General features: G+C 39.2%; 15 protein-coding genes and 2 long non-coding RNA genes across 29 annotated transcripts; 9 read left to right on the forward strand and 8 right to left on the reverse strand.

Moving 5' to 3' along the window:
* Positions 1–15: 15 nt before the first annotated feature.
* Positions 16–6,190, reverse strand: LOC103970413 (uncharacterized). The gene is made up of 3 exons (XM_009384182.3): positions 5,804–6,190; positions 1,317–2,841; positions 16–1,242 (listed from the first exon to the last, which is right to left on the reverse strand). The coding sequence occupies exons 1-3, from the start codon at positions 6,057–6,059 to the stop codon at positions 1,050–1,052; spliced, it is 1,974 nt and encodes a 657-aa protein (XP_009382457.2). The 5' UTR covers positions 6,060–6,190; the 3' UTR covers positions 16–1,049.
* Positions 6,191–6,888: 698 nt separating this feature from the next.
* On the reverse strand, positions 6,889–12,700 carry LOC135581800 (pyruvate dehydrogenase (acetyl-transferring) kinase, mitochondrial-like). Its single transcript, XM_065089197.1, has 7 exons — positions 12,362–12,700; positions 11,023–11,281; positions 10,701–10,881; positions 10,021–10,168; positions 8,692–8,902; positions 7,451–7,510; positions 6,889–7,294 (listed from the first exon to the last, which is right to left on the reverse strand). Exons 1-6 carry the CDS (start codon positions 12,620–12,622, stop codon positions 7,452–7,454), a joined length of 1,119 nt encoding a protein of 372 aa, XP_064945269.1. The 5' UTR covers positions 12,623–12,700; the 3' UTR covers positions 6,889–7,294; position 7,451.
* A 7,029-nt stretch (positions 12,701–19,729) lies between these two features.
* Positions 19,730–24,503, forward strand: LOC103970415 (nuclear envelope-associated protein 2). The gene is made up of 6 exons (XM_009384185.3): positions 19,730–20,233; positions 20,640–20,912; positions 20,999–21,106; positions 22,914–23,375; positions 23,468–23,569; positions 24,062–24,503. The coding sequence occupies exons 2-6, from the start codon at positions 20,715–20,717 to the stop codon at positions 24,227–24,229; spliced, it is 1,038 nt and encodes a 345-aa protein (XP_009382460.2). The 5' UTR covers positions 19,730–20,233; positions 20,640–20,714; the 3' UTR covers positions 24,230–24,503.
* Positions 24,504–25,178: 675 nt separating this feature from the next.
* On the reverse strand, positions 25,179–30,760 carry LOC103970416 (serine/threonine-protein kinase haspin homolog). The gene is made up of 16 exons (XM_009384186.3): positions 30,672–30,760; positions 30,470–30,599; positions 30,312–30,389; positions 29,931–30,027; positions 29,214–29,833; positions 28,610–28,733; positions 28,417–28,532; positions 28,116–28,227; positions 27,805–27,897; positions 27,659–27,720; positions 27,432–27,562; positions 26,822–26,892; positions 26,697–26,749; positions 26,268–26,334; positions 25,977–26,149; positions 25,179–25,519 (listed from the first exon to the last, which is right to left on the reverse strand). Exons 1-15 carry the CDS (start codon positions 30,685–30,687, stop codon positions 26,024–26,026), a joined length of 1,896 nt encoding a protein of 631 aa, XP_009382461.2. The 5' UTR covers positions 30,688–30,760; the 3' UTR covers positions 25,179–25,519; positions 25,977–26,023.
* A 4,052-nt stretch (positions 30,761–34,812) lies between these two features.
* LOC135596923 (probable receptor-like protein kinase At2g42960) lies at positions 34,813–40,852 on the forward strand. 3 transcript variants are annotated; one of them, XM_065089200.1, is made up of 8 exons: positions 34,813–35,198; positions 36,036–36,710; positions 36,817–36,921; positions 37,196–37,318; positions 37,645–37,815; positions 37,944–38,073; positions 38,926–39,135; positions 40,221–40,849. In XM_065089200.1, the coding sequence occupies exons 2-8, from the start codon at positions 36,055–36,057 to the stop codon at positions 40,341–40,343; spliced, it is 1,518 nt and encodes a 505-aa protein (XP_064945272.1). In that variant the 5' UTR covers positions 34,813–35,198; positions 36,036–36,054; the 3' UTR covers positions 40,344–40,849. The 3 variants fall into 3 exon arrangements, with proteins under 3 accessions (XP_064945272.1, XP_064945271.1, XP_064945273.1); XM_065089199.1 differs by having other exon boundaries at positions 34,814–35,213; positions 40,221–40,846; XM_065089201.1 differs by lacking the exon at positions 34,813–35,198 and having other exon boundaries at positions 36,153–36,355; positions 36,526–36,710; positions 40,221–40,852.
* Positions 40,853–42,048: 1,196 nt separating this feature from the next.
* Positions 42,049–48,354, reverse strand: LOC135596924 (pto-interacting protein 1-like). Of its 2 annotated transcripts, none has more exons than XM_065089202.1 (8): positions 48,226–48,354; positions 45,531–45,674; positions 45,133–45,383; positions 44,933–45,059; positions 43,406–43,679; positions 43,091–43,223; positions 42,846–42,932; positions 42,049–42,401 (listed from the first exon to the last, which is right to left on the reverse strand). In XM_065089202.1, exons 2-8 carry the CDS (start codon positions 45,613–45,615, stop codon positions 42,270–42,272), a joined length of 1,089 nt encoding a protein of 362 aa, XP_064945274.1. In that variant the 5' UTR covers positions 45,616–45,674; positions 48,226–48,354; the 3' UTR covers positions 42,049–42,269. The 2 variants fall into 2 exon arrangements, with proteins under 2 accessions (XP_064945274.1, XP_064945275.1); XM_065089203.1 differs by lacking the exon at positions 48,226–48,354 and adding an exon at positions 46,391–46,455.
* A 1,824-nt stretch (positions 48,355–50,178) lies between these two features.
* LOC103970420 (protein WHAT'S THIS FACTOR 1, chloroplastic) lies at positions 50,179–53,742 on the reverse strand. 2 transcript variants are annotated; one of them, XM_065089204.1, is made up of 3 exons: positions 52,142–53,742; positions 51,813–51,962; positions 50,179–50,494 (listed from the first exon to the last, which is right to left on the reverse strand). In XM_065089204.1, the coding sequence occupies exon 1, from the start codon at positions 53,699–53,701 to the stop codon at positions 52,463–52,465; it is 1,239 nt and encodes a 412-aa protein (XP_064945276.1). In that variant the 5' UTR covers positions 53,702–53,742; the 3' UTR covers positions 50,179–50,494; positions 51,813–51,962; positions 52,142–52,462. The 2 variants fall into 2 exon arrangements, with proteins under 2 accessions (XP_064945276.1, XP_009382465.2); XM_009384190.3 differs by lacking the exon at positions 50,179–50,494 and having other exon boundaries at positions 51,702–51,962.
* Positions 53,743–56,937: 3,195 nt separating this feature from the next.
* On the forward strand, positions 56,938–59,146 carry LOC135596925 (uncharacterized). The gene has a single exon (XM_065089205.1). It carries the CDS (start codon positions 57,021–57,023, stop codon positions 58,989–58,991), a length of 1,971 nt encoding a protein of 656 aa, XP_064945277.1. The 5' UTR covers positions 56,938–57,020; the 3' UTR covers positions 58,992–59,146.
* Positions 59,147–69,796: 10,650 nt separating this feature from the next.
* LOC103970422 (peroxidase 5-like) lies at positions 69,797–71,149 on the forward strand. The gene is made up of 2 exons (XM_009384194.3): positions 69,797–70,089; positions 70,199–71,149. Exons 1-2 carry the CDS (start codon positions 69,871–69,873, stop codon positions 70,985–70,987), a joined length of 1,008 nt encoding a protein of 335 aa, XP_009382469.2. The 5' UTR covers positions 69,797–69,870; the 3' UTR covers positions 70,988–71,149.
* Positions 71,150–72,426: 1,277 nt separating this feature from the next.
* Positions 72,427–75,842, reverse strand: LOC103970885 (uncharacterized). Its single transcript, XR_010481004.1, has 3 exons — positions 75,641–75,842; positions 72,612–72,663; positions 72,427–72,534 (listed from the first exon to the last, which is right to left on the reverse strand). It is a non-coding gene; the product is annotated as an uncharacterized LOC103970885 (long non-coding RNA).
* A 6,792-nt stretch (positions 75,843–82,634) lies between these two features.
* On the forward strand, positions 82,635–88,028 carry LOC103970423 (shaggy-related protein kinase alpha). Its single transcript, XM_009384196.3, has 13 exons — positions 82,635–82,843; positions 84,718–84,909; positions 85,020–85,112; positions 85,372–85,431; positions 85,657–85,929; positions 86,270–86,344; positions 86,588–86,644; positions 86,730–86,870; positions 86,979–87,029; positions 87,114–87,209; positions 87,311–87,394; positions 87,476–87,578; positions 87,677–88,028. The coding sequence occupies exons 2-13, from the start codon at positions 84,796–84,798 to the stop codon at positions 87,757–87,759; spliced, it is 1,230 nt and encodes a 409-aa protein (XP_009382471.1). The 5' UTR covers positions 82,635–82,843; positions 84,718–84,795; the 3' UTR covers positions 87,760–88,028.
* Positions 88,029–88,771: 743 nt separating this feature from the next.
* On the forward strand, positions 88,772–91,859 carry LOC103970424 (polygalacturonase At1g48100). The gene is made up of 8 exons (XM_009384198.3): positions 88,772–89,439; positions 89,522–90,078; positions 90,159–90,343; positions 90,432–90,599; positions 90,675–90,719; positions 90,805–91,012; positions 91,091–91,172; positions 91,243–91,859. The coding sequence occupies exons 2-8, from the start codon at positions 89,880–89,882 to the stop codon at positions 91,745–91,747; spliced, it is 1,392 nt and encodes a 463-aa protein (XP_009382473.2). The 5' UTR covers positions 88,772–89,439; positions 89,522–89,879; the 3' UTR covers positions 91,748–91,859.
* A 3,314-nt stretch (positions 91,860–95,173) lies between these two features.
* Positions 95,174–101,466, reverse strand: LOC135581822 (uncharacterized). Of its 7 annotated transcripts, none has more exons than XM_065089212.1 (6): positions 101,332–101,466; positions 100,011–100,122; positions 99,768–99,929; positions 98,796–98,900; positions 98,639–98,686; positions 95,174–95,629 (listed from the first exon to the last, which is right to left on the reverse strand). In XM_065089212.1, exons 2-6 carry the CDS (start codon positions 100,032–100,034, stop codon positions 95,390–95,392), a joined length of 579 nt encoding a protein of 192 aa, XP_064945284.1. In that variant the 5' UTR covers positions 100,035–100,122; positions 101,332–101,466; the 3' UTR covers positions 95,174–95,389. The 7 variants fall into 7 exon arrangements, with proteins under 7 accessions (XP_064945284.1, XP_064945282.1, XP_064945283.1 ...); XM_065089210.1 differs by having other exon boundaries at positions 101,191–101,413; XM_065089211.1 differs by lacking the exon at positions 101,332–101,466 and adding an exon at positions 101,026–101,182.
* Positions 101,467–102,147: 681 nt separating this feature from the next.
* On the forward strand, positions 102,148–111,649 carry LOC135596927 (inactive glucose-6-phosphate 1-dehydrogenase 4, chloroplastic-like). Of its 3 annotated transcripts, XM_065089215.1 has the most exons (15): positions 102,148–102,372; positions 104,315–104,465; positions 104,787–105,028; positions 106,830–106,924; positions 107,419–107,533; positions 107,668–107,873; positions 108,027–108,135; positions 108,217–108,257; positions 108,962–109,082; positions 109,162–109,361; positions 109,883–110,083; positions 110,162–110,461; positions 110,597–110,704; positions 111,144–111,198; positions 111,284–111,649. In XM_065089215.1, exons 1-12 carry the CDS (start codon positions 102,250–102,252, stop codon positions 110,397–110,399), a joined length of 1,842 nt encoding a protein of 613 aa, XP_064945287.1. In that variant the 5' UTR covers positions 102,148–102,249; the 3' UTR covers positions 110,400–110,461; positions 110,597–110,704; positions 111,144–111,198; positions 111,284–111,649. The 3 variants fall into 3 exon arrangements, with proteins under 3 accessions (XP_064945287.1, XP_064945286.1, XP_064945289.1); XM_065089214.1 differs by lacking the exons at positions 111,144–111,198; positions 111,284–111,649 and having other exon boundaries at positions 110,597–110,886; XM_065089217.1 differs by lacking the exons at positions 111,144–111,198; positions 111,284–111,649 and having other exon boundaries at positions 102,148–102,333; positions 110,597–110,886.
* A 1,536-nt stretch (positions 111,650–113,185) lies between these two features.
* On the forward strand, positions 113,186–114,519 carry LOC135596928 (transcription factor MYB108-like). Its single transcript, XM_065089218.1, has 3 exons — positions 113,186–113,406; positions 113,507–113,636; positions 113,710–114,519. The coding sequence occupies exons 1-3, from the start codon at positions 113,271–113,273 to the stop codon at positions 114,236–114,238; spliced, it is 795 nt and encodes a 264-aa protein (XP_064945290.1). The 5' UTR covers positions 113,186–113,270; the 3' UTR covers positions 114,239–114,519.
* Positions 114,520–116,262: 1,743 nt separating this feature from the next.
* LOC135596559 (uncharacterized) lies at positions 116,263–117,156 on the reverse strand. The gene is made up of 3 exons (XR_010480962.1): positions 117,106–117,156; positions 116,955–117,002; positions 116,263–116,873 (listed from the first exon to the last, which is right to left on the reverse strand). It is a non-coding gene; the product is annotated as an uncharacterized LOC135596559 (long non-coding RNA).
* A 1,018-nt stretch (positions 117,157–118,174) lies between these two features.
* Positions 118,175–119,243, forward strand: LOC135596386 (UDP-glycosyltransferase 91C1-like). The gene is made up of 2 exons (XM_065088445.1): positions 118,175–118,327; positions 118,566–119,243. Exons 1-2 carry the CDS (start codon positions 118,175–118,177, stop codon positions 119,241–119,243), a joined length of 831 nt encoding a protein of 276 aa, XP_064944517.1.
* Positions 119,244–121,896: the final 2,653 nt, after the last annotated feature.

Raw genomic sequence — 121,896 nt, forward strand, 5'->3', positions numbered from 1 at the left:
GAAACATCTCCAACCCGATCAAACACTCTACACAATAGGTATTTATCGTAAATCCAGGGCGGTATACATACATGGTAGCTATAGAACTGCAGACTGTAAACAAAAAGGACTTCCTTCTTTTGAAACAGAGAAGTAAATAAAACTTCTCCAAGGAAGAAGAACAAGATCAAACTTAGAAAGCATAATGACTACTCATCTTCTAGGTACTAACATGCCACTGTGGCGGCGAACGATATGAAAATACAACAGGTTCTGTTTGTGGAAAGAGAACAACAAAGAAGCTTGCTACATAAAGCAAACAACCATATACTAACACCACCTGGACGCTCGACTGTGGAACAAGTTATTGCATCGACAGGTTGCCAGTATAACTGTAGGGTAAAATGAAATCTGCATTTCGCAACCAACTGCATAGAGGAGCATACTTTTCCACCACCAGACAATAAAAGTTGGTATGATCATAATAGTCAACCTTTTTCTAGACATATTGCAACCTCCATTCTGGTTGATCATTTGTTTAGCCGGCTGCCACATGACGGCAAAGCTTTTGTCACCAAGAAAATTTGGAAATCGGATCCACAAAGCACGGAAGATGAGATTATACTATGTCCACCTGAATGTTTCAAGTATAATATCCAAAGCACCCATGCGTATTGGCGTAGACTGCCACTGCATTACCGTGAGCTTATCCATCATCCTGTACCTTTATCATCCCATAAGATAACTAATTCCCATGCAAACTATATGACTGCTTATTAGTATCTGTCAATTTATGAGAGATCTAGCTAGCACCTTCAGAAGACTGTCCTTGGCCGGTACATATGTAATACTCGTATTGGTTGAAAGCATTCCTCATAATTTCTGAAGTTTTTTATCAACTAATACTTATAGCAATGACATACTCTTATCGGGATCAACTTTCGCTTGACCTGAGTATACAACAATTAACCCGCAAGGAACAAAGGATACCTAGTTCCCTGAGTCCACTAAATTTAATCTGCTTTACCACGACAATCTATACCAACGTACTGTTCCACTTTGGGAAGATATCAATATGTTGTACTGGCACCTGCATCTGTATTGTTATCTGTATCAGGTAAATGGAAAGATAACGGCTGCCAACCCGATGGGTGAGGTGTAATCCACCTCTTGACACTAACTGTCACGTGCAATATCTGAAGAATTTCACCCAAAACAAGATGATTCAAACATGAATTTCTCACAATTATTGCTGCTTGATACCTGTATAAAATTAACAAGTTGTATCATGAATGCAAGAACGCAGATTAAACAACAGCCTTCGATAAAAATGTTACCTGCATTGTGATGTCATCATTGAAGCACGTCCAGCTGTCGAAGAGAGAAACCTTAGAACTGCATCCCATGTTGCCTTTGGATGCTTAGCATTAATATCAATAGGATTGATACATTTCCAGAGTACATCATTTTTTTCTACATAGAATGGTAAATTACCTCCTAGCTTGTGCATCACAAGAAGTTGATGATGAACCGCATAGCTCAAGGCCATGCTAATGTTTAAATTCTGAATATTCATCTCGCCATAGCGAATACAATCAGCTATGTTTGCTTCATTTGGGACCATTTTGTCAGTTTTTAATATGCGCAGAGCACACAAAACATTCTGGACTTCAGTTGGTACTGACAGGCATCCTGGCTTACCCCACAACTCATCTTTAGACAAGTTGCTGTCCCTGGTGTTTGTAGGTTGTCTGTGCACATGTTCCTCATAAGTTGTTTGGTAACTCTGTGGACCATAATGATCTGATACAGAAATGTTTGGTTTAGGGTTACTCTTAAAAGATGAACTGTTATGATGACCACCACTAGGATCATCTGATATGCTAACTCTGCTGAATTCAGGTAAGTTTCCTGATGAGAAGGGTGGGCCACCTATCCAACTCTGTGGTGAAGTGAATGCTGCACCACTAGGCCTATATGGAATTGCATTAAGATTATACTTTTGAGAATTTGGTGAAGACAAATTCCCAGGTCGAGTACTAGGCTGTGGAGGTAGTAAATCACTAGGTCTTAATGGGTGAGGCCAGCGTGATTTGTCATTGTTAGAAAAGTCTTTTCCATCTTTCATGGAGAAATATGGATGAGGTGGTGCATAATCTGCCACAGCCCCATTTGAAGACTTGGGTTGATTCCCTTGAAAGAATCGATGCGGAGCTTCCTTGAAAGATACTGCTTCAGATTGGCAAGAGTAGTTGGCTTCAGAAGGTAGCATTTGATGTGGTAACTGGGTGAAAAAATTAGTGGCATGGTTCAAGTAGGAACTTTCCTGGGCTTTCATACTTGGCATTGTTGGAATATGCATTTGATCAGTATTTTTCATGCTGTTGTTAAATTGGGGAACGTTACTGTTAGTTAGAATATCATGACTTACAGGAGGAGGCTGCATGAATGTGTTGCCTGATATTGTTGTTAAATCACTATTTGGCTGGATTGGATTTGGACATCTCTTGGACTTTCCTTTGCACCAATTATCAGATTTTCCTGCAGGACTGCCACTGAGTGATGCTTCAGTCAACGAAGTACCACCTGATGTCTTGCTGATATAAGGTGATTCATGCAATGGCTTTCCTCCAGACACAAGGTCCTTCCAGTTCCAGACACTCTTTGCAGCAGCAACAAGGGCTTGTGATACATTTGGTGGTTGTGCAAGAAGAATATTGTATCTCCTCAATCCAAGTTGATGGAGGGCATTTGAGAAGTCACGATCGCCAGATATTAACAAGTAGTTGGCAGGTGGAGGATTATCAACTGCCCAAAATAGCATGTCTACCAAAATCTTCTTATCACTTGCATCTTTGACACCTGCATAGCATTTATCAAAATGAGGTATGAGAAAACATATGTAGAACTAGAAAGAGGATGGTATCACAGTAAAAAAAAAAAGAAGAAAAAGCCATCTCTAAACAAACATCTCCTCAAGTATGTTAATTAGAAACATCTACTACGAATATCTTGATCTATGTATTTTTCAACAAAAATGGCATGGCGTCGCATCCAATTTTGATGTAATTGTTGAAATTTAGTACCCAAATTTGACTTCCATAATTCATCAGGACAGACCAAAGAAAACAGTAGCATATTTGCAAAATATCAGACACCAATGAACCCTGAAATCAGCTGCAATTTACATTAAAGACACAAAATAAGTAAACCTTAGCTCAAACCCTTTGTAGAGCGATGATGGTTGGGATGAAGGTCATGCAACTACTACCCAAATTTACAAGCTTTTCTCGAGTATCATATATCAAGTTATGTATTAACCCAGGTGACCTCCAGGAAGCCCTCCAACATCTCTGATAAGAGATGCTCCCTATATTAACAATAAAATTTGTAACACAACATATCTAAAAGAAAATTGTTTCCAAGTGATTGATTATTACTCTTTTCCCTTCACTACTCATACAGTACAATTTCCAAGTCACACCCTCTAGCCAGGTTCTTGAACTTTCCTTCACCATGAACATGAACATGTATAAAAGAAATGAGAATGCTTTCCTAAGAACACATTTCTTTTTTCCAACCAACCATATCCCATAGGGCGACAAATTCAAATATTTTCAAATAGTAGTGCAGCTTTTCAGTCATGAACTGCAGGTAAAGCACATGAGTTATGAATTCCACACACAAATGCTTCAAGTGTAATAGGAAAGAGGAAGCTGAATATTTTATGACAATCATGAGTAGCTCAAGTATGTAAATATATAGTCTTGGATCATATCAGTCAAATAATGCTAATTTGCAATAATCCTTGTTCCATAAACTAAATAAAAATTCGATCTAAACATGTTTTTATTTAATAGACTCAAACTTTGATGTAAAGCTAAACTGCCAACTACGTCAGCAACTTATTACTAAAAGCTACCAAGCATCCAGAGAGAGACTTGCACCTTCTCGGCTAACATACCATAGCATCAAGAAGGCACACAGAATGCCTGTGGTTGAGCACCTTTCTAGAGCTAATCACAAAAAGGGCTCACCCTATATAGTCCTGTGCATATTTTTCTTCAATTTCTACTTATAATTTTTCAACTATCTAGTTAAGTAATACGCATTAGATTTATTTTAAAAGATCATTCATTGAGAAAGAAACACAGGCCCACTTTTACTTTTTCACTCCTCTTCTTTTCTTTTACCTTCTGTCCAGTACTATTGAGTAATACACGTTTTTCTTCAATTTCTACTTCTAATTTTCAACTATATAGTTGAGTAATATGCATTAGATTTATTTTAAAAGATCATTCATTGAGAAAAAAACACAGGCCCACTTTTACTTTTTCACTCCTCTTCTTTTCTTTTACGTTCTGTCCAGTACTATTGAGTAATACACATTTTTCTTCAATTTATACTTCTAATTTTTCAACTATCTAGTTAAGTAATACGCATTAGATTTAATTTAAAAGATCATTCATTGAGAAAGAAAGACGGGCCCACTTTTACTTTTTTTCTCTCCTTCTGTCCACTACTATTGATGTGTGCTTATCTTCCTCTCCATTTTACTTCTTTTATATATATATATATATATACTCAATGTGGCTGCTTCATTTTTTCCTCTCTATACTACAATTCAACAGTTGAGATTATTAGATGTCCACACTTTTTCCTTCTTTTTTTCTTCCTTATTATTCTGCCTAGGATATTTACATATTAATAGTAGTACTACAAAACAATAAAAATAATTAACTTATTTTATCCTCAAGATTATTTGTAAATACATTCTGATGCACAAGTGTGCTTTAATTTACTGCCTCCCACCTAGGCTCCAAGTAAACATAATCTCAGTGCAACTCAACCTTACCTTGATAAGGATGTATATAGTAACAAATAAAGAAGTTACACTACCAACATCAGCAAAAATGCCAGACCCAATTATAAAAAGATGGATTTACTGGAACTCAAATGCATGACAAGAAGCCCTTAGAGCATTTTTCCAAAAACAAAAGCTTATATGAAAGCTGAAACAATGACTACAGACTACAATAAGGTAAAGTAATTACAGAAAAAGAAAACAACAAAAATGTACCCTCCTACCAGTTGCTAAACTATGTCAATTCATTGAATTAATTACACAAAACACCAAGATTTCAGCATAGAAACTGGCCAAGAAAGGGTTATTTAAAGACTCTAGACAATTTTACTCACAAATACAAGATTTTTTATCAATTAACTAATACAAAAAAGAACAAATATGAAAACTTCCGATATATCACATTCAGGGAATGAGTAACTTGCTATCTCATATGGTTTGATGGTCCAAATTCAAATAAGAATCCAGGTTCCTTATGAAATATGCCAACAGTAACTAAGTAATTTAACTCTTAGATGCATGAACTAAAGATTCCATAATTCTCCAAACATACACCATAATCATAAAGAAACCTGTCATATTCTGGAAGCTTTTAGGTATCCTGTCATATTCTACAAGAAGAGTCAAAAACATGTTCACACAAAAGCGTGTTGGTAGATGCGCATCACAAAACTAAGTGCCCACCAAACCGACACCATCTGGAGGGCAACAAGCATATATGCAAAGCTACAAGTACCATCAGAACCCAATGGACACGCCGATCACTAAGTTTATTCGTACGAGCAATGAGATAGCGTGACTAGGAAACCAATGAGGCCGCGGAAAACTGGGAATCTGAAAAAAGGAAAAGGAGGAGGAGCAAGAAAGGCATTTCCTGCGCAATCAAGAAACCTAAGACCCTAAGAATGGCGCTCCGCCAAAGCAACGACGGGATCAGGGCTTGAGGGTCGGATGTTTTACCGGCGGGGACGTGGTTAAGGGCGATGCCGGTGCTGGAGAGGGCTTGTTGCACGGACGGCGTGATCTTATTCGTGTCGCCGAAAGCGGAAATCAACACGGGGCCCCGGTATCCCATCGCCGCAAGGGCGGAGCTTATGTTCTGGGCAATCAGGTGCGGGTCGCAAGCCCTAGGGACCTGGCAATTCTCGATGTCCCACCACACCGATGTCTTCGCCGCCGCGTACTCCCCCGCCGCGGCATCGCCGCCCCCTCCCATCGCCTATCCTCCCTTCTTTATCTTCCGATCGCCGCGCCTGCGGTGAGTCTAGGATTCCGAGAGCGGCGAGGGTGCGCAGATCGCGGTGGCAATGGTAGGAGCGGGGAAGACACTACTTGCCCCCTTTGGCCTCTGCCGGTCTCGTCTCCGCAAGTCCAAAGTTGCCCTTTATAGGCGGCGGACGACGACTCGAAACAGAGTATTGACTCTTAGACCATCTGTTTCTACCGAGTACGAAACATGCCTCAGACCCAATAAATTTCTCCCGTTGGCCGGGGCCCACGACAGTTGACACGGGTCCACGTCATGAAGACGTACGTTTGCCGTCTGCTGGAGTGGAAGAGCGACGACGCGTGCGCGTACGGGAAGGAAGAACTCGGAAGGGAGGCGAAGTCGTGGGCTTGCGGAGTGGGGTGGATTAAAACTGGAAGACTAGAAGACTCGAAATGGTCTTTCAATTCACACATATCAATCACATCATAAAATATATTTAAATGATATATTTTGTTTATATAACAGCAAATAATGTCGAAAGCTTTGTAGCTCATAAAATGTAATAAAAATATGTTCTAATCTTTTATTTTGTTAATATAAATCTCTAAATTTGATGAATTTATTGTGGAGACCGATGCATTGACGAAGTCAAACTTTGGAAATCGTAATTACGAAAACGGACCGACCCAACTCACACGGTTTGAATTCTGAAAAATATAAAATAAACATTGATTTTTATTTGTTATTAAAGATTTTTATAATTATAAAATATGATTAAGAAAACACCTTTCACTATTTTTATTATAATATTATTTTAAAATATTAACTCATAAAATAAAAATAGAGAGAGTATTTTTTGTGATTCAAATTCAAATCAATGTTATCGTAACACAGCCGTTAGTAAGCGCAGCTGACAAAGCCGCTCATCAAGATGAATTCTTCCAGCATCCTCTCTTATGGTGGGTGCTATGAGATAGGAAGTAGCAAACCTGGAAAACATCTCCGGTGATGGGTCATTTTGCAAACAGGCACAAAAGGCACAACCTGAAAGATGAACCCAGCCACGATTTTCTGATTCCCCGTGCTGAATCAATCATGAAATGTATGTCCAGAGCTCTTGTACGTGTGGGCAATCATCCGAAGAGAGGAAAATAGAAATCAAAACCAATCTTAAGCAAGGATGAGGATATTTATCTACAACTGTTCTTCCTGCCGTGGCACAGCTGGTCTGAGGAAATCATCTGTAAAGTAGACGATAAGGATCGGTGAGTTACCAAGAGGATGATGCTGATTTGTTCGATGGGAAAAAGCTGATATAATCTTATTCATGCAACACCATTCAAGAACTGCAGCTTCTTAATAAGCATGAACAGAAGAGAAGAGGAGAGGTTGTTCACCTTATGGCAGTGGTTCTTGTGAGTCTCCCAGTCGAGATAAATGTAGGTATGCATCGGTGCCTGAAAATAATGTTTTGAAAGAAAAAGATCTGTCAGTGAAAACATGCCATAGCGATGAAAAGGATGGCCAATTTCATGTGTATCAATAGTCGATCTTTTTCATGTCATCAGGGCCCTTTTGATTCATTACCAGGGTGTTTTTACTATTGATGAATTTGTGGAAGTCATTTTGATCATTTAACAAAAGGGTAAATTTAATCACTTGAAGACTTATCTCCAGAAAAGGGAACTCATAGTATTCCTACAAAGAGCAAGCAGCATAGATGCTACTTCAAGAGCAGCAAGTCGGTGGCATGAACATGTTGACCATAAAAATTGATCATCTTCAATGTAAAAATATTAACATAAAACGAAAACTAGAGACTTATTTGACATATAGCTAGAAACAATTGGCACACAAGTAATGTCACAAGGAGAAAAGGGAGAAAAAGCATCGTCGATGGGGCAAAATTGTAAACATAATTAATCACACTAAGATAACTGAAGGCTCCAATACACAATTTCTAATTATTCAAAGTTGACAAATTATATAATTTCCACTAGTGACTCATCCCTACTTTGGTCCAGGGGACCAAATGAAACCAAGTCAAATATGATGATAATGTTCAAAAATATTGCATAATTCATAAGATTTGACATTGAAGAAGCCAACCTAGCAAATTGTGCATAGCCATTAGCCATTTTAAAGAAACAAATTTCATAAAATTTGTTCTTGGCACAAACCATTGGTGTAACTAGGACAGTAGTATGCTTGCAGATGTGGCACTTCACTGTGCATTGACTAGACTAGGTTTTTAGTTGATATTCAATTGTAGTTCACTCTTCTTTATCATGCAAGTCATTTAATTTGAGTGCTCCAAACAGGCTCCCACTGCAAACCTGATTGTTGCAATGTTTTTCTATATATATATATATATATATATATATATGGCCTACAGGATATAGTGGAGTAACTAATATTAACCTCGAGTAATAATTTCTAGGCAACACTAAATCTGATTAAGCTATATGTCTGACAAAAATTTAATAGCTTTACATGAATCGACATGTATGCTATAAAGATATATGCCCATGCCCCACATAAAATCTGAGTAAGAACACAGCTATAGCCATGATGAAATTCAAACATTGATAATGACCTTAACATCAGAAATCAAGTGGGAAAAAAGAGTCGGGCATACCATATCCTTCCATAGAGATGATTTGCAAATCACCACCAAAATAACGAGCATATAGACGACTAATTGGGAGCCCGAAACCATAACCAGCCATAGTTACACCGTTTGAGACTCCTTTGTAGTTTTCATCTGGTGGATCTTTTGCAGTGCTATAGAGATACGTGAAAATCTTTGGAAGGCCACTTCTCGGTATTCCTCCCCCTTCGTCTGAAATCTGGAACAAATAATGATAGATCAAAATCCATATGACTGTAGTGCTCAAACAACAAATCTTTAAGTTCAGCATACTTAGATGACGACATTGGTTGAAATTTTTGGAATTTGGAATGTACCTTCAGGAACATAGAGCAATCCCTTCGAAAAAGAATCACAGGAACATGTGGCAACAAGCATACTACATGCATGAGCAATCATGATGGTGTAAACAAGTAAGAGGAGATATAGGAGGGGGAAGACAACCCTTGCTATATTTCTTGCTCCAGACATGCAGAATTTATAACCATTAAACATATAGTTCACGTAAAACGTCGAGGTCAATTTGCAAAATTTGAAAAAGAATTTTTCATACTTTAGGTGCATGATTATCTTAATTCTATATAATATCCAGATTGGAGGTTAATAAAAAGATCTATGCAAGAGTTTAGCATGTTTCTTTATCTTCATGTAGCCAAAAACAGATCATATCGTAGTAGAAGGTTATTGTATGTATTAGTTCTTATGAGACCCTTTAAAGTTCTTTGATAGGAGAGAAAGCTGGTAGTTCAGGTGGCAGTGAGCCAGAATTTGTGAAACCATATTTTCTGGAAGAACATTGCTTATGTTCTTCTTCTGATGGAGTTATGATCAGTGAGAAAAAACTGTCCAAGCAAGTAAGATAAATCCGCTTGGTCTTGCTCCATTTCTCTATTTTAGTTTGCTTTTCTTTGTCTGTCTTAGGAAACTGGATCAGGATGATTTGCAAAACTTATTAATACTTTTGAGAGAAAAAAAAAATGAATTGCTGAAGAACTTCGCTGAGCAATCAATGAAATCGCTCTGTTGAACCTGTCACAAGAAATAGCATGCAAATAAAGCAGTTTCTTCTCAATTTTCTTCCCATTTTCTATCTTTCCGAGTGCCTGATCAGAAGCTACTCTTCTGCATCAGATTCAAGCAGTTTTATGAGACAACAGATAAACAGAAATGATACAAAAGCAATGAGGATTGATTCAATCATAAGCAATGGATAAATTTGTTCAACTAGTCTCTTCTCATGCCAACATTTCCCTGATTACCAAGTATAAATAGGAAAAAAACAGTAATTGCAAAGGTAAGCAAACGCTGAAGGCAGACCTTTATTGTGACATCCTCTATCCCATCAGCAACAATAATTCTAACAGGGGGGACTTCCTTGTCAGAATTCATGTGACGTTCTTGAACTGCACGCAGAGAGTTCTTTACCAACTCAAAGACCATGAGATGCAAATGTGATGGCACATACCTAAAAGGAAACAGAAGTAGAAGAAAGAAACGGATAAGTTCACTTGAAAGTAATAACCATAAGTTCAATTCCAATGTGAACATTACATGAACAGTCTCAAATTCATATAAGGAGAATAAACATCCTTCCACCTTGTTAAAGAAAAATAACACTGTATAACAACATTTAAAATTGTTAATATGAAAATTAAAATAACTCAAGTAGCAACTTCAGATGCTTTTGCTTGTAGGAAAGATACAATAGACAATTCAAAGTAAGTCGCTGTATATGCAGATGCATCAGCAAGCAATTTCAAGGGAAGAGAAGCTAAGGCAGGAAAGACAAGAAACAAAAGAGAGGATTCTTAGTCAACAGCAAGGTAAAAGTATTTGATAATATGTCTACAGCTTGACATGAGCATGCAACCTTACAAACTACAGAGTTTTCAAAGAAATAACATTAAAAAATTCATTTTTAATATTTTTCTTATGAAAAGAATGCTTTACAAGCTATGGCAATTAACATAGTGAATAAATATACAAGCAACACTCACGGGAAGGTGAAATTTGGATCGCCATATATGTTAACCTCAGGAGCACTCCCATATTCCCGATAACAAATACTGCGGGCATCCTCACTAGCAATTTGGGCCACTAGCATTGGAGAAAGTCCAGTGTTTATTTGACCAATACATCCTGGTTCTGGATCAGGATCATGCAAAGCCACATGCTGCCCTGAATTTCACTCAAATCAGAAGTTATTATGCATCCAAAGAGAATAAAAGAAAATCATGCATGTGTCTGTTTCCATGTAGATCATACGGCATAATGGAATTTAAAGGCCTTTAAGCAATTGAGAACAAGATTTCTGCTGACCTATAAGCATACGGATCCCAATTCTTGACAAGTAAAAACGGTCAAGAAATTGATGAATCTCTTCGAGTTCTTCCGGCACGACCTTGCGGTTCATGTCTCTCTTCAGCTGCTGTACACCTAAAGCCATAGCCGGTACGACGTTGTTATGCCTCACCTTGATCATCTTAATCATTTGAGTGAAAGCTAATTCATCACTTGTATCTTTGATTTCTGGAAACGATCGAAGATCACGAAAAGAATCCAGATACCAGTCTCTGACCTAAAAAGGACACTGGAGATGTCAGTATTTAATATGACAAGCAGAAACTGTCCATAGCAGATTTTGCAATCCACATGAAAAAAGAAGAGGCAAGAAGGAAAGCAGAGAAACCATCAAGAATCTGTCGTCCACAACTGATGTCATTCTATGGAAATATTGCATTAAAGGCCAAAAAATATGCAGTGCATTACATCAGACAGAAAGGATACCTAAATGAAATCTAAAAGTAGCTAAAAATTCAGCAAGGGTTCAGACTAAAGAAATATCTGTCATCATGTTAAGGAAAAGATAATCATAGGATTATGTCCTTCACCTTCCACCGAGTAGTTTTCCCGACAATATCGCTCGAAGTAGTATGTAACAGAATAGAAATGACACAACGTGAACCGAAACTTTCATTTTTAAGACAGCTAGACATCGTTGGAGAAGAAGAATCTCATTCTGCATCAAATTAATAGCAGGAGCATGCAAAATAATAAGTCGATTATAATAACTCCAAACCTAGACACTGTGAAGAATCAGCAGAGAATTTTCTTAAGCCCAAAATCTTAAAGCTATGTTACTCTCCAACAGTGCAAATTGGTGCTAATTAATCTACAGAATGTGGATGGATCGCTGCAGAATCCATCCCAAATAAATGCAGTGAATTCTCCAAAGCTGTAAAAATGAACCTATTCGCAGAGAGCACAGAGATGCCATCCTTGCATATATATATTATGCCCAGATATAGCTTGGAAATCATGTAAACGATACAATTCAGAGGGAGCCTAACTGGCTACCAAAATACCAAACAAAGCACGAAATTGAGGATCAGCTCGAAGTCTCTGCTTAATTTAGTGCAACTTCGCAACACAAGATTACAATCTTCGCGAGACCGGGAGAAAGGAATAGGTCGGATTCCCGATACCCGACAGGTATTATTCCTCGATTTCCCAGCTCAATCAGCTAAAGGTAGCACGAGAATCAAAATCGAGCACAGCAATCACATCCATCGCCAGAACTAACATGGCGAGACCAACCGAACAGAAGAAAAACCAGGATCCAGCTCCCGCAGCACAATGAAGAGAAACGGGGGAGTACCTTCAAGACGGCGGGTTCGTCGGACAAGCCGAAGGGCAGGGCCTCCAACTCAATGGCCCGGCGGGCGATCCGCGTGGGGAGCTCCTTGTGGAGGAACTGCGCGGAGAGGAGGAGGTTCTTCTGGGTGGGGCGGGCGCCGAACTCCATCATGTAGCGGAGGCTCACCCCGGTCTGCTTCATGCCTCCCCAGCGCTGCACCTCGTCGGCCAGCGCCTTGGAGAAGGACTCCGCCGCTTTTTTCACCGCCATGGTCGAGAACATCAAAAGGAAGAGGCGGGAGGCGGAGGCCCCGAAAGCGAAGGCATCGAGGGTAGGAGCAGTACGAAGCAGGAGGAGGAGGGAGAGGGGCGAGGGCGGATTATAAGCAGTGGCGGAGAGGAGGAGAGCGACGAGGATCACAAAGATCGGGCCCTCTTTGGTAATTTTACCTTCTCAGGGGCCTTTTTAGTAATAGCAAAATAGTTGCGTATCGAACCGCGAATTGTTCGTCGCGTGCGCTCGCGAGTGAATACGGTTGGTTGCATTTTTTGCATTCACCTCCCTGTCAAAGTTATATTCTCTTAACGGTACTTGCGTCGTAAGCTGACCAACGGAGGTGACACGTGACATTTACTCGCACGTAGAATACCGAGAGACGTTCGGGCCCCGCATGTTGTGATGGCCGAGTCATCTGTGTTCGTGGCTCTTTGTCCCGTTTGAGTTGCGCATTTTTTTCATTTACCTCCCTGTGAAACATCGTATTCTCATAGTGGTCCAAATACGACGTGGACGCCAACGAGAGGCGCTGCGTGCGCGGAAGGAAAACGTGTCCTTTACTCGCGCGCAAATTGGTAGAGACGGGCGGGCCCCACATGATGAGGTGGCAATTCCTGCAATCAGTGCGGTCCGATCCAATCAAATAGATAGTGTGTTAATCACCACTTAACATAATCAAAAATTACTTTTGTTAGCACTAATTCATTTATTATGATTAAAAATTAGATAATTATTTATTTATATTTTCAAATATATTTATTTTATTTTATATTTCAACAAAGTAGGAGCAAAAAATATTGGTTGAATATGATTGGAAGTATAATAATAAAAAAAAGATATAAATTATTCCATTAGGACAATATTAGATTCATCTAAATATGTCGATATCAAAATTTTTAATATAAAATATTTTTTTTATTTTTTAAAAGGATAAATGATGAAAATGAGATCTAAGATAAGGATCTTTATAAGTTGATCTAGTCAACACATTTAGGAAAAAAATCGAAGTTTTTTAAAATAATAATTAATTATATAAAATCCATCATCTTACATGTTAATTATTATAAATAAAAAAAACATATAATTTAGATGTATACGTTTCGACATGATATCACATCAAAAAAAATTTGTACGATAATATCTTGTCTCGGAATTTGACATTCTCGTAAGATTTATAGGAGACTATATCAATATCAACATCGTCGTTAATATTACTAGGGACAATCAAAATTTCATTCAAATCATACAATTAAAACCACATATTCCTCTCATAATTATAATGTGGTGTGATCTCTTAGAAAGCCAATGTATCATATCCACAAGTGACTACATCACCTTTTAAATTTTCAAGGCCTTCAAATAAATATTTTGTTATTTCCATATTTCATTTGGCTTGTCGAAAGTGGGAGCATTTTTTTATGAGCCACACATGTGTTTGATGTGTAGAGAGAGAGAGAGAGAGAGAGAGTATATTGTGGCTCACATTTGCCATGAATAAGAATATTGTCATCAAAAGAGGCCGAAGTCTTCCTCCAACAAAGGATTTGTGGTTCTTCAAGATTCCTATTCCCACAATGTCATCAAAGTATGTGTCACATTTTTTATCAATCCTAATCGTTTCTGTAACCACTCATTTATTATGTGTTAGATAATTGACATGACATTCCAAAAATATTATTTTTAGCATTTTCATTTTTCTTGATGAGGTTAAATAAAGCCATGTTGGATGTGTACCTAACAATCAATATTCTTATCGGTTCGAATAATAGATCATGTTTATCGATATCGATCATTATTATTATTATTTTAAATATTATAGAAAAGTACCTTATTTTTAACATCTAAAATAAATATTTATAAGAGATGATTATTTCCTTTTGTTGGATCCATAAGAAAGGAATATTAGGAATAATCCATGATACCATCCATCACCTGTGTTTAGTGGATACAAAGAAGCATAAGATATACACATCACACTTATTATAGTCTTCTTTATTATAAGTAGGAGAAAGACTCGTTTGAGAGATGCTACCAACATCTCGGTGGCTTAAGGCAACTACGTGAATGGAATCATCACAACTTGTTTCCTAAACCAGTGGAGATCAAAGTGGTCGGAATCGATTCCGTCCTAACATGAAATCGATCCAATGCACTCGCAAAATAAAATATTCTTTCTTTCGGGTTCTGATGAGGATAATAATTACGATAAGACTCATGTGACATCAACTATACCAGGTGACACGTCATGTCTCTGTTGACTTGATGAGGCACCTGGTCAACGTGGACCGGAATGCCTACCAAGGCGCATTAACGCTCTGTTCAGGTTCGATCCCTCACGCCACGCCAACAACAACGTCAGACGCTACCAGAAGTACGGTCCCACTTCCTGCGGGCCAGCACATTAGACAACGGTAATTCTCACTATAAAAATTCTCGCACTCCGAAAGAAAAAGGGGGAGAAAATGGAGAAATCCCCTAAGACCATCCACTAACTTGATCGTCGGAAGGGTCGGGTCGAGCTCCCCGACCCGACCTTTATGCAGGTGCGAAGGCGGAGGTCGTCCACTAAAGGCGCAGGTGGGGGTTCTCTCCCGGTAGAAACGACGACCCCGTCCCAATCGGAACACCGTGATTTGCCACCTTAGTAGTCGGGAGGAACGTCCCAGGAAGATCCCCGTCATCCGGACCCGAACCAAGTCGCGTCGGTCCCGAAGCCACGATTTAAAGTTGTTCACACCAACGAGTTCTCATGCTATTAATATCATAATTGATCATCGATCCACAACATTAAGTTAAGTCGACTTAGTTCACCGTTTGAAGATCGTCACAACTTGAGAATCGAATCGGTTCTAATAAGAAAATGAACGTAAAGAAGGTGCTATTAATATCATAATTGATCATCGATCCACAACATTAAGTTAAGTCGACTTAGTTCACCGTTTGAAGATCGTCACAACTTGAGAATCGAATCGGTTCTAATAAGAAAATGAACGTAAAGAAGGTGTTGATGATCTTTCTAATATTATAAGAACACATACATGACACTTTTAGATCTTAATTGACTAGAATTGCAATGTTCTACAACATCAGCGTGACTAAGCACACATCGTTCTTCGACGGCTAGAATTGCAACAGAGCTGAAGGTCGAGAGATTTCCTAGCTAAACTTTGACATCTTCTGACGTGATACGAAGAAAAAGTAGAAGCCTTCGTGTTCATCTTCTCCGCTATTAGATTAACCCGAAAGCCGGCCAACATCCATTAAGTATTATTATGATGTTGTGGGATTAGGACGTGTTGGATTGGCATGCAATAAATATGTCACATCGATTTAGGCATCCAAACATGGGACGAGTGGTGTTCTTAGGACGACCTTTTTCGGTGAGTCGAAGGTGGATCGACGGAGTGCGTAAGGCAATAAGGTCCCCTTTAGGCTTAGCGGATGGCGTTTGCATTGGCTTTGTCAAGGGAGATAATGGAAGAGTTTGATACGTGACAACAAGGAAACGTAATGGTGTAGAGATATGATAGCGATAGGCGTGTAATTGATTGCTTTATGTAATTGGTTTTGATTCGAATAATAAATATGTATTGAATATGAGAGATAGAGAGAGAAAGAGGACGGTTAATTATAAATTATTAATCATATAATTAGTTACTTTTAGTATTTTTGATTCTCATATTTTTAAAAAATATATTGAGATTTTTATATTTATGAAAGTAAATTATTGAGATCTCTATATAGGGTTAAAAAGATAATTTCATATATTAAAAATCGACAAAGATGAGTTTTGTTAAAGCAACGACTTAAATGTTTCAATATAATTTTTGAGAGTATAAAAAAATAAAAATATTAAAAATAACTAATTGCAGGAAAAATCTATAATTAGAATGAACATGATAAAGATATAGAGGTGGATTAAATTTTACTTTAAAATAAATAAATCGAATTATATATATATATATATATATATATATATATATATATATATATATATATATAACAATTTGAGTTATATATATTGTGTGTTACATTTCTCTTTGACTTGGTTTATTTTGGTCAATCTAAATTATGTTCATGCGTCCATATATTGGCATTGATTTGAAATGAATGTAATGGTCCACGAAAAGATGTGGTTGACTTAATTATAAGGACTCCTAAAACGTGGTGGTTCAGCTTAAGTTCGTTATCTTATATCGATTAAATTTTATTATGATTCGATTCAAATCTAAATTAGATCAGTCTAACAATCAAAACTGACACGAAGTCAATGATTCGATGGTTCTGAATCAAACTAGAGCGGTGGTTTAGTTTTGAACCGACAAAAAAAAAAAAAAAAACATAAATATACCCTTTAATAAATAAATAATTAAAGGAATATTTTGAAACAAAACTAAAATAGGTGGATCTACAAAAATGAAACTGGAATCGATTGGGTTCTGATTCTAATTACTATGGCAAATCTGATGCTCGTGATGTGGCTGATGAAGCCTCGGTCAAAGCCCACTGGACTCCTAGGCTTTGACTTTGTACACAGGAAGAAGGAAAGAAGTAGTGGATCCAATAAACCCTATAATAGCTCATCTTACTCCTCTTATGTGATATGGAGGAATATTGTCGACTGTATGAGAAAGCAATCAACAAGTCAAATCATTTATTATGTTAGAAAGAAGAAGAAACAAAAAGATTATTTAAGACATCACCGTACAGAGCGAATGAGAAGTCAATAGCTCATCTTACTCCTCTTATGTGATATGGAGGAATATTGTCGACTGCACGAGAAAGCATCATATGTCGATCAACAAGTCAAAGCATTTATTGCGTTAGAAAGAAAAAGAAACAAAAAGATTATTTAAGACGCTACCGTGCAAAACGAACGAGAAGTCAATACCTCATCTTACTCCTCTTATGCAATATGAAATATTGTCGACTGCATGAGAAAGCATCATGTGTCGATCAACAAGTCAAAACATTTATTACGTTAGAAAGAAAAAGAAACAAAAAGATTATTTAAGACGCCACCATGCAAAGCGAATGAGAAGTCAATAGCTCATCTTACTCCTCTTATGTGATATCGAGTATTGTCAACTGCACGAGAAAGCATCATATGTCGATCAACAAGTCAAAGCATCGATTGCATTAGAAAGAAAAAAAAACAACAAGATGATTTAAGACGCCACCATGCAAAGTGAATGAGAAGTCGCGAGGAGGATTTGGATCTCTCCCTTAGTTGCTGTTGCCGTCGCTGTTGCCGCTTCCTCCCATGTCTACGTTGGGAAAAGCTTCAAACGAAGACGATGGACTTCGTGACTCGATTTTAAGTCGATTCCCTTTCGGCCTTTCATTTATTTATGCAATCTTTAAATTTCTCATTTGAATATGTTTTTTTTTTCGATTGATTAAAACTTAAAAATTTTCATTTGAATATTTACTATTATGAATAAAATATAACTCTACAATTATTCATGGATTGGGAGATTGCATGTTTCATTGTTCTTATTATGACAATTGATCTGATTAAAATATCTTTTTTTTGTTGTTGTTGGAGTTCGATACTTGTGTTCTTGAGATATTAGAGTGTTTTCTGACTTTATAGTACACTCGATGATGGTATAAATGATAAAAGAAATATAATATGATTATGGGGTAAGTGATAAAGGCAAATTCGATTTCAAAAATTTACAATAATTTATCAAAGTAATTATTAGCTAAACTAGCTGACACATTTAAAACTAAAAAAATTACGTAAATATCATTATATTTATCTTTTATCATCATAACCTTAACTCCTTTAATATATATATATATATTATTTAAAAGCTTAGATTTTTAAAAAATAATTTATTATTAATATTGATTAGTTTTCATTGGCTCGTGATATAAGTAATAAAGGAGGTCGTTTAGAAGGCGATTGCCCCGATCATGCCAACGCAAAGGATCTTTGCATACACACCGTTAAATCGAATATTAGTATTAAGAGCAAGGTACATTTCTAGAAATATAAAAAATAAGATGCCACATGAGAAAAATAAAAAATTAGAGCATCTTCTAGAAAAAAATAAAAATAAAAAATAAAAGTTTTTTTTTAATAAAAAACTTTAAATATTTTAAATAATATATACATAATATCCCCCGAATAGTTGGATAGAAACTTATATTTAAAAAAAATTAATTTATTATCGATATTGATTAGTTTTTATTGGTTAATGATACAAGTTATGATTGTCCCAATCATGCCAACACAAAGGGTTTTTGTATACAAAGTGATGAGTCGAAAGTCGAATATTATTACGAGAGAGGAAAGACTATTTCTAGAAATAAAAAAAATAAGGTACTAGATGAGAAAAATAAAAACTAGAGCATCTTCTAGAAAAAAAAAGTTTTTTTAATCAAAAAATCCTTAAATATTTACTTGATATCCCCAAATAGATAGATTTACATGTTAATTAAACAGGATACCAACTTTGACATGGCATGATGGTAGTAGTCCTTGGTTTCACACGTGTATCCAAATCAAACACACACATAAAAAATGTGTGTTATTTCCACAAATTAGTGCTATGTGTACCTTCATAAGCTGCATATAATGACACTCGACGCTTCCCTTATCTAATGCTCTCCTTCATGTGACTCTCTCTCTCTACCTTCGAGTCTCGCATCCATCCGCAATCTTCTAATCTTCCACATGATGGCCACATCTGAGTTATTCTTGCAATTAATTATGTATTTCTTTTTGGGTATTGATCATTGAAATGCCAGAAATTAATAATTCTAATTCATTAACAGTATAATTTTCACAAGTCAAATCAATCATGCACATGAATCATATTATATAGCTGCCCTCCCCATCTCACACCACCGCCCAAAGACACGTCTCCACCACGCAGACCGATAAGGGCATATGCGTCTTTTCAAAGTCCCGAACGAAGAGGGCACGAGACAAAACCTGTCGCCGAACCGCCACGTGCCGGTCGTCCTTCCCCAGGGCGGTCCAAATTTGGATTTTGCCGCGCGGCTGACCGAATCCGAACCACAGCTTCCGAAGGTACCGTACCTGTGAGGACCCGAGCCACGGGTTGCTCGGTTCATACCCCCCGGGGGTCCGCGACTTGCAATTAATGTCCCCGGGCTGTGCGAGGCGGAGGAAGAGGGAACGATCGATTTTGAGCGTTTCGCTTTAAAGAGCGAGGCTGAATCCTTGTTTTTGCGAGAAGATGTTCGCGTCCTTTGTGGTTTCTTCCCCGATATAGCTTCCGGGACCGGAGGAGGAGGCGCTGCTCGTGTCGATGCGGTGATGTGTACGTCTCCTCCCGGGCACGTTGACAGAGACGTGGGAGAGATGGGAAGGGAGGAGAAGAAGAAGAAGGGGTCAAAGGTCGAGTTTTCCTGAAGGGTTTTACTCATTTGCTGCCACACACCTCTCTCTCTCGTGGATAAATCAATATTTGGCGGTGATCTGGAATCACGCGATACGTAGATCGAGTCTTTGACTGGGGAAAGACGGCAGTGAAATGTGTGGCGAAGTTCTGTTCTTTACGCGAGGAGCTTTTGGAGAGAAACCCGCGGCTTTGGAGGCGTAGTCTCAGCGTTTTGCGGTTTGGGTTTGAATCCACAGAGGTAAGAAAACGCTCTCCCCGTGATTTCTGTGTTAGAGGTGGGTCGGACACGCCTCGTAGCTTGTAAGGAGTCGGTGCAGATCGGTTATTGTTTCCTTATTGTTGGGGAAATGGTTTCGTGGAACGCCACCGGTAGTAATTTTGACTAGGGTTTCAGCGATGTCCAGATGAAAAATAGGATTTTTTTTCCTCTGTAGAAAATGCTTCTTTGTTTTCTATTTCATGGTGAGTGCTATGGCTTTGTCTCTTGCATGTCACTTTCGATCTAAATGCCGGAAGTTCGTTTTCGTTTTGAATTCTGCAAGGGGCCCAAAAGTCATGTCGCTAGCGTTTTGAATTTGAAGTAGATTAGGGCAAACTGCATCCATTTGTTGCCTGAATGTATGTGCGGCCCCTGTGGCTTGCAGAGGAGAGCTGGAAATACTGTGAAGGTCGTCCGCTTTAGTACTCTGTTCTTTGCGAGCTAGATTGGGGATTTGCTGATGTCAGCGACGGACAAAGTAGAGTCTGTGACGGCATCTTCGTCGTCTGTGGAGTTGGATCCACTCCTGAAGGATCTGACGGAGAAGAAGTTGAGCTTTAAGAAGAACGTAGTTTCATTGGCGGCAGAGCTGAAGGATGTCCGGCGCCGGTTGGCTTTGCAGGAACAGTCATTCACAAAAGAAACCCACACGAGAAAGGTAGCTTTTGATTGTCTTGTTGTAAAGAATAGAGAAGTGTTTGGTGCTGCTGCTTGGAAGAGAATGAAATGTTGTGCTGTTGACAGGTAGCGGAAATGAAGGCAAAGAGCATGGAGGAAGAAATAGGCCAGTTACAAATATGTCTACAAGATAAGGATGAAAAGCTGAAATCATGTGTGTCTACTAGCCAGCAGGTGCAAATCTTGGGTTTTCTTAATATTTTGCTTTAAATTCTTTACTTGGCTTCTGTATTTTGTTTTTCCCTCGTTCCTCTATCTGTGGATGCTGATTTTTTCTTATAAACTCGGATCTTTTTTTATTTTTCGGTAAGCAACGGTCGTGCATAATTCTCCCCTGTTTCGGGTATTAGAGTGATCAGATCCATGTCAGAATGAAAGTTAAGTCTTTTATCTAGTTAGAATTCTCCCCTCTTAGAACAAAAGTAACCCTATTCTCATTTATTTGGGCTGATCAGGTGAAATGAAATAAATCCATATTTTTGTTAATTTTTGTGTTGTTTAACTAATGCAAATTTTCCCATTGTCGATTCCTCTTTCAGTTTGGTACATATCTTAAGAAGACAGTTTACTTATAGAAGCATCGATATTCCTTACTCAATATTCACATACTTTGGGCTTTGGGCATTAAAGCAAGATCCACCAAACTGAGTTATGCTATGAGAAATCGATTTGCAGTTATCAGAAATGGAAATTCTATGCACAAGATATCAATGATCTTACTAGTTACTATTACAACTAATAATAAATTACTATAAACAGTGAGTATTACTTACATCAGTACAACTGAAATACTTATGTTTGATCTAGAATTGAATAAATAACTTAGCCATGGAGTTATTGCTGTATAGATTCGGATTGGGTAATGCATGTTTGTATCCGAGTATAGAAACACAGACGATTAGTGGTGCTTGGCTGTGTTATCAGAAACCAATCTAAAGATTTATAACCAAAACAAACATAGAAACAAAGAGCACCCTAAGTTTTAATTTTTAACTATCATTCTCATGAAGGTGTTATAATGTCAAATTCAGGTTAGATCCATCTAAGATCTGTATCTGATTTCAATAAGCTAAGGGATCCAAAACGGGGTTTCACATTTGAAGTTTTGTGTTGGGTTTTGAACTAGGTTTGGGGTTATTGGGCCCCGAGGACCCCTCCCTATTTTTACCTATTTAATATTATATATAAATTATATCATAACATTCATTAAATTACAATGTATATTATCAATATAGAGAATGTATTATAAAAAACATTTAATGGTGCTTGAGGTTCAAATAGATTCTAGTGTACATGTGAATAATCTAGACGGTTGGGAACATTGGACTTTGGAAGCAAATAACCTGTGATAGATTGCACCAGCATAAGTTGATGAGTTTGTTCTTTTATATTTTGTAAGAAGCATATTAAGGATTTTTCATCTCTTAATGACCAATCAGTGCAAGTTTCAACTGACTATCACACTTCAATAGGCATATTAAGGATGATTTTGTTCATTTTTCATATACTCTCTCTTCACCATGCTCTCCATCTTGACCTAATTTCTTACTATTTTTTCATCTTTCTTTTTATATCTCTCTCCATTGTTGGCTTTACTTCCATGTTAGTGTCTTCATTCTTCCCTCTTTGCTTGATTGCTACATCCATCTCTTGCTTCCTTCATCTTTTGCATCTATGTTTAGTGCTTCCTCTCATCTCGACATCAGCAATTTGCTTCCCTGTTGTGATCCTTGTCAGGTGTTGAATTTTTTTCCCACCACTTTGCCTTTGTCAATGGGAGAATCCGACACTAGGGTTGGGAGATTCCACCAAGTTTCATGGTGGTGTATCAATTTAGTTAACCTTGTTTTAGTTATAGCTTTGCAACTTTCACCATGGTATTCAAATACAAAATATTGCTCGTTTCTTATCAATCAGTTTGCTCTGCGTAACATTTTTTAATTTTCTGGAAAAATCTCTAAAGTTGTCTCCTTGCATGCAGTATGTGAAGGAGTTGGATGATTTAAGATCTCAACTATCAATTACTCGAGTGACCGCAGATGCCAGTGCTGCATCAGCTCAATCAGCTCAATCCCAATGTTTGGACTTGTTAAGATTACTAGATGAGAAAAATAGTTTACTAGAGAAACAGGAAATGAGAGTAAATAAACTAGGGGAGCAAATAGACCTTCTGCAGAAGGATCTCCAAGCAAGAGAGCTCTCGCAAAGGCAGCTAAAGGATGAAGTCTTCCGAATAGAGAAAGAGATAATGGATGCTGTTGAAATAGCTGCAGTGAAAAACGATTGTGAGCTTAGGAAGATATTGGCAGAAGTTTCACCGAAGAACTTTCAGAATATCAATAAACATCTGACTGCAAAGGATGAAGAAATTGCCAGGTTGAGGGATGAGATCAGGATCTTGTCTGCAGACTGGAAACAACAAACCGAAAAACTGGAAGCGCAGGTTGGTCTTCCTGCCTTGATTTGAAACTCTTGTTTGCTATTTGTTTGGACAGCATTTAATACGTTAGCTTGTTTGGTTTATATGTATTGCAGCTAGAGAAATATCATAGAGCTGAGCAGGAACTCAAAAAGAGGATAGTGAAACTTGAATTCTGTCTTCAAGAAGCACGGTCCCAAATACGGAAACTTCAGAGGGTATTTTGTTTTTCTCAATGTTAAGAAGTTTGTCATTTTGTCTCAGACTAGTATTCAGCCAGTCAAATTAACTTGTGTCCATCTATTTTTGTTGGTTACATTTTATTTTTCCATTTGCAACATAGATTCATGTTGGATGTTAATTACTACCTTTCTGTTTCATAACCAAACAAGTGCACTTTCAGAAACAGCTGATGATACTTGACCCTCTACTTAATCATACCACAGTATGATATTTTGCAGTATTTGCCTTAGGTTCTTTGAGCCAACTCATGAGGATTAATGGACAACTCACAATCATCATGCCGTCTAATGTTTGAATTTTTGCACAGAGTAGCATCATTAGTTGTGGTTCGTTTCGGTTCACTGAGATGTTAATAAGATATTCTTGAGGATCATTTGGTTTTTGGCTTTTAATTCTTTGCTGTTAGAAGCATTTCAACTCTTGTTACACTTGTGTATCGTGACATGAAGCTTGCTTCTATATAACAGATGGGAGAGAAAAGAGACAAGGCAATAAAGGAACTAAGAGATGAATTGGCTACAAAGCGACAAAACTATGCTGGTTGCAGCGACAAACAAAACTTTTGGGAGAGTTCAGGATTCAAGATTGTTGCTTCCATGTCAATGTTGTTCCTAGTTGTTTTTGCGAAGCGGTAGAAGTGTAGAGCCTTTAGTTGCTCTGTGTAAAGAATGTTGGTTTTGGTTCTTAGCAATAGAACTTTGTTGTAAGAAACAATCTATATATAAGGAACATGAAAACTCATGGGCTTAGGATCACCATTTTGAGGAGAGTTGTGCAGCTGAGCATAGTGGTGGAATGAGTGCGCAATGAACTGATCTGATTGACCAAGGACAGTTGGCCTCAGTCATTATGCAATTTTGTAGCTTAAAAGTTTCAGTATAATTCAAAAGGGTATCTAATTATGATTCAGAGATGTGACTACAATTTTGTCATAATCAGAGATGTTACTACATACATATATATATATATATATATATATATATATATATATATATATATATATATATATATATATATATATATATACATATTTAATTGGGTCTTGCACCATGCAATGTTTGGGGAAAGGGAATGGATGCTTGAGGCCAAATTTAGCAAGAATAATATTTAACTTAATCTTTGGTATAATAATAGAAAATATAAACTGAAAAATTATTGTTCTAGGAAAAAAAAAAATCACTAAAATCATAATCTGATAGACAGGGAAATTTTGAGAAGAAATCTAAGTGTGTTTCTCATGAAGTGCTATTTTTTTGGAAATCCATCCTAACATTAAATAATAACAATTAAAAGTTTATGTATGCTATAAATTGTACAGACTTGATAAGCTAATATACTATGAACGTTCCTCTTTTCACATACTTATTAACCTTTCTTTAGTCCCTTTAAAAGAATTTCATGACTTTGTATCATCTTTATAAATTAAGGACTTTGTATCATCAAATCAACAATGAGTCCTCTCTGAATAAGTTGTCTAAGATTCTATATTAGCAAGTTAAATCAACTAAGATTTTCTTCATCAAAATCTAGACATTTATAAAATTATAAAAAAAAATCAAAAACTTCTGGGAGGCTTTCCTTCTTTTCCCTTAAATTTTTAAAGTGTTTCTTAAATTTCTAGACCATGACAATCCATCGTCATATAAATTACATGTGTGAAACAAACATATTTGTGAATGGACAATGCTTCAAAGAAGTGGTAAGATTAATTTCTTCTGATTAGTGGTAATAAATCCTTGAGGACAGGATATTACTTTCTGTTCAACAAAAGTATGCTTCCAGCACTAATCCCAGTGGATGATGATCCATTGAGTCTGAGAAAACAACACCTGAACAGGATCTGAATTCATAATCTTAATGGGAAGATGGCAAACTAATAAGCCAGTTGAAGCCAAAAAGTGGGCAGCAAAACTTCAGAAATCAGACTGCAAAGAAAAATATGCAGATATTTAGGTCAATGGACAGAAAGCAAGAGTAATCAAGCTTCAACATAAGAAAATAACACTTGCATGAAACCAAATATAGATTTATCTAGTTGCAGGCTTTCTACAAGTCATGCCAAATTATTTCATAAGGTCAACTTTAATATCATTTATCGTGATCCAACCTTATGAGGCAAGTCACCTATTAACTTTGTTAAGTCCAAATGATTGATCCAAAATACTTAAGTGTATATTAAAAATAGTACAACCACCATAAGTCAATACAAGTCATATCCTTTTTCGAATGTGGAACTAAATCAGGATATTAGATTTTCAAATACTAATTTACTATCATGTTGACAAAGAGTTTTGTGATTTCATCTTAAAAAAATTTACAGATAAACTATGATGCACAAAAAAAACAATATATTTAAAGGAAATTACTGACATAACTTGTTACCTCGCTCCATATTCTTATACCCTTATAACTTCATCAATTGTGTTACCTCATACACAGTGGTCAACCAACATATCACTGAAGAAAGAATCAGCAAGTGAAGCTGTAGCCGAGTCATATGAGCTTAAACGCTTTTTGAAGGAACGAAGATCCCTCTCATCTTTTGTTGTTCGCTTCTGAGAAAGAAAAATGTGCCATTAGCAGAGATTTGTGGATTTCATTAGTCAGAATGTGAAGTTGCAAGAAGCTGTTATGAAGAATCTGAGAAATAAAATATAAAAAAAAAGAACTTACAAAGGATTTCTTCATTAACAAGATATCAACAAGATAGATTAACCAGAGGACATTGGTCTTTGGAAAACTGCACAATAATTGATCAACAAGAGCGTAGAGTTAATAAACATTAGATGGAAAAGCAAACTATAACTTCAATACACAACATTGTGATATTCCATTGGTTAGCTTATTCCATTGGTGTATATTTTTTACAAAACACCATTTCATTGTGATAAATTGAGCTTCAAACAGTCTCCTCAATTTGGTAGGACCTCTTTTAAGAGACGAGAAGGATTCAGAAATGACAAATATTTAATGACAAGTGATTTTTTATACCACTTCAGGAGATAGAAAGTCTTTTGTTTCACTCTTCTTTTTGGTAATTCTGACTTTTCGAGTTGACAATATGCATTTAGTCAAGTTGATTGTTTATGAACATGAGTTTACCTTCCTTCCCAGCAGTCATCAGTTAAATCTTTCATTTTGCGGTATGTATCAAACTGTAACCACATAAAAATTGGTTAAACAATTAAAAAAACTATGAAAAAACGGATGTGACATTTGCTACCAACCTGTTTATCTCCTTTTGGACCCTCAAATAGTCCAGGATCAGCAGATAGGTCTAGAAATAATATAGCTTCACCTGTTAAGATGGTAGAAACATCACACTCTTTCAATCTTTCACAAAGACAAAAAAAGGTCCACACAATTTAGTGTGTAATGGCAGGAGAAAATTCCATTAGGACAATCTTGTCAGTCCTCGCATTCCATGATTTCTTAAATGTTCGATGGATGGAAGAATTTTCCAGGATCAGTTTCCTTGTAGTACAACTTGACTCTAACCACGAATATTACATGCAATTTACTTACACACATGTTGCTCCTTGGGGCCTAGGTCACTGGTGTTTTGAGTCAGAAAAAACCTCTCTGTTTGCAGAGGTAATGCCAAATGTACTAATCCTTCCCAAATTGACTGCACACACTGGACTCTTCCCTAACTCCATGTAGGCGGGAGCATCGTGCACTGTGTTTGCAGTTTTTAAATTTACTTACACAATCCCTTTCTGAACCCCACATATACAGGAGCCTGGTGCACTAATTTAATCCTTTCTCAAATTTACATATGCATATAACACTTCAAAGGAAAACTTTTGAGGACTTGGTAGTTGAGTCAGAACTTACCAGTATTAATCCGAGACAGAGTAAAGTCAATTATTGATATAGTTAACCCAAATGTCTTAGCCCTCATTTTCTTTCTTTGTAGTGTGAAATCTGTCATAGGATCATTATTACGCTTTAAAAGGATGTTGCCCCTGCAAAAAACAGCTTGTGTTTGCAAGCAAAAACAGATCCAACACAAATAACATGAAAACCTAGATCAGATTGCTTGAAAAATGAACAAATGATACCAGTGCAAATCTCGGTGTTCAAATTCACAGGCACTTTCTGCCACAGCCAATGCAATGGTAACCTACAATATCCAGTGGGAAGCAGTAAATCTATGTAATATTCCAGCTTAACAATGTATTAACAGGGAGAAATATAAATGGCGTACTTGCACCAACAAACTGCGAGCCTCATCATAGTTTAAGAGCACAAAGCTTTCAAGATCTTTGCCACCATCAGCGAGTACAAACACTATAAAGCACTGAAAAAAATGTTATTGTTATCACTAAGAGGGTCTTAGTTGCAGCACCATATATATATGCAAATGTATTTTAATGCAATTCTACAGATCTAAATCTTTGTATCTATATATCTATGTTTGTCTCCAAAAATTAGACAACCCTAGCAATACTAACTTGCCACACACCTCCACTGTCCATAATCTATATATAGAATTTTTTTTAAATTTTGAGAGGAAACCTGTTTCTCTGTAAATTCCTTGGGATGATCATTTTCAGAACTGTGCCTTGCATCCCAATCTTCCCATGCACTAATCAAGCCAGGATCATAGGCTCCTTGACAAACATAAAAGCTGAAGAGAGAAAATAAGATTAACATTTTACTAAAACATGAATATACACTAAAAATTGGCATATAAACATAAGTCTGTAAGTAAAAGACATATTATTCACTGAAATTGGCAAGTAAAAAAATAATCATGCTCAAAGCAAATAACTGTGCTACTTTTCCCTGTACAAACAAAATAAGTTTGCAGTAATACTCTTTTGTTTCGATGAAGCCAGTGCATGCATTTTCCTTGTTAGTTTCCCCTCGTGTCCCTTTTAAATTATTCAATGTCAGAGAAAGCATGACTTCTTCAAGAACTTCTTCAGATTTCTGAACAGATAAGGAGAGTCCAGTAACTTTGTGATTAGATTTGAGCCAACAAGATAATGAACAACAAATTTACAAACCTTTTGAACTTCTCCATTCACTAACAGATCTCCATCAATAGGGACCACTTTGCAGACAGTCTCACCAGCTTTGAAGGCCTCTCCGTATGTGCCTTCTCCAATCTTGACAATACAACTTAGCCCACTGAGATAACAAATATCAACATTAGATAATGACTTTCCAGCATTTCAAATTGTTCTCAACGTCAATGATTAAGAACGAGTTCAAGGCAACGTAATTCAGATTGGTAGAATTAAATACATCATCATCATCAGTGATTAATAAGTAAATTTTACTGTGGCTTTTGTGTATTAAGCAAATTCCTGATCAAGACACATGATCACATAATAATGGATTACCTATGTTACAACAAGCTAGGTTTTTAGTAGGATTACTTTCATAAGGTCTATATGGAAATGCACAATCAAGTAACCAACAGACCTACTTCCTGTGGTGATATAAACTTCCCAGATCATAAAAGATGGACGCATCGAAGAATGTCAAGCATGCGGTAATTTTCACTTAACCTATTAAGATAACATGTATGACAACTGATACATGTAAATATGATCTTTGGAACAGAAAAAAAAAAATCCTGATAGAGTTGAAGGTAACAGAGCAAACCAATATCTAGAGAAAACTTCTCCTAGGCTGATCGGAGATGATTGTCGGCAAACCATCATGAGTTGGTCAAATGTACTCAGATATTCACCGGTCAATGATGCACGTTGTGAGATTGATGGGTCGATCTGGGTAGCTTCTTCCGGCTTATTAGAGTCAAGAACTTCCCTCGAGGTTTCCGCATCTTCACTCATAATATTTGCAACCTCCTCTTCATCTATGTGAAGTTCATCGAAGGAAGTGACAATGCTATTATCAAACTGTGGGGTAAGGATTTTTTTGTGTGAAGTGACGTTCAATGGGGCCTTTGTCCTCAAAACCCTTTCAGGGGTTTTTGCAGCCAAATCATCGGATGCACTACAGCTACTATGCACAGAAGGAACTAATGGTGTTTCCATAATCTTAAACAACTGCTGGGAACCATGTCTGGAAGCAAGCTTTGTGATTCTCCATCTCTCCAGAATGGCTGGCAAATCATGCACAATGATGTCGTGTTTTGTACCCAGAGCCCAAGTACCAAAATTCCTGGGCGAGGGGCTCTCTTCCAGCAGCTCAAAGGAGTCGATTTCTTGGAAGTAGTTCTTCTCCTTTGTGAAATCTGGGGGTTCCTGTCCAGCTTTCTTCTGCGAACAAAGCGAAGTAAAAACAAAATACTCAATTACATAATCAATATCCGCCATAGCACTGTTTGTATAGTTCGTTCACAGGTAGAAATCATACTGCTCTAGAACCCTGCTTTCCTTTCTGGGGTGCTCCTTTTTGTTTGGGCCGAGGCCTAAAATTCACCCCTGCTGCGACAACAATACTTTCTCTTCCTCTATCGATATAAACATCAGTGAAACAAGAAAAAAAGCACGGCATAAAGAGCTTAATGAAACGTCCTAAGTGGAAAGATACAGAGAAAAAGTCATACAAGTATCCAAATAAAAAAGAAGACAGTAGATTGCCAAACCCAAGATACCAACTTTCATATCAGAAACCACTGGAACCCTCAACCCGATGATAGACGAGAGCAAAAGGCAGCATTCTAACCCGTCCAGAACACGTTGAATAAAATTAATGACAAGAAAAAGAAAAGAAATGAAGTAGTTTTTGGCATACCTCGTGGAAAGGGACCGGTTCCAGCTGGGTCTCTTGCTGGGACCAAGGCTCACTCGGTTCTCCCCGCTCGGTCGATTGCTTAAATGGGAAAAAAATCGAATTTTTTTTAGACATATAAAATGTGAGAAATGCTGGTAAGTAGTGTTCTTCATGCTCACGTCGCTGCGTCCTTAGCGTTCGGATCCTCGACTGTTCTTCGTCTTCTTCCATAAACCACAGCTATTTGAGTGATAGGCTGTGGTTCTTCTTCTTGCGACATGATCTCCGCCCAGAGATCGCTTCCGACGCCTAGAGAGAAAGAGATTGAGGAGGTGACATGGAAATATCTGGACAAAAATTAGTAAGGGTTTCCATCGATACCTCTTGGAGAAGCCATGGCGAGAGCAATCCGAAGCCCTACGTCGCAGAGAGAGAGAGAGAAAGAGAGGGAATTTTTGAAAGGGCTTGTCGAGGACGGTACCAAATGCAAACGCCGAGGTAAGACATCGACAATGGGCTCCTCTCTGCCTTTGTGTTGGGTTTTTGGGCCCATTAAGGCCCGAGCCCATTTGGGAAAGGTCGGTAAATTTGTCTACTAATTCTTATAAATACAATATTTTAGCATCTGATATATATATATATATATATATATATATATATATATAATCGAGTTCGAGAGAAATTTGGATAATCAACAAGTAAGCTTTAGATCGAAAAACCAAAATGTGTGAGCGCATGTGGGGCACGTGCGGAGACAATAAGTGACAGTAGTCAACATTGGGTTTGACAAAAGTCCACCGTCAACGTAAGCTGCCGCCACGTTGTCGGAACTCTTATTTGATTGAGCTCATGCTTGTCATGTTGTTGAGTCTACCTATTCGTCAAACCTACAATAACCTAAAAGATTGATAGAATAGAGATCAATACAAACAGTCATGATTATCAATTAATTAGAAATAATAATTGATATGAGGAATATTTATCCTAAGTAGAGATGATAGAATCCTCGATCCTCAATCACTCATCCTCAAATAGAAAATATTCAAACAATATCTTTATTATGCAAAATATTCTTTTGAACTATTAGCAAATAAATCGTAATCTACTATGACCTAATTTAGACATTGGAAATACCACATTAAATACCTCCCACCTCATATTGATCTCGAGTACAAATCAGATGATTTTATCAGATATCGAAAGTACATTATACATGGACGGATTGAGGGACTCCTTGCGTAAGTTGAGCTAATCTAATCAGACATTGAAAGCACATTATACAGGGACGGATTGAGGGACTCTTTGCGTAAGTCGATCATCGATATTAGATATTTATTTATTTATTTATTTATTTATTATTATTATTATTATTATTTTGATAATTAATTTCCGATGCGAATTTTCCATCGGAGGTAAATTTATTTTCCTCTAAACACATCCTACGCTATGTAACCATTTGCCTTGTGTTTGTATCTTTTGCTCTTTCATTCCACAACTTGGCATGTGGCCTCCTAAGTAGGAGACGATAGAATCCTCAATCACTAATCCTCAAACAGAAAATATTCAAATAATATTTTTATTATGTGAAATATTCTTTTGAACTACTAGTAAATAAATCATAATCGACTATAACCTAATTTAGACATTGGAAAGACCACATTAAATACCTCCCATATCATATTGATCTTGAGTACAAATCGAATGATTTTATCAGACATCGAAAGCACATTATACGAGGATGGATTTAGGGACTCCTTGCGTAACTTGAGCTAATCTAACATTCCACATCGATCATCGATCATAGATATTATTTATTTATTTATTATTATTATTATAATTTTTTGATAAATTTATTCTATTATTATAGTAAGAACAATAGAATTATGTTTTTTAACAAAAAAATCATCGAGAGAGAGAGAGAGAGAGAGAGAGAGAGAGAGAAATTAACTTTTAAAGATAAAACTCAACCGTAAGGAGATTATCAATCTATATTGATTCCAACGTCTTCCAATCCATCGATGTTGCAATCCTAATAGTAACATATATATACTTGTTATTTTTTTGGTGTAAAAAAAAGATACCAAAAATTCTTCGATAATCATTATCTTCAATATGGATGTTTATCCGTATGAGATCGACATGATATATTTTTTCCTCACCGTAAAAAAATTAAAGGTCGAGACAAATGATTACAAACCATTTCCATCGGAGAATGATGACAGAAGCATAAACCGGACGAATGCATGCACGGAGGCGACAAACAAAGCTGGGGAGCAATGGCTGTTTCCCACAGCGACCACTAAACAAAGCCGGAAAAATGTCAGGGGGTGAGGTGACAGAAGGGTGGTGATGGATGAAACATCATGTCAAGAGCGATGGGGCCATTTTAGGTGCTCGTCGTGTTCCTTGCAGTGCACAAAGTGACCGTCAGCGGCAGGAGGAAGAAGAGAAGGACAGTACGGGTTTCTTCTTTCTGTATGCATGCAGCACTGCTGGATAGATCTCCTCTGGATTTTTGGGCCATCTTTGATATCAGAAAGACGCGTTGCCGTACTCAGAACTCACTCGAGTTCGATGCCATAATTTGAGTTGGTAAAAATCTTAATTATCGATAGTAAATACCGAGATTTTAGAGATTTTTTTTTCGATAAAGATAAAAAATGAGATGGTTCTGATGAAGATAAAAATAAAATAATAATTTTAGATATGTTATTTGAAAACATTTCATTTATATCTCGTCTTAATTATTTATTTATATAAAAAACTATGAATTTCATTTAATTCAAATATAATTAATGATTTGGCACGATAGAAATTTAGGTGATTTAGATTTACTTTTTGGTCAGTATTAATTTAAGATAATTACTAGAAAATATAAGAAAATAATATTTTCATTATGAATGATCGACCTATAAATATAATTGAAAAAGATAAAATGATTATTATTAGCGGTATGAAAAATAAAAATAGACAAAGACATAAATTTTTTTTGATAGAAATTATAAATTAAGATATAAATATTTTTTACCTAATTAAATGTATGACTCGCTATCGATCTCAATGACGAAAAAAGATCTATATAATCTCATGATAAAATACAGATGAATATCTAAAAAATCTTAATAGAAATTGTAAATACTCTTAACTTAAGTTAAAATATGACTAATTATAAATCTCGACAAAAGATTCGCATTACTTACTCCACTTTATTATTGTAGTATCGATTTGAAGTTACTATAATTAAGATTATAAAAAAAATCATATAGCAACTATAGATTTAAGCTTTTAGATAGAATCATATTGATCAAGAAAATCAAGATGTGTTAGAAATTTAGGCCAACTTAAAGAATTTTTTGATTTATTCTAATTTCATGCGTTAGAAATTCGAGGGAGCATTTAAAATATAAAAATGAGTATTTGAAAAACCAAAAAAAAAAATACAATGGATATTTTTTTTTTTTGGGATTTTCAATTACTCGATTAAAATATTTTTTTGTCAAGAAAAAACTAGACATCACACGCATGAATTTTATCCTATTTATTATTTGAGTTCCTCGTAAATTTGATTCGAGTAATCTCATCGTTCATACGCATAAAAATAATAAAAGAAAAAAAAGGGCAATGAGACATAATTCTACGTGGCTTATATCATCCATCACAGCTGTATCGGATTGTGATGGGTAGATTAGGTGGCAAACAACGCCGTACTGTATAAAGGTCATGCCATAATTGCAAGATGATGAAATCTGCATTGCAGAATAGAATGTTTTGTTGGCATTCGTCTTTTAGTTTTCATTTGAAGCGTAGATTTGGTCTTGAGATGGGAACCAAGTCCACGTCACGCAGCACGCAAGATCTATCGGGATCTTGTAAAGCAACCGGTCTCAGCATCCACCGTAATTTTAGCCTTCGATGGGGTCATTCCACGTCGCCAAACCGCTTTAGATTGATTTGATGTTATATTATCATTGTATTGTATGTATGTACATTCATATACATACGTATATTCCTCTTTGTATTCGTTTGACCCGCTCGATACAATGCATGATCCTAATTCAAAATCTAACGAGGAAAGACCCGAACCTATAATTTCCTTACGTAAGGTTATGGCCTTCACGTTGTGGGGGTCAACGACCAGGCACGTGTCTAAACCCTACGTTGCTTTGGGTCAAACGAGTGGGTCCCGCCACAGGGGCACCTCGGTCAACGCACGCGGTCGCGTGCCTTTGACTCGGGACACCACCGACCGCCCCGACGAATGAGCGTGCGAAGCGTGCAAGTATTTGGGAGGTCCCACGGCCGGATGTGGGTCCTTCGTAATGTGATGAGACACGTACGCATGCACAGTACAAGAATCGTGACCGTCCGTACGTGTAGTCGATCTCCCACGATCGATCATCTTTGACCGCTCCCGATAGATTCGAATCGGCAGGAATATCCTTCGTAAACGTCACATAAAAAACACGTGATGATGTGTGCGTGAGAGGCCGTCTTCCATACCCTTTTATGCCTCTGCCTGCCGTTCGCGACGAACCCTTCCGTCCCCATTACTCGATGTCCGATTCGAGGGGATTAGGTCAGAGAGGGCTGCTCGTCTGCTTCTCTTCCGCCATTGAAGCAGCAGTAGCAGCTGCTGCCGACACCACGTCCTATACCTCTATCCCAGCTGCGGCACGAGGACCCCCCCATCGCGGCGTAATTAACCGTAGTAGCCCGCTTTCCAACCACCGAGCCCCGTGTGATCTCCCTCCCATCCCTAGGAAATGGACTTGTAGCTTCGCCCGTGCCGGGTGGGCCAGGCGTCGGTCTTGTGCGGTCTGGCTCTGGCGCTGTAGCAGGGGAGGTATAAGAGGGAGCAGATGAGGCGAAGGGCGCTGGGTGTGGCTCAACCGAAGGTGGTCACTAAAAGTGAGATTTTTGGAGGTAGGATGTGACAAGTTTCTCTTTTGATTGCTTGCCGTGGCTGAGTTTGATTTCTTTGTTGTTAGCTTTGTGTCTGTCGGATTAATTTTCATGGTCGGATTCTACCAGTGCTGCTGGTGCTAAGAGATAATAGTATTTGAGGAGAAAAGCATGTGAAGTTGTTTGCATGATTCTTTTGTTGCATTAAAATGGTGATGTCTGGAATGATCGGGTTGCAAGAAGCGATTTTTCATAAAAGACATCTCTTTTATTTGTTTAGATTACTTCGACAGCCATGCTTTTTATTTGCTAATTGTAGTAGAATTTGATAACCTAGGCACACACGAAGTTTCATCTTCCATTTTGCTACTCCTTTTGTTACACTATCATAAGAGTTCTTTTCTTTTTGAATGAGTTTGGTTTGAGAATTTAGTGGAGTTGTTCCAAAGTTCGATGCATTTGATATGACATCATAGGCTTTACATTGGGTATATTTCCATCGTAATGCTGTTATGAAACAGGAAAGCGAATGAAAAGGTCCTGTTGGTCAGAACAGAAACTTCCTTAGTCGTGCAGTTTTTCTTCCAGGATTTGCATATACCATTATTGTCATTGTTTTCCTTTTACGTGGGCAATTGATGCTAATCCGACTTCTGGTATTTAACTTTTTTATCAACAATCTCCGTCTTTTTTGGACTGAATTTTAACTAACATTTTTATTTGTCCTTTATGGCATTAGTTCAAAAGTTCCATATTTGTTAAACTCCTCCCTTCCACAAACGTGATGTTCAACTTTGGCATAATTTCTTCAGTTAGTTTCATGTTTTCCATTCTTTCTTGTAGGAACTGTGCCATCAGAAATATGTCATCACCGAATACTTCTCTTGCTGAACACCTATCTCAAAAGATCAGTCCTTTTGGTCTTAAAATCTGGGAGATAATTGGAATAAGTTTTGGTGTTCTCTTGTTATGCGCACTATCCTTGCTATTGATGTGTGTCTGTTTTCAGAACCGGAGAAGAAGTAAAAGGGCTTTCGGCTACCTTCCTACCACACAGATACCTGCATTTTCAAGAGACATCAAGGAAGTGCCGGTTGAGAAAATTATAAAAGATGACTCTGTTCTTCTTGAAACTTATGACGGCTCCAGTGACAATGAATCAAGTAAGGTTTTGGACTTGGGAAAATTGGAAAGAAGTTACAAAAATAGTAACACCAGCTCGTTGCATTATGTTGAGAAAGATAGAAGCGCTAACTACACTGAAGTAGGAAGTACAGGGATGGTTGATGTAAACAGACAGCATTCTGGTTACCCTATTGTTGCTCCTTCGCAGTTGTCTGGCCTGCCACAATTCTCTCATCTAGGTTGGGGTCATTGGTTCACCTTGAGGGACCTAGAAATTGCAACCGACTGGTTTGCCAAGGATAATGTTCTTGGGGAGGGCGGTTATGGTGTTGTTTATCGTGGGCAGTTGATCAATGGAACTCATGTAGCAATTAAGAGACTCCTCAACAATTTGTGAGTTCATATACACTTAATATGTGTGATCGTTGTACAAGTTTTTTCCTTTAAGGATGTCATTCTGATAATTGTTTTCTTATATATCTTGTGCTATGGCTTCCAGAGGCCAAGCAGAGAAAGAGTTCAGAGTTGAAGTTGAGGCCATCGGTCATGTTCGTCACAAGAACTTGGTTCGGCTCCTCGGGTACTGTATGGAAGGCACTCAAAGGTGCACAATCCTCTGATATTACTCTTTTATCCTGTTCTAAAAGCTTTACTTCCACCAGCTTTATTTATGTGGCACCAGAACAAGGGTATCATACCAAATTCCCTTTCGTTTAATTAACATGTTTTCCTTCATGCCTGACAAGTTGCCTTACATTTATGAGCTAAACATGGTTCCTTTTACCTTTATCACATAAATGTCCAGATACTCTGTTACATGTCATGTATATTCCACACAATTCTAAGCCAGTTGATTTATGCTGTCTGAAAATGATCAGGATGCTAGTTTACGAGTATGTCAATAATGGAAATCTTGAACAGTGGCTTCATGGGGCCATCGGACAGAAGGGTTCTCTTACTTGGGATGCTCGTATGAAGATTATTTTGGGAATAGCTAAAGCGTAAGTAGATCGTCTGAAACATTCTCTCTCATTTTACCCATTTTCAAACTTCAACTTGAAGGGTAATCTTGTTGTCTGTGGACTTTAGTTTATTAAGGTCTTTTGGCAATAATTATTATGCAATTCTGAAAATCAACTTATTGTATGCATGTGTTTCTAACTTGTACATTTCATGATTACCTTTGGACATCCACGTTCCTTTTCTAATTTAACATCTTTAGCCTTTGTATGAGTTTAACTTGTCCATCATACATAAAAGTTTGATCTCTCCTAAGAGTAGGTTTTACATTATGGTTGGTTGATAAAAAAACTGTGTACTTTAACAGTCTGGCCTATTTACACGAGGCCGTTGAGCCAAAGGTGGTGCATCGGGATATCAAGTCCAGTAACATATTGGTTGATGAAGATTTCAATGCTAAAGTGTCTGATTTCGGTTTAGCAAAACTGTTGGGCGCTGGGAAAAGCCATATCACTACTCAAGTGATGGGTACTTTTGGGTAAATATTCTAGCTGCAAAATTTGCAACTTTAATATGCTGAATTGGTTTGATTTCCATATTTAAGTCCAAGGCATAGTGCAATGAGAAAGTGAGCCAGTGACATTATTATTACTTTTTATTTTGCAGGTATGTTGCACCAGAATATGCAAATACTGGATTGCTTAATGAAACTAGTGACATCTACAGCTTTGGTGTTCTTCTCTTGGAGGTCATTACTGGGAGGGATCCAGTTGACTATCGACGTCCTCCTGATGAGGTACAAAATTACTGGCAGTGAAGACAATGATCCAGTTTACTCTAATGTAAATAGTATTAGTACTAGTATAGTCATCAATAAAGGACCTTAAAATATGTTTTGCAAAACATTGTTAAGGCTAGCTTGTTGTGTTCTAGAAACTTATTTTGTTCACAACCAGAACAAACACAACTAGAAGAGTGATTCTGATCATCCCATAGTCCTGAACTCTTAAGTTTTGGTGAAAGGCTTCCGCTACCTACATGCATAAGAACTCCAAAACTTTAAACTTTTGGTGCTTTAATATATGTCAATTGCTATCTCCTGTCCTGGGTTGTCATTGCCAACTTTATAAGTCACTCAGAAATTGTTGGTTTTCATGTAAAAGTACTTTTGATATCTTTGAATTTACATTTACTTATGTGTCTAGATGCTTCCTGCTTTTCCTTTAGCAAACCTATTTTAGATCTGTAAAAAAAACACCTGATTCACGATTCCTGTGATATTTTCTCTGCGATCAAGCACAAACTAAGGTGCATACTACATAGTACAGTAAAGAATTTTATAGGTTACTTTTCTCTATCCAAAGTGTATGGTGTCAACTGTGGAGATATACTCATTTATCAAAGGAACACGTTAACCAAATTAACTTAGTGTTATGAATCAATTCAACCATTTATCAATTCTTCTCTTATAAAATGTTAAGAGGAAGTTTCTAGAAGGTAGTTTGGTCTTGGTCATCTTAAGATTCTAAAATCTTGAATTATTCTAAAATCTTGAGTTTCTGAGATCTTCTTTTGCAAAATATAAATCCAGCGTTTTCTTTTCAAAAGTTTCCTTATCTTGAGAATCCTTTTCATTGCATGATTGTAGGTAAATCTTGTTGAATGGCTTAAATGGATGATTGGGAACCGCCGATCGGAAGAAGTAGTAGATCCAAGGATTGTGATCAGGCCATCAACTAAAGCTCTTAAAAAGACTCTTTTGACAGCATTGAGGTGTGTTGATCCAGATTCAGAGAAGAGACCGGCAATGGGCCGGGTTGTCCAGATGCTGGAACCCGATTACCCTAGACCACTTGAGGTCTGCTTTTTAATTTCTTAGTTCAATATCCAGAAGCAAATTATACATTATAAATAGTAGTGGAGGGTTTGAGTTATCAAGAATGCAAATGATTTTGCAACACATTTGTGGACATGGTTGTCTTGACTGAAATTAAACTCACATATAGGTTTATGGTCTTCAAAAGCTTGTCCATCTGTGTAGGCTTGATTTAGACTTTAAATACCAGGAGATAAGAAATCCAACATAAAATTTTAGACCACATCTTGCAGAAGATTACGAGTACCTAGGTTTACCATATTGCTTTAGATGGAGAATTGACATATATTAATACTCAGTTCAAGAAACATCTATGCTAGCTCAGAATCCACCTCTCATTGTACACAGTTTTTGTGCGCCTTTTTTTTTTTGCAACTAAGTTTGTTTCATCATCTGTTCCTGCTGGATCACGGTTATAACTTCCTAAAAGCATAAAAATGTTTGTGACAATCTTCCACCATTTTGGATTGTCTCTCCTAAAATATTGGAGCTGAGCCAAAGACTATCGCTTTGCAGTATGGCCTTCTAATTCAGTGTGCAACATCAAATTCTATGTTCATTGACCATGCTGGTTAAGAAGTCTTGTACTGGAAAAGTACAAGTGACAAGTCCAAACATAATTCATTTCAGGGATTTTTAAATGTGACACTTGAGACAAGTTGCTAAATTCCGGTAGTCATAACTTATAAATTTGTTTTGTTTAGAAAATTTTGTGTGATCAAATTGAATTCGCAGTTCTATTTTGGGTCTAAGATCATGTTTCCTACATTCCACTATTCTTGAATGCATCTTTCGATTATAAAAGCTTGCTTATTTAACTAACACAGGATGCTTTTACCTGCTAATAGGTCATATCCAATATGGTATCAACATTTGATATTTCTTAGATGTACATTATTATTACCAAGCCATTGGTGTTTACCTTATATTTTTAGATTTGTGATCTTGTTGACTGTACTTTGCTTTATACATAGCAATGTGTCCATTTTCCTGTGAATTAAACAAACTTCAGATCTAAGAAAACCTTTTTACAATATGAATTCATCAAATTCTTGGTAATTTTGCAGGACCAAAGGCATCCACATAACAGAACTTGGAAAACTGAAATCGAATCACAAAGGGTGGGCTATGACACAAATGCCAAGCCTGATTTCAAATCCAACGGCATACGAGACAATAGGAAAAAATGATTGCAGAAACTACTAGTAACTGCCCAAAATTTTCAGAATTTGTTGCTTTCATTGGCATTCACTTTAGTTTGAATCCAAATAAAGAGCACCAGGAAAAAACCTGAAGTTTCTTTATTTTCCAGTCATTTTATATGGTGTTTGCTCAGTCCGATTTTAGATTGCTTTAGGACAATTTATGTTATGTACAGGGTATAGTTTCAGAAAATGTAAATAATTGCATGAATGTGGTCATGATCCAGAGATTGTACTGTGACTTTTGATCAGACTGTGTTTGAAGGAAAATATTATGCTGTTAAATTAAAAGGCACCATCTCTCTTGGTAATTCAGCCTCGGTTACTTGGTCCATGACACTAAAGTGGTTATTCAACTGAAGTTTCACATTTGGTTCGCGGTGATGCGAATGGAGTTGGATGCATCAGACATGATTAAATTCTAATTTATTTTTTCTTTTTTTACTGGGTAAGAAAAACTTAAGTTTCACACTCTTTTGCGTTAAGGAAAAATCCAAGCTTTTTCTTGATTGGATATTGTGAACTTAGTGGTTGGTGAAATGATATTTCTCATGTGTAATTTGTTATCCAGACAATGTTATGCAAATAAAATGATTTTGTATGTAAATATGAATATTGAGAGACTTGCATACAAATAAGAGAAGATGAGCCATATTTCTGTGTTACTGTTGAATATTGCAAGTTGAAACAGGTTAGCTATTCTTTCTCTTTAACAGCAAGTGTTTGATGTTTGAGAGATTGCTTTTGGACTATGGATCGAGAGACCCTCCTTCGGGAGCTTTCTGCAGGGTGATTCGGATGATGAGGTACCCGAGCTCTCGAGAAGGAGTGCTGGTTGGCGTTGGTCAGGGTCAGGGCTGATTGGCGACTCCTTGGTGTCGGGTGAATCGTGCTTCCGTGTCGAGTCTCTCACAGTCGATAAGTGGTAGTCCTCTTGCAAAATGGTCTTCGTTGGGTGGTACCTGGCCGTGGCCCCTCCGACGAGCAAGTTAGTAACGAGAGGGAGTGTTCTTTTCCTTCTCCCCTTTTTTTTTCCCCTTGGCTGGAGGCCAGCCCGGGGTTTTATACTGTGGCACAAAGGCTGATGGTGCGTTAGACGACATCGCCCCGAGCTCCCGGGACGAGACGTGTGGCATAGGGCTCTAACTTGGTGTGCTATGTCGGTTATGACGTGTTCAAGCTGCCAAAATATACCATATAAGATAGGATTGAAACTTCTTTGATTTGTTTTCTTTTTCAAGGTCACTAACAAAAGAGTTTGCATCTTAAATCCCTTGCTCTAACCTTGCAGGTTCGTCATCCCTAAGGCTTCCCTGAGCGTGTCTTCGGAAAGCCAACAATAGAGCTTGAAGTGGTCAGGATCGTTGTTGGCTTTTATATAGCTTGATCAGATGGCCATCAATATATATATATATATATATATATATATATATATATATATATATATATATATATATATATATATATATATATAGAGCCAAGCACTCAAGAAAGGAAAGAATGGAGAAGAAAATGTGGAATCCAAGACGTTGGAAACAGCTGAACCATCAAGCTCTTGTCTGACCCTGATTACCTCATTGAATCATACCAGGAATAGGAAGAGCAGCTGCAGAATCCTAAATATGCTTACCATTTTCCAGCTAATTAAGAACCAATCATTCAATGCAGCTTTCTCCAAAACTATTCACAGATATGGAGGAACCATCGCATAATCGTAGAAGAATGTATCACTGATTGTTACAAGTTGAAATTTTGGAGACAAACCACAAGCTGACATTGACAAATCTCTCTAATTACAAAAGGGAATTCATAACATAATTTAGGTTCCAAAATAATTTGATTCATCCAATACAAGGGCATGTAATCTACAGCACTGCATCAAAGTGACACAGGACAAGCCCCGTGAAAGAGGTTTCATGATCCCAGGGCTTCGCCAGGGTGGCCAGACCGAGTGTTCAGCAGGGGTTGTAGCGCCTTGACTACGATACTCATGTTCGGGCGGAAATCGGCTTCATATTGCACACACAAGGCAGCCACCGCAGCAAACTGTTCACAAAAGAAGGAAGACTTACAAGCGAAAATTAATAAAAACATCATCAAAATTACAAGATCCAGCGTAAGGATTAATCTTTCACAGGTCACATCTGATGCGGTCACACAAAATGAAATGGGATCTAACTTCCTGATACAATCTCTGCCAAGATTTTGATAGTCTTTCTTGGTTAGCATTCAATCAAGTTGCAGTGTCATTTTAAGCGCATAGTACCTTTTCAAGCTAGTTGACTGATTTGAAACTTCCAACAGATTGCAGATGGCATAACTAATGAAGCATATGATTGGGGCAGTCCCGACACATCAAGTGCCAAAATTTAACATAGACTTTGTGACTAAGGTAATGTTAGGAAAACATTATAACCAGAGGAAGGATTATTCAGTATAGTAAAAAGTAAACCACAAAAGTAAGCCCCAAACAAATTCGACCATAATTACCTTTGCAACTGCTTTGGGAGGAAAATCTCCGCCTAGTCTTGAGTCAATACATTGCCTTACCTTGTCTTCACTGAGTCTTGGTGTTGCCTGTACATTTTCAATATACCAATTTGATAAGATATAGACTGTTATCAATCATTTCAATGATGAAAATAAAAAAGAGAAGCAATCTCATTTACTTTTATAATATCACTCAACCGATAGTATCAGATACAAGAAAAGGAAAAAAAAAGTTGTCACTTTACCCAAGTCACAAGACTTTGTTGTCCTCTTGGTAATGTATGATCCACAGGTTTGCGGCCAGTCAAGAGCTCCAATAAGACAACACCAAAGCTGTATACATCACTCTTGGAGCTAAGTTGACCGGTCATCGCATACCTGCAATCTCCAGTAACCGGCTTAAATCAATAGCGTTCTGATTGCAACAAAGCATATGAATCCAAATTTATGTCATTCAATTCACATACATCTGTGCTTTAGTTTTTTCTAGGACGAAAATTCATATGCATAGTACTAAAACAATGATCAATGTGTATGACCCACAAAATCAAAGAACTCACTCTGGTGCATGATAACCAAATGTCCCCAGAACTCTAGTAGAATGAAGACGAGCAGCCATGTCAGGAGCTTGATTTGATAGGTCAAAGTCTGCTATCTTTGCAACATCATCATCAAAGAGTAGAACATTGCTGGACTTTATGTCACGATGAATAATATGAGGTTGAGCTTTCTCATGAAGGTATTCAAGTCCTTTTGCTGCTCCTACAGCAATCTTGACTCTCTGTTGCCATGACAACACTGGACCTGGTTGTGCTCCTTTAACTCCTTTTCTCCCTGTAAATGATCATATGATTCATTGCTTGTACTCACAAAAAAAAAAGAATAAAGAAAACACAAATGAGTCATACTAGTAATTTACAACAAATCATTGCTTCAGCACTTACTATGAAAGCATAACAAAGAGATATTATACTTATAGCACAACACATGATAAAGGAGCAGCTTAAGAAACCAACACAATCATGAGAAAGTGAATTACATACTCAAAAAACAGGCAAACTGTAAAATAGTTGCATAACAAAAATGAATCAATCACATATAGAATAACTGTGATTTCATATACCAGCAATGCAACTGTCAATGTTCTCTAAGACCTCATATAAACCCTTTTCCCCCAGTGCTACTAAATAACTCGAACAATTCTGATGGTCATAAATATAATGTTGTTTATATATAGTAAAAGCTAATGTAAATGATAATTAACAAGGACAATAGCTGACATTTAGCTGCAATTTAGTTCATGAACTGACATGCTGGTGGGACTTAGCTGCATATATAAGAAAAATATCTTGTTATCTTCCTAAAAGAAAAGAAAACAAAACTGGGCAAACCATGTTCTTGAAAACAAAAGGAAAGCACATGCATCATAGTGTCCTGTGAAATTAGGCTGCTTTGCATACTATAAATCTAATATGGATTACCATGCAAGAAACTAAATAACAATGAGAAGCATGTTATGTTTTATTTGATTGGCATTACTCTATGATTTGCCTACAGTTCCCACAAAAACATATGGTAACTCCCCATACCCCTCCTGTGTCACAACATGAAGATGTAGAAGGAAAGAGAGGAATGAGTTTTGGAATTGCATGTTGCCAACAGGGATGGCCGCATGATGGGCTATTAGCTCACTGGTAAAGTGTGCCCCTGATAAGCCCCACAGTTACAATGGGACCATAAAGATACAGTAAAAAGGCAGTTTTTCCTATTGTATTTATATTAGTATTAGTTAGTGATCTTGATTTGATGAATCTTTTCTTTCATGATGAACAGTTTGCACTAGTCCTATATTTTGTATCAATGGGCTGAGGATAAAGGGGGGGCGCAGCAAGAAGAGGGTTGTGCGATGAGAGGAGCTCAACTTGCTTCAAATATGCAACATAAGTTCTGACAATGCAATGGAGTTGGAACCTCATGTGGATCCAAATGAATTAGTCTTTCCATAGAGGCATATACCATAACAATGAATCACCTCAAGCTTCAAAATTGCAAATACTGAGAAATTACATCCTGGATAAAGCTCATACCATGAAGAATGTCATGAAGAGATCCCATGGTAGCGAACTCATATGCTAGTAGGCGGAGATTTCCTTCGATACAGTAACCAACCAACTCTACAACATGCTCATGCTTCAGCCTTGACACCATGGAAACCTGTAAAATTCTTCATATGAGCATGGAAATCCAACCTGAAAAAGTCTAGAAGTAGTAGGAACAATAACTGTACCTGTGCTAAAAATTCTTGGTCTGGCTGCTTGCTTGAGTCCAACTTCTTTATAGCTGTGCTTCTGCCATTTTTAAGAATACCAAAATACACTCTGCCAAATGAACCCTCCCCAATTAAAGCTTCATCCCCAAAATTCTTTGTGACTTCCTTTATTTCCTCTACGGGAATTGCTGGGACTGCGATAGGCTGAGGTTTAACAGTTTGAGCACCTTTAGAAGGAGGGTTTGCAGCATGAAATGCTCCATCGTTTCCTGGAACATGTTCAAATTCAGAATAGATAAGTTAACACATGCTGAGAAAAATGGAATAGTTATATGATTGCATTAAGTAAATATTAAGTTTGCATTGGAATATAATTCAAAGTAACAAATATTAGTAACTATTTAAAGTGTCTTTACCTGTTGAATTGCTTGTCACATAGGGACCACCACTGGCAGTAGTTCGATGAATATCATCCTCTTCACAGCACCCAAAGCAAGACATTATTTTTTTTGCCCTAATGCACTTCAACCAATCCAAATGGACTTGTTACTTTAAAAAACCTGCTAATTGAAAAGATACATCACTTGTCTTTTATGTTGGCAGTAACTCACATAAAACAATTAAGTCAGAGCGCAAATCATCTGTATTAAGCATGGAGAAACAAAGTTCAACAAGTAATCAAAATTATAGTAGACATGGCAATATTGTCTCTCACTGCTCCGTTGGTTTATAAAAAGTAGATAAGAAATGCTTATATAGGACCAAGGCAACTGCCTAGATTCCGAAGTTGAGCCCAAACCTTAAGACCATAGTTAATGAGACTGCGAGACAAAAGAAGGGATTGTATTATCCAAACCCCAAAGTTTTATTTTTATTTCGTATGTAATTAATCCCCTTTTACTCCATCCACGGGTAGACTTTACCATGTCGGCTCTGATATCAAATATTACGACTCGAGCTTGATGGGTTAACTAACCTATCAACTTTGTTTGGTCCAAACTACTAACTAAAATGCTTAAACTAAAGTTAATAATAGTATACTGATTAGACCCTTATAAGTTAATCTTAATTTTGTCTACGTCCGATGTGGGACTAATCGGGATGTTACAATAATTGTGTGAAACAACCAATATATGTAATTAGTTTCTGGTTAAATCATAATTTAATAGGGTGAACATCAAGCAAATGTTATAGCTCTTGGTGGAAAGAAATAGATTTATGTTCTCAAAATCATCATTTCATGCAATTGCATTTATTTCTATATGTTTTTGCTTACATTTAAACTGTTTCTTTCAAGCTCCAGTGACATCTAAGTTATTGAGATTCCAAGCCAGCGATGTCCCAGCCACATAATAGCCTAAACAACTAAAAGGAGATTGAAATGATATCCAAAATGGTTGTATCACAAAATACATTTTTATGGATAATGCACAAAAAAAAAAGTGGAAAGCACATACTTGCTTATTTATTGATAACCTGCAGTAATCTTACAGTAAATTCTGTGTCAACTCAGCTCAGTATTTATTTTCCTTAAACCCCCATTAGATTGCTACCTTAATTTTCTATGAAGATCATAACATGCTTACATGAACTGACTCCATACCCCCAAGAAAAATGTGGTCTTATATGTTTTTTCGGCTAGTATGAGATGTTCATTAATGGTAACAACCTGATTGTCAGCATCATCTCATGCTCGTTTCAATCTTTTATTATGTCTAGCTTCTAAGGTTTATTTAATAATAATACTTGAAAAATATTGTGGAGGTAAAGAAATTTTCTCTGAACCCAATAAAATGATAGTCTGATTTTGCATATGTGTTAAACGGAAAATCCACGAAATAAAAAACCTGTGGCCAAAGCTTTCTCGACAGGAAATGTAACCGATACAAATTTTAGACAACATTTTAAAACTAAAAACTCCAAGAATCTTAAAGAATCAGAATCACAAAGGTATTATTCACAACTATACATTTGATTTTCATTCTATCCAAGTGTGCTTCCAACCATTTCAGGTCAAATACTAAGTCGAAAAAACCAGCAATGGCAAAGACGTCCACAAACTATGGCCTGAGGAAGATCGAATATGTTGGTAAAAGCAACAAAATGAGATAATCGAAGAATTGGGAAAGAAGGCCGTGTGGGAACTCCTCAGTCTTTTATCTAGTAACTTCTGCCTGTGCCAATTAAGCAAAAACATAAAACAAACTACTAACTGAACTTATACCAGATCAAAAAGATGTATTCTCAGTCATCTAACTGATATATTACAGCCTGTTGTTGTTCCGGTGTTCTATAATTATCTTAAAGGATGAGCTAGCGCGAGTGTCACAATTCCCCACTTGCTAATGAATGCCAAAAACACTCGAATGATCTTAAAGGATGAGCTAGTGCGAGTGTCACAGTTCCCCACTTTCTAATGTGGCATATATAACACATATGAATGCCAAAAACACTCGAATTTGCTAACTATAGGTCCTACATCACCTTCAATTGTGTTAGAAGAGGTCGTGGTCGTGGTTGATAATGAACTAAAACTCACTTCACACTACTACTGCCTCCTCATCCTCTTAGTAGGGTATACAACAAATCAGACAATTGTATATATATATATATATGTGTGTACAAATGATAAGAAAACTTTAAGAAAATCCATAATTAATATATCCCCATACTGAAAAGGTATTCCCTTTATCTCATTACAATATTCCTAATACTCATCAATAGTAACGTAATTAAGCAATTGCGACAAGAAGTCGGATCCCGAAAGGAAGATGGTGTCCGGTGCACACAGGGCAGTTGTTATCGTGGTTTTCCCCAATTCTTTTCCGAGAGTTGATTCTCTGACCAGAGTTCTGCCACTTCCTTCTTCCGATCAACTCATTATCCAACGCCCAAAAGAGTAAACATCGAGGGATGGAAATCCAAATCGAGCCGAACCGATGGGAGAAAAACAAGATCCCAGGAGTTCCCCAAAACCAAATCGTATTCGAAAGATCGGGACCATCGGAAGACGGATTTCGTACGGATCGGCCGAAACCCAGAGTGGAATCACTCAGAGACCGAACTCGAAGAGTGGAATTCCACCAAAACGATACAAGGTAACACCCCAACCTCGAGTGGAACTCGGAGAGCGAAGAGCGATCTCGTGCGCCGGCCGACGGGATCCGGTGGACGGCGGTGATTGCGCAGGATTAGCAGTAGCGGCGCAGCTTGGAATCGGTCAGCGGACTTTGTTCGACCTTGGCTGTCGTATCGCTCCATTTATTTACTCACGACCGTGACCGCCGGTGTGCTCGCGCCCCCACCGCGCCGGTCCGACTCGGTTCGGTTCGGGTCGATCTAATATGATTATAATAAATCGAACCAAATCGAATATCGTTAATTAACTTGATCATTAGCATCAATTTTTATTTTTTATAAATTTGATCAACTTAGCTGATGAAGATAAGATTTTAGCTAACATAAAACATAATTATTTTATAATAATTATATATTTATCATGTTTAATATATTCGTATTATGAGACGAACCGGTGGTTCGGTTCCAATATCCTGTCCTGAACCGGGGGGACGGTACCCTCACCGGCGAATCAAAGTTGGAGTTGGTGGTGCGGAATAGCAGCACGTGGCATCGCTGTCAGACTCGGGCAGTCCAACTTAGAGCCGACCAAGTCACCGACGAAGTGGCTCAGCTGTTATCGTGTCCTCGTCCGCTAGATCTACGGTGCCTGATTTGCCACGCGTCCGCCACATCCATCGCCGTCGGTTTGACTTGGGACCGAGCGGCGGTGCGTCAAAAGCCAGCGAAACGCGTGTCTGTCGAGTGGACCCCGCGCCAATTTCCACGCATCTGATTCGTTGCTTCGCCGCTCGCGTGGCGTGCAAAGTTTGACTAGGGCGTGGAAAAAGCAAAAGAAAATAATAATAATAATAATAATAATAATAATAATAATAATAATAATAATAGTTTTTCCCTGCATTTGAATAGGTAAAAAATCAGAGGAAAAAAAAAACACACAACTAATTAGCTTAAAAAGATCAAAATTTATAAATAAAACGATCATCATTTACATATAAATAAAAATCTATCTACTCATTCCACATCAATTCTCAGATAAAGTAACTTTTGTTTTACTATTTGTGTCTGATAGCAGACACAAAAAATTTCTGTTTAGGAATAGTTAGATTATAGTTAATAAAAGCGAGAAACAGATGTAGCACTAGAAAAGCTTACTAAAACCATATTGGTTAGCAATAATGGAATTAAGTTAATGTCATTCATATTCTTTCCCATATTTAAGATATGCGATATTAAAGAGTATCAAAAGGAAATAAATAATTGATTTGAGAATCCATGGAGTGAGCAATCTAGGATTTTTTTTTTTGTTAAGCAATTAAAAATATTAAAGTGTTGATCCCTATCATATCATTTTAAAGATTAAACATCACCCTATGTGAGCTCACAAAATTACCTTCATGGCACTTTTGTCCCTTTCCTTTCTTCTTCTTGTGTCTGAACCAAGTCTCATTATTATAATTAATTTAACACGATATCAAAAATTAAGATGTTATTAAAATAATAAAGAATAAATAGGACTGATGTTTGCATGTTGATTGATGAATTATGCACGAACAGATGGGACTGATGTTTCTACAAAATTAAAGATTTTGGTCTCCTCTAATAGGAGAGAAGATGTTTTATTCAAGATCTGTCGAACGAAGCATACCGTCCATATCGGGTGACGCTACAATGTTACAGTACTATACTGTAGCACTACTGTAATATTAAAAAAATATAAAATTATTCGGTATATCAGGATGTACCACTCGGTACGTCCTGATATACCGTCCGATACACCGGTATCATACGATACGATAAGACGAATCTTATTATAGTTTATTTTCTTGGAAAAAAAATGATCGATGATGCAAGCAGTAAGCAACCTAAGAAGACATCAAAATTTCATGGAGGACGATTGGGTGATGAACGAACAGCAGCAACACTCTATGACCATAATGCACAATGATTCAACAAATATCGATATGATCAAGTAATGATCGACCATTCTGCATGACCACCCTACGGAATAACTCCTTACTTTAATTTTGATCCAACGTGCATTTCCACATCAGGATAACTACATCATCAAACAAAAAGATGGTTCAATGTGCTAATGAAAATGAAAATGTCACAGAGGAACCAACAGCAGTAGATTGCTCAGCAGGAAACCAATTTACTGATACTCTACTCAAAATTGCTTCTTGATGAAAAGCAAGGAAAAGGAAAGTAACCATAATCAACCTTCTGACAACACTTAGGCTTCTCTTTTTTCTGCAATATCTGATGCTAACAATACTGTCCACCTTCTTTCACCATCTTTCTGCAATATCTGGTATTTCAGTTTTGTTTGTGCAATCAGTCTGTTCCTGAGAACCTAAATCTCAGGATAGGTAATCAATAGAACATATGATGGTAATTTGCAAGACAGCTTACTACAAGAAACTTGTGATCAAGTGTCAAAGGTAAATAATTTTTCCATGCCTTCTATCCGATAATGGAAATGCTAATGATTCAGCTTCACAAATAAGAACAATGTTCATTTTCCACACAAACAAACAGGTTAATGGCTATTGCATATTTCCATCTCAAGTACCGGTACAGGCTGCTAATCAGATCAGTCCTGACAACAGGGGAACATATCGATTCATTACAGAAGAAATGGCCACCTAAACTGCTTCAGAAAAAAATTCATTTATGATACTGAATGTTCTTTTAGGAGTTGCCGTGTTGGGATCTATCAGCTATTCGAGTCATTGGTAGGCACATCAATTCTAGAGATTATCTCACTCATTTACCCATCACTAGAGAGTTCTCATCACATCTAAGCTAAATTTAGATTGCCCAAACTTAAATTGCAATACAAAATGCAGAACTTAAATTTGGCTTGAGCAGAACCTAACTTAAATCTTCATTCTCATTTGCACTTGTACATTATATATTTACAGGAAATGATAATGCAAGTGGTTGTCCGATAAACTTAAACATACTCCTGGATTATCATACTTGTATGTCTGTTTCAGCTATTTTGCTAGAAGAAGTTGCTAACAACAATACATGACTGTTCTTAGATTGCTTCAATGATTACTGAACTATTTCTGGTCTTCAAATTTACTGAGACCAGCTTACAGCAAAAGTGTAATGATAAATTTCACAAAATCATTAGAATCAACTGATTATTAAGTTTACGGCAGTGTTTATCAAGAACCACCGGATCTCACTTAAGTCTGTCTGATCACTTTGCGATGTGTTTCTTCAGAGAACACATCAAACTCACTCCTAGGCAATTCATTATTTTCACCTTACCATGTCACTCTTTGGCTTATCTCTGATGCATCCTCATTTATGATACTTAGGATGGCATACAACAAGTATTTTATGATAGCATCAAAGTTCTAGTTGCAGCATCTGCCTACTTATAAGTTATATCATAAAGCATAAATATGCAAGACACCTCTACTCTAATGCCCACAGACATGTTTCAAAGAGAAGTAAAGCGACAGCATCATTGGAGTCTCTACTAAACAATATGACTTGAATTTTAACCCCATAAATCTTTATGCAATGGTATTTTTGATACTGTGGCAGCAACCACAACAATGATTCAAGTTCTGGAAAAAAAATGCAAAAGATCTACTTACAACACATTTTCCAGTTGTAGAATGTCCAGATTCTAGGTGACTGACAACAATATCCATTAATCTGCAAAAAAAAACCTAGTATACTGCTCGCAAGGTAAGCTATTTGCCCTGCTCGCAAGGTAGGCTATTTGCCCAATGATCCTGCAGATACTGAAAGAAAAAGCATATTACTTGATTATTGTCTAATGTAGGAATCATGAAACTTGTTAATTGAGACAGCAAGTTAACAATTTGCTGATTATTTTTGCAATGAAAGACAAACGTTTGAGAGATCACAAGCTCCAATTTCCATGGAAGATAACAAAAAGGATAAATGGTAGGTGACTTACAGAAGTCTCTTCTCATAGAAATGGAATTGAATTGCCACAAGTTTCCCATGTGAATATAAGAAGGCAATCTTTTAGGCCGCAATATGAACAAAATCCTTTCTCTTCTTCCCTAAACTCTCCTTATTGAACTGAAGTTTGACCTTCTCACAATGATCAATCTATACCAATGGCTAACAATACCAACCAGTTCTTGGATCCTCGATTGTTTCATCTGCAAGGAATTCTATCTTTCTCTGACAAGATAGCTCAGCGTGCAAATGCCGAGCTATTGTACAGATGCTGTGTCAAAACTGCATCTTGCTGAGGTTGAACCAAATACCTTTACAGTGGTAGTTCGGTTTCAGCACTCTCTTCCTCACCCTCTGGCAGCTCAGCATTCTTGCTCGCCATCAATTCCAAGTCCTTCTGCATCGCCTCCCTCTTGGTATTTATCCTCTCCAGATATACTTTGTGTCCCTCATCCAAGATCTCCACGAACCGATCCTTTATCTCCAGCAGGGGATCCCGATCCACGAGGTCCCCGCGTTCGTAGGCCTCCCTCAGCATCGCCGTCTTGATCCCGCCCTTGAGGGAGACGTAGAAGATCCCTGGGTGCCGCGTGAAGGCGTTGGCGAACGCATTGGAGAGACGGAACTCCTCGGAGAACTTGCCGATAATGGGCACGGCCATCCGCTTGAGCAGCGTGAGAGAGAGCACCTCGTGGAGCACCCCGACAGAGCGCTTCTCCATCTCCGGCGAGGCCGGGTGCAGCCCGGACGTGTCGGCGTAGGGCGACACGTAGGGCAGCTCCAGCCAGTCCCTGGTCCACTCGCGCATCTCCTTTCTAAGGAAGAAGCCGGGTGGAAGGCGGACGTCGAAGTTGGGGCGCATAAGGACCCCAGTGAGCCGCGCCTCCTCCTCCGCCCGCCGCTCGATGACGGATTTCGCGTAGTCGTCTTCCCAGGAGACGAGTTCGAGGAAAGGCCTATCGCCCGTGGCATGGACGAGACGGAGGAGGTGGGGGTGACGGGGGACGAGGGAGCAGAGTAAATCATCGGGGAGGCCGAAGTCGCGCTTAGCGTTGAGGAGCTTCTCGGCGGGGAGGGCGCGGTGGCGGGACATCATGAGGAGCTTGCAGAGCTTCGCGAGGGCGAGGGGCTCGTGGAGGGATCGGAGGCGGGCATCGAGGTCGAGGAAGGAACGAAGGCAGGGGGAGGGACGGAGGAAGGGGACGGGGGCCTGGCGGGGCTTGATGGGGGCCAGGTGGAGGTCGAACAGGTTGGGATAGCGGGTGAGGAAGGTCTTGACATGGACGGGGAGGCGGAGGCGCTCGCGGCGCTTCTCGAGGTAGCGGAGGGGGATGGTCTGGCCGGGCTCGTTGAGAACCTCGCGGACCACGCGAGAGCAGAGCCGCCACCGCTTGTCCCGGTCGATGGCGGCGTCCAGCAGCGGGTCCTTGCGCCACGCGACCTTGAGGCTCGAGATCGACGCTGTCCATCCCAGGAGCCAGGGCGGAGGGCGAAGGAGGTGGCGGCGGAGGAAGAGGTGCGACAGCTGCAGACGCGAAGAGAAAGAGGGCATTCTTTTCTGCTAGATTGGAGCCGACAGGTGCATCAGCTGCAATAGGCGGCGGATTCGTCTATTTTGGCCGGGTCGGATGCTTCAGTTAGGGCACGATAGTTAACGGATCCGGCCCGGTTAGGAATCGGATCTCAATTCAATCACCCGACACGATACGAATGATTTTATACGACCAATTCAGTGGCATCATATATATATATATATATATATATATATGAGGATTTATCTCTTGATTTCCTACCTCAACATTTCTTTAGTTTAATCATGGCGATATTAAATGTTATATTTTGTTATTAATGAGTTTTTTTCTTTGTTACTTTATTGTGTTGGTGTCATTGACCATAGAGTCAATACGGTTTGATTTGATTTCGAAAATACAAGTCTATCCAAGAGGCCTACGGAGGTCACGTGGGGACGATCCGAGCGGGTAGTCGAGCCAGGAGGCGAGATCCCAAGGTGCTGCTTATTTGCAAAGGTTGATTTGAGGTCATCTCGGGGAACGAATTCCTTGTCGAGATGGATTCGGTATCACCCCGAGGCATGCCTTAGCTTCACCGAGACCCCTGCATAAGCGGTCAGTGTTGGGGGATGTCACGACTCGACCCTCTCAATGATTAAGTTAATTGAGGAGTAGAGAAGAGTTCGGTAGAGTTTAGAAGAGTTTAGTTTGATTTTGTTTGCCCCCTTTAGGTTTGGGGGCTAACTTTTATACATAGGCGGATGGTGGCAAGAGACCAACGACAAGTTAGGGTGCTCTTTATATCGCCCGAGGGCTCATTAATGATGATGGTTGATGAGCACACCCCTTTATTGGTGGCATAAGGAAATGACGACCATGAGAACGTCGTTTGTTAGGGTTTTGAGCATGTTAGGGTTTTGAGCATGTTAGGGTTAAGCAAGGGATGGTCTCCTGAGCCAGTTGTCTGGTAAAAGGAGTGAGGATAATTGAGCCACGTTGCTAGGGATTTATGCTCTTTGGCGTCAGGCGTGTCGGCCTTCTCGAAACCGTGGTTGGTGAAAGAAACGTCAACTTGCTTGTAGTAGACGACTTTGGCAAAGGGAAGAGAGAGATGGGCCTTGTTGTTGGCCTTTTTTTAGATGAGTAGGGGGTGGCGAATCAAGATCCTATCGTCGGCTATAAAGGGAGATTGTGGGCTCTTCCGCTCATGTAATTGTCTGGGTGGTCGGGTGAGTTGGCAGCGTCGTTATTTTCTCTATCATTCATCCCCCTCGGAAGCCGTGCTTCAGGGCTCTGGTAGGGGGTTTGAGGCACGTTGTCCTGTCGAGGTTGGGTTTCATAGTTAATGTCTTGTTTTAGTGTGCTGAGTGTTTGAGTCGCGGGTTTGGTTTCACAGGCTTTGTTCGTGGCAATCTTTGTTCCTTCGTCATAGCGAGATTGTTATGTTACTTAGGGAGATTGTATATCCCTAAATTCTTACAGATCTGTGGGAGAGAATGAAGGAGGTCAAGCGTCATCCTCTCTAGCGATGATCCACATGGTAGGGGCTACGAAGATACTCCTTGAATCGCTATCCAAATCTCCACACTTGTTATATGAGGAGGAGAAGGGGAGAGGAGAATAAGAGGTGGCAACCAAGAAGCCCAACTTATAACCCTTTAGTTCTCTCATATTTATATAGGTCTCTTATCAACTTAATCATAATGGATCATACTCTATTAGGTATTGAATCTCCATCCAACTACCCAAGTCTCTTAGATTAGTGGATCTCTATCCAATAATCTCTCATTGACTCTTATTAGATCTCATTCATAGGATCCAATAATTCAAGGGCTTATTGGATATCCAATAAGATAGGAACTCCGACGAATATCTCATATTCGAACCTCTATTCATCACAACACCTACCATATGTGTGTGACCCTCTAGGCTCAATATCGAGGAAGCCGTGAGTCATACATGTCAGAACTTATTCTAGCTCAATGAATTATTATATCCATAATAATTCACTCGACTCATCGACTACGAACGTACTAGGCCACTACGCCACAATCCTCAAACGAGATAGGGGAATTTAATCCATTGAACATATCTATCCTTAGTTACTATATACCTATAGTCTCTCATCCATCTAATATTCCAGAGACTGTACATTAGTTATGCTGCTGTCAGACCGATATGATTTCTCCTCGAATCTTGCTTTAATTAGATTCTCCCAGAGAACTCTTTCTCTCTTAATCTGAATGACCTTGGCCAAGAATTTGTCTAAGCAAGAACACATGAGATATTCCTCTCATGATACCGAGAGCGGATAATCCTCTATCGACACTCAATAGCCCTCGTAAGGTTGGCTGTCACTCTCAATAACTAGTTGTGCTAGATAAAGAACTTCCAAACCTATAAGTCTGGTATTAAAGAGTGGAGTACTCATATAGGACATCCTTTGTGTCTCAAGTCTAGGGACCATGTATACCACTAGGATAACAAAATCGTTGTTTAATAATGAGGTATCATCAACCATCCAGCATTCCATAAGCAGACCAATCAATGAACTCATTTTTCAATGAGCATCTGTACTGTAGCCGTGTCCCCACATGAGCAGTTATGAGACTAACTACCATCATCATATGGACGAATATACAGCACACTAGTCTGTTTGATTATATTGATATCTCTCGAGTAACATATGACTAGGATTATTTAGAGTCTGTGTTTAAATGTGAATCAATCTCATTATCGTAATCTCATCATCCCATTTCCATTACAAAAGATTCATGATATTCCATTATTATTTTTCCTATTAGTTACCTTACTTGCTCCACACTATTATTATTTTTCATGTTGGATAAGCCCGGTTTAATTATTTATATACGTTTGATGAGTTGTTTAAATGTTACTTACTTGAATTATGTGCATTTAGACTCATCTAAGTGTAGATTGATATATATATTTTTTGTTTTCTGTTTATTGTTTATTGGTTAATCGTGTGAACGCGCCGTTGGCATGGAATAAATCCCTGAGTTTATTTGTCACGACGTACATCGTGTGAACGCGCCGTTGGCATGGAATAAATCCCTGAGTTTATTTGTCACGACGTACATCGTGTGAACGCGTCGTGTGCATGGAATAAATCCCTGACGTGTATTTGTCACGACGTCACAACCGCATCCCCGACCGAACCCCCATCGTAACGTCACGTGGCATCATTCCACAGGAGGAAATCCATCACAGGACGCAACCCATCCCGGGCGACCCGCCTTCGCGCCCTATACAATCAGCACGGCGTAAGTCACGATCGCCGCGTAACCCACTTCGCTTCACTCACTCGTGACCGACTGAACTCTACCGTCCGTTCGCATCATGGAGCCCCAAGGTACCATCGTCTTCACCACCGTCGGATTGCCCCACTACGGCTTCGACGTCTTCTCCGTCCCAGTCTCCCCCGACCTCGACGACCCCGCCGCCCAACTGACGGAGCGCCGCCACACCGACGGCACCTCTGTCAATTTCAACGCCCAGTTCGTCGACGAGGGCGACTCCATCGCCTTCGTCTCCGAGCGGACCGGCTCGGCCCGGCTCTTCCGGTCCAGTTCCCGCGACCGGGCGCCCGTCCCGCTCCCCGCCTTCTCCGACAGCCTGTTCCACGACCGCCCCACCGTCAGGAATGGCCGGGTCTTCTTCGTCTCGGCCCACGAGCGGCCCGCCGAGCCGTTCAGGAGCTGGTGCGCGGTATACTCTGCCCGGCTCGATTCCGGTGAGACGGCACGGCTCACACCACCCGGCTTCGCCGACATGAGCCCCGCGGTGTCCTGCTCCGGCGAGCTCGTCGCCGTCGCCTCCTACGGCTCCGCACCGTGGAAGGGCGATTTCCACGAGCTTGCTACCGAGGTTGTCGTCTTCCGCGCCTCCGACCCCTCCCGCCGCTCCGTGATCTGCAGCGGCGGTGGGTGGCCGGCGTGGGCCGGTGAATCCACTTTGTTCTTCCACCGCAAGGCCAACGACGGGTGGTGGAGCATATTTAGGTCGGACCTCACCGCGGAGCTCGAGAACGCCGGAGGCCCCGACGCAGCCCGCAGAATCACCCCGGCAGGGCTGCACGCATTCACCCCCGCGGCGGCGCACGACGGCAAGCGGATAGCGGTGGCCACGCGCAGAAAGGGCTCGAGTTATCGGCAGATCGAGATCTTCGACCTCGAATCCGATAAGTTTCTCCCCGTAACCGAGCGGATCAGTCCTTCTCTCCACCACTACAACCCCTTCTTCTCGCCGGACTCGGGCCACCTGGGGTACCACCGCTTCCGGGGGGAATTCGCCCCAGGGGACTCCATCGTGCCCCACCTCCAGCCAGTGCGCTCGCCGGTGAGCGGCCTTCGGATGCAACGCCTCCACGGGACCTTCCCATCTTTCTCCCCCGGCGGCCGCTTCATAACCATGAACGGCGACTTCCTCACCTCGCCGGGCCTGATGGTGATCCGGTCGGACGGCTTCAAGCGGTGGACGCTGCTGAAGGAGCCGTCGGCGTTCTATACAGCGTGGAGCCCGACGGAGAATGGGGTCATCTTCACCTCCATCGGCCCCATCTTCGACTCCGCCAAGGCAACGGTCCAGATCGCTCGGGTCACCTTCGATCCCGCCGACCTGGACGGCAGCAGGGACGAGGAGGTGAAGACAGAGATGAAGGTGCTAACCCGCGCCGACGCCGGCAACAACGCGTTCGCAGCGTGCTCCCCCGACGGGCGCTACCTCGTCTTCCGCTCGGGGCGGTCCGGCCACAAGAACCTCTACATCGTGGACGCCGTCGAGGGGGAGACCAGCGGCGGCGGAGTGCGGAGGCTAACGGAGGGGGAGTGGATCGACACGATGCCGGTATGGTCGCCGGACGGCGAGCTGATTGCGTTCTCCTCGAACCGGCACGACCCATCCAACCCGGACGTCTTCGGCATCTACCTGGTGCGGCCGGACGGGACGGGGCTGCGGCGGGTGCACGTGGCAGGGCCGCCGGGGTCTGCGGAGGTGGGGAGGGAGAGGCTCAACCACGTGTGCTTCAGCCCGGACTCGCGGTGGCTCGTATTCGCGGCCAACCTTGGCGCCGTCACGGCCGAGCCAGTCTCGTTGCCGAACCACTTCCAGCCCTACGGGGACCTGTACGCGTGCCGACTCGACGGGACGGGGCTCACGCGCCTCACCTACAACGGCTACGAGAACGGGACGCCAACGTGGCACTCGGGCAGCGATGTTCCGTCGCTGGGGTCGCTTTCGCTGGGGCCCAACGTCGGGGAGAAGCTTCGCGGCCAGTTCGACGAGCCTTTGTGGATAACTTGCGACGTATGAGTCGTGGCGATGTGACGTATCAATGATGTCGAAATATGTGGGTGTTATGAGTTCACGTAGCAACATCAATAAAAGAGTGTATTACTTGAATAAGGAAACTGAATCTACGAAGAGAAAGTATATTATAATAAAATTAATATTTATTCAAACATAAATTATTTTTTTTTTTTTATATGTGTTAAGAAAAAATATTATTGATATCTTGATCAATCAAACATAGTTCGGACCCGTGTGTATGATCATTTACCATAGTGAATTTATCTTGACGTGGGTTGAATTTTAAAAAAAAACCTCTAGCGTGGGTTGGGTGTCCTGATTCACACGTCTCGGATATGTTTCGTCTTGTACCTTCGTCATAGTAGATTTATCATAACGCATGTCGAGTGTCCCGACTTACATACCTTGGGCACATTTCGTCATACAACTCTACCATATCGGATTTATTTTTTACATGGGTTAGGTGTCCTTACTCACATGTCTTAGGCATATTTCACCTTACACCTTCATTGTAGTAGATTTATCTCGATGTGGATCAGGTGTCCTAACTCATATGTCTCAAACACATTTCGTCTTACGCCTCTACTGTAGTAGATTTATCTTGATGTGGGTCGGGTGCCTCGACTCACATGCCTCAGGTATATTTTATCTTATGTCTCCATCGTAACAAGTCTCGAACCTTCCCGTCGTGGCGGGCTTCAAATTCTCCCTCTATCGTGATGGGTTTCAAGTTTTCTCTCTATCGTGATAGGTTTCAAGTTTTCTCTCTATCATGATGAGTTTCAAGTTTTCTCACTATCGTGATGGGTTTCAAGCTTTGTCTTTGCCATGGCAAGTCTCGAACCTTCCCGCTATGGTAGGCCTCTTGGATTTACCCTCGAAAGGACACTTGTCTTAATCGCAGGAGGAGAGAGATCGGTCTCCTCCTAATAAATGCCCTCCGCCTATATGATGAGATTCATTTCTCTATATGAGCCTATAAAATTCATAGTTTTTAGAGCCTCGAGAGTTATCAGCGTTGCCCACAGGGCCTCCTTATGAGTATTTTCTCCCTCACCCCGGTTCCCGACAAGGCGAGTGGGTCTTCAAGCCTTTTGTCTTGGTGTTAGTTCTGCTCCTCTATCTTAGGTCGGGATGTCTCTCATCTCTTATATAAGTTATTCTCGATCCTCTTGTCATCAGTCGATTGAGGTTTGTGCTGTGTTTTTGGACAACTCGATGGTAGAGGAGGTCAGGTCCTCTTCTTCAGAAGGAGTCTCTCTTGTGGACCCAAGAATTCTTCAGGACTTGGAGTCCATGATGAGTTCTAATGACTGCAATTCAATGGTGAGCGCCCCTCTCTTGGATTGCTTGCAACTGGTCACTAAAGAAACATAAGGCCATAACAAAGAGGAAGAAGAAGATCTTGCATCCTCAAAGGGGCGACATGCTCGAAGAGTTGACTTGGGAGATGGAGCTTTCCCCCATTGCAGCACCTCCAAGAGGCCAAAGTTTTAAGTCGAGCTTGGAAAACAAGGGGGGCAGGCCAAGGTCGATATTGGATTTATGGAAGGAAAAACCCTTACCCTTTACGACCTTACAGATGGTCGATCTACCAGACTCGACCTCAGAGCCATCGTTATAGGCCCAGTGGGTAGGTCTAAATGGGGCGCAAAAGGTGTAGGGTGAAGGCCTATCTATGGAGTAGTACTATTGTGGTTCCTTATGCCCAGGGATAGTGAAGTAGCTTTACTACTCTCCCTTTAAGGTCTTGATTGACACCTATGCTTGAAACAAAGTCATGGTAAGTTAGGTTATGATTAGTTCCTTCAGCTCCATTTTGGTAACTTATCCATTTTGTGATTTGCAGCACTACTACTACATGATAGCTCTCTTTGATCATGTCCGGGATGTTGGCGTTGTCATTCACCAGCAGTCTGCTATGATTGATGACTTCCAGGCGAAGGTCGAGAGGATGGAGAAAAGGGAAGTCTCCTTTGTTGTCGCTAAGGTGGAGGCTCATGCAACCAAACTAATGCATCAACCGGAGGACGCCAAGCAGTGCCACATCTGTGTGATGGAGGATGAGCTTCTACGGTTCACTCGGGAGCTGGACATAGTGAAGGCACATAGCTTAGGTCTCATCGAGGAGGTTGTGGCTGCCATCGAGAGGGCCTAGAAGTTAAAGGAAGTACTAGAGGAGGAGGAGGGCTGAATACCAAAATATTGGAATAAAGCGATCATTGACTACAAGGTGTCCATCAGGTTCCGAAAAGGCCTTAAGAAGATGAGGTAAGTTTCATACCAGTTCGGGTATCAAATTGCTTTAGCTCACTTCAAGAAGAGGTATCATAAGTTGGAGCTCGAGGAGGATCCATTTATAGATTATTCTAAGCACCAGAATATCCCATTAACAACCGAGATGCCCTTAGATGATAGCATCAACTTACTTCCTCACCTTGCCGCCTGAATTTGTACCACTAATTGTTGATATCTTCCTTTTTGTTTTTGGTTGTTGGGTGGATTTGGTCAACTCGTTCCTTCTATCCACCTTACCAACATTTTATTTTGATAGGTTGGGATTTCATTTCGGATGTGAAAGCCTAACTTGGTAGGTGTAAGTACTTTTGGGAGCAATGAAATTCTCGTCTTTTATTTCCTAATACTTTAAAAATACATTTTTCGATTGATGCCCCTGGCCTAACAAGCCAACATCCAATGTTGAGGGGTTGCCTTTCTTTTCAACACACAAGACCTTAGTGATAGAACTTTTTGAAGTTATTGATGTGCTACGTTCTCAGCAATCTCACACTTTATGTTGTCTTAAGGCAATATGTTTCGTTTCAAATGATTTCGATGACTCAGTATAGCCCTTCTTAATTCGATGTAGCTTCTCATAGGATCCGATTAGATCACTGATTTTAGCCTTTCAGAGCACCAAGTCCCCTAGTCCAACCCACCGAGGGTGGACTCCTCGGTCGTAGAGCTTGACTACCACCTTATTGCATTTCAACACCTGCATATGTGCTTTGGCTCTAACTTTGTTGATCAGGTCGAGTCCGGCTCGAAGTCTCTCTTCGGAGATTTCTTTATCGAAGCTCTCAACCTGAGATGTTGGAAGCACTATCTCAGGTAGTAGAACAACCTCGATGCTAAATGCTAGGCTGAATAGCGATTCTCTCAAGCCAATTTCAAGTGTCATATGGAAGGCCCACATTATACATGGTAGCTCATCTACCAAGGTGACCTTTGCCCCAACGATCCTTTTTTTTAATCCTTCAACAATGACTCGATTTGTAACCTCAATAAAATCATTGGTTTGGGGATGAGCTTTTAAGCTAAACCTTAACTAAATCCCATAAGATTGGCAAAACTTTTTGAATGTTGCATTGTTGAATTGAGTTCTATTGTTGATAATAAGGGCTCTCGAGATTCCAAAGCGAGTAATGATGTTTTTCCATACAAATCCCTTGATTTGCTTCTCGGTGATTGAACCTAGTAGCACAACCTCCACCCACTTTGTAAAGTAGTCTACTCGCATGATAAGGAACCTCATCTGGCCGAAAGCTAGTAGAAAGGGACCTAGGTGGTCCATGTCTCATTGGGCGAAGGGTCATGTGTAGTCGATCGGGCTTAGAGGAACCATTGACTAGTGTTGTACTTGAGCAAAACTTTGACACTAGTTGTGCTTTCGAGCATAAGCGATTGCCATAACGTCGGCCAGTATAACCCTTGATCAAGAGCAGCACTAGGAGGGGGAGGGGGGTGAATGCAGTAGTAAAATACGTCGGTTCCGAAAACTTTTCATACGATAAAAGCTGAACTCGGAAATGCTTAACTTGAAAGCGTGTTCGTAAATGTATTGAAGGCAGTAAGCAAGTAAAATAGTTTGCAGTAAAGTAAATTGCTCAAGACAAAATACAAACCAGATTTTAGAGTGGTTCAGTCGTTGTGACCTACATCCACTTTGCCGATTCCTCTTCCGTCGAGGCCACCGGCATCCACTATCGGTCTTCCTTTAATAGGTAAAGACCAACCACCTTTTACACCCTTCTTCTCCTTTTCACATGTTTAGGAGATAACCTTTACAAGCACACACACTCCTAAATAGAATTCTAGACTTAGACTAGAGGAGGAGATTTCTCAAGTGATTGCAACAGCGTTTCTTCACTTTTAAACTCTCTGTGCTTATATTTGTTAACCAAGGATGAGAGGGGTATTTATAGGCCTTAAGTTGATTCAAACTTGGAGCCTAAAAATATTTTATCCCGGGTTTCTTGGGTTCGTGCGGTACCACCGCAAGTGTCAGTCTGATACTGACACTGCACTAGGCGGTACCACCGCCCGACATAGTCTCGAAGACTGTGCCACGACAGTGCCATCTCTTGGGTCATTGTTTGGGCCTTTCATTGGGCTTAACACAGTCCTTACATAGGCCCAACTAGCCCATAATTGGGTTGGCCCAAATCCAATCCTAATTATGTGCTAACTACGAAATCTAAGGCATACTTAAGCTAAACATGTCCCTAGGTCTTGGTTTCTTCCAACGAGCTTCTGGCGAACTTTCGACGATCTCCTGGCAATATTCCAACAGACTTTCGGCAAGCTCATGGACTTCACGACGATCTTATTGGCGAGTTCCGACGAGCTTCTTTTGGCAAGCTCCTGGACTTCTCGGTCGGTTCCTATAGAACTTCCAACGAATGTCTGGACTTCCGACGAACTCTCGAACTCCTAACGAAATCGCGTCCTTGACTCTGGGACTTCATTTTGCTTCATGTCTTACTATCGTAGTTAGTCTTGCACATATAAAATACACTTCGATCTAGACAATTATTACTAAGCATGAATCTTGCTGTCCGGCATGTCATTGGTCCATCGATGCTTCGTCCGATTCTTCGGTGCATCATCCTCTCTTGCGGCCTATTGCCCAATCGGCTAGTTGACTCTGCAACTCCGATATCCTTAGCTCAATATCTGCTCTTCTTGGCCCGAAGCCTTCTGTCGATACGTCGACCGATCCTCCGGCCCGACGTCTAATCATTTGACATGTTTTCCTCCGGCCCAACATGATTCTTCATACTTTAATTGTCTCATCCTGATCGAAGCATCATGCATCACTCAAAACACAGATCAAATCATAAATACTATCAATTGGTTTCATTATCAAAATACGAGATTCAACAAAAGCACCTTGAATGCAATAATTTGCTTGCCTATATGCTCCCCATAAATACCTTTGTGGATCTCAATGAGTACTCTATTAGCATCTCACAATGTCAGACATCTAAGAAAGGGTTAGTTGAAGGACTTATGATACGCTATCATTAATTATATAATACCATACTTGATTATGTGCGACCCTTCAAGTTATCACACGGTCAATAGGGAGTGCCCTTTCTCTTTTATAGTATAGAATCTTGTCGATTCAACTCGATTCTTCCTTATCCATGGTCACGTCTTGCCCTTAAATGGTTTGAGTCGATAGCATCTCGACTATCGGCTAGTCTTTTTTTGGAGCTCAAGTGGAGGCTAAGTTGGCTAGTGCATCAGCCTGGGAGAATCTTTGGGCTAACCACTGCATCTTGGTAATGTATTTCATCATAGTCCCATCTCGAGCTTTGTAGCTTCCATCGATATAGCTCATGACCAATTGTGAGTCACTGAACATCGTCAAGTCATGCACCTAGAGCTCTCGAGTGAGTCGGAGCCCTAAAAGAAATGCTTGATATTTTATCTTATTATTGGATATTTTGAACTCGAACCGAATAGCTTGTTCATATACCTGCCTATTCAGACCTTTCAGGATAAGTTCAACATTGTCCCTTTCCGATGTGGTGTAACCATCTACAAATAGGGTCCACACCAAGGGGGCGTGCTCGTTGACTTCAACTTCAGGCAAAGGGGTCAGCTCTGATATGAAATTTGCTAATGCCTAGGCCTTAATGACGATCATTAGTACATAACATATATAATGTCGAACTTGCCCAACTCCACCGACCACCTCAGCATCCATCCCAAGATGTCAAATCATGAAAGGATTTACCTGGATGGTTAGTTGGTAATCACGGATGCACTTTGAAATAGGGATGGAGCATTCTTATCGTCAATATTAGCACAAAAGTCAGCTTCTCTCGATGGGGGATGGAGCCTTCTTATCGTCAATATTTAGTATATAATTGATATAATAAATGGGTCCTTAGACTCTCGAGTCATCTCGCACTAATATCGAGCTAATAGTCTGCTCAATAGTAGCAAGATAGAAACTGAGAACCTCGCCCAAAATGGAGGAGAGCCATGGCAATAGGGCAAGGTGATGCTTCAGCTTTTCAAATGGCTCTTGGCACTTCTCGGTCCATAGAAAATCTGATGGCTCTTAGCACTTCTGGGTCCATAGAAAATCTTTTGGGGTTTTTCGTTACCCATAGGAAGGTTAGGCATTTATCGTCGAACTAGGATAGGAACCAGCTAAATGCCATTATTCATCTTGTTAACTATTACACTTCCTTCACCAACCGAGGTAGATGTATCTCCAATATGGCATAGAAATTCTCAGGGTTTGCGTCAATTCCTTTCTAGTGAATAATGAATCTGAGATATTTTTCTGAGCTAACTCTGAAAGCACACTTGGATGGGTTAAGACATATGTTGTATCTCTTCAAAACTTTAAATGTTTTAACTAAGTCCATCATATGCAACTTGATTATTTTGGTTTTGATTATCATATCATCCATATACATATTAACATTTTTTTGATCTAATACTTGAATATTTTATTCATCATCCCTTGGTATGTCGCCCTCGTATTTTTTAATCCAAATGACATGACTCTGTAACAATATATACCTCGGTCCGTGATGAAAAAGGTATGTTTCTGATCTTGAGATGCCATCCTTATTTAGTTATATCCCAAAAATGCATTCATGAAGGTGAGAAGCTCTTAGCCCGAGGCAACATCAACCAACCGGTCAATCCGAGGAAGAGAGTAGCTGTCCTTAAGACATGCTTTGTTGAGATCGGTATAATCAACATGCATTCTCCAATTTTTACTAGATTTTTTAACCAATATAATGTTAGTAAGCCATTGGAGGTACTACATCTTGGTAATAAACCTTATCCCTAATAACTTGTCCACCTTATCACTAATCACTTGCTAATGTTTGGGAGCGAACATATGAGGTTTTTACTTCACAGGTTGCTTTACAGGTCATGTCAAGGTCTATTCTTGGCATGTCTCTTAGTAACATGCAAACACCTCGGCATTTTCCCTAAGAAAGTCAATGAGTAGCACTCATTTCTCCTCAGGGAGTGTTGCCCTAACTTTGATAACTTGATTAGGATGAGCCTTGCCTAGGGGAAGGGTTCTTTGACCAGTGGCTCCATAGGCTCCAAATGTTGAAAGGGCTTAGCAAAATCTTGATGGTCCAATGGCGATGTCTCAGACTAGATCTTCTTTGGTAAGGAAACTTGTGTCATATAGCATCGACGGAACTCCTTAATTGCTCTTCAACTCCTCAATGTTGGTTCATGTTGGGAACTTCATCACCATATGATAGATCAATACCATAGCCCTCAATTTGTTAAGTGTGGGTCAGTTTATGATCAATAAATGGATGTCGACCACCATAAACTTAGTCATCATTATTTTAGAGCAGGGTTCTTCATCGAATGTAATGTGTAGACTCATGGTCCTGAGAGGAGAGATAAAGTCACCAATGAACCCCGTCAATGAAGAAATCATATGAGTGAGATTATTAATCGAGAGCCTATGTTTTTGAAAATCATTAAAGTAGAGGATATCGACGAAGCTATCTGTGTCGATCATGACTCTCTTTAAGCATTAATCATCCTTATAGAAACCATAAAGGCGTCATCATGGTTTGGGTTAAGGTACTCTGTCTCATCATCCTTGAAAATTATTTTTGAATCATCATTCAACTTCGAGTGCTTCTTGATGGTGGCTCAAGCATAGGCTCCGTGATTCCATGTGTTATCCCCTCCTGAGACTAGTCCCCCTATGATGATATCGATCTACCTCTCTACCGGGCCCTGAAGTCGAGGTGAAGGTTCCCATGTTCTTCGGACGAATCTTTTAAGGTGCCCCCGATGAATGAGCTCCTTGATTTGCTCTTTCAAATTACAATAGTCTTTCGTGTCGTAGACATAGTCATAGTGGAAGCGATAATACTTGGATATATCCCTCATTTCCAATGACGTCTTTATCGGTTGAGGGTCCTTCAAGAACCCTTTTTCCTTTACTTATAAGAAAGACTTCAGCTCTTGTCATGTTAAGTAGGGTCAACTTAGGTCTTGGGTGAGGTAGCTCGAGTCAGTCTTGTCTTCTTTGTTGAGGTAACTTCGGGGTAGGAAACAATGATAGTCACTCATGCTGCGACATTTTGCACGTCTCCTTGTGCTTACTTGAGACAATCACCTTAACAGTTATGAATTGATTGGCCTGTTAGAGGACCTCAAGCATGGTCATCAACGGTCTCTCCATTAATGACCATGAGTTCAAACTCCTTTGCGAGCTAAGCAAAGGAGTTGACCGAGAGTGGTTTCAAATGAGTGTACCACTTCCGCGTTGGGCCTTTCAGCGTCATTAGGAATGTGTGACGCATCAAAGCATCCGAGATATTATCGAGAGACATATAGGTGTTAAAAGCAATAGTGTGTAGAACTGGGTCGATGTTGTTGTCAAAGGCTTCTAATGATGGGAGGCGAAAGTTGGTGAGGATTAGTGCCTCTTAAATATTTTGGGTGAATGGAGACTGACCTAAGGAGGGATCAATTAGATTCTCCCCTTGGACTATTGGAACTCCTACCATATCTCGTATGGGCATTGGTCTATTTGCCTCAATGGGACCCTTAGAGAACCACTCATTGAATTCACTGATTGGGTCTTAGATTTGGTGGAGTAGAGCGATGGTGCGATGGTGCGTCGGGCTCCAATGTTGGGAAGTAGGTCATTCCTTCGGCTAGTAATTCCACAAGCCTTGGGCAGTCTTAAGATGGTGGCATCATATCGATCATGGGGGATATGATAGGTGTTGTTGCAAGTGGTGGTTGAGATGTTGGTCGTGGCTGAGATGGCAGCGCCACTTGTTGTGTTAGCTAAGGCAGGAGTTGGGCAATAGCTTGTATCAAGCCTGTTAGCATCTGCATTTAATAGTTGAGGTTTAGGAATACCTCGGTGGGGATGAGCAAATGGCTCAAGTTCATCTTGGGGGTGAGAGCCTTGGGTCATTGATCACACGCAAGTATTTCACCAACGTTTGTACCGAAGTAGACGCATTCACTTGTGGGAAGGATAATAGTTGCTTCCCATGAGTAAAAATACTAGTTGGAGGCGGGGCCTCCTCATTGGAGCATTCATTAAAAGGATTAGAGGGTGGACATTCGCGAAATCAAGCTCTCATAATACCAAATTGTTAGGAGAAAATATCATTGATGTCTTGGTCAATGATATGATTCGGACCCAAGTGTGTAAGATCGTCTGAAGTATCTCAGAAATGGCTCTTGAGTAACTTCAAGGCATCATTTACACTAAGAATGAGGTGAAGAGAAGTTCCTCGGTCTGATCCCTTCAACGCTTAAGCCAGTAATTTGAGATTTTCACATGTAAATTCGAGTGATTAAAAAAAAAAGAAATTCCTCACCATGCTCAAAATGTATTTATATATATCTTACGTAATGATCTCTTTTAGTCAGCGGGATTTAAAGTGGAGACAAGAAGTTCGGTTCAAAACTAGAATAGAATAGGAGTAAGAAAGTGATATCACTTTTGGCAGACATGATTTATAATATGGGAGAGAAGTAGTTCTACTATCAATGAACACCTTAAGGATTATGAGTGGATTTTTAAAGATAATTTTCTCACTAATATCATTCTTTCTAATCTAGAATATTATAAAAGTAATATTTAGATACTATGTCCAGCCATTTAGTTGGATCAAATAAAGGATCGATAGGGTCTCCAGTGGTTAAACTAAAATTTTAGTGATTTGAACTAACTTAATTGATGAAGAAACTTATGGTTATTTCTAAATTTAAATTCCATCTTTAACACTTATTTATAATATAAATAAATAAAAATATTTTAAATATATGACTTAAATGATAGCTTAGAACGGTAAACTTACTCGCTATTGTATTTGTCTCACCAATATTGGGAATACAATAATGAATATTCTTGTTTATGTAGAGTAAATCACGCAAGAAATTTCCTAGCATGACTCGGTGACCTATTACAAATTTGCAACTTACATGACTCGGTCATCTTTGAACACCTCTAGATGTGATGTCACCTATCACAATCCTAATAAATAGGCCAATAATTGTGAAATTTTCAGAGGCCAAGTTGTTCTTTGCTTGCAATATGTGGACTTGGCTACGTTGATTAAATCAAATACTCTATCATGACCTAAGTTAATCTTTTTAGGTTATGTTCATAAGCTTTATAATGAAACGAAAGATTATTGCCATCACAAATGAATCATATGACACTACGTGACATGACGTCGAACATTTTGTTGGACATCAAATGTTTGCAGCCATGACCGAGTCTATTTTAACCTTGACATCATCAACATTGGAAGTGTTCGTAGGCGGTGATTGCAGCTTATTTAGCTGCATAATTACTATTAATCCGTACGTAATGTCACCAAACTCACGGAGACACGCTTTCTTGCGTCAATGAAACGAGGAACAGGTCGACTCATATTTGAGATTGTCAACGGCTTCTGCCAATTGGAGGTTTACTAAGTAAACCTGCACCTTTCAACCATTTAATGATCGTCTCGGTGAGACTCTTATAAATGGCAATCCCTGAGAGCAGGCTCGGCATCCCTCAAGCAAATAAATCTTTCTTGCTCAAGCGAAGAAAAGCTTCAGATTAAGGTTGATGATGATGGGTTGCGTTTCTCGTTCTTGTTGGATCGTCTTCATGGCGGTCCTCGCCATGGCTTCTTCAACTTCGGCTTCCCTCCACTTGGGTTTCTACCGGAAGACGTGCCCGTCCGCGGAGGCCATCGTGCGCAGAACCGTGAGTGAGGCGGTGGCCAACAACCCCGGCCTCGCCGCTGGGCTTATCCGGATGCACTTTCATGACTGCTTCGTTAGGGTACGTACGTGCATGGACGTCGGCGTCCCTTCTTCTCTTCTTATTGCAGTGCTTGCGCACGTAGAATACGAGGGCGAAAGGTTCATCGTTGTGTGTGTGGGTGTTGCAGGGATGTGATGCTTCGTTGCTGCTGAATTCGAGTCCGGGGAACACTGCGGAGAAGGACGCGCCACCCAACAACCCCAGCATGCGAGGCTTCGAAGTGATCGACGCAGCGAAGGCGGCCGTCGAAGCACGCTGCCCGTCCACGGTGTCGTGCGCCGACATCATCGCCTTCGCGGCGCGGGACTCGGCCTACCTGGCCGGCGTCATCGACTACCCTGTGCCCGCCGGAAGGCGCGACGGGAGGGTGTCACTGGACTCGGAGGCTCTAACTAACATCCCCTTGCCTAACCTCACCGCCGCCGGGCTGAGGGACAGCTTCGCCAAGAAGGGGTTGTCGGTGGACGAGATGGTGACGCTTTCGGGAGCCCACTCCATCGGCCGCGCCCACTGCACCGCCTTTGCGCCGCGGCTGTACAACTTCAACGCCACCCATACGCAGGACCCGTCGATGGATCCCGCCTTCGCGGCCTACCTGAAGAGCAGATGCTCGCCTTCCACCGTGGACTTCACCAGCAAGGACCCGACGACGGTGCCGCTGGACGCGGTGACGCCGAGCAGGCTGGACAACCAGTACTACAAGAACCTGGCGAGGCGGAGGGGGTTGCTGTTCTCGGATCAGACGCTGCAGGCGAGCCGGCTGACGGCGAGGCTGGTGCGCCTGGACGCGAAGCTGGGGTCGGTTTGGGCGGCCAAGTTCGCAGCGGCCATGGTGAGAATGGGCTACATCGAGGTGCTCACGGGAAGCCAGGGGGAGATCAGGAAGATGTGTGGGGTGGTGAACCATCGCCCGTAGCCTCCTCTCTTCATCATCTGTTTACACAAATGTCAACGCATCATGTTGTTAGTTCTTTTTCCCATTGAAAACAAGTCCATGCACGATTTTGTTGTAAGTGTTTAAGCAAATTATGTTCGATCTGTGTTCTTTTAATTTCAATGAAAGTTCTTTCGTTAGTAATTGCAGCTTCACAACTGAGTTTAGTGATGAGTTGGTAAAGTATTGACAACCTAGACTAAGCATTAAGGCTGGAGAGCTGTTCTCGCCGTATTATTTGACTTTGGACGTCACTTGAGCTGTTGACAATCTCAAATGAGTTGACCTGTTCCTTATTTCAAATCACAATAATGATCTGGAGAGCGTGTGTTTACTGAGTAAACCTCCAATCGGCACAAGTCTAAAAAATCTTATAAATCAAATCACAGAATATTATATGGTTCAAGTTTCGTAATAAGAATCCTTCATTTTATTGCAAATATAGGACCGGAGGCTTTAGTTACATGGCCTAATAGAAGGTTGCATTAAGTTATAAACTGATATAGTATTGTTTCAATCTTATGTAAAGACCACGAAATTTGTAGAGAACAATCAAAGCTGCATGAGGAAACAAATGTGCATGTATCATAAACGAAACCTCCATGTAACAAAAAACTATATATTAACACTTATTGTGCATGAGATGACATAAGCCTTAAGGAAAAAATTGGTAGACTTGCTAGTTCTGAAACAAAATCATAATATTATTTGATATTTACATAATCGTATTATTATTATTTTTTTAAATATGTATCACTGAAACAAATTAATTAACTTACTAGTTCTCATCGATTCTTAGCGATTTGACTAATTACCCAGAAACATAAGAAAACAAATTCTAATATGTTTTCAGGAAATATACTGCATTTATTAATTTATTCCACCACTACCTATCCAAAAAAAAAAAAAAAACTATAACACATAAGGGACTCTAAATATATATCATCAATACTAATGACGGGGAAGAGTTGTTGAGCAACATTACATTCTTCACTAAGAAAAAAGTCTGTTGTATAGTAATTGCTATTTTATCTAATATCATAAATCACTAGAGGCTTTTGAGCACGAGTATTGGCACATTATCTAACACAGCATATGAAGATATTGAGAATGTCACATGGCTTATTGTCTGTTGACTTCCACCTTTATCTTCTTCATTCTTTTCAACATCACTATGCAAGCCTAGATCACATGAAAGGAACCGAAATTTACCATTCAAGTTTCATATGATAATAATAGGATTCTCAGATCATTTTGTGTCTACCTAAACTTTAGTCAAGTTACAGAATCGACAAAGAATATGGTCTTGTTAGCTTTCATTATGCATAGTTTTGCATGCCTGTGATTCGTATGTATTACAATGGATCCAAACTTTTTTAGCAATGGAAGCTAGTAGTTATTCTGCAACTTACTAGTGTGTCCTTGAGTAAGCAGCTGGAAAGAATTTTGGCCAAATCGTGTTCTTTGCTCTTACTATCAACCAATATAATCCGTATAATGGGACATGTATCAGTGCCATGCCAAAGTACCTGCAGGGTGGATACGTGTGAGCGTTAGATTTAACTGACATGAAGTAAAGCGTTAAGAGTCAAGGAACTAAGCTTACCAGAGGCGCGCCCTAGGAAGGAGTAACAAGATCCAGAAAAGGGTAAGGCCACCTGAAAAGGCATCAAGTGGCAAGTAATGTCACAAATCTTTAAAAGAGAATTGTATTCATAGTCGGATGTGCATTTTTACGTGCAACCATGAACACCTAGAGTGGTAACAATTATATGCAAGTCTCCGGTTACTCATATTTCATACATGTGATGAGACAGATCTCTTAATCATGCCATCATTGAGAGAATGCATTAAGCCCATTATGCAGCATTAGTGGTCATCAGAAGCATAATTTCTCAAAAAAACTTTAACATAATGATGTATATTCTTGATGCATGTGGCAACCCTTCCATTATGCAGCATTAGTGCACTAGAGATGCTACAAAGTCCCTTACTGTTGGAAAATAAAAGAAAATAATCAAAAAGTATGCCTTAAAAGCTTACAAAGAGACAACGATGCCAAATCCTCAGAATAGGACAATAATAATCAGAAACTAAAATAACCCTGAACAGCAGCTGGCGCTCTCACTTTTCCAGACATATCAGACAAACCTTCATGGAATTTTAAGCAGGCCAACAGCCTTTGGAATCTGGGGCAGCTTGGAAGAGGGTGACGGTCCTTTCCTGCTCTAACTAGGAGTGGAGCCTCTGGCTCGACCAAAATAATACTACCAAAACCCTGTTCAGCTGGTGAGAGGGCATTACTTGCCCGAATCAACTGGAATTATTGGTCCACGAAGCAGGTAGGACTGGGCGAAACCAGTTGGGTAGAGAGACTATAGGCAGGCCAAAATGGTCCAGCAAAGACTTCATAACACAACACTTAATAGCGTTATCTATATTAGGTTATGTAATTCTTTGTGTTATTCACATTGTTCAGGAAGAAGAAGTGTCCCAGTAAATAATTTTATACAACTCTCACAAATTATGTGCCATGCTTTACTGGTGCGTCAACAACAAGGGCAACGATCAAATGTGCTCTGTTTAAAAAGCAAGCTAGATAGGATGGTCCGGCAATGCCAAGCCAGGCAACTAATCAACTTCACAGATAAATTGAAATTATGTGCCATGCTTTACTGGTGCATCAACACAAGGCCAATGATCAAATATGCTTTGTTAAACAAGAAAGCTGGAGAGGATGGTACTGCAATGCCAAGCCAGGCATCTAATCAACTTCACAGAGAATTTGAAGAATATGTCAAATGTAAAGGAAAAGGGGAACCCATAACTCAAAACTCTTGAAACCTGGTTGCAAAGGTGCAGGCTTATCTTGGAGTCGGAAAGTAAAATCAACAATTACCAGTAGATCATTGTCACGTAAGGTGAAACATTTGCACAAAGAGCACACAGTCTATAACCTACATTTCTATTCAATTATATGGACATGCACAAAAGATGGCGTTACTTCCTAGAATATTTGCTAAGCAATCAATTCAGTCCTAAAGTTTAATATTTGCAGCTTGAAAAATGTATTAGTTCCACAAGAACTAATCCCATGAAAATGACTAGAAAGTAATGTTAAAGAAAGATGCAGCATAAATGGCTTGGTGTCCACTTTGCCATGGATGTGGTCAAGAGATATATGACATCCTCGTTTTTCAGTTTCTTTCAGTGTAACACTTAGTAAACGAGGATACATCCACAAATATGTATGACACTGAGCCGATGATGATAACAAATCAAGAATATCACATCAAATCAAAATGAAAAGAGAAATTATTGCATAACTATTTACTTGCAAAAGTTATGATCAATGGCCAACCCTTCTGAGGGATATAATAGCTATCTCTATTACATATATTATCATTTTCCATGGAATCTTCAAGAGTCATTTTAGTTTTTCCAAAATTCCCCTTAGATGATGAACTAAAAAAGGGACAAAATATCTTATTTATCTTATGAGGGTGTGAAAATAATCAGCTAACATAATACAGCAATTCATAGAGAAAATACAGCAGCAGATCTTCAATACACTTGAATCAAATAATAAATAAAAGAATGAATGAGAAAATATAATCTGAATCACATATGATCTAGAAATAAAGTTCACAATTATTGAATAAGTATGAAATCTATGGACAACTAGCTATACCAAATTCATAAGAGAATGTAGTATTCCAAGCAATAACTAGTAGATCTGATGAACCCCAAACTTCTGAAAGTCTGGAAGGATTTACTTCAATCTCTACCATTTCAAAAAGCAAATGTAAAAAGGTGATGACCACATTCCCCCTAAGAAGTTAATGGATAACTTTAAGAAGACATGCACTATATAATCTCTGAAGTCCAGAAGCAAATGTGAAATAAAAAATCTATTAATTCCTAATGTCTAAAGACGGATATGATTAACTATGAATTCCCAGTTAGATTGAACAAGAATCAGATTATTGCTATTGAATGTTTTATTCATGCAAGTCCAGGATACTCACAGAATTTACCATAACATGTTCAGAGGACACAAGTGGTACTAGGAGAACCCAAAAGGTGATATCTGCCAAGATTACAGCACCTACACTGGTCTGTTAATTGAATGCTAACTGTAAGTTTCATATCTATGACTGAAAATGGCACGATCTACAGCAATGACAAAATTATTTTGGAAATTTAAAGAAACTTATCGACAGGCTTTCAGGAAGTCACCATTATCTAAGCGATGAAGATAGTAATGGGCTCAAGAAGCATATACTGGTTACAACAAATACTTTGGATGGAATCAGGCATGTAGAGACAAATGTAAAATGTCTTTTTTAATATTATATCATACTTGCATACACCAATCTGAGAAACGTAAGAGAAGGTAAGACGTAAGCTAATATGAAAGTTGTGAGAAAATATATAATTTCTTATAGTATTTTCATAATTTATCCTAAATTGCAACAGTTGACAGAAGCAAAGACCATAACCATGAAAACCTGGAAACATTTGATGATTAAACTATAAGCAACTTTGAATACTAGTCACAACACTCCTAGTAACATAGACTGCCCCATTCTACTTTTGATGCGATATAATGGAAATATATTTTTAGATGCTAACCCGATAGACAAGTTGCATAGCATATGCCTAAAATCCAGCTATTTTTCCATAAGTTTCTTGCTGTTCATGTTGTTGTTGGTTCTGATAGGTAGAGTCACAGAATTGTTTTGTTCAACACCTCCTTTTGGGAATCTGTTGTAGTCCTCATCTTGTTTAACACGTCTTTTTGAAAAAAGCCTGCAGCCATGAGCAGATATGATGGTTGCCATCTACAGTAGACAGACGAAAATAAGAAATGCTTAGAATTGAATCCAGCTACGCGGGACATAAGAATCAACAAATACAAGCTAAGCTAACATTTAGAACAAAAACTCTTCAGCTCAAAGAAGAAGATGATAGTGTCAAAATTAAATATAGTACATATTCTTAACCAGTATAAAAAAGAGAGTGGAAAAACATACAATGAAATAGACAATGACTAATGTAAAGGTCCACCTGCAAATCATTCATCCAAAAATAATCAACTGAAATAAACAAGCTAAAGACAGATTAATTGGACATAAAGAGTCATATAGATAACAAATTAACTCAATGTAAGATGACATTGGTAAGAAAAAGATGCAATAAACAGCAGATCCTACCTATCACACTACTCATGATTGTTATTATAAAAAGGAACCCCCTTTCTTCTTACACACAAAAGAAAAAAATAAAGAAAGAAAAAGGCATAAGATCAATGACCAATCATGTCAATAGAAAGAACACAAAATCCATGCATGTTACAAGTTTGTTGCAAGAAATATGATACCATAATCTTCTCCCGGACAGAAACAAGAATTCAATTATTAAAAAAAATTAATTACTCAAAAACTATGAAAGAAGTTTTGAAAAATAAGACGTTATCTATATGACCAAATTAGAAAATAAAGATTGTTATCTTGCTCATCAAATACTTGACCTAAATTAAATCTAATATAGTTATCTTGTTCATGTTTCAAAGCTTTATTTCATGTTGATTATCACTGTTTCTCATAACGCAACAATACATATCAGGGAAACTCTTACATATCTTCTATCATCTCAAAATAATAATAAGAAGCCACAATTAACTTCAATTCTCAAAGTGACTTCCGATCATCTGTATTAGGAGAATCAAATCTCATTCATCTGACAACAAAAAAGAACTACTAATTCTTATACAATTCGGAGAGCAACAAACACTTTACCTAAACTTAAGCTATTTGCTCGTGTTTTTAAGCTTTACTTCATGTTGATTCTTTGCCGTCTCTTTAAATGATATAAAACATATCTTATTGCTACTATCTCAAAAAATTTTATAATCCATAGAATGGCATCAATTTCTAAAGCGGTTTCTGATCCCATATGCTGTTAAAATCATGTATCATTAATGTAATGAAAAGAAGAACATGCAAATCGTATAATATTCAGAAAGAATCCTCACTGGGCGTAGAAATAGAACGAGGAGAGCCCATCGAATCGAACCATCCGGAAAAACAGCCACGCCATTGCCAAGAACACGAGTTCGCGGTACGCCAGAAGCCACGCCGGGTGCACCCCGCCCCAGCACGGCGCCCAGAGGTCGACAGCAAGGAGCGGCTTCGCCCTCGCCCTCGCCCTCCCCACGACGGCCACCGCAGCGACCGCATGAGCGGCGACGATCAGGGCGCATTAGCCCTAATGAATCGGCGTAGAGAGGAGCGTAGAAGAGGACGGAAGCGAAGCGAGGGACGCAGCGGAACCTACCCGAAAGCTTCTAAAAGGGCGAGGGAAGGGGTTTAAGGTCTTTTACATGTCCTACGCTCCATTTATGGACATGTCCTATCGCAACAGCCACCGTTAGATTCAATGTCGTTCACAACGGACGGTCCATAGACACCGATGGAAGTACTCGAGGGTCGGACGACTCGCCGTAACGACGTCGATGCTGGAGGATGTAGGATGGAATGACGGTATTACCCTCTCAACGTCTCTTCGTGCAACCGTGCGACTTATCGTAATCTATTTTTTTAAACGATTTTATAGAAAACCCGAAATTTGAATTTTCCCTCTTATTTTCCAAATATCTAAAACGAACTTACACTATCCTCACAAACAAAATAGCTTTAATTTAATCTTTCAGTTTCCCGCCGACCAAACTTACACTATCAGCTGCAGTATCTAACTATGAACTAAAAATAATATAAGTCAATATTAAGGGATTAAAATTCAAATAAACGTTAGTTATTAATTTTATTATATTTACTAATTTTTTATTAAATATTTTATTTTAGAATTCTTAAGTGATTTTGAATGCAAATAAAGAATGTTTTGACATATGGCAAATATTTTTTTTTACATAACCTTAAATTCAGGTCTATAATTTAGAGAGTCTTATAATACTTTATTTTAATTTATTAAAAAAAAATCCAGTTATAATATTTTTGAATGGACTTCTAATATTCTCGACATTGAATCAAAACACTATAACTCAATTTCAATTAATTGAATTTTTCAGTAAATAATAATATCAACTTTCCTATATATTTGAATGTATTATAAAATTATTAATATGAGAATTTGAATGATTTTGGATAAAATTATAAAGATCTTGACATATTTCAAATAAACTATAATAAAATTTTATTTATTCTACTTTCTCTTAAATCTAAGTCTCCTTTTTTTAAAAATAAAATATTTATAATAAATTATTATAATAGAATGATAATAAAAAATAATGAAAAATATCTAGTTGCAGTATTTTTTTAATGTTATTATAGTGTTTTTAGCTCAAATCAAAAATACTATAACTCAAATGAAGCACATTGTAAATCTAGTAAGAAAATATTATAAACCAAAAAATTCTATAGCTTTATTGAAATGCATTATAATACTGGACCAATTTAGGTAAAATTAAATTTTGATAGAAAACACTTTAAAAGGTATCTATTATAAATGAACTCTCTTTCATAAATACAAAAGCGAGGGGGTTGTGAAAAAACACAAAATATGGAGATTTTTCATAAAATCACCTTTTTTTTTTATATTGCTTGTTCATAAAACTATAATTTATTTTTTTCCGAAAGTATAATGCTATGTGATAATTTCTTTTTCTTTGATGTGGTTCAATTTTAGATTCTTATTATTAATGATCAATGATTGTGATTGTTTATAGTGCCCGAATCACACTTAGAATTATATCTAGTATGTTAATAGAAATATAAATAATATGTATATATTAATCTCATAATATGATTTATGATATCTATATTTCATAAATTTGAGTATATGTTATCGTAAATTAAGTTTAAAGTATATGTTTTCTAAAATTATCATTCTAAGTGTTCTACCAAATAATGATTAGACATATATAAGTATTAATATTTATGTTAAGCATAATACAATAAGTCTATACATATAGTAACTAGAAGTAGTGAATGAATTTTAATCGGTTTTAAGTGGATCTTAAAGCTTGAATGAGCTTAATCATGGCTAACTTAATGAGCTTTAAATTTTAATATTATATATGTAGAGGATATTTAGGCATGGATGGAATAATGAAAAAGTAAATATAAATATAAATTAAAAAAGAGTATTATACTAAATGTTGAGATAATTGAATGATGAGTTAGACCAAAAATATCATATTCATCCAACCAAATTAGACTTAATTGAGGTTGTTGTAAAAGAAGAAAAAAAAATAAATATGACTTAATGTGATTGAATACTATATCTCAATGTAACCTCACATACCTCTACCTTATTTTTAATCTTATTATTTTTATCAAAATGATAAATCTCTACCTTTTCTTTCCTTCTTCAATTATTCTTTCAACTTTTTTAATACTTCTCTTATTATAAGTACGGTTTCAGTTTTATGGATTATAAACTGAACTTCTTAGTTGCTTTTAAGTTACCCTGAATTCAAATTTATCTTTGATTTTCTTTTATGGTTTAAAGGCCTAAGAAGGAGTTCTATTTGAATCAAATTGATCTCCTGGGAATGTGATCAGGTGTTCTCCTTTTGATATATTTTAAAAGATTTCCTTAGAATTCTCTGATTTGTAATTAAGTGAATATCATCTCTATCTATTAAGATATAAGATTTATAATTTTAGATAGTCCTAACGCAGTTTTAACATAACAGAATATGTGTTGGTAATTGAATTAGAAGGATAATTTAGCCTTCAAATGATTTTATTTTAAGTAAAAAATTAATATGTATTTAGTTTTATGTCTCTAAGTTTATGATAATTCAACATCATTTGGTTAGCTAGAATAGTGAAGTAAATTTTTTTTTTGCATAAGTGTCCAATAGTTTGATTGTACTAATTAGTTCTAGTTACAGAGTGAATTGTTGAAAAATTAGTGGTGAAATTTTGATAAATCTCTAGATTGAGTATAGCCTATTTTATAAGAGATTTTATCAAACTTTTTTCTATGATTATTATAAATCAATAATTCAAAAAGTAGGATTTTTAATTATGGTATCGCATAACCCTATACTTCCAATTTGATAGGTTTATCGCTCTTTAGAATAATGATTGTATAGATTATCATATGTATCATGTATTTTAGAAAGTATGTTTCAAATGATATGATCGTCATGAGTTAAACATGAACTAAATATAAATGTATATATTTTATAAGTAATATATATATATGAATTGTGATAAAAATGTATAATATGTATGCATATATTATGATAGGCAAAGTGGAAGTACGTATATGTGTTATAACATATAGTGTGAAAATGTATGCATATATTATAACGTGCGATGAGAGTATATATATATATATATATATATATATATATATATATATATATATATATATTATGATGTACAATATGAGAATAGACATATATAATATGACATGCGATATAGAAGTTGACATATATATTACGATAATATGCGATGTGGGAGTGTACATATATATTATGATATGGGGAGTAAAAGTTCATGAATTTGCTAAACTTTTTACATGTGCATATAATCATTTTGAATTATTTTGACGTAAAATTTTACTTTTTTATTTTATAATATTATAGGATTATGCTTGCTAAAGAAATCATAGAATGAGACATTTATTGTTAATTATCTTATATTGATGATTTTAAAATATGGTGTACTTGATGCATGCTCATTTGAATAAAGCTATAAAGATTTATACTTATTGAATAATTATTTACTATAGATCTTATTTTGTAGGTAATGATAGTAGCACCCAACTAGATGATTTGTTATGAAAATAAACACGCGCAAGCCTATGCCAACATATATATAGATAATGATTTGTGAGCATTTTATGTATATAATTTTTAGACATATTATGTGTGTGTTTTTTGTCAAAGATTATAGATTTGTATATGTTTCTAAAACATTGTATATAGGGAAAATTATATCATTTTGTTTAGTAAGTTAGCAAGTTTTAATTTGAAGTTTGTTTATTTTTTGTTGCACTCCTATTGATAGGAACATTAAGATATTACATCCTATTTTAATCATATATATGTGAGTGTAATTAAGAGTAGGATGTTACATTGTACATGACATAAGATGAGTTGCTCTTTTATTAGTAAATTATCATAATTTCATATGTTTTATTAATTTTTTTTTTTTTTTTTTTTTATGTTTATCTATATTTTTTTTTTCTTTTTCTCCACATTGTTGAAGTTCGTAAACTATTGAAATTTCAATATTAAAAATTAAAAAAAATCAAAACATAATATATTTTTTTCTTTTATCAATGATTACAATTATCACATTTACTGATTGATAAGAAAAATATTCATTTTCAACCATACCTCGATACCTCGGGATTTCATACTCAGTAAAAGAAGAAAAAAAATACCTTAATTGATGACATTGCAATGTTAATAAAATTTGAACAAAAAAATGATACAAAATATTCTCAAAAATCGTCCCAACAGTAATCGATTATAATTATATTCAGATAAGATAAGCCGACGATTTCAAATCTTGCAGGCCAAAGATAAGTCGCACTCCACTAACGTCAGCAGTTGCATCATTCGGTGCCTATGAACTCGTCCACCGGTGCGGCCTGGTCTCCGACTCGAAGACGAAGTCCGGTCGAGCCGCCTCCGGTTCGGATTCGGTTCAAAAAACGAAACCGAGACCAGCGTTATTAATCATTCATGTGCCGTGGATAAGGCTCCATCAATTCGGCGGTCACCTAATGATTCCAGCACGAATCTCCAGAAAAATGAACGCCCACGCCTTCCCTCGAATCGAGGCAACTGACTCCGAGATACCCACCAATCTCACGGGCGACGCTATCGATCCGACGGCCTGCGTTGCTTCAGTCCGGTCAAACGGCACGCGGACCACAGGTTGACCGGTTTGATTTTTGGACCTGGTCGGCCCAGACCCTGCTCCCTCCCGGCCTAAATAACCCCTCTCCGCGATGAGCGCAGTCGACCGTGGCGCTCGGTCTCGTACCTGCCTCTTGGCCTGCAGTTACACCGGTGGGGCCCCATTGATGATCCGTTAAATGCAGGTGCGCGAGCGGGTGAGTTCTTCAAATGGGGAAGGAAGATGTGGCCGTATGGCTATCGTGGGGCCCGCGCAGGGGACAGCGACGGACCGTTCGAGGTTGCGACCGTCGCAGCCAATCATTTCCACCTATAGCCGACCCAATTTACTGAAATAGTCTTCACCGGCACAGTCGTCATCTGGATCGTTGGGCCGTCCGATGCTGATCGTTCGCATCGTTGGGCAATAAATCAAAGATGGGATCAGAACCGTTGAGGGGGTATTTTGGGTACTCCAGCCTATCAACTTCGACCTGTATTTTCGAAATCAAAGGAGGGTATTATGGTCATTAGGCGCAAAATTAGGCCGGAATTAGGAGCTCCGCTGGCGCATTAACTCTTAATTTGCTAATAATAGGGAAAAGGGCCGCGCAAAATTACGAAGGAAAAATAATTATTACATTATTATTATTGCTATTACAATATTATTTGGGGGTGGGTTGGAGTTTAAAGCCGGAGCGGTCAAAGAAAGGGTACGTTATGAGTACTTGGGAGAGGCTTTTCTTTTGACCGTCATCGGGAGGAGTAAAAAGAATCATATACTACCCAAAAGCGAGACAGGGAAGGAGATTAAAACCCTCGATTCCTGTTCTCCGTCTTGCCATCGCAGTGGAGGAGGGAAGGAGGAAGGGGCCGAGTTGGGGTTTGGACTTTTTTCACGTGTTTGATGTTGTTGGTTGCGGTCGATCGGGCCGGCGAATTTGGAGACGAAGGTTGGATCTTGTGAGCATTTTGTTTGTGCCATTCACAATTTTTTTTGTAGACTTGGTTTCATGAGTTTTCCAGTAAATGATCCGACTTCTTGTTCTCCTCCCCTGGATTTGGCGTCAGTTCACCGAGTTCTGAGGTGATGTTGCTGTGTGTGTCTTTTTGGTAACGTAGAGGGATTTTGCTCGAGATTTTGTCATATTGTGGTTTATAGGACTTTTCTTGGTTTTTGTCTTTTAATTAAGGGAGAGTGGATCTTTAGATTTGCTTGAAAGAAAAATATGTTTTTAAAAAAGATTATTTGGTAGCTTTTAGCTGCAATTTTGGACTCTTTGGCAGGTCTTTTGGTGCATTAATCCATGCTGTTCTTCTTTATTCATGTGACCCTCTCAAACTTTTGTAGAAATGTTGTTCTTTTCTTGCTTTATTTGTAGTTCTCCGAAGAGAAAAAGGTAATGTAGTTTTCTGGCAAGTTGGAGATGGTTGATATTGGATTCTCTTAGCCACATTTTAGCTAACGATAAGCACGGTCAAGGTTTACTGTGAGATTTACATTAGAGAAGATGATCTATTATTATTTGCCTGCGGACCATTGTTTCTTCTTATGGTTTGGGCTATAAATTGGTAGATGTTTCTGATGTAGCGCCACTGGTGTTCAGACATGAGTGTGCTAGAGCGTGAAAATCAAGGCCAGTAACCACGAGGCTTTAGACTTGGTGTATATAATTGAGTACCTGTAGCGGACAATGTTCTTCAGAAATTGTTATGGGTGATCGTCAGAATAAGTCTTTGATTTAACTTGACAGTTGAGAAGTATTTTAGATCACTTGCTAAATTTATTTGACAGGTTACTTTGGCTTTGGATTTGAACAGAATGAGCATGTGTTGCTTGGGTGCCGATAATTTATAAGTTAACTCTCAGCTATTGAAGTTGGATGAAACTAGTATGTGATAGCAGAGGGTTGCACAGAGATTTAGATTGAAATTGATGCCAATATTGTGGTTGAGATATTCAACAACAATAACATTAAGTTGTAATGTTCCATCTATTTGGGGCCAGTTATATGAATCTTTTACCACCATTTAACTTTGTAAAAGGTTGACATATTAAACTAGAGAATACAAACAACTTGGAGTGCTGTGAATGTTGTAAGGGGTATTTTCAGTTATTTTGCATCTTTTGAGGAAGTTGAAGTTTCTCATGTTATTAGGAAGGTAATAGAGCAACAAATTGGTTAGGAAGCTATGAGAGGATTTACAACTCAGGCTTGTTTTAGAGAGGGATCTGGCCCTTTGATTTGTATTCCATTCCGTGATTTGATGTACAGGATCTTGGTTTTACTAGTATTATGAAGTAGTTAATATATTTGCTCTTTTCTGGAAAAGTAATTGTTTACAACTTTCATAATTTGGTCGGTTGAAAAAAAATTGCGTACCTTTTGGTTGTGCAACTTGGGAAGTGACTGCTGATATTCTTTAATGAACCTCTTGATAATATATTATAGCAGTTGTGAGTGGTGTATATGCTTTAATGTTGCTCTCTCCTTGGTTAACAGCAAAATATTCATGCCTACTGAGAAGCCAGAGGAATAAAGGACTAAATTTACGAGACACATATTTGATTAACTGTATGATTGGTCATATGAAATTCACCTAGAAGTTTTACTTGTTCACAGTATTTTTTTTCCCCTGCCTGTAATTCATGTGTAGCTTCCTTCTGCAAAATGATTTTAGTTCAAATTTTTTGGTAGCTTTTATATGTGCAGTTGGTTTTTGTCTTAGATATAGTGCTATAGGTCTTGCCTGTCAAGCAAAATAATTGAGATCGTCTTTTCATTTTTGTTCTGCTTACTAATATCCTCTATATATTTGACAACAGGTATACGATAGCTTTTTTCGGAGAAAGGTGCTTAGGGTACATTGAAATTGGACTCTCCTTAATTTGTATCACACATAAATGGCTTCAGTGAGCTTGGTGCCCCCTTCAAGGTTGAAAATCACCAGTAGCACTAGTGTTGGCATGGACAGGTTGCCTGATGAGATGAGTGATATGAAAATAAGGGATGATAAGGTAGATGGTCAGCACTTGTCATGGTTCTGACTACTGACATGCATTCTCTATGACATTGATATCAAATTAAGTGCCACCTATATGACAAATGAGACATGTGATGTATGCAGGAAGTGGAAGCAACGGTGATTGATGGGAATGGGACAGAAACAGGTCATATAATTGTTACAACTGTCAATGGGATAAATGGACAACCAAAGCAGGTAAGCACAGTGTGCAAACACAAAAGAGATTTTGAGGACATTTATTTTTATCTTTATTTTTTCTTTTGATACAAATAGATATTTTGTGTTTAAGGGGGTTATGATGCAGTAGCCTATGCATGCAACCCTGACTGCTCTGACCTTTGAGCACAAAATTTTAAAAATTTCAAAACCTTTTTATTTGTTGTAGTTTTCTTTTGCTAAATTTTTTCGATGTTCTGGAAACTTGATCTTATAAGTCGCTGATTTTTAACTGCAGACAGTAAGCTACATGGCTGAGCGTGTTGTAGGACATGGATCATTTGGAATTGTTTTTCAGGTCAGTTTGGTGATTATTTCAGACTACAAAAGTTCTCATCATGCTTCACTATAGGGACTTTTAAATTCTGATTGCAAGACACTTTAGCTTGTAAGTAGTGCATGCATGGTTATCTGATTTGGCATGAGCACACTTCCATGATGTTATATATGTCATTGATGTATACTGACGTGATGGATTATGAAATTGTTTCGGTAACATCATGATCTTTTGTCCTTTTAATAGGCCAAATGTCTAGAGACAGGTGAAACCGTAGCTATAAAGAAGGTTCTTCAAGATAAGAGGTACAAAAACCGTGAGCTGCAAACCATGCGCCTTCTTGACCATCCAAATGTTGTCTGTCTGAAGCATTGCTTCTTTTCAACAACTGAGAAGGATGAATTGTATCTCAATTTGGTACTTGAATATGTACCGGAGACAGTTCATCGTGTTATCAAACACTACAACAAGATGAACCAACGTATGCCGCTAATATATGTGAAGCTGTACATGTACCAGGTAAGTTTGAGCTCATAATGGTGTCATTTTCTGCCTTTGATTAAGAGTGACTTCATTTTTTATTTCCAGTATAATAATGGTACACAACATGATGGCCTTTTAGCTTGTTTGGTAATTTATAAATCTAGTAGTTCTTAATATTGTTACTCACTTATAAGCTGGCAAGACTAGTGTCAATATTCTATTTATTGATACTAGAAAATAGTGAAAATGAGCGATAACTCAGAAAGAAATTTGACTATGGTCGAGAAACTGATCAGTTCAAAATTTTGCTGGTTACCCTTTTTGTTTAATGTAATTTTAGGTCTCTTGATACAATTTGATTTTCTTCTTTTAACAGATATGTAGAGCGTTGGCATACATACATGGTAGTATTGGAGTGTGCCACAGAGATATTAAGCCCCAAAATCTTCTGGTATTTGCTAACACAATTCTTGCTTTTAATTTATTTATTTTGAATATAATTTGCTTTGCAACCACCAGGATAACCTCAAAACAACAAACTTGACAGTTTGATAGTGTTGATTGCTAAAATCTTGCCATTATGTTATCTCTGTAGCATTGAAATATGTTGTTAGTTTCTGATATATTTTTGGAACCACTTATTTACAAGGAAGTGGTGCTTTTTACTGATGTGCTGCTTCGCATTCTGTAACAGGTTAACCCACATACTCATCAATTGAAATTATGTGACTTTGGGAGTGCAAAAGTGTTGGTAATTTAGTTCGTCTCCAGAATCATGGTTGTCATTTTTAATCTTTTAGAAACCTTAATTTTCAAGCTTTTTTATGCTTTGATAGGTGAAAGGGGAACCAAATATATCATACATCTGTTCCAGATACTATAGAGCTCCTGAGCTTATTTTTGGGGCAACTGAATATACTTCAGCAATAGACATCTGGTCTGCTGGTTGCGTTCTTGCTGAACTTCTGCTAGGACAGGTGATAACCTCAGTTTATACAAATACACTATAGTAGCATAATGTTCTGGATTGGATTCTATTTCTTAAGCATTATTTGGCAAACTAACTTGATTCGTCATTCAAACAGCCTCTCTTTCCTGGTGAAAGTGGAGTTGACCAGCTGGTTGAAATAATTAAGGTATGTTCTATTTTGTGTTCTTGACTTGATATCAACTGCTAATCCTTTCGTTTGCTCTTCATTCATGTAATCTTGCAATTGCAGGTTTTAGGTACCCCCACAAGAGAAGAAATTAAATGCATGAACCCTAATTACACCGAGTTTAAGTTCCCCCAAATTAAAGCTCACCCTTGGCACAAGGTATGTAACTATATTTTCTGCGAAGTTTTTATCTTCGGATGATTTCCCATGTATATCTACATAGTTGATTTTATTTTTGTCTGATGGTGAATTCTAATCAGATCTTCCATAAGCGAATGCCTCCTGAAGCTGTTGATCTCGTATCTAGGCTTTTACAGTACTCTCCAAATCTGCGATGCACTGCTGTGAGTAGACTTCCTTTTCTAAGAATTTTATGATCGTGGCATGTTCAACATATTTAGTTTTCTTCTCTTTCATGGGTACAGTTAGAAGCACTAATTCATCCATTTTTCGATGAGCTTCGAGATTCGGATACTCGGCTGCCAAATGGCCGTTTTCTGCCTCCTCTTTTTAATTTCAAGCCTCATGGTGAGAGTCTTGGTAGAGATAATAATGATCCATCAAGTAATTTTCTTGTTATCATATTTTACAATCTGATATATTTATTTGCTTTATTTCTTAATCAGAGTTGAAGGGAGTGCCGATGGAGATAGTTGCGAAGTTGATACCAGAGCATGCTAGAAAGCAGTGTGCTTTCTTAGGATTATAAGTTGTTGATAGGATGATTACCTGAGGAAAGTTGCATGCATCTAACCTAGTAAAGAGAGGTATTTCCAAGTGAGATTAGTGAGTTGACGGAGTAGGTGATCTAAAGAAAACTGTGCTGTTTTCATGTGTATTATGGTCACTCCCTTGTCCTCGGTCTAAAAGATGGTTTTCCGTTCTCCAAAAACCTCGATGGTTGTTATCTACTAACCTTTTGGTTTTTTCTGAAAAATTGTAACATTATATTAGTGCATATATATTGTTGTTGTTTTAGTTCTTGAAATATGGACCAAAATGTTCTCTGGTTCTGGTGTGTGGCTTTTGAAGGTCAGGGAAATAGTTGCTTGTAGGTCTTCCCCAATCCATGCATCATCTGAACTTTCTGATCTATTCTCCTTGGTTTAGTGATCCTTTGGAACTACCTGAGTGGAATTGAATACCTTAGAGATTGCTTTCTACGTCTTGCATTTGATTTACTGTGAAAAGATCTTCTAAAGGAAAATTGATGGTTTGATTAGAGTTCTACTGGTTGATTTTTAGAGTAACCAAACACTGAAGTAACTTGACTTTGGAGAAGTCCAAGTTGATGTTGATCTTTTTTCCCTTGGATCATAAGAAGGTAAACAATATATCCGAACACTAAGAAAGATCATTAGCCAAACAGTCTCAGATCCCAGAATGAAAATGTTGATGATTAGATTCCTATAGTTATCAGTGAGTTGAGTCTTAGAAACATTAATATTAAGTTTGCTATGGATTGTGAGCCCTACTGGGATATCCATAGTTCTTCCAATAAGTTCCTTATTCACTCATTAACATCTTATTTTATGAGCCAAAGCAGATATAGATAATACTTAGGCTGCAAGCATAATCTTTTGTTTGCTGCGAACAATATTTCTTGGGAATTACTTTTGGATATGATATTTTTGTCCAATGGAGTAAGAATAATTGTATGATATTATTTGATGGAACCAAAACTGTATTTTGCTGATCAGCATTTGTTGATATATACTTTGTTACGGACAGGGACATGAGTCTGATTACTAGCTCTCTGTCAATCTAGAGACAAACAAGCAAGATAATTGAATGGATTCAGATTCAGATTCAAATTGTGACCCAATTGAAATCAGGTTGTCCAAATATTGTCATTCTGTCACCAGATGAAGCTTTCTTTAGACTCCAGAAGTCACCTGGGCCTTCTCAGTGATGTGATTCCCTTCTTCATGGTTTACATGCAATACTTCCCTTTTCACTGTCTTACATATTAATATCTTGTGATCTGAGTTAGGCACAGGGCAAACATAATCATCTTCCATTGCTCAAGTTTCAGGACCATCTTCCTCTTCAATAATATGGTCAGGAAGCTGAAGAAGAAGAAATGATCCAGACTGATGACCAACTTGTGAAAGCAAGAAGAATGGATGAGAGATGTTTAGATTGCAAGCATGCATGGCCACTTGCTGTTGAGCTCATGTTGCTATTGGACAGGCCAAAGACTTATTTCTACTGAGAAAGCTCCTCAATGGACTGCAGCTCTACTTGTTGCATGCGCAGAACTCCACTGACCGCCGTCCTACCACATCCTGTTTCAATACCTACCATCCTCAATCTCACATAAGCTACCAACTGCAGCCAGTGACATCTTCTACCTCAAACAACCACATCTCAGATATGGAAGGACATGGTGAGGACGAGATGTTTCGAGCTCTTTATGCAACAGAACCTAATTCAATGTGATCTTGATCTCATTGCTGAAGCTTGTGCAGGAGGTTCAGTTGATGTTACAGAATCTGCTCCTTCCCTCCGGTGGTCAAGCTTGGGTCCCAAGAAAGTGAAAGGGATATCTAGAACATGGGGCTGTTCTACCACTGCTCTCTCTCTCTCTCTCTCTCAACTAGTATATGCGGACTAGACTCCACATTCTCATAAAGCCAAGCCCAAATGGAGCTGGTCGGTTGCCGCCATTAGAATAATCCGTGGTGCAGCAGAAGAAGAGCCACAAAGGAAGACCCTGCCACTACCTCCCCTGCAGTCTATAAAGTTGCTCAGCCCAACATTTGCACTCTGCATCTCTCCCTTCCAACTCTCTTCCCGGTCTTGCACTTACGCTGCATCAACTGGCAAATGCCGCAAATGGAACTCGCTAGGATGGTCATTCTGCTTGTCTTCATCTCCTCTACCTTCTACTCTACTCCTGTGCACGCGAGGAGTCACAATCACCACCATAAGAAGCATCCAAAGCGGAACGGTTCTGAGCCGCCTCCGTCCCCGTCCATTAGTCTGCCTCCCGCTCCCGCTCCCTCCCCTGAGCCTACCACTGCAGGTACTATGAGCTCTACAACCTCATCTACCCTGTTGCATTCGTCGATGCAGGGGCTAATGCGAACTCATCGAATTCTGCAGTTCTCAATGTGCTATCATTTGGAGCAGTCGGAGACGGAGTGTCCGACGACACCGAGGCGTTCAAGAGCGCGTGGGACTCCGCGTGCGAGGAAGGGCCGGGCGTCGTCCTCGTCCCGCAAGGCTACGCCTTCAAGATCAGGTCGACCATCTTTGCAGGGCCTTGCCACGGTGAACTCACACTTCAGGTACGCTGCATTGCAGCAGAGTGACTTGCAGCTGCTGCCTTTGTTCTGAGGCTTGTCGATTGACTGCGTGGAGGAGTTGTGTGTGAAGGTCGATGGAACGATCATGCCACCCGATGGCCCCGACGCGTGGCCTCAGGGCACCAGCAGGCGGCAATGGCTCGTGTTCTACAGAGCCAATGACTTGACGCTGCAAGGCGGTGGACTCTTCGATGGGAAAGGAGCCAAGTGGTGGGATCTCCCCTGCAAACCCCACAAGGTAGGAGGAGATTGACTACCGAGTAGATGGCAGTGTTAGCAGATGATTAACCATTTCAGCTTGTGATGATGACAGGGAAGGAACCACACGACATTGCCCGGACCCTGCGATAGCCCTGTCGTAAGCTCTAGGATCAACAATTCAATCAAATTAATGTCCTCGGATTCATTCGAGAATGTGGACCTTGTTGTTCCTCTGTTTGCAGGCTTTTAGATTCTTCATGAGCTCAAATCTAGCAGTGCACGGAATCAGAATCCATAACAGCCCTCAGTTCCATTTCCGATTCGACAACTGCAGGAACGTCACCGTGGACGCCATCTCAATCAACTCGCCCGCTCTCAGCCCCAACACCGACGGCATTCACGTGGAGAACAGCGTCGACGTGGGAATCTACAACTCGGTCATCTCCAGCGGTAAGTGACTTCTTCTTCTTCTTCTTCTTCGTCGTCGTCTCGTCAGCTCTTCCGCAGCCGAACTCATCTCCTCAACAGGTGATGACTGCGTCTCCATTGGAGCCGGCAGCACCAACATACACATACGTAATCTCACATGCGGACCGAGCCATGGCATCAGGTACGCTGCAAGATACAACTTCTCAGCTTCGTTCTTCCTCTGCTCACCGGAGCTCGGTTTCTCCGTTCAGCATTGGTAGCCTGGGGAAGCAGAACACGCGGGCTTGCGTGACCAATGTAACAGTGAAGGACTCGGTGATCAAGCACTCGGACAATGGCGTCAGGATCAAGACGTGGCAGGGTGGGTCGGGGTCGGTGTCATGGGTCAGCTTTGAGAACATACGCATGGACACCGTGAGGAACCCCATCATCATCAACCAGTATTACTGCCTCACCAAGGTGTGCAAGAACCAGACGTCGGCGGTGTACGTATCGGACGTCTCCTACGCCGGCATCAAGGGCAGCTACGACACCAGGAGCCCCCCCATCCATTTCGGCTGCAGCGACGCCGTTCCCTGCACCAACATCACGCTGACGGACGTGGAGCTGCTCCCCGCGCAGGGCGACGCCATTGCAGACCCCTTCTGCTGGAACGTCTACGGCGAGTCGCAGACGCTAACGATCCCTCCCGTCTCCTGCTTGTTGCAGGGGCTTCCTCGCTCCATAATGGACATCGATTCAGATAGGTGCTACTGAGGATGTTACAGTAGAAATCACCGTGAATGTACACTGCAACAGAAGCGCTATATAGAGATATATGGCCTTATACTCGATGTAATAGTGATCCTAAAACGAAGCTTGTTTTGTACTCATCATTAGCTTGCTGGGAAAAGCCTTCTCCATCTTCCTAAAGTTTCAGCAAAATCCAAAGAGCTTCCTGCATGCATGAACGAGAATCATGCAAACAAAGCCTCAGATCTGCTCTTAGTAAAGCAAGAAAGCTTAGTTCTTAGAACGTACGTCTAACATGACGCCAACCAAAGCTTATGCATGGATATCAAATAAACCTAAACAAAGTGTGGTCTGCATATATGACAAGAACCACATTCAATGCATTATAGTGCTACGTAAGTTAGCCTGAGGACGGTATAAAGAATAGTGTCGAGTTCAGCTGCGTCGGAATGATGCTTGAGATAGCATTATCACTCGCATAGCATTGCCGAACGCTGCTACTCAATGCAGGTTTGGGTTTCGGATTCAAGTGCTTGTTGGACTTCACGGCTCACGAATGAGAGAGACTGCACAGACTTATTGATGGTGGCAACCAATCGATGAAGATGCCATGACAAGAGCAAGTAATGGAGTAATTTATGGAGCACGGTAGTGCTGCGTGATAACTTCATGATGGTTTACCGAAAGTTGAAGGCTCAAATATCCTCTGCAAGAAGTGATCACAAACCTAAACAAGTGAGCATGCATGGAAGTTGCCCACCTTGTTCTTTAGTGCAGAAAAGGCGAAGTTAGTGTGCTTGTGGGCGCGTGAGCTTTTGTGCCTGGAGAAGTCCATGAAGATCGCAATCGTGGATGAGTATTAATGAGAGGGATGAACCATTAAGTGCCTTTAGCTTCTTCACTCACGAGGCAGGTTAGACTTGAGGCAAAGCGAATGCGTGGTTCGACGGCGAACCGAAAGCGATTTGAGATACAGTGAAAGTGTAGTTCCTCTCTCTCTCTCTCTCTCTCTCTCTCTCTGTAGCTCATGCAGGAGCAAGCGTAATGATCATGGCAATGGGCATGATAGATTTGTGTGGGCCGGTGCACGAGCTACACTCGGAAAGCCAACACCACTAAGCCTCCCTTTACCCTCACGCTTGCCTCTCTCTCTCTCTCTCTCTCTTGCTCCTTTTGCTGTTTGTGCTTCTCTTTGAAGAACTGTGGGAGGATAGAGTGAGGAAATTATAAGGTCATGGGTGTGCTGCCTTTTGGTGGGCGTCGTCACCCATGCACGATTCCCCTCATTGGGGACTATACAAAATATTCCTGACCTACATTTGGACAAGAAGATGCTGTAGAAGTTGATGATCTCGAGAGTTCTCGACATGGCATCCGATATGCCCATTTCCTTTGCCTTAATTTCCCTCGGGAGAAAGTATATTCCAACATTATACTGCTTCCATTTCCTTTATTGATTGCAATATACCAAGAACATTAACTAACACAACCGAGAACTCTGTCAGGGAAAGGTTAAACCTCTTTCAGAGACAATCTCCTGAAAAGAGTGCTGCCTTTTACTTCCTTCAGCTGTCAGTGGAAGCCTCCGATACAAGAATTTACTACACAGCAAAATCCTTCATTTACAGATGCAGGTTACAAGACACACACACAGCAACAGCAAAGAAGGTGGTCCTCTCTATGCTCGTCAATCATTGGAGAGAAGCAGACAATTATAAGCATGCAGAATCAATGCCTTGGTCTCCTGGCTAAGATAAAAGATCTACTACAATACTCCCAAAGCAGGAAAGCAACTCGTACTAGTTTATCCAAAGCAAATTTCATCACATAAAAGGCTCAACTTTACTACTGAAATCAAGGCATCGTGATAGAATTTAGATCGAGTTTAGAGGATTGGTTTGAATTGTTAAGGGAGATGATGGTGTGAGTAAGTACACATTAAGGGAATTGTGTAAGCATGAGAGGGAGATGGGTGGAGTGTTCTTTATGGCAGATTCTTTCTGCTGCTAAAGATGAGAGGAATGCTGCGTGTGTAAAGCTGCACAAAGAGTGTCCCGGCAAATAAAGGGAGCAATACGACCATACAAAAGCTCATAAAGGCGAGGAAGCTTTCTTTTAGAGCGCGCGCACACACTGTGCCACCTACCGCTGGCGTCTGGATTTTAGCTGTTATACTGTGTTCTCCGTGGAAGAAGGAGAAGAGGACGAAGAAGAAGTAGGAGAAATGCTGATTGGTGACATTATTCTAACTCGTTTCTCTCTGTCTGATATCGACCACTTGGAAGTTCTTTGTTGTAGCTAAGGATGTATGATTGATGTACTCGGCACTTGGGAGTGACTCAGCTTACAACATACTAAGAATGAGAATTATATAGAGGAGAGTGGATTTCCTCAAGATTGAAACTATATTAAGTATAACTAGAAAAATGATGAGCTTTGTGCACACAAGGATTAATATATACAATCTTACCTTTATATTTAGAGAGATTATCTCTGAGTCTTTTGAATTCTATTCTTCCATGTTGCAAAGGACCAATGTTAAATATAAAGAATTAGAGGCCAAGGATATCATCTAATTCAAAATGTTAATGTTATGTTCATGAATTAGTTGTTTTGTATCTTCTTATACAACAATAATAAATCATAATGTTCCGACTCTTTAGTGCTAGCTACGTAAATTATTTTTCATTATTAAGTCATATATATAATTTGATATAATTTTATGTTGATTATCAGTGACCTGACATAACCCTCAAGCTATTTTGTGATTGATTATGTTAAATTTTTTTAGCTTGGTAACATTCATAACTTTTTGAGAGACTACTCAGCCACAAGTGAATATCCAACTAAACATTAAAGTTAACGATATCATTTACAAGACAAAAATATTATTAGGAGGGCCTATGAGTTGAAGACATCAATCCTACATCATAAGACATGAGAGAGGGATTAAAAGAAGCAAATAGTTTGAGACATGCTTAGGAACATCAAAGTGTATGATAGGACCAACAAGGCTAGCAATTGATGACAGGGTATATGGTAGGGCCAACAAATTGGTTTACATGTTGTCTCCTGTTTCATTCATTCATTTTTTTGGAGTATGGAAACATATTAAGACTTAATATTGAGGGATATTGCATGAGGGCATGGTAATTTGGTAGACACCATCAATTCTAGCATAAGAAGCTAGAGCATGGACACATCCTAGTTGCATTCTCTAAACAAGAAAAAATCATTTGGATAGACTCACTTTGTCAAAAAAAAAAAGAGGAAATATTTTGCAATATTTAGAGAAAAAAATGCAATATGTAAGACTGAGGATGATGAGAATTAGTATGGAGGAGATAAGAGGTTTATACCAGTCTGCACATTGGGTAAGTCATACAACACAAAAGCACATTTAAGACTCGAGCAAGATCTACTCACAAACAATACACAAAGAGGCAACCCTTGAAGCAATGTTCAATTCCATCCACCATCTTTCTGCACAGAGGAACACAGCAATTACACACAAAATACCCCCTTTTAGAGGAATTATATTGTCTGTTTATCGTCCGCGACGTGAGGATGCCATAAGTCGATTGTACTTCAAGACATGTCGACAGGTCCAAATAAGAGAGACACTATTTATGGGGACCTGACTCGATGAGAAAGATGAGAGTAGTACTAGTGAAACGAGGCAAGCACTTTCAAAAGGGAAGCAGCAAACTCCATCTGGGTTTCCTCATCAATTGTCGAGAACAGGGGAACATGCACAAAGAGAGACTTGATTCTGTTGCGCTCAGCAAACCGCAGAGAATGGTAGTACACAAAGTTGCAAACGAATCGACCAGCATCATCAGAAGGCATTACATCATATCCCATCTTCGACAAGTTCTTAACAATTTCGTTGACAGGAAGAGAAGTCTGCAACAGCAGTCCAATGGGAAACATTAAACTGATATTTGTTTCCAAATGAAGCCTAGACTTCCTTCAATATTTGATCAGAGAAGACAAACAGTAATGGCATGTAAAGTGCTCAGAAAATAGTTATGCTATCTGTGCAACCGTAAACTCTATGGATGTTTTTGTGAAAGACACAGTTGTTCATTTAGGTATTCCCAAAAGAATAGAAAAAAAAGAAAAATGAAAGAACAGTCTTATGCAAGACAGTAAATGCTTGCAAGAACACGCTAAGCCAGCACTTAAGATTTAAAGTCAAGATCAACATCAGATATATGCTTGGCTTCTGGTAGATGTGCAAGCCATGGATCCAAGAACATCCAAGTTAGCAAACATCTAATAATCAGCTAATGCTCTCATAGCCAGATATGTGACTCACATATCTAGGATTATATGGTCAAGGCCAAATAACCCAAATATGGAAAATAAATGTCCTGATGCTCCAGTAACTACAGTGAAGTGTGTTTCCACTAGGTGATTGCATACAGGACACCTAGAGGTGATCTAGGTGTGTCAACACATTTAACCTTCATATTTAATCAAAATTCAAGCCTAAAAAGATTTGTAAAATGCTTAAGCTTAAAAGTTCTAACTTCCATGGATTCATGATCTATATATTTGTTAAATCATGTTCAGTGAATTGAATGACACAATTACTTGTGACTTTAGGGAGGCAGGCCCTGAGCCACGCCAGGAGAAGACAAAACAGAGTATCAATCAGTTGATTGGTGTGTAAGATTAAAAGGTAACCTACAGTTATCTAACCATAAGTTGGGATGAAATTCCAAATTAGGACTTGCTGCTGATTACAGTACATCATATTGGATCAACTAGAGTTTGCTAGATCACAACAGAACTACAACAGAGAATCACAAGAACATTTTCGTCAAAGTCCACAAGTAAAATATGCATGGGAAAGTTAATATAAGCCTAAGAGATCACTAAGGGATCCTTGTTAGTACATTGATTAGGACAGACATGACAAAAAATTGAATAACTTAGATCTATCTGTCGAGTATAAAGGTGCAAGTACAGAAGAATAGAATCAGATTCTTTCTTTAGTCAAATGACACAAGAATCAGATTCTTATGTGCATAGAATTGTCTGATGCAGAAGATGCACACAAGGACGATAAACACAAGGACATAGTGCAGCAATGTAATTCAACTATTTCCAGTGTTGATGATGCAAACTTGTAGATAAATTTTCAGAAACCCAAAAACCAGAAAAGTCCTCTTCTCCCAATAGAATAGAAAATCTAGAAGAGGTTGGTGAATGTCCATCTTCTTGCTAAGCACCTGAAATTTCCATGGACATCCAACACAGATGATAAAAATTGATTGCAAGATAATGATAAACCAGCTTCATTATGTGTAATTATCTGCTCCAGATGACACCTTTGGGTCTGGGAAAACCAGTACCAAAGCAACTCCAAGTTCCCACTTATCCCCAAATTAGGAAAAACAAGCAAAAAGATACCATATCTGATCGTAAATGTCCGAAATCAATTCCCAGGTTCCTAATCCAAAATATTCAACCCTTTCTAGTTAAAAAGATGAAAAATGAATAAAAATGAAAAAGAAACAAAAGAAAAGAAAGAAAGACTAAGGAACTCATATCTGACGGATGGGAGACTATATTTGCTGCTGATTATGTCCGTTGGAGTTCAAAATGACAATCTTGAACACTTACCACAGCTACTTAGCAATTTCAATCTCCATCAGGAAGTTTAAATTTACAACACATATTTCTCTTACTAATGGAGGAAAGCCAGCAATAGATCAAAGTTGGCCAAATAACACTAGCCATGTTGATAAAAGTTCCTTTCATTTCACTAACTGAAACTTCATGAGAAGATTATAGTAACCATAACATATATATGGCATCTTCAGTGAGAACCTGCATTTGAATAAATTTGTTTATGCTGCCAGAATCAATCCTTTACATGGAAATGTGCCAGAAGAAAATCCAGATGAGGTAACCTAGTGATAAACTGAAAGTTATTGTTTTCCATCCAATCACTTAGTTCTTCTCTTGGTTAGTAACTGAATACAGATCAATCACAAGAATGTTGTTGAGGAAAAGAAAACAAGGTAGTGTGTCTCATGATCATAATGCAGATGAAAGAACCATACTTTATGCACTGTTGAGTTGAAAATTTTAAATGAATTGTTTATTTAGAGGTCGGATTCTATATGTTAATCTAAATAGTTTTAATGACATATCAGGATTTGCATGGGATGAAAAAAATCCAAATCAAAGGAAAGGAGAAGTTAATAGATTTAATGTGTTGTCATTGAATCGTGTGGAAAGAACAAAAAACCAGAATTTTCTAAATGGAAAAGAAACCTGTTTTAAGTGCTCTTCTACTTCATGATGTCAGACTTTTCTGTGTGCTAGAGAATCTTACTTCTTTTTTGGTTTGTATAATCATTTGTTTTATTCCCATCTTCAGCTTTTTATATTTCAGCTTTTTATTCTTTCTTTCTTCTTCTTCTACTTACTCTTATTATGTCCTTCCTCTAATAATGAATTACAATGGTGTTATATCTCATCCCGATAGATCTAGTAGGCCTATAATTTAGATGGACTTAAACAATTGATCTGTTTGTATCCCCAGAGCAAACACAACGATTTAGATCCTGCAAAAGTCTGTATGCTCATAAATATGTGTATAGCAGAACAGCATGTACTGATGTGGGTATACTGAGAAAGAGGAGCTACAGTAATAAATCTAGTTCAATGAAATCAACTAATGAATGTCTTTGGGACTTCTAGTGAAGTTGTTCTCAGTGATTATACATATCTCAACTAAGAAGCTTGATATTCATCCAATAATTTATTCCATACCATTTTACATAACTCTTAAAGATCATGATGTTTCCAAAAGAGCAGGTAATCATGATCTGAAAGAAAAAAAAAAACAAAGTCAATGAAGAAGTTGTCATACTACAGCCACAATGGTCAGCATACCTCTCGAACCTGTGAGATGCTTCCATCAGAAGGTACAATTGCAACTTTCTGCATGGTGAACAAAAGGCAATTATTTACAGAAGAGTCATCGTGCAAAAGTATGATGTACAAATATAAGAGTAACTCAAGCAATGAAAAACAGCAAAGCACATATGACCTGAGGTTTCCATCCCATCTCATCTGGACAGCGAAAGGTTGCCTCATTGACTGCTTGATTCTCAATAGCAAACCTTGTAGCACCACTATTTACTCCAAGATGCAGCTGATAAAACAACATAACAAAAAAGAAAAAGAAAAAGTGTGAAGACATAACTGAAAGAGAAACCAGGTTAAGTCAGCAAGTAAATGACTTGATTGCATTACTCAATCCAGGTCTTATCTTAACTTAGCAAAAACATTTGCAGGTTTCAAGTCTGGTTCCAGTTGCTTTACTTCATGATAATCATAATTGGACTTCTAAAATGAACAAGCTCCAATTTCTCAAGTCCAACAAGCAGAATGCCTAGCAAAAAGGTTCTTGGAATAGAGAAGAGACAAAGTATGATGGTTCTGCACCAAGAGTTGTTCAGTGAAATTTTTATAGGACTGAAACTAAATTTTACACCCTGGTTTTCTCTTGATTTATTTCTTCCCATATTTTCTCAGTCATTTTGTCTGAGATGGAAAATATTATCTGGTTACTTGCGTGAGTAATGATGAATACAGGGAGGACAAAGTGTCTCAATAGCTACTGTACCAACAAGATTTGTTGATCAACCTAATAGAACTGTTATACTACCTACTGAGATGTTTAAAAAGCAACCATGCACCATATCTTTTGACCAAAACCCAAATATTATCAATTCAACTACAACTGAAATGTCAAAGCAGAATATTAGACATATGGAACTGTAAGACCACCAGAACAGGTAAGGTATTCATTCATAAGAAAGATAACAAGCTCCTTTCTTTTGTTAAAAGAGAACAGGCTCCATGATGGCAGAATTCTTGGGAGTAAAACAAAAGATAAGAACAATATGCACAAGAAGTTTATAAACACCTATTAAAATCAGCATAATCATATTTTGTGATAATTGTACCACCACTATTCCTGTTTCAAAAGATACCAGACGTAAAGCGAGAGAAATACCCAGATGATTTGGCCCCCATTGGATGTTTCATTATTTTTCCCAGCAACAGCAGACTGAAATACTTCATGAAGATGAGGAAGCGCCCCCTCTCCAGCTGTCTCGAGAACATTGCAACTACCAAGAACAAGACCCTCTGGCAATCCTTTCTTTTGCATGAACCCCTTCAGATTTGTGACAATTATCTCTGTTGGATTCTCAGATACCCCATGGAATTTCTTAAATCCAGTAACATGAATGGTTACCGTGGAGGGCCCTTCAGAACCCATCTTCCTTAATTTTTCACGTACAATTAACTGACCAAGTCTTTAGCGGTCTACAGGTAAATGAATTCTTTGTCAAACTAGCCAAATGTACCTACAAGATTACATCAAACAAATCAAACAGAATCATCTTATCACATGTAATTCTGCATATTGAGATATGAAACCTCAACAAATAATGAAAACAGAGCAAAAATAAACAGTAATTATGGTCACACGATGAAATCTCAAGAAAGCTCTAAAATATGGAACATCCAATGAAGAGATCATGTAAATGGTTCAAAAATGAGTATCAATCAAAAACAACGTCAAGCAAACAATGACTATGATACGACTCCTCTGGGCAACCAGATTGAAAAACAACTCAAGCATTATTCCAAGAAACAAGTAGCTGATGCAGAAACCTGAGATCAATTATTTCCATAATCGAAATAAGCCAATTCGGAGGAAATATAAAGCAAGCAAAGAAGAAACATTGCGAGAAGTTCAACGAATGAGGCTAACAAAAAACCTAGTCTGTCGCTAATTATTAATGAAGTTCTCTTCTTTTCTAAGAAAGATCTCCAACAAAGGAGACGATAACAAATTAAACCCCAAATGACCTCCTACGCTCATCAAATAATCAAAACGCCGTAGCATGATGAACACCTTTTCTTGACTAGTACACTATAAGAATCGGAAATCAGAGATCAATCCACCAATGAAATCAATCAAACAACCACACAGAAAGAAACTCAAAAAACAAAGCCAATAAACAGTGTATTAGAATTCACAGATTTTACTTCGCTTTTATAAAATGCCGAAAAGCCAGGAAACCCCAGCCCTACAGTCCCCGTTGACAGAGACTAAATTCTCGGGGAAAAAACACAAAAAGCCAAAAAAAAAAAAATTGAAACCCGAGCAGAAAGAATCGAGAAACCTAGGACACAATACGAGAAGACGGCATCTTTCTCGGATTTCGACGCCCATCGATCAAGGAAAAACCTAAAGGCCTCACCTTTGAGCCTCTTGGAATCAGAGAAATGGAATCAACAGCGAAAGAATCGATCTTTTCGATATATAAACCTAAATTGAGCAACTAGTGGTGATGACGAGAGGGAACAGAGCTGGTAGCGAAAGATGAAGAAAGCGAAAGAGAGCGAGAGCGAGGGAGGATACAGACAGGAGGCAGACGGCGACGGATTCCTCATTCAGGAAACGACCATACAGATTGCTGAAGAGACCGAAGGGACGAAGGATCATCGGAGAGGAGAGGAGAGGAGGAAGAATAGAGACACGCCAGCGTCGGTGTAAAGTCAAAAACCTGACATGGAGGATTCCTGGCTTCTCTGTGTCGCCATCCGCCACTGCCAATATTTAAGCCCTAATCGATGCATCCATGAATTGGACTATTAGGTGGCATTCCACCCATCCTAAGAAAAAGAAGTGCGTGCATGGATTGCTTCTTTATCTCACCCTCCAAATTATTGACGTCAATGATTGGAACCATTTGGTGGCATCATCGCAAGCTTTAGGATAGACACTATCATTAATATCATTTAATACGATAGTCCAAATAAATTATATCCGAAATTACCGAAGAAAATATTCGTCTTTCTTTGAATGCACCTCTCGAAGTTTCATCCTTCACCTAAAGAAAGCGACAATTTTTGTGCCGATGAGTCTTCCAATGATCTTATCGGTTATGTTAAAAGAAGATAATGACATCGCCTTCAAAGCCTTATCTGAAGAAACCGAGCGTAGCTATCGCCTTGTCGCCAACGTGATTGGTCGGCGGTTTCCGGCCCCACCGAAAACCCACGTAAGGCAATTCGCCCGCAGTTTCCCGTGGAACATTGCGATCGTCCGATATCGACCGTAGGATCGACGGGATTCAGCCATCGGACGGTGGAGATGGCTGGGACGCGAACCCGGGGCTGAGTCTACATATTTTGTTTGTTAAAGGACGAGAGTAGAAAATGTGCTGAGCATTTTCTTGAAAAGCCCTCCTTTTCCAAATATTTACAATGAAATTATTTCACTTTGTTATTTTACATTATTATTTAGGTCCAAAAAGGTTGTCTAGAAAATATAAATTATAGGGGTGTTTATGAAAATATTACTTCCGGGGGGGGGGGGGGGGAGGGGAGGAGAGAAAAAGAGGGAGTAAAAATATCTGCGGTTGGATGGAATTTGGACCGCCGAAGAGTGGAAGGAGGTCTCGCGGTTCCCGCCGGAGTCAATGCCAGTCCTACTCCCGTCGTCCGCTACGACCGAGGCGCACGCCATGGTCTCCGTGTCTTCATCGATCGCGCGGCCCTCCTCCGTACGACTTCTCCCGCTCCCCGCCCCTCGCTTTCCTCCCGTGAGTCTTCGCGTCTCTTCTTCTACCCCGTTCTTGCTCGAATCCAGTTCCTCTTAGGTAAGCCCACATGGAAAAGGGTTGAGGAGATCTGTTTGATCGCTTGATTTTGTATATCTCAACTCGGCCCTTCAAAGGAATTAACGCATCAGTGACTCCAATAAGTATTTGATTTACTACCCGAGCTGGGTCCTCTACGTTCGCTGTGCTTTGGAATTGCTCCTAAAGGCGAAGCATTTTTTCTGGCATGGTAAGTTCCGGATTAGGATTAAGCATGTGGCAGATCCCGAAGTTATGATGCTCGTCGATATGTGTGACCGACCGAAATCGATTAGTTTGCGTCATAATAGAATTCTGATGAATGGTAGCAATTGGAATATTGTTCCTAATTACTACACATGTGCGTGCAAGGCACTTCGAACTTGGTGATCCGGTCTGGTGCTGCTTCATGCTACTTGAAGTGGGCATTGTGCTTCTTTTGCTTAATTTTGAGTCACTTGTTACCTTGATCTGCAAGGTAATGATGATTATGACGGGCATCATGCTCCGTTTGCCATTTTCTTTTTGTGCGTGTGTTACTTGTTAGTGTCACCTTGATCTGTAAGAGAAGGATGATTGTGACGTTTCATTTATACAGTTAACACTAAAGTTATAGACTTTTAAGCTGTTAGTTATATATTATTAATATAATTGGAGATTTGCATTAAAATAAATAAGTTTAGCATGCAAAAGCATCGTAAAGATTTGATACTTCCATCAGAAATCTTTTTCCTTCTTGAACTGGAATAAGCTATAATAGGAAAATCATGTCATATCAACTTATTTCCATTGTCCTTTTTCACCTATAGAACTAGCCGAAATCAAATGGCACTCATTCACTTGTTTTTGCTTGTTTTAGACATTACTAAGTGATTCTATCTAACATGCTAAACTGTAATGTCTTCTCATTTGGACAACCATTTATATGCATTGTTCAAAAAGGTTGCCAGACACACCAGAACATCAAAATTACATCTGAGCGTCATTTATTCTGGAGCTTTGAATAAATTTCCTCTGGTAAATTATTTAATGAATAGAAAACATAATGACTTAAGCATAGCTGCCCTGTAGAGCAATAACAACAACAACAAAAACAAGCCATAATATCCCAATTTGGGTCAGCATACCTGAACTGTATGAATAAAAATTTAGCATTAATTCTTGTAAAATTTTGAAATAACAGCTTTCTGAATGCTTTATCATACTTATCAGATGACTTTTGCTTGTAAAATTTGAAATAGCAGTTTTCTGAACACTTTATCACATGTCCATTATTGTTTCATCATTATCAGATGACTTTTGCTTGGTTACTTTATCAGATATTTATAAATATATTGATCTTAAATGCATTACTTTGTGTAACTCTTTTTATTCTTTAGAAACATAAACATACAAATTTGGAAGCAAGGCATCATCCCTCCTGTGTAGCTCTGTGCTTGTGGTGAACATATTGTGAATTTTTTGTTAGGGGAATTCTATGAGCAACATACATGGTTCAGACTACACAGTGCAGATGCCTTATGAACTTTGAAATTGGCATTAAACTGATAGCCTGAATTACATTGCACTGGATGCTAAGAAGGTGCCAGTTTTAAGGTTACCCAGATAGTCATCTTGGAAATTTGTACTAATGTTATCTTGGTAGGATGCATCTGTTGTTCTTTTCTTTCTTATGCTCCTCCAAATTTTTTCCTAATTATGCTTAGTTTTCACCAGGGAATTCTGTTTTTATTGCTTTTGTATGATACTTCTGAGGAGAGATGTTGGTCCGTACATTTGCCATTTAATATATAATAGTATGTGTTTTGAACTGCACATTTGCCTTCTTATATATCATTGTATTCATGTTGGACTGTACAATTTCCTTCTTATGTATCATAGTACTGTACTGATGAAATATTTCTAGGTTGCATCAAAATGCTTCTTCCATTGTGCTGCTTCTGGTACCACCACTAGAGTTTGTGAATTAAAGATTTGGATGCTTGAGAAGCTTAAATGGCGGAAGAATTTCAGAACACATGGATGGGAAAAGAAGCCCAGGATGCTTCAAGTCCAAGGTAAAGATGAAAGTCATGATCACATAGAGGTTTTCACTATCATGTGAAAGGAGGACAGCAAAGATATGTGGTTCAGTGGCTGTTCAAGTTGAATGGTTAAATGAATATTAAAGAGCTATCAACAAAGGCAGTTTTTATTTGCTTTATCAATTATTTATTAAAATCTATGTTTCATGATGGTGCTAATCAATCTGTGAGTTAGCTGGTGTAACATTATCAATGGAAAGTATTTACAGCTTGTTCCTTCTCAGACTAATGACTTTTCCTCTTTCCGCCTCTATCACACAATATTGTCTGAAGATGACATATTTATTTATGCAGATTCAGTTGAAGAAACAACATCAAATTCTGAAATTGCAGAAAGTTCTCCTCCTAATGTTCAGCCAATTATTCCTAAATATCTTGAGTCTTCCACGGAATCTTCCTCATCTTCTGCTTATGGAAATTCAGTTGATAGAGCACCCTCTCTTTGTATAGCTGTTGTAGGAGCTACTGGTGAACTTGCAAGAAACAAAATATTTCCAGCATTATTTGCCCTGTATTATAGTGGTTTTCTTCCAGAGGTATAGGTTTCTTTGGATCCTCATCTGTTGCATCTATTTGTTTGGATGTCTTTTTTGCCTTTCCATTGTTGCCTGATGCATGTGAAATTATGTCTACATATGCAATCAACGTTCATTTGTGTTTTTCAACCAATATTTGGGCTCTATTATGTATGACCTGATGATTTTAGTAGTTTTTTTGGTCTACACTATTTAATTCAATTTTCTTGGCTGATTGACTTTGCATTACATGATTGTAACTTTTTCCAAAACAAAAAGGAAAGGAAGTGAATAAAAAAACAACAATTGTAGTTTGGTATCCTGGGTCGAACCCAAATAGTTGAGACTTAAGGCGTTGTTGTTGTTTGGTATCTTCGATACCGGATGGTACCAGTGGAGAACAGTGATCATGCCTAGCCTATTTCATCAAATTTCTAGGTATGGGCCTCTGTTGATACTTTTTGTTCTCCATGGCCAAAAGCAATGAATTGAAACCAATTTCAGTGTTTTCAGTAATTTTGAATCTTTTATGGAACTGCTTTGCAGGAAAGCATGTTCCTTGCTTACTATGGTGTCCTCTTATCCCTCCTTTTCTGTCACAGTGAAACTCTTCTTTTCTGGTTGCCTTCTAAAACTTTACTAGCTTTGATGGTTGGCCTGGTTGGTTAGCAGACCTATATTCTCTGTATTTTGTGTGTTTGATTCATCATCTTCATACCGGTGTCTTCTCTCAAGTTCTGAATTACTATATGAACCTACAATATGTATCTGAACACATTATTCTTGTAAAGTATTAAAACATCAGACTTTGTACCACAAAGCTGCATACTTGGATAACTACCAAAGCAGAGTACATACCGAGTGTGATCTTTTAAAAATGTTAATTAGGGAGGAGCAGAGTACGTATCGAAGATGATATTTTTAAAGGTTAACTAGGGGTAATGCTTAACATACATCACTGTTATTCTAATTCCTAGACCAAAGATATACTAACATGTTTAGGATAATAACATGAGTATCCCATGGTTATAAAACTTGGCTTTCTTTGATAGGTTCCTTTTACAAACTGTTTTTCATGATTTGTTATCTTACTTTTTCTGATACCATATCAACAGCTTTGACACCACAGTTTTAATCTGATATCTTATTAAGAATGATCATCATCTGTACATATGACATGCCATGATCCATCATTGTAGTCTTCATGGTATAGCATGTTCTTGGTTTAGACCCAGAGTTAATGAAATAATTAAATCTCATTAACCTTATATAGTATTCTCAGGTGCTCTGCTTTGTCCTGACCATCGGACTTGACAAATTAATTGGTACTGATTTCTCAACAGGATATGCAAAATGCAAAGTATTAAATATGTTTAATCTGTTTAGATTTTAGTTGTTTGGTAATTTCTTTATCTGAGTGTTCTTGTTGTACTCGCACTTAAAATTTTATGTAACACATTGGGATGAACATTTTCCACCGTGGAGAGTAACATTTCTGTATATACTTTTGACAAGCTAGCTGGACTAAACTGATGGTTTTTTTGTTGAGGTTTTGGGTATCGAGAAACATGAAATTAATGCAGATGATGGCGAGCTGAATCATTTTGATGGAATTGTCATTCATCCAAGTCTGCAGTTTATTCTTGTAGCTAGGTTTTTGGTTCTGCTTTCTTGATTACATTAGTTTATTAATGTTTTAATTAATCTTTGTCTTCGATAACATGTACCTTATCAGGTACTATGATGCATTGTCTTTTTAGTTTTATTACGTTTAGTAAAGCTTTGTCATCTTTATCTTCTTTGCTATCCTCCCTTTTTGCAGAATGTGGGCATTTTTGGATATTCTAGAAAGGACTTGTCAGATGAGGATCTAAGAAACATAGTTGCAGCAACTTTGACTTGTCGAGTTGATCATCAGTTTGTTCCTCTTTCCATCACAAAATTTCTTCTGTGTAATTTCAAATTTCAAGATTTTTTTGTGTCTGTCATTACTTTATTTCGTCTGTATTCGTTAGTGGAATCTATTAACATTGGCCAAGATTTTCATTATACATCTGGAAGTATCAATTGGCAAGAACGGCACTTGTTTTCTGAAATTGGAAGTGAACGTGTTTTCCTTTTACAAGTGGTCTATAAATTACTTAAGAATTCAAAGTGTGAAATAAATATATCTCAGTTCAGGATGTTCTTATGGTTTTGTTCAGTTGTACGGGTCTCTGTATCTCTAACATCATGCTGTAACATGTTTCTTATTTTGACTCTCTTGTAGCTTAGCTGTTGTTATGGATATGTCTCACCGAGTTTAACATCATTCTGAACTCTGAAGATTCCAAATATTTATTTTTTGATTGCTTTTATAATTCAAGCAATCCAAGAAATCTTTACAAAGAAAAAAAATTGTAAATGTACAGCGAGAACTGCGGGGATAAGTTGGATGCCTTTCTTGATAGAACATATCATATAAATGGAGGATTTAACAACAAAGATGGGATGAAAATGCTTAATAGGCGAATGGAGCAAATTGAGGTAAGGTTTCAGTCTAGTTTGCTTATATATATTTTCTTATCACGTCAACTCCTGTTTCTTCAAAAGTTTCTGGACACTAGAGCTGCTTGTGGGATCATATATAATCATCAATAGCTAATATCTCACCTTCACAGGGTGAACATGAAGCAAACAGGATATTCTACCTTTCAGTTCCCCAGGAAGCACTTCTTGATGTTTCAGTTTCTCTTGCTGATAATTCCCAAACTAAAAGAGGATGGAACAGGATAATCATCGAGAAGCCATTTGGCTTTGATGCATTATCTTCACACAAGCTCACACAGTGCTTTCTGTCAAAGTTTCAAGAGAAGCAGCTGTATAGGTGCCTTGTATTTTTTAACCATCATAACATTATTTTTGTTGCATCTGTAACTAAAGATCCTTGTTTTTTATATACTCGAGTAATCTACTTTGTCATTCAGGTTACCTCTATTGAGCCTTAACATAACATTGTTCTTGTTAATGTTTGTTTCAGGATTGATCATCGCCTGGGGAAGGACCTAATTGAGAATATCACTGTATTGAGGTTCTCTAATCTGGTTTTTGAACCATTATGGAGTCGGACTTACATAAAAAATGTGCAAGTATGGTGTTTTCCTTTCTGATGCATTTTGTCACACTTTATCCTTCTATTGATTTTTTTGTTTGCCACATATATATTACAGGTTATCTTTTCAGAAGAATGTGGCATGGAGGCACAAGGAAGGTACTTAAGTGGCATTTCATTTGAGCCAAAAAAACGAGGAATAAAAAAATAGAAATGAAGTAATTTTTTGATGTGCTGATTATTATTGATCAGATAATCACATATTTATTGGTCTACCTCATGTGAAAGTATCAAATATTTGTCATGGGTTATCTTTGTAGATCTGTCCTTTGAACATAGAAAAAGAAGTCCTGAAAATCGAAACAGAGGAGGCTAGGGCCTACAAGTCTAGGAAGTTTGTTTGCTTGAAGAATCATGAAAAATAGTGCCCCCTTTGATTTTTTAGGTTTCGGTCTGACACTCTTTTCTGACCTATCTCATTCTGACCAAGTTCAACCTCTCAATGCTATACCTCCAATAACTCTTTGCCAACATAAACATTTAAACAGGTTTTACAAGTCAGTATCCACTATGCACTTATTGAATGGTTGGCATGGTGAAATGGTTTTCATCATCGAAAGGATTGCTTTATTGCCTATATCTGTTTCAACAAGTTCAATTACTTTTTATCAGTCTGCTAATGATTAATATGGTGTCTATAGTGCTAAAACATACTCATATACCAATCATGACCATAAATTGCTAAAGTCAGACAAAGAATTTAATGGCACGTGAACTTTACAGAAAGTTAGTTATACATTCTACATTCATGCTTAAATTATCTATCTAAAGTGACTAATGCCGATTTTATAAATTGTCAATAGATACTTTGGTCACTATGGTGTTATCCGTGACATAGTTCATAGTCACATTCTTCAGACAATTGCTTTATTTGCTATGGAACCACCTGTGAGTCTCGATGGGGAAGACATACGAAATGAAAAGGTAATGTATCTCCACCATATTGTTATTCCCAGACCAGGAAAATGTCAATTTACAGATGTTTGATTATGCATTTATGCAGGTCAAGGTGCTCAGATCTATCAGAAAGTTGAATCTCGATGATGTTGTTCTTGGCCAGTATAAAAATAGTGCAGATAAAAGTAGTTGTTACATGAACTCCCTAACGCCTACATTTTTTGCTGCTGCTCTGTACATTGACAATGCACGCTGGGATGGTGTGCCTTTCTTAGTAAAGACTGGAGTGGGCCTTATTAAACACAGGCAGGTGCTTTTATTTACATTGTGGTAGGAAGTAGTTTCCTTCTTTTGTTGATATTTTCATGGGTATAAATGAATTAGACCAATACGGAGAAAAGAAAATAAAAAACCGCTTGCTTTGACTTCCTTCATTTCTTACCTTCTATAAAGTTTTTTCTAGTCTGGGATGTGATAAAAGGCATGGACTAAAGAAGATAGGTTCAAACTAGCTTGGTTTAATATCTCAAGACATTAATACTGCAATCTAAGTTTTTATTATTGATAACAGTGAATTGCAAACGAGGTGGCTTATGTTGTTATATTTAAAGAGGGAGAAAGATAATAATATATTGCTTTGACAAACAAAGATTTCTACCCATGTTGCTCAGAAACACCATCTTTCTCATTCACCATGAATTTTCTTTGGTGACTTCCTGACATAGATGATTGCAGTTTTGTTACTTGATCAGTTAGTCCTCATTTCAGGTATTTTATTGATTCATCACTATACATTACATTTTTGATAATGCATTTGTTGGGTACAGAGTTGAAATAAGGATCCAGTTTCACCATGTCCCTGGCAATTTGTACCGTGAATGCATTAGCCACAACATTGATCTCACAACAAACGAACTGATCCTACGGGATCAGCCAGATGAAGCAATTCTGTTAAAGGTCAATAATAAGGTTCCTGGACTCGGGTTGCAGCTGGATGCTTCTGAGTTAAACTTGCTCTACCGGGATAAGTAAAGGCCACATAATGTGATTCTGTGTCTATCTTCGCTTTACATAAAATGTTTGCTAAATCGATCTGTGTTTATCAGGTACAATGTGGAAGTACCCGATTCATATGAGCACCTTCTTCTGGATGTAATTGATGGAGACAACCATCTCTTTATGCGGAGCGACGAGTTGGAAGCTGCATGGAACATACTAACCCCAACTCTCGACAAAATTGAAGAGAACAAAGTGGTGCCGGAGCTCTATGAGATTGGGGGTCGGGGACCTGTTGGCGCTTATTATCTTGGTGCCAATCATGGAGTTCGTTGGGCTGATGACTAAACTCATCTTATTCTTCCGTAATGGATCGAACATTCAACACACTCAGCGATTAGTCATTGGAGGTAAACGATACAAATATGCCTTCTCCCATGATGTTAGATCAACATATCACTTTTGTAAAGGAATGATGGATCGAAATTTTGTGACATCTAATCCAAATTACTTAATAAACGATGTGGTCTTTGGTCTCTTTCCAGAATCAGAAACTGGACGTGAAGCTGATTCCATCCTTTTTGAGGTTGCCTGGTTTCAGAACGAGTTTTCTTCACCTATCTCTACTTCGAAGGGATCCTTGAGCTTGCCAGGTTAGAGTCGTCTAGATTGTCTTTCTTATTGTATATATTGATCTTCTCCAAATCTCGTATTAGTCATGAGTCTCATGAATGTGTCTAGGATCGAGGATGACTCCTCGCACTCCAGATGAGTTGGTAGTAGTATCTTGTACTCACAGCTTACATGGTTATCCATTGTCATCTGCTCTGCTCCATTCTAGTGCACCCTTCCTCCTCGTCCTCCTAGTCTTTTTTCCTTCGTCTTTTTTGTTGTATCAACACATAGTATATAAATCAAAACTACAAATCTTGTCTAGAATCATTCAAAATATTTTTCCTTTATCCAACCACCATAAAACTTTGAGACGTACAAGATATTTATAAGATAATTAAATAAAAAAATATTTTTATTCTTAAATTTTTTTATTTGTCAACTTGGCACTTATGGTGCATATCTCATTTCTTCGAATAGGAGAATAGGAGGAGGCAAACAAAAAGATTGTACCTTTTCTTCAAGCTTTCTCCTGGTACAAGTTGACCGCTGCTCTTTTCCCTCGTCTTTTTTCTGGCTGCTTCTGGTCAACGACTAAAACTAGTTTCTCTTTTGCATAGCTTTCTTGCTACCAGACACAATGTTTGGATTAAAAGACTTCTCCTCCGATACGATGTGGAAAGGCAACGCCCACGTTCCAAGCCATGTCATAGCACTTCAGTTGACCTCCAATCAGCCCCCCCGCCGTCGCATACGGTTGACCTTTCGTTAGGCTCGCAACTCTCGTCACGAAGATACAGCAGGAAGGATCGGCGAACCTTCGCAAGGCATGGTTGGCATCATCGCACAACGTGCCATCGGGCACCGATCACCGTACAATACTTGATCTGTGTCATGACGCATCACACTGCCTTCCTTGAAGCTTCCCATCCCATACTACTCGTCATCTCTACCTCTCCACCTCCACCGAGCCTACTTCGTCCCCATCGACGTTGAATCACGTATGTGAACTGACTTGTTCCGATGACAAAAGGGATGAGAACACGCGCGTGCGTTGGACTTCCCATCAGGTGTCGAGAGCTTACTCGGATGTCACTATTCTCATGCAATTGGCCAAAATGCTCAACTAAAAAAAAGCACGAGGGAGACACTCAGGCGAAAAAGAGGAATCTGTGAGACAACCTCTGGAGAACACTGGTTAAGAACGATTCTCTACGGTATCGATCTTGATCTCAACCCTTAATCACGATCTGATCATAGTATCCTGTATCATCAATCAGACTTTATGCCTATCTTTTTAGAATTTGATAGGGATAAATCATGATACCCCCAACTTTTCTCGTTACCTAGTAAACAATAGGTCAGTCATATTACTTCCCAAAATGTGTCTATACGATCCACTACTCATCGATTTCGTAGTTTGAAAAAATAAATCTAACTCTACAATAATGATTGACGGTATGACCCGGGTTCATTGATCTTTCCTTTCGGATGAATAACGAGGAAACTACGCCTTGCCTGACCCAAAGAAACAAGAAAGTCTAACCGAAGGCGTCATCCTGATAGTTCTCAAACGCTACCCCTGGATACACATACGGGCAAGTCGACCGCATTAAATGTTTTCGTCACGTTGGATAAGAGGGGACTTGATAGAGGCTCGTCTACTTCTTCAAGTGCCCAAGCATAAAGGAGATTATTTACTCTCTTAATTACATCGGTAATACTATTATCTTCCTCATTTGTTTTCCTAACTTAAGTATCGAAGGGGTCGAACCAGAATACCCCTAAAGTAGACCTATTGTGCAGGATTGTTAATGTAGCCCGGAGGCATAGCTAGAAGGCTATCCAGTAAAAGAGACCAGCTAGAAGACTGAGTTGTTCCTCGTGAACCATCTTTCTCTGAAGAATGTCTGCTCTTTACATAAGTCGGGAGGATCTAATGAAAACAATCTATATTTTGACAAATAACTAATCAGACCGACTGATCAACCGATGATCTGTATATATTCAAAGAACTCAAGAAGGCGATTGCACGAGTCTATAGAACAGATCTGTTTAAGGTCGAACATTATATTAAGCATGGACGACGTAATCATATGTAAAGTCAAACATACCTGACGCACATATCAATCCTCTTTAGATATGATTCTCCTAAAAGTCAATTCTTAGGGCCTTGATATCAGCATGCTACTCTGATCAAGATATCCACTGGATCCAACTTGCTATACGAACCATGCACATTTTCCTCGATTCCTAGTGTGGACGGCAATGGAGTCTCCTGGCCTTCACCGTAATGTTGCGTCGTCACCCACTTGAGAGCTAAAGAAGTCGGACGAAGACACGGCAGAATCACATGACGGAGATAGAAAGAAGGAGAAGAAAAGTCAAACTTCAAAGGACATGTACGCTGTTTGATTTCAGTCAAAAAGGCATGTGGTTTCAGTCAGAATCACATGACCATGGCGGCTCACTCCCTCCACACGTCTTTCCTACGCCTGCGATTCTATATAAGCTCAGCCCCGCTGCCGACCAGACTCCAATCCCGTCCCACTCCACCTCTCATCTGCTGACCCTTTAGAGGACGGTCACAGGACGTCGGAGGAGGCAATGGAGTTCATACCACGAAGCGAGGAGGAGATGGAGCTGAGAAGAGGAGCGTGGACTGCGGAGGAGGACCTCGTTCTGATGAACTATATTGCTCTTCATGGCGAGGGGCGATGGAGTTCCCTCTCTCGTCGCGCAGGTATCGATTCTTACAGACTTGTATAAGTAGCATTGAGATGAAACAGGAATCGGTAATCTAACTCTCTGTTTCTGTCTCCCTTCTGCAATCTAACCATCAGGACTGAGGAGGACAGGGAAGAGCTGCCGGCTCCGGTGGCTCAACTACCTTCGACCCGACGTCCGGCGCGGCAACATCACGCCGGAAGAGCAGCTGCTCATCCTCGAGCTCCACTCTCGCTGGGGAAACAGGTAACGCAGTGTGGCAACGACGCGAACGCTTTTGCAATTTAGACCCTGAATGATGGATAATTATATCTTGCAGGTGGTCTAAGATAGCGCAGTACTTGCCCGGGAGGACCGACAACGAGATAAAGAACTACTGGAGGACTAGAGTGCAAAAGCACGCGAAGCACCTCCGCTGCGACGTCCACAGCAAGCAGTTCAAGGACGTCTTGCGGCACCTCTGGATTCCTCGTCTCGTCGAGAGAATCCAGGCGACTTCCGGCGACTCCCCTGCCGTTGCATCTGCCGGTGCTGAAACTCCGACGACTTTTGGCGGGCCGGTGAACGCCATCCCGGAGCTCGCGCAGGTGAAGATGAGCCCGGAGAGCTCGAGCACGGGCGGCTGGTCGTCGGTGGACTCATTTGGGTTGGATTTCTCGCCGCCTCCGGTCTCAAACGACTTCGGCGCCGGCATGCATGGTGGTGAGGACATCAGCGGCGTCGACGGCGTCACTGGATGCTGGTCGGAGTGCGGGTATTCTGACCTGGGGTTACCGGACTTCGACCAAAGCATATGGGAGGAGGAGTTGTGGAGCATGGAAGACACATGGCTTCAGCAACAGTTTTAGGAAGGAGAGGAAGAGGCATAAAGCACTACTGTGCAGAACAAGAAGATATATATATATATATATATATATATATATATATATATATATATATATATAAGATTTTTCAGACACTTTATCCATATATTCCCATTTTTATTATTCTTTTTTAACATGTAATTAAGTCTGAAATGAAGTTTTCAGATTTGAGATGAAGTTAACTGATAAAAATAAAATTGTTCTTATTTATTGTCTCAATAATTCTTCAAAATAACAAAAAAACACGAAGAAAATCTCGAGTCTCATTTACTTCTACTTTATCTCCAGACACGCATGAATGATATATAGAACACTTTTGGCTTATCTATTGCTGCGGAAGGGCACAAATAAGTGGAGGTCCCATCTGTTTCACTCTCATCATTAGTTGGCCACTCATACGTGCAATTAGAGATAGGCTTATATATATATATATATATATATATATATATATATATATATATATATATATATATATATATATATATATATATATATATATATATATATATATATATTCTAAATAAAAGTTTAGGGCACCGATCACCCGAGGAGAACGTGTAGCAGAGGCTGACCGACACGTATGGGTCGCTGCTGACTGCCGCCGAGAACCTTCTGGACCAGCTCACCCGGGACCCGCATACACCCAAACCATTCACTAGCGGATCAGGTGGTGGGGCCCGCTAGCGACGCGCACGCGTAAGCATCCGCGGGCGTCCGAGCTGGCGATGGCGGCAGGCGTTACGCGGGCGGGAGTCGGGTTTCCCCTCGACGCGCCGGTCAAAACGGCTGGTTCGGTCAAAGGTCTGGTCTTCTGCTTCCTGCCTATTTCCCAGTGTGATTAGCCACCTCCGGCCATTTAATTCGAGGTTTGTTCGTAATTAGCAAATCAGGATCTGCCACGTGTTGCTATAAAGATTTCCCGTAAAAGTAAAGGAATTTTGATCTAATTTTCTAACAACAAAAGACATTTATTTTCTAATTTTATCTTTTAAATAAATAATACTCTTTATGATGACCTAATCAAGCATTTATTATGTCACATTCAAGTGACTCACTCATATTAATTTTATATAATAACCATTTAGGTTTAGCTTTTGCATAAAGAAATAGAAAAGAAAAGAATGATGATGGCATTAAAAAGCAGTATATTAATGTGATGTAAAAGTTAAAAGGGGGGAAGGAAGAGAGCAGTGAAAGCCAAGGAATCCGAACGAAGGAAACGACCCTTCATCTCCATCAGCAGCGAAAGTCTTCGAGGTAGGACAGGCCAAGGTGGTGGTCAACTCACGGATGCATGTTAAGGCCACCACCACTACCATACGAAAGCCTTCCTTGATTAGATGTTGTCGCTGGACAAGCCCTAGTGGCTTGCAAAGGAAGTCTAAAGCCGAGGCTTCTGCCATGAATGCCCATCATCACCATACCCTTTTTTGTGTTCTTCCTTTCTGCCATCAAAATATCCCCATGCTCTGTCCAATATTCCACTCTAAACCATGTTATATTGCCTGAGCTATCACGCTCTAAGTTTAATGGAGAAGACAAGCTCAACATACGAGAGAGAGTGAGCGAGAGAGGCAGTGACATATTACTACTTGGAGCCATCATAATGTGAGATTATGTTCGAGAAAATGTCAATTGGTCATATTACTAATGGAGAAGACAAGCTCAACATACGAGAGAGAGTGAGAGAGAGAGAGAGGCAGTGACATATTACCACTTGGAGCCATCATAATGTGAGATTATGTTCGAGAAAATGTCCATTGGTCATGTCATTTGAGATGACAAACTGTTATTGATCTTCGTCCGTGTTATGCTGAGGCCATGGCCATGTCTTCGCAGTTGCAGAGACCAAGGTGGATCTCTCACGGTTCGGAAGGATCGGCGGCTATCACAGCTTCCATGGGCGAAGCTTTTCTGTGATTGCTGTTCTTCGCAACACAAACGTCCAAGAAAAGAGAAGGTAAATGGCGAGCTGAGGTCATTCTTTTCTCAGATAGGATCAAAACTCCTTTCACAACACACCAAAAGGCCTTTACCGAATAGAGTTGCAGTGGATACAGCGAAAACTAACATACAAAAGAAACGCAAATAATCCAACACTCTGTACATTGCGACAAACTCAACTGGTCACGAGAAGAATATTAGAGCCTGTGAGACGAAGGAAGCAGACGGCTGCAAGGCATATCTCCTCTGAACGCAAGATACAAAAACTAATTTTCATGGATGACGGAGTAGAAGGAAATACCCTAAATAGCTCAAGAGGGATAGACTGGAGAAGAGGGCAAGTGGGAAGCGAGAAGAGATGAAACGAAAGAACGGGTAAGAAGCCTGGGATGAAGAAGGAGATGACGGCGAAGATCGACCGATTAGGTCTTACAAGGCCAAGAAAAGGTCTTACAAGGTCAAGAAGACTTGCAAGGGAAGAAATGAGGAGAAGGATTCAGGAGGGGAGAAGCTCAGCGAGGATAGCACCGTTCCGAAGCTAACAATAAGAAAGGTCAGCGAGGATAGAACCTTCGCTGTTGACTCCAAAGGCGAACCTTTCTTCTTCATGCAGCCAATCTGGTGCACTGCCGAGGATGATGACAGAACCGATGGCCGACGGCCCTCCCATTACAACCTGCAAGTAAAAGAAGAAAAGAAGGTGAAGAAGCATAACAGGAGGAGAGGATCAACACATCTATCATATATTTCTCCCCACCAAGTGATCCAAACCCTCGTCTTCCATTCTCCACATCTAGGGCTCGACCTGCAACAGCAAGAAGACGAGAGAATGAGAAAGGAGACATCATAAGTATCACGCCCATGCATCCACCTCAGCTCAAATTCTCTTGCTCGGATGCCTAACATACCTTTGAGCGAGGGAAGGATATCTACTAGCTGGTTGGCTTCAAGGGATGATAGGGAACATATATGGAGGATGTAAGGCAGTAGGTGTTGATCTTTAACATCCTGGCTCGGCACGTGCTAACTGTAATCACGAAGTGTTGCCCTAATAAATAAATGATAATGCTATCACTTAGATCGACAAACACATGTTAAGACGAGGTGGGTACTGAGCACAAAGACTCTCACATGAGGGTACGTGCACCACGTAAAACAACGTTGTCGCTGTCTCTTTGAAGTTTGTACAGCTCAAGTTGAGACGATGACCCCTATTTAATGAGCCTTAATCTGTGCTCCATGGGGAAGTGGGAGACCGAGTGCACGCGTCGAGCACGAGATCGACAATAATGATCGACACGGCAAACCCCAGCACGGTCTTCAAAGCGAGGGAAGCCGAGACCGGTCATACGTATGTGATTCGTGCATGCATGTGGAGGAAGATACAGGTAGAACTTTTGATTCTAAAGATTTAGAGCTGTTGCGTAGTATTGCTTATAATAACAAGCTAATCATAGAGAGACAGAAAGAGGTCGATGTATGAGAAGGAGGGGAAGAAGAAGAAGAAGAAGAAGAAGAAGGCGCCATGTCCCCTATTAGTAACCAAAAGCTCCGATCTCCATCTGGGTTAGGCGGCACCGAAGGAAGCAGCTCTAGACATCAATGAAACTTTCGCCAAGACAGTAAAGAGACAAAACCGATAAAAGAGCTTCATAATGACTTGCAGGTAAGAAGAAAACAACAGGTACTCGCTTGCACCACTGCATGAAAGGCTGTCATTTCATTCAAGTGTCAACCTTTATATCATAGATTTGAACTCTGACAGTGATCTCATGGTCCCTCATCCTTCCCTCCTTCCATCTCTCTCACACAGACACACACACAATCTGTCCCTGCTAGCCCTTGGTTTAATTCGCTCTTCCCGACGATTTAATTGCATGCCCTAGTTTGTGTGTTATCTGTTTCTGGCATTTTGCATCACTCACGTGAAGTTCATATCCAAACGCAGGTTTACTGACAGATTGACGGGGACCTGTCATGAGAATTAGGACCAGCTCCTTCAATGAACCTGATGATTTCTTTTGTTCTTCAGCTGCCAATTCTTGGGAGCTTCAGTGTGCTGCTGCATGCATGAAGGGTGAAAAGGGTGGCCTGTTTTTGATGTACTGTGCCTCAACTAACGACAACAGCGTAGTGATTTTTACTCAGCACAGACGATGATGTAAAGCATCATGGCTTTTAAATTGCATCATGTGCTCGGAGTGAAAGTGTTAATGGACGATAAGAAAGGATGCACTCTCTACTGCAAGTTTTATATATTCCTCCAAATATTACATCTCAGTATGTATATCACCATCCTCTAAATTCCATGTAGAAAACTCATGTTAATTACTTCTAACAGTGGTCAATATTACTTCTTTCCATGTAGAAAACTCGTTTTGATTTGCCTACGGCATGGATCGAGCCTGAATCAAACCCATTTCGGTGCGCGGGCTCGCCGGACTGGATCCTCTTCGACTCCTTTTGCGGGGTCCCCAGAGTCGCCGCCGGCCTCGGTGTACACTGCGCCTACGTCAGCCTCGTCACCGCCACCGCCAACGCCTTCATGTGGCCAGCCTTCCTGCTCGCCATCGGCGACTGGGGCCACCGCGTGAAGCCCGAGGTGATGGCCACCCAGCCCCGCTGGACCCCTTTCCCCACCTCGCTGGCCTACCGCCGTCACGAGGCCTTGCAGGTGCTGCACGACATGGTCGAGCTCAGGGGCCTGGGCGTGTCCGGCGCGTTCCGGCTCGGGTCTTCCCTCTCCGGGTGCGACGTCGTGACCGTGCGTAGCTGCCCCGTGCTCGAGCCCGAGTGGCTCTCCCTCCTTGGCTGGCTTTGTGGCAAGCCGGTGCTCCCTCTCGGTCACTTCCCTCCAGCTGCTATGAAGCACGACGTCGCCGGCAGCTTCACCGAAGGCAACGACTTCTTCCGATGGCTTGGCAAAAGGGAGGTTCGATCGGTGGTGTACGTCTCCTTCGGGAGCGAGCTGCTGCGAACCAGAGAACAAGCTCACACAGGTGGCCGACGGCCCCGAGATCTCCAACCAGGGGCCGGGGACTGGTGATCACGGTTGGGTCCCCCGGATAAAGATCCTGGCCAACCCGTCGGTGGGTGGCTTCATGACCCACTGCGGCTGGAATTCCCTGGTGGAGGTCCTGTAGTTCCGGTTGCCGCTCGTGCTGTTGCCATTGGCAAACGATGAAGGGCTCAACGCCCACCTAATGGCGGAGAAGAAGGTCGGGGTGGAAGTCCCGAGGAGGGAGGAGGCGAGGCCTTCGATGGGGATGATGTCGCAAGGACAATGAGGCTGGCCGTGGCGGACATGGAGGGGAGCAGTGCAGTGCAGTGCAGTGCAGGGCCTGGGCGAAGCAGCTGCACGCTGTGCTTGGGAACAGAGACATGCATGACCGCTACGTGAATCGACTTTGTCGAGTTCCTCATGGAGACGGACGCCAACCTTTGCAGCAGTCGCCTCCAAAGCCAAAACACAAAACAAAACTCTTTCTTCATTGTCATTCTACTTCGGGCAGAGATAAATCGACAACAGATTACGCATCGAATAAGTATCGAATCATAATTTTATTTTATTTTTATTTATTTTAATCTTTAATTAATAATCCTCGTTGATCTGCTCCGATGACACCAATTCCCTTCTCTGCATTAATTTGCCTTGACGATAGCAACTCTCGTGCAATCGAGAGCAAGCTGATCTACACATCACAGCTTTCTCTTTTGCTCTTCTTCACCTACTGCTATTGTTGTTGCTACAGTAATAATGAAACCGCTTGCTTGCTAATTTGCAACAATAGGCATCGCTGCAGCAACAATACCTCCACCTCCCCATCGTCGCATCTCTGCCCCATCGCTTACTGTCTAGATCTTGCTGTAGCCATCCTCTGTTCTTCGTTGCAGATCCAGCGATCCACCGACAATGTAATCGATCTTCATCATAGTCTCTCTTTCCTCCCGTAGGCCTTGCTTCGCCATTGGATTCTAAGCCTCTATGCATTGCCCAATTTGCTTCCATCCAGCGATTCTCCTCCTCACATCGTATCGGACGCTTCCCACAACTAGTCAGCTCTCCATTTGCTCCGGTGCTTACGCTTGTACCAAAGTGGAAGACGCGTGATTCCTCTACGCAGTCCAAGATTAGATTTCCATTGTTATTGGTTTTGGAATTTTCTTATTGGATCATAACATCTTCTCAAAAAGTCTTTCTCCATGATGCAACTTATATATATAAATACAATCACTATAATCCCCTTCAAACTCTTTAAAGGTAATAAACTATATATCTTAGCAAGTATAATTTATTGAGCTATATTGATGGGTCTCTCTATTCTCCATTTGAAAATATTCAAATATCAAGGGAAACAAACTTAATAACAAATCCTAATCATAAGTTATGTTTAGGTCAAGATCATCTTATTTTATAAGCTATCCAAGCTTTAGTCACTAGCTTCGCGGTACTGGTTATTTCTTCATGCAACACTATAGTCAAAGTATGGTCTAAGTTATAAATTGTCTTTGCTAATCTCTCTCACACTCACATGTTTATTTATTTATTAATCATGATGACAATAACCCAAAAGAAAAATATTATTATTGATTATATAAAAAATAAAAATATATTATTATACATGACTTGCCTTTAATAAATTATCTCCTGATGAAAAAATCATTTTCCACACTTTTAATGACAACTGAGTTTTACTTAAAAAACTAAAGGCAAGGGCTTCAGTTTTTATTGAAGTAATAAGAACTTCGATAAAAGCTCAAATAAGATGCATCTTAGATATTTAAGTGACAAAATTATCATCCATCACTCTACTACCAACCTTTTAGTTACGGTGGTCATTCCAACCTAGGAAACAACTTCAACTACTACGACTATAAAGAAACATGATACACTAATAACAATTACTATAATTAGTGAAAAATAATTTGCTAACCATTTGATAAAATTGACCATACAACTAAGGTGTGTCATCCTTGACTAAAGCCTAATAGCACCTAATTAGCCTCAAGTAAATATCATGATTAGTCTAGTTACTTATTTAAACAATTAGATTATTCACACATTTGACTTACTTCAACTATAATGATAATGAAGACATTATCAATGATGACAGTAACAAAATCTCTATCACTCATACTGGTTTATGACACTAAATTCACACAAAAATATTTTTATACTCGATGATATTTTATGTGTACTTCACATTAAAAAAAGAATATTATTTTTATTTCTCATTCTATAAATAAAAGAATATATCTATTTAGTTCTTTCTTGACTCGTTTCTTATAAAAAAATTTGGGCACAAGGGTATCCTCGGTCCAAAATCAAAATAAAGATAATTATTAATGGTTGTGAACTTCATAAATTACTTAGCCAATCGCTATTGATTTAGTTGCTACTCCAATTAAGCACTATCACCGTAGTCATTTGTCATCCTCTATTCAATAATAACTAATTTTTCGTTATTTTTTTCTAACTTTTAAATAAAGTAAAACTACTATTTATCGTGATGCTTGCCTTATTAATAAAAGTCACATACTATCTTTTGAAATATCTTTTATATCCTACTCCAAATCATTTGAAATTATTTATACTAATATCTGAGGCTATATTCAAATCATTTTTTTTGATAATTTTAAATTTTATATTATTTTCATAAATTACCTCACTAAATATACATGACTCTACCCTCTCAAAC

The sequence above is a fragment of the Musa acuminata genome, chromosome BXJ1-11 (assembly GCF_036884655.1).
Source record: "Musa acuminata AAA Group cultivar baxijiao chromosome BXJ1-11, Cavendish_Baxijiao_AAA, whole genome shotgun sequence".
Taxonomy (NCBI): Eukaryota; Viridiplantae; Streptophyta; class Magnoliopsida; order Zingiberales; family Musaceae; genus Musa; species Musa acuminata.

What these genes read in the sequence shown, in the direction of transcription:
- LOC135596924 (XM_065089202.1), bottom strand. Translation starts at nt 45,615, where the DNA reads ATGTCTTGCTTTGGGTGCTGTGAAGAGGATGATATTCATCGAACTACT. An exon ending in TCTTCATGACATTCTTCATG is followed by an intron (nt 43,680 to 44,932) that starts GTATGAGCTTTA and finishes GATCATTTACAG; the next exon opens with GGAGAAAAGGAGTTAAAGGA. An exon ending in AACAAAGTCTTGTGACTTGG is followed by an intron (nt 42,933 to 43,090) that starts GTAAAGTGACAA and finishes GAAAATGTACAG; the next exon opens with GCAACACCAAGACTCAGTGA.
- LOC103970413 (XM_009384182.3), bottom strand. Translation starts at nt 6,059, where the DNA reads ATGGGAGGGGGCGGCGATGCCGCGGCGGGGGAGTACGCGGCGGCGAAG. An exon ending in CCTTAACCACGTCCCCGCCG is followed by an intron (nt 2,842 to 5,803) that starts GTAAAACATCCG and finishes AATGCTATGCAG; the next exon opens with GTGTCAAAGATGCAAGTGAT. An exon ending in ATGATGACATCACAATGCAG is followed by an intron (nt 1,243 to 1,316) that starts GTAACATTTTTA and finishes AATTTTATACAG; the next exon opens with GTATCAAGCAGCAATAATTG.
- LOC135596928 (XM_065089218.1), top strand. Translation starts at nt 113,271, where the DNA reads ATGGAGTTCATACCACGAAGCGAGGAGGAGATGGAGCTGAGAAGAGGA. An exon ending in TTCCCTCTCTCGTCGCGCAG is followed by an intron (nt 113,407 to 113,506) that starts GTATCGATTCTT and finishes TCTAACCATCAG; the next exon opens with GACTGAGGAGGACAGGGAAG. An exon ending in CACTCTCGCTGGGGAAACAG is followed by an intron (nt 113,637 to 113,709) that starts GTAACGCAGTGT and finishes TATATCTTGCAG; the next exon opens with GTGGTCTAAGATAGCGCAGT.
- LOC135581800 (XM_065089197.1), bottom strand. Translation starts at nt 12,622, where the DNA reads ATGTTCTCGACCATGGCGGTGAAAAAAGCGGCGGAGTCCTTCTCCAAG. An exon ending in TGGGATCCGTATGCTTATAG is followed by an intron (nt 10,882 to 11,022) that starts GTCAGCAGAAAT and finishes AGTGAAATTCAG; the next exon opens with GGCAGCATGTGGCTTTGCAT. An exon ending in TAGAGGATGTCACAATAAAG is followed by an intron (nt 8,903 to 10,020) that starts GTCTGCCTTCAG and finishes TATTTGTTCCAG; the next exon opens with ATTTCAGACGAAGGGGGAGG.
- LOC103970420 (XM_065089204.1), bottom strand. Translation starts at nt 53,701, where the DNA reads ATGCCCTCTTTCTCTTCGCGTCTGCAGCTGTCGCACCTCTTCCTCCGC.
- LOC103970415 (XM_009384185.3), top strand. Translation starts at nt 20,715, where the DNA reads ATGTCAGCGACGGACAAAGTAGAGTCTGTGACGGCATCTTCGTCGTCT. An exon ending in AAGAAACCCACACGAGAAAG is followed by an intron (nt 20,913 to 20,998) that starts GTAGCTTTTGAT and finishes TGCTGTTGACAG; the next exon opens with GTAGCGGAAATGAAGGCAAA. An exon ending in GTGTGTCTACTAGCCAGCAG is followed by an intron (nt 21,107 to 22,913) that starts GTGCAAATCTTG and finishes CCTTGCATGCAG; the next exon opens with TATGTGAAGGAGTTGGATGA.
- LOC135581822 (XM_065089209.1), bottom strand. Translation starts at nt 100,034, where the DNA reads ATGGGTTCTGAAGGGCCCTCCACGGTAACCATTCATGTTACTGGATTT. An exon ending in AGATGGGATGGAAACCTCAG is followed by an intron (nt 98,687 to 98,795) that starts GTCATATGTGCT and finishes TTCACCATGCAG; the next exon opens with AAAGTTGCAATTGTACCTTC. An exon ending in GCATCTCACAGGTTCGAGAG is followed by an intron (nt 95,630 to 98,638) that starts GTATGCTGACCA and finishes CTGCTGTTGCAG; the next exon opens with ACTTCTCTTCCTGTCAACGA.
- LOC135596927 (XM_065089215.1), top strand. Translation starts at nt 102,250, where the DNA reads ATGCCAGTCCTACTCCCGTCGTCCGCTACGACCGAGGCGCACGCCATG. An exon ending in ACTTGTCGAGTTGATCATCA is followed by an intron (nt 106,925 to 107,418) that starts GTTTGTTCCTCT and finishes GTAAATGTACAG; the next exon opens with CGAGAACTGCGGGGATAAGT. An exon ending in AAGACATACGAAATGAAAAG is followed by an intron (nt 109,083 to 109,161) that starts GTAATGTATCTC and finishes GCATTTATGCAG; the next exon opens with GTCAAGGTGCTCAGATCTAT.
- LOC135596925 (XM_065089205.1), top strand. Translation starts at nt 57,021, where the DNA reads ATGGAGCCCCAAGGTACCATCGTCTTCACCACCGTCGGATTGCCCCAC.
- LOC103970422 (XM_009384194.3), top strand. Translation starts at nt 69,871, where the DNA reads ATGATGATGGGTTGCGTTTCTCGTTCTTGTTGGATCGTCTTCATGGCG. An exon ending in TTCATGACTGCTTCGTTAGG is followed by an intron (nt 70,090 to 70,198) that starts GTACGTACGTGC and finishes TGGGTGTTGCAG; the next exon opens with GGATGTGATGCTTCGTTGCT.
- LOC103970424 (XM_009384198.3), top strand. Translation starts at nt 89,880, where the DNA reads ATGCCGCAAATGGAACTCGCTAGGATGGTCATTCTGCTTGTCTTCATC. An exon ending in GACCCTGCGATAGCCCTGTC is followed by an intron (nt 90,720 to 90,804) that starts GTAAGCTCTAGG and finishes CTCTGTTTGCAG; the next exon opens with GCTTTTAGATTCTTCATGAG. An exon ending in CAACTCGGTCATCTCCAGCG is followed by an intron (nt 91,013 to 91,090) that starts GTAAGTGACTTC and finishes TCTCCTCAACAG; the next exon opens with GTGATGACTGCGTCTCCATT.
- LOC103970416 (XM_009384186.3), bottom strand. An exon ending in GAAGTTTTCTCTAGATATTG is followed by an intron (nt 28,734 to 29,213) that starts GTTTGCTCTGTT and finishes TTGTTATCTCAG; the next exon opens with TGGGCTAAGTTGTATTGTCA. An exon ending in CTCGCAGTTTGTTGGTGCAA is followed by an intron (nt 27,721 to 27,804) that starts GTACGCCATTTA and finishes TGGATATTGTAG; the next exon opens with GTTACCATTGCATTGGCTGT.
- LOC135596386 (XM_065088445.1), top strand. Translation starts at nt 118,175, where the DNA reads ATGAGAATTAGGACCAGCTCCTTCAATGAACCTGATGATTTCTTTTGT. An exon ending in CCTCAACTAACGACAACAGC is followed by an intron (nt 118,328 to 118,565) that starts GTAGTGATTTTT and finishes CTTTCCATGTAG; the next exon opens with AAAACTCGTTTTGATTTGCC.
- LOC135596923 (XM_065089200.1), top strand. Translation starts at nt 36,055, where the DNA reads ATGTCATCACCGAATACTTCTCTTGCTGAACACCTATCTCAAAAGATC. An exon ending in TGTATGGAAGGCACTCAAAG is followed by an intron (nt 36,922 to 37,195) that starts GTGCACAATCCT and finishes GAAAATGATCAG; the next exon opens with GATGCTAGTTTACGAGTATG. An exon ending in ATCGACGTCCTCCTGATGAG is followed by an intron (nt 38,074 to 38,925) that starts GTACAAAATTAC and finishes GCATGATTGTAG; the next exon opens with GTAAATCTTGTTGAATGGCT.
- LOC103970423 (XM_009384196.3), top strand. Translation starts at nt 84,796, where the DNA reads ATGGCTTCAGTGAGCTTGGTGCCCCCTTCAAGGTTGAAAATCACCAGT. An exon ending in TGAAAATAAGGGATGATAAG is followed by an intron (nt 84,910 to 85,019) that starts GTAGATGGTCAG and finishes TGATGTATGCAG; the next exon opens with GAAGTGGAAGCAACGGTGAT. An exon ending in CATTTGGAATTGTTTTTCAG is followed by an intron (nt 85,432 to 85,656) that starts GTCAGTTTGGTG and finishes TCCTTTTAATAG; the next exon opens with GCCAAATGTCTAGAGACAGG.